We start from the raw sequence: 144,179 nt of genomic DNA, 5'->3' as shown, positions 1-144,179 counted from the left end.
AACAATATCAGACACATGATGGGTAGGGGTAGGAAATCAGTGGGTAGGAAATCAGAGGTTCATTTTTAAATAAATGATTGGACCCCAGGAAAATGAAGGTGCCAGTTGGGCATGGTTGTGTGCATGTGCGATTTGCTTTGCGGTTAATTGAGGTACTGGCTGACCATGCCACATACATGTGTGGAGGCAGGTGGATCAGTCAGGTACCTTGATGATGCCGCGGAGGGCACAGCTCCTCGCACCCCTGCCTTATTAGGTAGCTGAATAAAAGGAGCCTGCAAGACACAGAAGGGGAAAATGAAAGGAGGGAGAAAAGGAAAATACAGAAACATGGAGGTTAAAGAATGGAGAGAGAGAGGCAGGAGGCAGAGACAGCCAGTGCGAGAGAGAGAAGGCATGTAGACGGGAGGAAGTCCTTTGGGCCGACGCTCAGGGGCTGAAGGTTTCCCCTCCAACTGAGCATTTCTAGGGAGCTGGAGTGACCAGGTGCTCACTACCGTGTAAGTCCGGGAAGGCAGCAGGAGTTTGGGAGGCTTGGAAGGGGAGCCCTGCTGGGGTTAAGGATGACCACAGGGACCTGAGCCTTGGAGTGAGGCCTGCCTTGGGAGACCTGCTGAATGCAATGGGGCAGTAGAAACCTGGACCAGTGGTTGCAGATGGATGGTTGTGTCTGTCTGATGGGTGTCTGCTATGTTGCAAGGCCTCTGCAGCAGAGATAGGCAGAGGAAACAATATTTACAAAGGGTTTCACTGGGCACTCAGTTTTAAAATTACGTGTTTTCCTGCCTGTGAGATTTTAACCTCCACTTTAAAAGGATTATTTACTGACTGTTTTAACCTCCACTGAACACTGGTTTCTTTTTATGGATTCTTTTATTATTTATAATGGATGAAGCACTACACTTTTTATTTGGACACTGTTTTGTTCCGGATGGCTTTAATAATAGCACTGCTACACTTGTGCACCTACCCCTTGCTTTGTTAGTATCTTCATTTGCCTGGTGCATTCCTTGGTTATGTTATCCGCAGTGACTGGCTCAATAAGCTCCCAGGGGCACCCGCTAGTATGGGAAAGCCATGAAAGTGATAAATCTACTGCTGGTGGAAGACAGACAGAATGAAAAAGCTTAGAGTAGCACAAATGCCTGCCAAAGCAGAAAGAGGGGAGTACTGTAGGAAAGGACGACATTGGCACAAAGAGAAAGTGATAACAAAAGCAAAAGAGGAGGAAGGGAAAGAGATGGCAGAAAGGGGTGAAGGATGCACTAGTCCAGCACAGCAATGTAGCCACAAGTGAGGAACTGACTGAAGAAAGAAACCTCCAAACTGACAATAACAGTCATACTGGCTTATAAAAAGCTGCAATGCAAAATCTGATGGCCATTTTGCACCAAGATTGAAACAGAACAACAATATTACAATGCATTACATGCCCGCATCACTCTCACGGGTAAATATGTGGCTAAAACATGGAAACGGCAACTCTTTTTGAAAACAGCTGCATGTCTTCTAGAATTTGCCACTTATTACTACAGCTTTTTAAGTTTGACATGAAGGCTTACTATGGCAGAATTGTGGTGAAATCTTCCTAGTTGTGAGTTCAAATTTTTCCCTGGAAGCCTTGTGTTTATGGAATCTGCAACTAGAAACAGAGACCAAGTATTATCACCAGTATGGTATGCCATTTTCTCACATGAACAGCACCAGGCCCAACTTCACCCAAATGTGCCACTGTAGAGATTCCCTTTGAAAATATCACTATGGACTTGATAATGCAAACTGCCACCCTTTGAGCATCATGGCACTTGTGTAAAATTCTTGGATTTAGAATCGCCTTACTATAGGACAGATCAATGGAGGCAGATGAATGGTTTTCGTCATTATTCTTAGATTCAGTAGCCAAAAAGAGTTATGCAAGTTCTGTAGCATTAATGATTACCTTGTTTAGTGATAAAAAGATCAAAATACTAGAAATATCAATAACATCCAAAACATGGAGGCTATTATACATAAAAAAACTGCTTTAGACAGGGCATAAAGAACATTACCTTTTCACCTGAGATCCATCCTTTTCTTGATACTTCTGTCTCCACTTTAGGGTCATAGAAAGCAATGCATATCCTTGCAAAATCCTGCACAAAGCAGGAAACAATCCTCAGTGAGATGCCAGAAAGAAATATGGAGAGAAGCATGGAAAACATGCAAACTCAATATAGACAGTGACCAAGTTGAAAATCAAATCTGGTCTGCAGGTGCTGAGTGGTAGCAGCTCTTGTCCGGAAGTAATCCCCTTATGCAAAAATAAATTGTGATAAAGGAGTCAATACACCATACCAGAAGTTGTTTTGGCAATGCAACACTCCATTTTCAGTTCAGGATCATGAGGAGCTGGGCCATATCCCAATGATAATACATGCAAATGTGGGAACCAAACCTAGATGGGCCATCACTTCATGGCAGGACACACTCACCTACGTATCGCAACAACTTACACAGGGACAATTTACATTATTAGACAAATATTACAGGTAGATTTGTATTCATTATGCGACATTGAAAAAACCTGCTATGACAATGCAAAGTTTGTTCAATAAGCTACCTGACCATCCAACATGCCTTTTACCTTCCGATTGTGTACCACCTTCATCACTAATACACTATAAGACAATAAGATATATATAAATATTTTAACAAAGGTGGCTGTTTTCTGTTGGGACAGTTTTTGGCAATGAAAAAGTAAATAGAAAGGAAAGAAAATGATGCCAACTAAAAAAAGAAAGCAAGCACAATATTCATTTTTTGTCTTGCAGAGAAATGCTTGAGAAGATCAAACCAAGACAGCAGTCGAGGGGTTAGCCAGTCCCCTGGTGATTCACTCTTTTCAGTGTTTCCTGAGCCACATTACACTTACTATTCTAATTGGAATAAAGATTAAAAGAGCTTAATAGACGAGAGAAAAGGAGACGCAGAGCATCTCACTTCTGCTTCTCCAGCTACTCTTGCTCCTGCCATCAGCTGATGCCAGGCTGCCTAATAAGATTTGATTTGTTCAAATTAAATATTTCAATTTAAAAAAGAATGAAAGGGAGTGTTTACTCACAAATTCTATGAATTAGGGTCCAAATCCTACCCAGCCGACATCTGTATGGAGTTTGCACATTCTTTCACTCTGCTTTTGGACTTCCTCAAACATCCTAAAGAGCAGTTTGACTGGCAATTCTACAGTAAATAGGAGTCGCTTGAAGGGAGTACTTGTGTGTGAGTGTGGCCAGCCTAAGGTTGGTTCTTATCTTGCATTAAGTTCTGCACAGATCAATCTGACCCTTCAATTGAACAGAACATGGACGGATGGTTTATCAAGATTCATTTGTTTATTAATTTCAGTTTTATCTTGTCGGTGTCTCAAGGCACTAGAGTCTATTCCAGCACTGATGGAAACAATAAAGGAACTAACTTGAGCACTTGACATTTCATGAAAGTGTATGCTAGTGCACGCACACTCGCACATATACATACTGAATTCTCATGCAGTCTAATGGTGTGCATTTAGACTACCAGACAAAGCAAGAAGAAACCCAACATCAACAGAGGGCGAACAAGACTGCACACAGAACTATCCCAGCTAGGGCCCAGGAGCTGTATAGCAGTATGTATATCTATCTATATCAGAATGTATATCTACCTGGTAGGTAACCACCCATACAATCAGATCGGGACTCAGACAACGAATGCTATGAATGTAATTACTCCGATCTCCAGGCTTTCAAATAAACAAACCACACGCCGTGGTGCAGTATAGAGGCTTCGCTTCTGACACTGATGTCCAATCCCCGAGAGGGGTGTAGATGAGTGTGTACCCCCTGATGAGCCCAACTACGGGCAAAACACGTGTCACGTACTCTTTGCATTATTTGACAGTAAAACTTTGTAATATCTACAGTATATATAAAGATAAAACATGGATTAACTCTCACACTGACAAAAAATTCCTGGCTATTTAGAGAAGAAGAAAAATGTTTTTTTTTAGCCAATGGATTCATTTCAATGGCCCCAAGGTTCAGAAAAATCCAGCCTAACTGAAAAGTTAATTTAATTTACTTTTTTAAATTTGAGAAAACCACAATGATGTTTTGTATATATTAGTTCGATAGGGCCATTTTACTGCTGGTCTGTGTTGGTTAGAGAATGCAGTATATGGTAGCATGGCCAATTATAATTTCAGCAGCACTATGGATCGAGTCCTGTCTGCATCTTTTTTTAAATTTTAATCTTGATCTTATTTACGTTACATATGTTATACAAAAACAGATGCAGAGTAATAAAGCAGCATGCCCCTGATGGAATGAGTGACTGACTAAGTATTGTACCACCACTATTTAAATGGTCTACTAATCTCAACAGCCCAGGAAGTATTACAGCATCGGGCACATCCAAAGGGCGCAGGGGTTGCTGGAAAGAAGGATAATTAAATGGTCCCTTTAAAACGAAGCCAAAAAGATGCTGAGAGGATCATGATAATCTGTGTGTATTTGGTTCTAGGCACCACTCACTACTGAATTACAATTACAATCATTCTTGGATTAACAGTTCCATTCTGGCTTTAAATGCTTGTCCGATGCCTGTTTGTTTGTGTAATTTCGTCTGAGCTGGTAAAAGTCTTCATCTGGGGAGCACTTCCAACTTCTACAGACCTTCTCACAACAACTGCAACACGGTAGGATAAAACTTTCATATGATTCAGGCATCTCAAGCATTCTCTTCATCATCCGCAAATGTTGTATTGGACTGTGTTTTGGACAATGTCATAAGAAATTGATTGTTTATTCTCTAGTGCTTAGTTGTAGCAGAGCTACAACTTGATGGACTTCCATTTCCCTGCCGGCTCAAAGGGCATTGCCCTCATTGGATGTCTGCAACGGGTGTAGGGGCTGTTAGGGACAAGAAGTGCTGGCGGTAACTTTAAAAGAGAGCCTGCTAAACATAGAAGGAGTACCGTTGTTTGTGTGTCATCACTGTCACAGTTTGCCTGTGTGGATATTATGTGGTTGTCTTGTATTACTGTTGTAGTGGATTCAAGTTTTGTCTCGTGCCCGTCTGCATCATCTTCATTGGAGGGAGCGCTCCCACGCATCTCAACACAGAATGCTTCAGATACATCAGGACAAACTTAAGCATTAAGAGCAATGGATTATGTACATATCATTGAAGCCCCTAGGAGATTTGAGAGTGATGGAATGGACATATACTATTTCATGCCATGTCTCCTTTAGAGGTTTTAGTATGTGTGTACTGTATACTAGCAGGGGAACAGGTGCTGGATGGATGGAAAACATGGTAGTAACATGGAGAATTGAGGTTTGAAAAATAGCCTAAATACTGCATTGTTTTAAAGAAAAAAAGTAGCCCAAAAAGCCACAACCTACAAAAGCCCTTTTTCCCCCCATGGATGCCAATCAAAAATAACTCAACTAAGTGGGGAAAACAGCAGACCTGGCAACAATTATGTCATGTTGTGCATCCACCCATCAGTCCCTGTGCACTGCTACTGGCTGCTTGGAATTAAGTCCTCTCAGTTGCACTGCCAAAGGTTTATACTAATATCAGACTTGTTTATTTCACAATAACAGAAATAACAAAATACAATAACAAAAAAATTGCTTTATAAGAGCCTATTGAGACAGATGATTTGACATTCTCATTTCTAAGGGTCCCAGGAATGCCTGCAAATTGATACCAATTTAGAACACAATACAATTGGCCTAAGCTGCATTACAGTATCAGCATCACCTGTTACACTCTTCCCCATCATTGAGATGATATCCTATACAGACAAACACTAATGACATGTGGGGGCTTCAGTTTAAATCTCTGCCCTCTTTCTTGAACCATCCTGACTGAAAGGATGTGGTCTCTTTAATTACAATCACGTTGCTCCTATTCAAACATCTAGTTCCACCCATCCTGCTACTACATGCTTTTTATTTTATTGATTTATTTAAAGATTAATCATTCACGTACAATACCTAAGTTAAGGAATGAAACATGCTAAATTACATTTATACATAGCAGCAAATTACTATATATTTGTCATTCTAGGATATTAAAACACAAAAATAAGACAGAAAGAAAAATTTTAAAATCATGAGGGGATTCAAAATACTCTAGTTAATACTCTATAGGTTAAACACACTTACAATGTTTTAACTGCTTTTGTATTTAAAGATAAAGAAACTGTAATGTTTTATTCCCTTCACACAAATATAAAATGAGTTTTTCTCTCTGTGAATTTGCATGCATAATTATGAAAATTTCCTAAAAGTAAAATTAAATTTATAAGGAAGAAGGCATTACCTTTATACTCGTAACAACCAAAAATAACATTTTTAAAAGAAAGAGAAATATATTATTATCAATAAAGGTACCACATGTTTATCTCTTCATGTCCAGCATGTGACGCCACCCTCGCTAGCTGAGCACTGCCTTTCAATTCAGCTTATATAGAGCTTTCTCATATTGCTAGAATATTTCCTCGCAAACTCAGTAACAGGCACTGAGTCAACCATCATATCATAAATTTTTAACATTTCACCCCCCAGATTCCCTATAATTTTACTTTTTCAAACTTTCAGGGTGTCGATGAAATTTATTAGGTACCATACCCCCGTGACTACCATATTATGCACATTGCTTTATAAACATTAACTAGCAAGCTAACATTACTCTATCAGGGACTACCAATTAGCTTTGAGAAAGTCTCAGAAAAGAGTGGGAAGCAACCTTGAAAATGACTAGATTTGTACATGGAGCATTGCACTGATAGTGAAATTGTTATTTAAACAGCCCATTGAACACCTCTTCATATAATAAATAATTGAACCTTTACACCATTTGGTACCGCTAATTAGCTCTGTGTAAATCTCATAAATGAGCGGGAAGCAACTTTAACTTCAGATAGTGCACTCTAGTCAAAAATAAAATTTGAATGTAAACAGTCTAACACTCAAACATTTTCTTCCTTTCACATTTGTACATCATCAATAAGTGTCAATGTAAAGAACAAATAATGTTTTCATAATGTTTTTTGTGCAACACTTACCACTTTTGTCAAAACTTCTTGTCTTGCAAATAACAGCCAAGTTTGATACTTTTTACTTTCTTGTATATGAAGTATAGGGAAAGTATTGGAATCCTCCAAAAATTCCATTTTTAGATTTTGATGAATCTCGACGTTTTAGACCTCCCCGAGTCCGAAAATACCATTTTTGGAATTATGTCTGTGTGTGTGTATGTAAACATGATAACTTGAGTACGCTTTCACTTAGGTCAACCAAATTTTGCATACAAGTATTGGGTACAAAATGTAGATTTCTATCAACTTCTGGGCTATTTCCATTATCAAGAAATAGTAGTTTACCTTTTCTTCATACAGCTGTGCAGTCCAATTTATTCAGCTTTTCTTTTATAATAATTGTTCAATATATTATTTATTAGATTTGTTGTTGATGGTTCTTGATGTGGGGCGGCATGGTGGTGCAGTGGTAGCGCTGCTGCCTCATAGTAAGGAGACCTGGGTTCGCTTCCCAGGTCCTCCCTGCATGGAGTTTGCATGTTCTCCTCATGTCTGTGTGGGTGTGCTCCGGTTTCCTCCCACAGTCCAAAGACATGCAGGTTAGGTGCATTGGCGATCCTAAATTGTCCCTAGTGTGTGTGTGTGTGTGTGTGTGTGTGTGTGTGTGCCCTGCGGTGGACTGGCACCCTGCCCGGGGTTTGTTTCCTGCCTTGCGCCCTGTGTTGGCTGGGATTGGCTCCAGTGTACCCCCATGACCCTGTACTTAGGATATGGATGGATGGTTCTTGATGTACATAATATAAAAATATGATCATTGTCTTGTGGCTTACTCCTCAAATATCCATCCCTATATCTGAGTATACGAGAAAGTCTAGGGGAGACCACTCCTGATTTTTTCTGATTAAGTTGGACAGAATGGCGCAAGGATTTAGTGACACCAATGACGTCAGCATACTTGTGCCATTTACTTAAAAATTATAATTGAAATACGACTGTTTTCTCAAAAATAATGAGCCCTATTATATTAAAAATGACATGCTAGTTCAGAATAACCAATAATTTACTGTTGGGTTTGGAGAATTTAATTGTAGTATTTACAGTCTTTCTGATTTTGCAATACTGTTTGGGTTTACAGTGTGTGAGATGCCTTCTATAACACAATTTAGTCTTAAAAATGTATAAAATCAATACTGAAGGACATATATCATGAAATATTAAACCGGATAAAGAGTACAGTGAAATGCAGTCACTGTACACAGAATGGTAAACAGTTCATGCCAAATATAAACAGCCCGCAATTAAATTACATAAATGCAAATGTGAGGAATGTACAGTATACCTCTTCTTTATTTCAAAGATTCCATCTGTAACATTTGCACTGAATACAGATTTTGTTGAACAGTTTCTTGTGTTAAGAGCAGAGACAACAACAAAGGTTTTCGATGACAACGTCCCAGCAGAGCAACAGCAGAAGTGCTGTACACTCCTAACAATGCTAGTTCTTTAATGGCATTTGATGGTTCTTTATTGGGTTGTGTGATTCCTCTTAGAACCATTGCTTGACCAAGTACCATTCCATGCCGGGAAGGGTAATCTGCATACCAAGTTGGTTCTTTGTACTTTGAGAAACTTTCTATTATGTAGAAAAAAAACGAAATTTTTAATGTATGGTAGGCTACATAGCAGGACTTTGTTTAAGAAAACCTGGATTTAACCTCTGTTATTGTATGTAGTGACAGTCCTTTTAAAAGTGTGAGCCGTTGACATTTTACAGATCTGTTAGCATCTGTTCATGATTACTTACTGTATGGAGCCTGTTACAAATCTAAATAATTAAAGATTTTCTCTGGAACATTCATATGAATGGGTTTTTTGGGAACCAAAAATAGTTCCCCCATGGCATCGTTCTGAAGGACCACTCTGGTACCTTTACTTTCAAGAGTGTACTTACACGTATCTAGGATGTTCCCTGAAAAGTCTCACGTACAATACACCCAAGGCCACAACTTCCGTAATATTTCAGCTGTTAACTAATAGCCAGTATGTGTTAAATTAAGGGACTATTAAGCACAACACAGCTGTTTTGACAAAAGCACACCATAAAATGCATGTGTGTTAATGTGCAGTGGTTGAGCCAGAGTACTTTTCAGTGGGGTGTTTGTATTTGTGCTAAATGGAACCTCACAGAAATCCTGATTTTTTTTAAACATTTTCAAATCAAATCAAATAGCCTTTTATTGTCAATTCACTATATGTTCACAACATGCAGGAGAACTGAAATACTGTTTCTCTCTCATCTTCATAGTACAATAAAATATAATATAAAAAATATAACATATAAGATAAATAACTTTAGAACTTGTAAAGTAGACCTGTGTACAATGTGCAATAGTCAGTAGTGCAAAAGCCAATTATAGTAAAAAAAAAAAAAAAATGAGAAGGTGCAGACAGAGAGAGAGAGAGAGAGAGAGAGTTTGTTTTTCAATCAAAAATCAATACGTGCACTTCGAGCTTTTAAGTATGCGAAGCATCATGCAGCATGTCGTTTCAGGAGGCAGCTGCACAAAAGATAGCAACGTGAAGATAATCTTTCAGCATTTTTAGACGAGCGTCCGTATCGTCTAGGTGTGCAAACAGCCCCCCTGCTCAATCCCCATACGTCAGGATCAGAGAAAGTCAGCACAAGAGAGAGAGAAAAGTAAGCTGGGTAGCTTCTCAGCCATCTGCCAATAGCGTCCCTTGTATGAAATCAACTGGGCAAACCAACTGAGGAAGCATATACCAGAAATTAAAAGCCCCATTGTCCGCAGAAATCCGCGAACCAGCAAAAAATCCGCGATATATATTTAAATATGCTTACATATAAAATCCGCAATGGAGTGAAGCCGCGAAAGGCGAAGCGCGATATAGCGAGGGATTACTGTAACTAAAAAACATATACAGTATTAAGTAGTATTATGTAATCCAGAGAGTGTGTGGAGTAAAGAGTCCAGTGTGGAGGAGGGCAGCATGGTGTTCAGGAGCCGGACTGCTTGGGGAAAGAAACTATTGCACAATCTCGCAGACCTGCTCCTGATGCTGCAGAGTCGTCTTCCAGATGGAAGAGGAGTAAACAATTGGTGGGAGGGGTGGTAGGGGTCAGCCATGATGCTAGTGGCTTTATGAAGGCAGCGTGAGGTGTAGATCTCCTGCAGACTGGGTAGAGAGCTGCCAATGATGCACTCAGCAGTCAAGGGGTGAAGGTAGTGGACAGAGTTCAGCATCCTGACAACTTGGTGGATGAAGCTGTTAGACAGTCTTGTGGAGTGGGCCCAGAGGCTCTTTGTACCTTTTCCCTGAGGGGAGAAGGCTAAAAAGGGAGTGTAAGGGGTGGGAGAAGTCACCAGCAATGCTGATGGCTCTATGGGTGAGAGGGGTGTGGAAAATGTCTTTGAGGGAGGGCAGTGGGGCACCAATGATCTTATTGGCTGTATCCACTATGCATTGCAGGGACTTCCTACAGGAGGCAGTGCAGCCTTCATACCACACAGAGATGCAGCTGGTGAGGATGCTCTCGATTGTGGCCCGGAAGAAAGAGCACATGATGGGGGGTGGAACTTGTGCTCTCATAGTTTGTGTAGAAAGTAGAGGCGGGTATGAGCTTTCTTGGCCAGTGATGTGGTGTTATCTAATCAGGAGAGGTCCTCGGAAATGTATGTCCCCAGGAACTTGGTGCTACTCACCCTTTCCACAGCTGCACCGTTGATGGTCAGTGGGGGGTGCTGTGAATGACCTCTCCTGAAATCGACCACAATCTCTTTGGTCTTTCCCACGTTCAGGAAGAGATTGTTGTCTTTACACCAGTGGACCAGTTGACTCACCTCGTTCCTGTAGTTGGCTTCATCATTGTTGGTGATGAGGTCAACCACGGTTGTATCATCAGCAAACTTGACAATGTGATTGGAACTGTATATTGGTACACAGTTGTGGGTCAGCAGGGTAAAGGGCAATGGGCTGAGCACACACCCTTGTGGGGCCCCTGTGCTCAACGTGACGGTCTTAGAGGTGATATTGCTGGCCCGCACATTTTGTGGCTTCCCTGTAAGAAAGTCCAACACCCAGTTGCAAAGAGAGGTCTTGAGTCCCAAATGGCTGAGTTTTTGTATTTGCTGCTGGGGAATGATTGTATTGAATGCTGAACTAAAATCTAAGAACAACATTCAAGGAGTTCTTTGAGTCCTGGGGCCTCATGTATAAACGATGCGTACGCACAGAAATGTTGCGTAAGAACGTTTCCACGTTCAAATCGCGATGTATAAAACCTACACTTGGCGTAAAGCCACACACTTTCCACGGTACCTCATACCCTGTCGTACGCAAGTTCTCCGCTCGGTTTTGCAGACTGCCGGCACCCAGCGTCAAAGCAGTGCTACTGTTCCTGTGTGGTTACCCTTTCTTAGATCCACATCCACGATGGCGGCTTTATCAAATACACTGAAATTAACCACATATCGTTCATAAATTTAATGCATCTGATTGTAATTAACCTGTAACAATATAATGGTTCACAAACAGTTTCATCCCAAGAACTATACACGCACTCAATCAGTCCATCAAGTGCTCCTTGTAGAACTGTTTGTACTTGCAAGTTACCGTGAGGTAATTATACTTATGATAGTTATAATATTGCACAACCTGAGCCACCTTATAAAGCGTGTATTTACATATGATGACGACATCATTTTTAAGATGAAATGCAGCAAAATATGTTGATTATATTATACCGATAAAACTTTAACTACACGGTGCCGCGGTGCTAGCGAGCTTGAGCTTCGTTCACGGTTTGTTCCTGCCTCGCGCTGTTTTCATGCTGTGGCTGGTGTGACACTGGAAGGATAGATGGATAGAATAATTAAACATTAGGAAGATATTTCTATGTTCCTTAAAAGTTTTGAAGAATCGGCGTTCTAAGCTTACAGATGGCTTAACATCTTATACAGAGCTGATTGTGTGGCGATTGGGTATTTGGAGAAAGAAAAGTAAGGGCAGGAATTGGGGATTAGTACATTTGAAAAAGACAGTACTTCTGTAATAAAGCATTTCATTGAAGGTCGCGTATGGCGCAGCAAGCATCTTGCTGTAAGACATGAACAATCACTGCGCCACCATGTTCCCATGTTTAATAACATGCTTTAACACATATCATCATGAAAATAATATCACGTATACTTCTCAGTAGTTTAATTATTCAGAGAGCTGTAATATTACGAACGTAATGAATTCTGTGTCCTGTCGGAGGAAGAGCACGTAATGATTCAGGCATATAGAGCACATATAAGATCAAATACACAACAAAGCATTTAACATGCTACTTTAGTTACGTTGGGATTTGAGAAGCTAGTAAATTAAACGATTTTAAGATGAAGTTTATGATGTTCTACTTTAATGACAAAATAAACTATGTGATTAAAGTGGAAATTTCAAGATTAAAGTTGACATTTCGTGCTTTTTTCCCCACTGTGTGCCTTTTTTTTCACTATACCCTAATAAGCTTTCATATGACACTCAGACGTTGGGCTATGAGTCGCCTTTTCACACCGACTTGATATGTGACAGCTTTTTTTATTTCGGGCACTGTGCGACTTTGTGAATTTGAGCTTTCGAGTTTCTCCGACACGCTATATCACTCGATCAACTTCCTTTTGTTGCTTATATAACTGTTTAAACCAGCAAATAGTACGTTTTTCTTTGCCTCCATTTGGTATTCGCTGAAATTCTTCTATTTTTCCTTGTACGTTTGCCATTGCCTTTTCATAGAACGCTGGGCTTAAGGGCTATTTATATTGATTTGCATATTCAAAGAGGCATAATCCTGGGAGGAGTTGGGGCGGGACAGCAAGCGCGTGCACGTGCGTTTATTTCCATGCTGAGCGGGATTTATGTAGCGGAAGAATGCGGAAGTTGGCGAACGCACAGATTCCTGCATCTGGATTTTTCTGTGCGTAAGCACATTTCGGATTTTGTGCTTACATCATGCTATAGTGCGAATTCTACGCACGGCGTTATGCATGAGGCCCCAGGTGAGTGAGGGCTGGATGGAGAGCAGCAGAAATGGCATCCTCTATGGACCTGTTTGACCTGTATGCAAACTGAAACGGGTCATGGGAGGAGGGAAGAATGGACTTAATGCTCTGCATAATCAGCTACTTAAAGCATTTCATGATGGTGGAAGTCAGTGCCACAGGCCGATAGTCATTATAGCTAGATGGGAGGGGCTTCTTAGGGACAGGAATATGGTTGTGACTTTAAAACATGTGAGAACAGCTTGATCCAGGGAGATGTTGAAGATGTCAGCAAGGACATCCTTGAGCTCCTCAGCACAATCCTTCAAAGCACGACCAGGTATGTTGTCTGGTCCGACTGCCTTCCTTGGGTTGATCCTAGAGAGGGTTCTCTTCACGCTGGCTAGGGCCAGACATATGGCCTGCTCACCCGGGAGGGGAATGGTTTTCTGTGCCGTTGTGCTCTTTTGTGTCTCGAAACGGCCAAAGAAGTCATTTAGACAATTAAGCAGTGTGATGTCACCTTCACAGGTCTGTGGTGGGGGTTTGTAATTAGTGAGGGTTTGGATGCCATGCCAGAGAGACTGTGCATCTCTAGTGTTGCTATTTTATTGGATTTATTAAAATAAAATAACATTTCATACAAGCAAGTCAAATTTAACAAAACTACATTTGAATCATGTTATTTGATGGTTTAATTTAATTCGATAGAATTTAATTTGACTTAATTTTATCAAATGATTTGATTAGAAATTCTGATTTCAAACAAATGTAACACTGCTTTTGGAATATGCATGTCTTATTTTATATGGAATAACCCATTGGTAGGCAGTGTGGATGACCAGGTGGTGTTAGCGCCGTTGCCTCAAAGTTCCAGGTCATATTCTAGCATTTACTCTAAATAGATGGATTTTTCCAGGACTCTCACACTGCAATTGGCTCTCTTAGGATTTATTGTGCGTATGTGCACGGATGTGCTCCAGTATGGAAGGATCTTCCATCTGTCCAAACTTGTCAGGCTACTACAGAATTGAATTAAGTGGGTTGAATAATGGATGGACCTGCTGTTTATATTAAAAGCAAACTGTGTGAGAATTTTGAAAAAATATTCAATATGTTCACATTCACATGATATTTAAGTTTTTTTAAAACTTAACAAAAAAACTTCACAAGTTTATAAAACTGGCCTGACGTAACCTTAATTTTGATGCCTCTGGATAGATCACACATACGACAAGATGGCCGGCCTACAGAATGGCATGGTTCACTTTAGCAGTCTGCAGTTCTCTATTGGGTCTGTCTGTAAACGACACCCAAGACTTTCACATCACCACTTCTCGTGTATTGCTCTTTGCTTTTCTTTACACTTATATTGCGTGAGTAATATTAAGTGACAGGCACTAGACGGCATGGCTGGGATTATTTATCCTCAGAATAAAATCATACTGACAAGCCAGTATTTATAAAAGCTGATAACAAATTGACCTGCACTCTTCAATTACTGCTCTCCAATTAATCAACTGCCAGTCTGAACATTAAACGACTCACCGTGCTGTATTTCACATTTAATTCAGTGCTTTATGCATGGTAAAAATTAGGAAAAATGTTCATGCAAACATAAAGCACCTCCTGGACAGCACAGTGAGAAGGGGGCTTAGCAGAATACAATTCCTCACTCCAAAACCCACCACTTGTAACTGTAGCATTTGTTTCATCTGAATGACATCAATCAACTAAAGACACATAAAGGAAATTACTCTGCTTGATGGTGATGTAAAAATGCATTACACAATGCAGGACAAGGCTGGCATGTTCTCGCTGATCTGTTAACTGGTATAATAAATATACTTGTAAATGTTAAAATAATAAAAAAAAAAAAGCCTTACACTTCCAGTAGGTTATTTTATTTTAAACACAGAGTATATCAATCTTGCAAGAAAGTGAATTAATCTTTAATGTTGAATATGTTTAATTCAAATTGTAGGGGAGCCTATCCCTGCAGCATTGCGTGTGGTACAAGTAGTGGCCCTCAACAGGGCAGTACTGTTGCCAGTTGTCTAAAGCAAAATATGTTAAGAGTATTATTTTCTAAGTCATTTTTTTCTTACGTCTGCTACTATTGACTGTTTCTTATATACATTTGACACAAACTCACTGGCAGCTTAGGCCAGTAAAATGAAACAGCAGGGCAGTGATCTATTATTTCACAGACAAGGAATATTGAAAGACTGCACAAACTTATTTAAATCAAAAGCATTCTTTTCTGCTTGTAAAGGGATGCGACAAGATTATAGTCCACAAATGCAAGTCAAAGGGCACGTGGGTATAGGGATTGACAAAACTATATATATATGTAAATAAATCACTTTGAAGTGTGCAAGCCAAAAAGATGCTGCAGAGGAAAGAATTACAAACTCCACATGAAGTGACACACTAGAAGGCTTTGCTGTCACATTCTTAAGCTTCAAACAACATTCATTACCACCAAATAAGAAAGCAGAACCAAATCCATTCATCAACTAGACGAACTGCTGTTGCAGAAGATTTCACAGTAAACGTATGTTATTGACTGAGGATGTATTTTTAATTTAAAGGTCTTATGAGGAGAATACAGTAAATGGTGGGGGCAAAAGGAGTGACTAATTAACTGTTACGGTTCTATCTTCTCAGTGAACGTGAGGGTTTATTTATATATTTCCACAAAACCGTTTTCAGAATGTTCAGTGCAAAGACTAGCACGCTGTTCAGGTACTGTGCAAGCCCATATAGGTGATCAGCCATTCACAAAATATTCAAGCTTATGGATACATTGAAAAATGTGTTTTTTTTTTTAACTGCTTATTCACACACAGCATTTAAAATGGATAAAGGGGACACCACACTCTTCACAGGAGTTTTGCCTTCACAAGTTAACACTACTGCATAAAGAAGGTTATAGCCAAATCTAGCACAACTTAGTCTGTACCTACATTCTTAAAAATTAAAAAGTGCCATTCTTAGAGTGATGCCATAGGAGAACCAGCTTTGATTCTGAAAAGAACCATCCACATGAAGGATCCGGAAAGAACCTTTATTTATTTAAATCATAAACATTTATAGATGATTACAGATTTGTGAAATATCAGTGGATTCTTGATTTCTAACTGCACAGAATAACACAGACTTGGATTCTACTTTCTTGATCTGTTCATATACTGGTAAGTAGCCTATCATACATTAAAGATTTCTGTTTTATCCACATGTTGGAAACAACAAAGAACCAACTTCATATGCAAAGAGTCCTTCTGCAAATGAAAGGTTTCTTTATCAAGCAATGGTTCTATGAGGAACCACATAACCCAGTAAAGTGACATTAAGGAACCATTATTTTTTTTAAGAGTGTACTGTCTACAGCAAATCCAGGAGAATGATAAAAATATTTGCTTTGTACCTTAAAAATTATTAAAGAGCTAAAGACATATTGTTCTGCTTGAACAACAATGCCAATGTTTAATTCTATAGCAACTTTTCAAACAAGTGATTGTAGCTCAGAAAGCTTTACATGATGTCAAATAAGTAATTGCATGCAAAGCAAAAGAAATTAAAATTAGATAAGAAAGACAATGCATAAATAATATACAAGAGAGAAATAGAGTCCTTAAATATGTTATTATTTAATCTTTAAATAATGGGCTAGACAGAAAAAAACAAAAAAACAAACAAACCTGCAGGGGGTTCCAGGTCAAAAGACCAACCAGCCCCCAGTGGGCACTCTGCCTAAAATAGATATTCTCAAGTCATTCTTTATCATTTTTTTTTTCTTCAAGGTTTCATCTTGACGCAGTGGCTTCTCATGACAGGTTTTGGTATCGGCTTTCATTCAGATATTACAGGTGGCTATGCAGGACTTTGTTCAGGTGGTGAAAGCACAGAATGCTACCGCAAAAGAACCAGAAAGTAAACAGAAAAAAAGTAAAGATTATTAAAAAGATTGAGGATTCCGTGAAGAGTAAGATAATTCTATGTATATCTAGTTTATTAGGGGGAGAACTAAATTGTAGTTACTAGAAGGCCAAATTTAAAAAGTGGACTTTTAAAAAATTATCCACAGTGTTAGCCTGGCCCACCTCTATTGGTGAAGTATACCGGTTTTTTGTTGCATAATAGCAGAAGGAAGCCTCAACACTTTCTATTCTTAGCCCTTGGTAATAATAAGCAGACCACAATTAGAAGATTTAAGGAATCGACTTGAAATGTAGGCATTCCAAAATACAGGGCGGAGCAAGATTATTTACAAACCATTAGCAGTATTTTAAAGGACACAGGTAACCAATGTAACGATGCTAAAACTGGAATGATGTGCTCAGATTTTCTTTTTCCAGCACCTTTTCAAACAAGTGATTGTAGCTCAGAAAGCTTTACATGGTGTCAAAGAAGTAATTGCATGCCAAGCAAAAGAAATTAAAATTAGGTAAGAAAAATAATGCATAAATAGTATACAAAAGAGAAATACAGTCCTTAAATATATTATATAATTACAGTATATTATCAGTTAAGATTCTTGCTGCTACATTTTGAACTAACTGCAATTGACTGATGTGTCTTAAGTGGACCAGTTAGGAATGCGTTACATTTCTAGCTGACTAAAACAGAACTCTGAACTAATTTCTCAACATTTTGAAATGCATATGTGGTTAAGTATTTAGAGGAAAAGAAAATACAAACTTTAGAGGAAATGAAAGAATAAACTGACAAAACAAAACTGTGTTTCAAACAGAGGTATTAAATCACCCAATATTCATATATATTTCAAAAACACAGCTACCTTCTGCTTTGCACGCAATGTTACCATGGTCGGGTCTGGATCCTGATAAACTGGATTTAAAGTGAACAGATATTCCCAAACCTTTAACTAGACAACAAATGATGTCTTCAGGCTCTGAAGATTCACAGAAATGGGATAATACTTTTTTTTTTTGTCCTACTGAAAATGAAATAAATCTTAAGGGCAGAATGGAAAATAAGTCCATCCAAATGAAACTCATTAAAAGTCTTTTTGAAAATGGTGGTAACCGTCTTCATTAATTTTTTTTTTATTTTAATGATAGTATTACAACATACCTGTATAAGCTGCAAGTCAGCCAGACATGCATTACTCTAATTCAAATGAGGAATTTAAAATTAAACTAAATAAAACGGTGCCAAAATAAAATGCCTCATATGTACATGCAATACATTTTAATCTAGTTAACATGTTGGATTGCATTTAATTTTGGCACAAATAATCTTCCATAAATATGTCTTATCCAAAGGAAAGCAATTGCATTTATTAGAAGAATACAGAATTTATGTGTTAACAGCATTTTACAGTGTCATTTAGTTAAACACAGAGCACCATAAAAACCTCCCACTGGTTCCATTCCATCTGAACTAGTGTGGTGCTGAGGTGCCACCCGTTGCATGGCTGCACTAGGGTCCTAACCTGGGGTCCTAAGTTGGTTTGTCATGTGGTGGGTGAAGCAATGCACTGTATCAGTGTGTGCTCTTAACCATCTCTTCCTCATAGGCACGTGGTGGCTGAATTAGTGCATCTTTCATAGAAGCAAGATTCCAATTCAACTGAAGTAAAAAAAATTGTATTCATACACGTATTGTTAATTGTTGGATGTGGATGGTTTATGGGTAAATATAGTTTGTATTTCTTAAGTATACAATTTCTGAAAGTACCCCCAACTATTGGTGACGATCCATGAAGGATAGCAGGTCACTGTGGCACCTTGCCGATAAATTATAGTGACAGTGAAAGTGAAGAGGTTTTAAGTGTAATGTAAAAATTGAGTATGTTTACTCAGTCCATGCACACAAGACCATGCATACTCTGTTATTTCATTAGTTTCTAGATGAACTACACAACCCTGCTGATCGGTTTCTGATCTGTGTACTCATTTAATAACACCTCCTGTTGGCTTTACAGAGGAACACATACCAGATATACAAGTTAAAGTAAGCTCTCTGAAGGTAAATGTGAAACAGTAGATTTACCCATAACAGAAGCTGCACAAATGCTTTTCAGTGTGAGCTTTTGATATTTTTAAAGAAATTATACAGTGTGCTGTATCCGAGAGATCTCAGTGGAAATTGAACTTTCCCAACAAATGTATTTGATTAGCGTGCCCCATTTCAACCAAATAAGTCCACCGACAGACAGATGGGCATGACGACGACGGTAGGTGCTTTTTTTTGCTTTACATGTGAACACATCTAAAAATGGATGGATCATTGAATTGTTGACAAATGTTGCTATTATGAACTCTGTGACCTGCGACAAAGAATTGGATGAAGTGGCTATGAACAGTGGATGGACAGATGTAATTGCCTTTTGCATTGTTTACTAAAATTCTTTTCATTTTATGGCTCTACAAAATAAAACAATTGTCTACATAAAAAAATACATAAAGAACTGGGAACTTGTTAAACAGAATCATTAAGTTTGCAAAAAGAATTAGAAGCATGTTATATTCTTTTACATTTTAATCTAATTAAGAGGTAATGCATTATTATAAATTCACAACAATCAAACTCTTTAAATGGCCACTTAAATCATTTTAGAAGATTGGACATTTTAATAGCTGGTAACTCTCCATTAAAAGCCATAAATATGGAATGTCTAAAATTATTTCAGCTTTGTCATGTGAGAAACTCAAAATGAACAGCTGCTGTAGAAATCAAATACAAGTAGGTAAAAGAAATTCAGGAAGAGTTTAATGAAGCGACAGGCAAAGAATAAAAAAAAAAAATCAACATTACAGTACAACGTGCAAGGTTACAAGATGCACAATACAAAAAAAAAATGTAGAGTAGCTGACTTGTGGTCACTAAATTTAAGATAACATAATGCACTTAATGTACATTCATACATTTAATATTCAAAAAGTAATTCTACTATGAGTTTTATATTTAATGTATGGTAGAATTTACATTTCGAAAAATGTCAAATACTGTAAATGCTATAATTTCAGTAACTTACTTCATATTTTTTAAAACCCTTCTTAGTGGAGTACTGTGCTAATAAAATCTACACCATCACTTGTGCTGTTACTCTTATTTTCTAGTTCAAGAAGACATTCACAGTCACTTGTGATCTTAGAACACTGCTTTGTTTAAAGCAATAAAAAAGTATAAATGGCACTTATTCATTACTAATTGCAGAATAAAAACACACTAAACATTAAACATAAAGAAATATACCAAGAAATTAATATCACTTCACAGGCTCTGTGGTAATCAACAATTAAGGCAAACTGCAAGCCAGAATGACCTGACCTTGGCCAATGAGCCACCAAGCAGCACTTCTCCCTCTCCGATTATGACTTTGACATTATAATAACACCTACCATATGCACAACTTGAGACCAGGACCATTTCTGTGTGCAACAATAAAGATCACGAGTATGTATTTGATCATCTTATAGTTTTTGTTAGGTGACCCATGTGCCTTTTACTCTATGACCTTGGTGATGTGGGTCAAATCTAACTTTGTTTGGGCCATCTATGAGTTTGTAATCCAAGGCACCTAAATCGATCTCCACTATAAATATACTCATGGTGACTGGGATTATTAGGACTCCTTCCATGTCTCCAAATATCCAAAATGGGTTTTTAAGTCTTGTATCATTCCAGGCCAGACTACTGTAGTTAAATGATTTTGTGACATCTGCCATTTCATTACTACAGTCTATGCACACTTCTAGTTTTTACTGATCTGCATGATCAGTTGAGAGTCATCAGCACTTCAGATAATGTGGCTTTTGCTCAGTTTAGCTACACAGTAATGTTTGGTGTAATACATAAACAGACAACATGAAACAAAACTGAAGGTTAATTTTATATGGTAACAACAAAAATTTAACTTGGAGCAGAAAATAAACAAGAAGAATTAGCAAAATGATTTATGCAATATTAGAGCCACTGAATGACTAAGTAGAGAATCTGAAAGTCCAATTTCTTTTACATAAAGTTAAAAGATAGCAGTCAGTGGAGCTAACTGAAACCATTAGAGCCAATAGGGTGCTGTCACACACGTGTGAGTATGGAGCATTCTCAGGACTGGTGTAACAAATGTAATTCCACCCCCAAATGGAGTGGGGTGCTGTCATTCACATGTTCTCCTCTTTCATCTGTAAACCAGAAGCTCCAAAAGGTGAGGATCCCTGAAGTCATTTGTTGTAGTCTCACCTCTTCTGAAGTTGAATCCATATACTGTAAAAGCCACAAATACCTCTACCTGGTAGTCTGATGAATGGACTCATGTCTGCAAAGACATCTCGCAAATCTTTTGCTTCTGTTGCAACTAACAAGTGTGTTTTTTTCCCCTTCAAATTAAATGGGTATTCGTGGCTGATGCCCCAAATTTTTAAAATGTGTGTTGCCAAATGCCCACATTGGGTTTCTTTACTGCAACTGGGAGGAAGCTTTTATTTACAGAATAAACAGGTGCTGGTATGATAACACCTTATCATGAGAAGGCAAAAAAATGAATTTTTTGCTGCATATTTTGTCTTGATAGGGTCCTAGAGTGACCCACTTCCCTCTTATGCTCTTTATTAGGTTGATCTTAGCAGAACGGCCCAAATCCCACACTCTTACTACACTGTTGGGATGGATTGCTATTGTAGTTCCAGTATTTCCTTCTTGATTTTACATCTGTAACCCCAGGAATTGGACAGAATACCAGAACAGATAGGAGAGAAAGTTACATGTATTATACAACCCCAAATCAGAAAAAGTTGGGATGGTATGGAAAATGCAAAACACACTGTGATTCTTAAATTTACTTTGGACTTTTCTTTCATTAAATACTTCACCTTATTACTGGACCTAATTTGCCACCATTCCAACTTTTTTTTTGGAATCCAGGAATGGATGTATATTAACAAATGAAATGAAGTTGACCAGAAAAACACGAAATATTATGGGTTCGTACAGTCTGCAATGAAATAAAAGTCAAGATAAATTTAAGAATCACTGCGGTTTTTTTTTTGTTTTTTTTTTTGTTGTTCCAAACCGTCCCAACTTTTTCTGATTTGGGGTTGTTGATATAAGTTTTAATCTTCAAATATTATGACTAGACCCATACAGAAAAGCAAATACAATGAGGCTTTGAAACCATTCAACCTACTAGTGCTAGCTGTGTAGCTTCAGGTGGCGCATAAACTTGTAGTTACCCTCAGTTCTCTCTGGTCAGTTCATCTATGGTCATCATCTGGTTTGCTCTCTTCTTGAGAGAATGGATCATAAACTGTAAAGTGTCTCTTGCATACCAGGTCATCTCTCTCCTGAACAAAAGATATTATCTGATCTGGTAAGTCATTAAATATCCCTGAGAAAGGTCTGGCTCATAAAGAGTCCCTACATTTTAAAATTACATAGACAGACAATTACCTCAAACATTTATATAGTCAGACAACAATTAAAAAAAATCAACCTATATGGTAATTATTCTCCATTACTCTGTCAATAAAATGATTTACAATACTAAACATTTAATACTCCCTTAAAATAAAAATATGAAAACAATAAAATGTATATATAGGCCTCATTCCCAATTAATACATTAATTACCAAAAAAAAAAAAAAAACTAAAAAGGCAAGCAATTACATTTAACAACACAAATATAACTTTAAACAAAGTTTTCCAAGTCAAATTAGCAAAGATGATTGTTTTTCTAAAATACATTTCAAATGCATCTTATTTCCAATATCACACTGTCCACAGTATCGAAGAAAGATCAAACCATGTTTTGCCGTTGGTGTGGCAAAATACACTCCTGTGGTACTGAAGTTGTATGAAGGCAGTAAGGTACTTCCTACAATGGAGACATTTCACATGTCTTGGAACTGGGAGGTATTCTTCACAAGTGCATTAAAAACCTGAAGTAATTTCTAACGCTTTCATAAATTCACATCTATAAACATTTTTACTATTATCTATATACGTGAATGATGCAATAAAATTTATTTTTATTTTTTAATTTTATGAAAATTTTGTCTGCTGAAAGCTAGTACTTCATTTAATCTCATTATGTTTCCCCCTAAGCAGCGGAGTGCATCAATCCAGAAAGCATCTTTCATAAGTCAAAATAACATTGATTTTAATCACCACATTATCACAACAAAATGCTTTTAGAATTGACATAAACTTAAAGAAATTCATTTTGGTAGATACAAAAATATTATAGAACAGTGGTGCTGCAGCCATAATAGTAATAATAAATTTTATTTATATAGCACCTTTTCCATGCTCTGGATTCAGAATCCTAGGCTTAAATCCTGCATGCAGTCAGGATAAAGATGACAAGTTGTTCTTGTATTTGCATGGGCTTTTGCACACGTAAATGGGTTTTTCTCCCTTTTCCAAACTGTGTATATGTTACAATAATTGGTGAATCTTAACTGGCCAGTGTGATTTTACCCATGAGTGGGTTATACTGTAGACTGGCTCCTTCAATGTACTCCATGTAGCATTGAGTACACTTCAGCTCTTCGACCCTAAATTAGATTATTGAGATAAGAATGTTATGTTAACCTAAAAAATGAAAAGGCTGCCACCATAATGCGAGGAGACCTTTAAACAAAATATATTTGAAACAATATACAGGGAATAATCAGCAATTTGCAGTTGTGGAATCAGCACACCCATTATGTAGCTTTTCATCACCGTTGAAGCACAAGTACGAAGTTGTATTAGAAGCGTCAACACAGAAGCTATGTCCTGCTCCAGCCAAGCTCTCAACCTGTGGATTGATAGCATATGCACCTCAGCAGCCATGTTTTTTTTTCTTTTCCCAATGACTTATATCCATCATGGGTACATTTCAAAAGAGTACTTGTGTTTTTTCAAGCTTCTATTTTAAAATTATGGAGTATTTCCAGTTCTGTCAACAAATTACTCCAGGCAGCTAGTACCTTGAAGATTACATCTGCTTATTTATTGGTGGGATGATTTTTCTTTTGGTGCATTTCTTGAAAAGTTAAAACACTTCTTCTTCATCTTCATCTTTTCACACTTCTATATGGGATCAATGTGCTTGATCAACTTTCTTGCATTACTGTAGAGAAAGTCAATCACTTTATATGCAAATAAGAAGCTTTCCTAAGCTGCCTTGTTGGATGTGAATTTAGTTGGACTTGGCAAATACAGGAGCATTTCTTTGTGTGCATCAAAAAATGTACAAAATGTTACAAATCCTTATAAAGCAGATATAGTTTTAGTTTTACACAGAAGTGTAATAAAATAGTTTTTTTTAGTTACTCCTTTAACATATTGCACATTCTTTACTGTACTTAAATAAGCTGTTAAGAAAAGCTGTCAAACTCTCACCTCATAGCTGGCGTCTTAACCCCCTGACATTAGCTGACAAGAACTCTACAGAACTTATATCCAAGCAAATTGATTCTTTTCTTGAGACAAATGCACCCTTAGGAGTCTCAGTAGGTATACAGTACTCTGGGAAACTCAGAAGGCATTTTTTAAGAGGACAGATTATTTTAGATCTTTCTTACAAACATAAATTGGAAACCAAGAAAGTTTACTGAGTTAATCTGTGAAATTACCAGAACAGATGCAATTTGCAATCACAATTTAACCTCTTGACTACTAAAGAAATGGAACAGCTTATCTTTAAATCGCAACATTGTTATGATGAACATGGACAGAAAGCCAGTAAGATCTTAGCCCAACAAATCCACAAGCAGTAAGTAATTTAAAACACAAACTGAGATAAAATGTTTGACTATAAAAAATATTACTTCTACATTTAGATAGTACTAAAAGTCCAGATATTCTGCTTAATTTAAAGAAGACACAATTTAATGAATTCTCTGATTCATTATAGATACCACTGCTAAATGCTCTTAGTGTTGCAGAACTGGATAAAGCAATGGTAGTTTCAGAATTACTAGATGCTATAAACTCATTTCAAAGTGGAAAAACAGCCAGAGGCTACCCAATGGAAATTTTATAAAAACAAATTTCAAATAAGTTAGCCCCATTATTATATTATCAACATTTATAGAAGCTAAAGACAATAAATACTACCTCATATTTTTTGCCAAGCATTAATTACCATCTTTACTAAGAAAAACAAGGACCTTCTACAATGTGTATCATACAGACCAATCTCTCTTCTGAATAATGATGTTAAAATACTCTCCAAAGTTCTAGCCAGAAGGATTGAGAAAGTGCTTCCTTCTGTAATATCACAAGACCAAACTGGATTTATTAAACGTAGACACTTAACTTCTAACCTTCAACGTTTGTTTAATATAATATATTCACCCATTATATTTAACATCCCAGATATCTTATTTTTTAGATGTAAAAAAAAAAAAAGCATTTGACATGGTTGAATGGGACTACCTATTCACCACATTGCACAAATTTGGGTTCGGCCCAAACATGTACATGGATAAAACTACTCTAAACTAGTCCAGAAGCCTGAGATCGTATTAACATTATTTCAGACAGCTTCAAACTAGAACATGGTACTCGACAAGGACACCCCTTATCACCTTTGCTCTCTGCAATTGCCATTGAACCGCTGGCTTTATACTTTCAAAATACATCTGTGATAAAGGGGATTATCAGAGAAAGACGAACAGAAAATATCACTATATACAGATGAAATGGTACTGTATATATCTGACCCACATAATACTGTGCCAGCAGTCCTAAAACATTAGCAGATTTTCAAAAGATATCTGGACTTAAAATCAATTTGAATAAAAGCATGCCTTTTCCAGTGAATTCTCCAGCATGTAATATTGGACTGGACACCCATTTATCTTAGCAGATCAGTTTAAATATCTAGGGGGCAAATATTACAAGTCAATAGTACAAGGAAAACATATAGCTCTTTTTCAACAAAATTTTGCTGTCTGCATGGGAAAAATTAAACAAAGGAGAATCAACATTATTAAGATGACCATCCTTCCCAAGCTGCTCTGCCTATTTCAAAGGATCCCCATTTGCATTAACAAATCATTTTTTAAGAAATTACACTCAATCATAACTTCATTTATTTAGAATTAGAAACATCCACTTATCCAAAAGGTGTCTCTACAATGACCTAAATCAGGAGGGGGCAAGGCACTACGTAACTTTCAATTTTATTACAGGATGGAAAATATACAGGTCATAAAAACCTGGACAGCAACACAAATTGATGAATATACACAAGCCTGGTCTGCAATAGAAATAAAATCTTGCAGTAGTTCTTTATATTCCCTTCTCCGTGCACCAGTTAAACAAACCACCATCATTACACTAATAATCCAATTGTTCTTCCTTCTCTCAGAATATGGAACCAATGTAGGAAGCACTTTAAGACAGAGAAGCTTTTGTCTGTTGCATCTCTACACGACAACCACCTTTTTCCACCCTCTAAAACATATACACAATTTATTGTCTGGGATCAATACACTTAAGAGACTTGTAAATAGATGTCGTTGACATCCTATGAACAATTATACTTTAAATACAACTTCTCTTCAACACAATTCTTCCACTACTTTCAAGCCACAAACTTTCCTCACCTTCCACCTTGTTCTACTCCAGAAGAACTATTAATCAGTCCTGAAGACTCAGATAGCACCTCTACAATTTATAAAAAACATTTTAAAGTCCCTTCCTTTCAAAAACCCCAGAGGACATTGAGGAAAGGATCTGTCACTTAACACTAGAATTACCAGAGTCTACGAAAAAAACTCATAGATCTGGCCCACCTTAAAACCGTTCTCACCTCTCTTTTGTCTTCTAAATGTGCCGATTAAGAGGAGCAGCAAGCAACCGGCTATTCTATCCCCCACCGCCGCAGAACGTTCACTAAGTTTTCCCAGCTCATGCCTTCTTTGATTATCTGAGAGTGACTGAAGTGCTGGAGTTTTAGAGTGGAAATAATAGATCGCTATTTGGAACACACGCATTTCATGTGTGTTCCGTTTCTACAGTAATCTGTGTACACACATTTTTAAAACAGAAACGTTTTTCATATTTTAGTAGTAAATGACAAAATGTAGGCATAAACCATATAATGTATGAAGCCTGAAGTCCAAAGATCAAGTAAACACTTTCACAAAAGATTCAAGGAATAGACAACAGCTTCATTGGCATAGCGGTAAGATTTGCTGACTTGTAATCAAGAGTCCCTGGTTCGATCCCCACTCACTCCTATATATGCCGTTTTCAGTAGTGAGCTGCTTCTTTTGTTAATATTATACAGTACACACATACATTTGGTTTGTGTCTGTAACACACGGTGTGAATTTATAGGACTTGTAAAAGTGACCTTTTTTTTATTTTAAACTTTTATTCTCTCTAAATCACGATCACGATACATACTACCGCCCCCCCCAACCCAGGGATCTGACGCTGTTATTTTTCATTTGAAACGGAATAATTGGAGATGTGAGACAATGGAACTGGACATTCTCTCATCTGGAGGGATTAAAGCTGACACAAACGCTGGCGAATCTGCCTTCTTCGTATCTCACCGTCACTTGATTTTTTTTTATTCAGTTTTATTGAGTGTTCCTGCTCATGCTGAATTAGTGTGCACCTTATGGTGTATGATGTAAAAAAAAAAAAAAAAAAACACAGACGTAGGTATATATGATATTTGGAATTATTCGTTTTATGACCTGTATAGTACATTTCGGAAAACTTTTTGGCACTGATGCAACATTATTCATATTATTCATATTCATTCGCATAACATCTTGCGGTTTGTAATCAGTGACTGCGTGTTTTTTTTCCCCGATCTTGCCATTCCCCACATGTTGCTGTATGCTGTTTCTTTTGTACTCCACGACATGCAGAGGATAGAATAGTACAGAGCAGTAAGTTCAGCACTATATGCAATCATAAGATTCATATGTTAACTGTTTACACACACGCAAGGATCATCTTTCCTACATTTACAACATGTGTACCTGTTACAATGTACACGCTTCTCTCTATGCTGTGATTCCTATTACACACCCGAAAGGAAGAGACAATATATGTGAAAATATCATCACACTAATGCAATATTATATGAAAACGAACAGCGTCAGATCGGGTGTGGATTTATGCTGCCGCTATTACTGAAAGAAAAAAAAAGATCAACATGTGATCCTGCAGCACGTGCTCTAACATCCTGTGACACTGCCCGCTTACCCCCCCCCCAACCCCCCCCCCCCCCCCCGATTTGACTCTAAGAGACAGGGCAAGTACAGACGCAAACCAAGTGTGATCAAGAGTTCCCGGTTCGATCCCCACTCACTCCTATATTTGCTGTTTTCAGTAGTAAGCTGCTCTTTTTGTTAATATTATACAGTACACACATACTCTTGGTTTGCGTCTGTACTTGCGCTGTTACTTAGAGTCAGATCGGGGGTGGGGGGGGGTAAGGTTAGAGCGCGTGAGCTTATTCAGTGCAGCAGGGTCAACGCACATGCTGATCTTTTTTTTTTCTTTCAGTACATGTGCTTTCCCTGTTTATTTATATATCTAGTGACTTTTCTGCCTGTCTGTCTCTCTATTACGCAGTGCTCTGTCTGTCTGTGTGTTATGGATCTTAAAAATAACTTGTTCATGTTAATTGCACTCTCAATTGTTAAAAAATATTTTCATGTGGGATGCTCCTTTTAAAATATAACGATCTCATTAACTGACAGTGCATACGAATTTATAAATTTTATGTCCGTTTGAGGTTAAAAAGAAAAAAAAAAAAACACACTTTATCCTCAATGGGGAATCGAACTCAGGTCTCTGATGGACAGTAAGCCTGCTGCGCTCAGACAGCAAATCTTACTGCTACGCCACTTTTGTGAAAGTGTTTATTTGATGTTTGGACTTCATGCTGCTTCACACATTCTATAGTTTATGCCTACATTTTGTAACATTTATTACTAAAATATGAAAAAGTTTCTGTTTTAACAATGTGTTTACACAGATTACTGTAGAAACGAAACACACATGAAATGTGTGTGTTCCAAATAACGATCTATTATTTCCACTCTAAAACTCCACTTCACTCCCAAATAATCAATCAAGGCATGAGCTGGGAGATGCTCGTGCACGTTCTAAATCGGTGGGGGGATGGAATAGCCGGCTGCTTGCAGCTTGTTTTTATCGGCACATTTAGAGGAGAAAGGACGCTGGCAGACAGGTGCGAATGGTTTTAAGGTGGACCGGATCTATGAGTTTTTTCGTAGACTCTTGTAATTCTAGTGTTAATTTTTCAGAAAAAGAGTGGAAGGTAGCCATGCACAAAATACATTTGAGCTCCATATGTGCAAAGCATTCAATCATTCAACTTAAAATCAACCGCATTTATCTCATTTAAAATTGTCCAAAATGTTTCCAGAATTAGACTCAACCTGTGAATGTTACAATCCAGCTCCAGCCTCACAGGGACATGAGTTCTGGGCGTGTACCAAATTAACATAATTTTGGACAAAAATCTTTAAATGCCTATCAGACAGCCTCTGTGTCACAATCCCTCCTAACCCATTAAACAACTGTGTTTGGTGTACTCCCGGATGGGCTTAAAGTGGAGAAAGACAAACAAACTGTAATTGTCTTTACTACACTACTAGCACATGGACTTATCTGGGTCAACTGAAAGAATCCCACCACACCACTCTTCAGTAGGTAACTGATGTTTTATACTACTTGAAATTGGGATAAATTAAACTTTCACTTGGAGGATCTGTTCTAAACTTTAAAATATGGCAGGATCTAATCAATAACATTTCAGAAGCTTCTATTTTGTGGAAATGTATACCCTTCCTTTCTTGTTCCTTTTATAGAGTAGCTTCGGTTGCTGGCTTCTCTTTCTTTCTCTTGGCTGGGGGTTTAATTTTGCTTTGATTTGTTAACATTCCATACAGTCAAGTCAAACTTATCTGTTTCTAATTAAAATCAATAAAAATATATAAAAAAAAAAAGCTATCAAACCAGTTATTTGACTCCTTTGTCAGAATATGTTTATACAGGCAGGTAACTGAAAAAGCAAACTCTGGCTATTAAAGGGAATTCTTATTAGGGAATCCATTCCCGGATGGGTTTATCCATTCCTGGGAATTCAGGAATCCCGGGCATGACACAGTGCATGGGCATCTCACATGTGAACGGTTTTAGAACGACCGACACTTATTTTTAATAAAACTACTGCAATACAGTCATCCCTCACCTATCGCGGGGGTTACGTTCCAGAGCCCCCCGCGATAGGTGAAAATCCGCGAAGTAGCGACCTATATTTATTTTATTATTTATACATATTTTAAGGCTTTATAAACCCTTCCCACACTCTTATAAACCTTTGTCACTCTCTTGTTAACCTTTCCCACACTCTTATAAACACTTCCTATGCTCTTAAACACTTTCTACATTCTTAAACACCTCAGACCAACACTGCACACAGCGATCAGATGTCGATGTGTCTGCACTCGCTTTGTGAAGGGGAGCAGCTGAACTCACGCTGAGCAGAAATGGACTTTGTGCTGCTTCTACCAAAATGCCTGCTTGTCGCTCTGCGCGTTCTGAAGGAGGAGGAGGAGTGGGGGTGTGTGAGGGCTGAACGCACGTTCGCTCAAACCCCCCTCCCCGGAGGCGCAGTACGCTCCTGCCACTTCGCATTGTCAAGGGGGTGGGGAGCTGAATGAACGCTAAGGAGAAGTGGACTTTGTGCTGGCTTTATGCTGCTTGTCGCTCTGCGTGTCAATAATTTAAAAGCCTGTACATCACCTATATTTTCCTGTCTCACTGTCTTGTCTTGCGTGAAGTTAAAATGTTTTATAATACTGAGATGTTACTCATATCCTTAGTCTGACATCCACATATCATATGTGTTAACAAAGTGTGTTTTATAAGTTTACATGTGTTTAAAGCATGTGGGATGAGTATTTTAAGGCTTAAACTATAAAAATGTTTATTTATATGGTCTTTCTATATCGCAGATTTTCTCCTGTTGCTGATGGGTCTGGAACATAACTTCCACGATAGGCGGGCAATCACTTGTATTTAAAAACCCGCAAAGTCGTGAATCCGCGAAAAGTGAACCGCGAAGTAGCGAGGGATTACTGTATGTTGACACAAATAAAAGACTAACCTTATCTACAAGCAGTTCTTGCTGTCATATAAGTACATGTATCTTTAGTTGCGGTAATAAGAACGTAGAAAGCACAATGTCCTCACAGGTGGTGCAGTGGTAGTGCTGCTGCTTTGCAGTAAGGAGACTGTGAAAGATTGCGGGTTCGCTTCCTGGTTCCTCCCTGTGTGGATAGCGCCGAGTACTGAGAAAAGCACTATATAAATGTAATTTATTATTATTATTATTAACGTGTCCAGCGTGCGGTCGTCCAGGCAAGAATGCACCTTTGTGCAGAAGTACGCCAGCCACTAAGAAAGCGCGCTCTGCCTCCACTGAAGTAGGCAGTACAATCATCAGATACTGATACATTTGTTCTAAACAACACCCGTGCTTGCCGTTGCTCTGAAACACCGCCATTTCAGCCTTTACTGATGCATTCAGCTTCTTGTCATCATTCTGTGATGGCAAGCTTCTTGGCACAGATAATGCGGATGCAACAGATTGACGCATTGCAATTTCAAGTTGCTGTTCAAAGCTGTTGTCTGATGAAATTCAAGCAGCAGTAATGGTGCCACCTTAATTATTTTCAACTATAACTGTTATTTCTTGATCGATTTTTACACACTATATATGTGAGCTTGGCCGTTCCTGTTTTCCCAGGAATTACAGCAGTTTAATTCCTGGGAATGAAAAATGCCCGGGAATGGATTCCCTAATTCTGATCCTTTTCAGTGAATCAAGTCATTTGGTGAACAAAGTCAGATCTGTTGGTTCCCAAACCGCTCTTTTGGCAGAACAAGTACCGCTTTTGAATTATATTTCAATTTTAACTTTCCAATATTATTACCTACGCTTGGTGACCTTATGTTATTAAAATGCATTCAAATGCTACTTTTACAATGGTCGCTCATCTTGTTTTCTAGCCTACTGTCTTAGCTTATTCTCCTCCTTGCTCTTTGGGTTTATTTCCTGCAACTTGCTAATGCAAAGGGTTAAAAACTTAAACTTTCCAGCAGTTTTTTCCTAGATTCAAGATATTTTTCAATTTTAGTTTTTCTTAGCTTTTTTTGTTTTTATTATTTAGTTTTAGGCTTTTCACAATTTTCTAATTTTAGTTTTTCTATTTTTTTCCATTTAGTTTTAAAATGTCTACACAGACACTATTTTTAAAGTCTGAAAACAGTTCTTATTAGAGATGACAAACTGTTATCATTCATGTGGTATTACTTGACAACTTAATATGTACAATTTCACCATGTGTATCAGAGCTGATTTTTCTCATGATAATGTGACAGTTTAAGGCTTCCAATATAATATATATTATAAAATATATATTTACAATATATAAAAAAGCAACAGTCAAGCAGACAGACAGATAAAACTTTATTTGTCCCAAGAGGGAACTTTGAACTGGGTAGTATGCTCTGATATCATTTGTTACTTTAACCTGCAATAAGTTTAAGCAATTGGTTATTTAATTTCAAAAACACTTTCATTTTCATATGTGTGACTCCCATTGCAGAAGTGAGATAACCACATTTTTAAATTTAGATAGATAGATACTTTATTAATCCCAGGGGGAAATTCACATACTCCAGCAGCAAAAAATATTAAATTAAAGAGTAATAAAAAAATGCAGGTAAAAAACAGACAATAACTTGAATAATGTTCAACGTTTACCCCCTCTGGTGGAATTGAAGAGTCGCATAGTTTGGGGGAGGAATGATCTTCTCAGTCTGTCAGTGGAGCAGGACAGTGACAGCAGTCTGTCGCTGAAACTGCTCCTCTGTCTGGAGATGACACTGTTTAATGGATGTAGTGGATTCTCCATAATTGATAGGAGCCTGCTGAGTGCCCGTTGCTCTGCTACGGATGTCAAACCGTCCAGCTCTATGCCAACAATAGAGCCTGCCTTCCTCACCAGTTTGTCCAGGCGTGAGGCATCCTTCTTCTTAATGCTGCCTCCCCAGCACACCACTGCGTAGAAGAGGGCACTTGCCACAACCATCTGATAGAACATCTGCAGCATCTTACTGCAGATGTTGAAGGATGCCAGTCTTCTAAGGAAGTACAGGCGGCTCTGTCCTTTCTTGCACAGAGAATCAGTATTGGCAGTCCAGTCCAATTTATCGTCCAGCTGCACTCCCAGGTATTTATAGGTCTGCACCCTCTGCACACAGTCACCTCTGATGATCACGGGATCCATGAGGGGCCTGGGTCTCCTAAAATCCACCACCAGTTCCTTGGTTTTGCTGGTGTTCAGTTGTAGGTGGTTTAAGTCACACCATTTAACAAAGTCCTTGATGAGGTTTCTATACTCCTCCTCCTACCCACTCCTGATGCAGCCCACGATAGCAGTGTCGTCAGCAAACTTTTGCACGTGGCAGGACTCCGAGTTATATTGGAAGTCCGATGTATATAGGCTGAACAGGACCGGAGAAAGTACAGTCCCCTGCGGCGCTCCTGTGTTGCTAACCACAATGTCAGATCTGCAATTTTTGCTACTTCCTGATGCTGACAATGTCATCTACCCATTTCCAGATTTTGAAAGTGTATTTTTTTCAGAGAAATTTCTTACTTGGGTTATTTTTTGAAATAATGTTTTAGTCACCACTTGAACTGTGTTAATAACAGTAATATAGATAAAAGAGTTTCCATGTTTATAGTGCATATTTACAAATACTAAACATCTGTTATAGCAGCACTTCAGATCTTTTACTTTATAAGCAACATGTAAACCCTTGGTAGCTTCCCATGAGCCTAAACTGGGTGGATATAATTTAACAATAACACATAATAGGGATAAATAAGTTTTACCAAATAAGCGTGCCTAATGACACACTTCTAATATCCAGTTGTAAAACAATACTTGCAGATATGAAGAATCAGTCCACTTACACATGGCGAGACCATGCAAACTCCATACCGACACTGACTGGGCTAGCAATCAAGTTAGCTCAAGGTGTTGTATGACAGGAATATGCTGCACCACTCTGCCCATGTTAAAACATCAGTACTAAACAATCTTTTGAGCATGGAAAAGGTGCTATATAAATAAAATGTATTAATATTTAAAAAAATGAATACATGTAACATCAGCTTGGTTGATAGCATTGAATGCATGCCACATGTCTGCCTAATCTGACACTGCAGCATGCAGACAGTATTTTTGCAAAAAGAGGCAATTAATCCCCCTCCACCCCCATCAAATAGTATGAATAAACATCTATAGCTAGCTGCTGCACTCTGATCCACACACTAAGAAATTAAGGGATAGTTTTTATTTTATCAATCTATACTAATTCAATTACTAGATATTACTCTGTAATAACTGGATTTAAGACATCAGAATTTGGCTTCAAAACATATGTTATTGCAAACAGTACAGCTAGCAAAAACTCACAGCCATATCCATATTACTAAACAAGAATGGTAAACCAGATATGGACGCAGGGACCTGCCCGTGGACGCAAAAGACATACTGCGCAAGTGCCACACAAAGCCTAAAAGAGTGAGAAGGGAGAGACTATGAACCGTCAGAATGGGAAACAAAGTAAAACGTCATAAAGAGGTTAAAGAACAGGGACAAACACATGCAGAGCAGGTTACAGAACAAAGCCCCTGCCCAGAGTAAAACGAGAAAGACTACGAACCGTCTGACATGCCGCAAGCAGGATAAAGCGAGGTCAAAAAATAAAACACAGACTAGGAAACAAAGTCAAACTTTATAAAGGGATTAAAGAACGGGGACGAACACATGGAGAGCGGGTTACAGATGATGAAAACTGGAATGCAATAGCTTCAAAAAAAACCTAGGCACGAAACACATGCACACCGAGATACAGAATATAAAGGCAGAAACAACGACAGTTAAACGTCCACACCACACAGCGGGGGCGGACCCGGAAGGTGCAGGCGCCTACATCGTGCGTCAGAAGGCGCGGTAAAGTACAAAAGGCAAAGGCACCTACACAGCATGGTAAAAACCGACATAATACGGCAGGTGCAGGCGTCGCCGCCATATTGTGAGTGGCACTAATGCGTTGTGAAAGCACAGGAGGAGACACAGTAAAACAAGAGGAGTCAACGCCCCGCCCCAGAGTGAAACATAACACACTACGGAGTCCACAAAGGTTCATACATCAAACCCGAGATGGTACGGACACGCGTCTGAAACCGCGGAAGCAAAACTGTCTCGGCTCCAAAACCAAACAGCTCAACAACTAACACAGCTTCGACACCGAGCCCGCGTGGACAGATCTAATGAACGTTGACGCCTACAGCGCACGTCTCAAACTGCGTAGGCAAAGCAGGCACGGATTCAACACGACACAGCTCCAGTAACCGAGATACAAACACGCGCCTGCCTGGATATAATTAATGAACGCAGGCGCCTACAACGTGCGTGATGCATTATTAACAGTACGATAAACATCACAGTATCGCAAACAAATGAAAATTATTAGTCGAAAAAGGGAAAATATATTCACCACGGACCAAGTGTCATTGAAACAAAAGCAGAATAAAGCAAGATCAGAAATGAAAGACAAGAGGAGAAAGCAAAGTAAAACGTCATAAACAGGTTAAACTACGGGGCCAAACACATGGACAGCAGGTTACAGATAATGAAGAGCGGAATTCAAAAGCTTCAAAAAAAAAAAGCTTGACTCCTCGATCCTCACACGTGGCTGCCCAGCGGGCACGGGTTCAAAACGCCGGGGGTAGGCGAGCGAAGCAAGCAGGGGGCGGAGCCCCCTTGTGTTTTCATAAACTATAAACCGCAGGTCTTTGATATCGGTTCCTGAATTTGCTACCTCTTTTGGTGTACAAAGATAACACCATATTTTTACCCCTAACTTAAATACTGACCGAATTTGAAACCTGGGATGGCCACTTAACCTTGATAAATCCCACAAAGGGACAGGTTTCATGTTTTAGGGACTTCTCATTGATGTCTAGTAAAAGCTGACACTCACTGACAGCTAGTGAGACATCCGTGACTGAGGGTCAATTATGGCCAATGAAAATCTCAGAAGTAACTGGCAAGTGATGAGGCTTTGGTATTTGCTCTAAGTTCTGATACCTGAAAGTAACCAATGAAATTACCAGAACACACCATGTAATCAACAAGACTGTTATGGCTGCATTATGACAAAGTGGGCATTGCCCATCATGATAGTCTTTAGTGGCACACCAGGCCTGTAAGGCAGTAGATTTAACAGAAATCCAGGTGTCCCAAACCTCTAACTTGCATTCAAAAGTAATTGACTGAACTCTTTGTGCCAGTATCTGCCTGTACTTCATCTAATAACAAAGGTGTAAATAAGAGTTGAAGTGACACCTTTGCAGAGGCCCAGGCTGCAGACTCCTTAAGTCACAAGGCTTAAAATAGACCAAAGCAAGAACAAAGAACTGTAAATCAATGAATGGCAACTATGATGAAGAGAAACACTTACCTATGAGAAGACTCTGGCTTTGAAACTAGAAGTAACTTTAATCAAATCATGAGAGGTTCCATTATTCTTCATAAGCTAGTTACACTGATCCACTTTGTATATTCCCTGGACACACTCACTGTACTCCCTTGGGATTCTCTCATAGATGTGAAAATCTGGAAAATGACCTTCTGAAACCTGCTCTCTGAAACTAAAAATAAAAGCTGATGAGCTATTCCCTCTCTGGGGCAGCTGAAACTGATATTTCTCTACTCTTTATGGACCCAAAATGATGTAGTCTTAAAAGGCCGACAATTAGCGATAACTTCAAGAAGGGAACTTCAGCACTCAAACTATTGTTCCAGAAAGAATAATGCCTTTCCCTATGAAGTTGCAGATGACACATCAAAGGACATACATGAGGAAAACACCGAACACCACAAATAAAGGATCATACTCTAAAGTAATAGAGTGCACTTAAACACAAGAAGAATCCCACCTCAGACAACAGAGAAAGGTAAGTACAGTAGGAGCCTTGCTAAATTTTTTTAATCAATTACCAGCACTGCCGAAGGCAAAATCAATACTTGATTAACCAAGTTAAATCTCTCCTCTTTCCCATATTACAATGACTATCCCTGGTTGGGCAAGTTAAAATTCACTTTCCTTTCCTACACTGAAGTTAGGGATACACACAAAACTCTAATGTTCTTTCCAAAAGTAAAATCCCAACAGTGCATGCCAGCAATTGTGCATGAAAATCAAAATTATAAAAATTTGTTTCGCTTTTGTTTTTATTTTCTCATTTGCATTTAGTTTTAAGGTATTTTTTTCATTTTCATTTTAATTTTAGATAACAAGATTATCTTTTTGTTAACATGTTTCATTTAAATTTTTGTTAATGTGAAAAATACTACGTTCCTATAGACTAATCAAGTCTAATAAACAGACATTTTCTTTCGGCAATTGTAATACGCGCAAATCAAACTGATAAAGCAAAAGAGAAAGAAAGAGAGAAAAAGAAAGGGAAAGCTGGATACTCCTGTGGTAAGCAAGCTCCTGAAACTAGAACAATAACAATGCTACTTAAATAACAAGAATTACATGCAGATAAATCTATTTTAATTAAAATTTATGATTAATCAATGCACACATACAACATACATATATGTCTGGGTAAATATGTGCCTTGATTCATTTATTATATTCATTAATGCCTTTATAAGTTTCTTACATTTTATCAGATAATAGCATATAGCATAACAACTTTGCGGTCAAGGACATTTACTCTTTACGTTTATGTCAAGATGGTATCATTATCTTTATAAGACTCAGTTTAACAACTTGATGCTTTTGCTTACAGTATGTCTCCTGTTGTGAACTCTTAAGAGAGAGTAACAAACACCACTTGCCCATGTGGTTTGGGTTTATTTAAATAAAAAAAAAAAAAAAAAGATATAAATAAAAATACTGTTAGCACAATGTGTATTAGTAATCAGTTATCTGTTTCCTATCAATACCATTATTGTGCTAAAAAAAATAAACATATCAGTATCTGGTACTGACCTTATATTAAAATTTTTCTAATACATTTTCGAGTTCAGGAAAGATGCATACAAGTTCTTGGACTAACTTGATAAGTGAAAGACTTCAATGACATCATCTTACCCTTTCAAACTCAGTTGGACCTTCTAAGGTGGTTATATAAATAGGCTTGGGTCTAAACAAGTGAGCAGCAGAGTTTATTCAGGAAAAATATATTCTAGAAATTTTAAAATATAGAAAGGAAAGTTAAAGAAGCATTCAGACATCAAATATGTAGATATATATTTTTTTAATAGTTAAACTCACTAAAAGTTGTAAGCACAACTTTAATGAAAGGCACAGTAAAAATCAGACAATGCTGATATAATACTCAAATGAAAAATTACAGTACAAAAGCAGACAGTCATCAATGCAAATACAAATTCCCCTTCAATATCCATTCACATTGGAAAATTGTCTGTGACAGTTTTATGATAAAGAAAAATGAAATCCAATGAAGAACAAACAATATAAAAAGACATACGCAACACCAAAGGATAGATTTATTTTCAAAGTGACTTGAAAATGTGGTTTATTGCTTTCTGCTGAAGCATGATTAAATTTTCTCTGCACTAAGAGAGGGAGAAAAGACAACACCCAAATCATTTAACAGTAAGTTATTATCTACAAACTTAACACACACCTCCATTTTTTTTCCATTAGGCCAAAACAAGCACACTGAAAAGCACCTTTTGTTTTAGCTCTGTGCTTTACAAAAGCAGGCAAAAGTTTTGTGAAATTCATGACTTTATTAATGAAGTGCAAGAGATACAACTATAAACTTAGTAGTCTACTATTATGATAAAGAGGGGACAAAAAAAAAAAAAAAGGAAGTGTTCAGAAGTTTCATTAATTCCTCTCCATTTTAAGGCAATCTTGCTCCTATGCTGCTAAACAATGTATCAATTTGGAGCTATAATCAAATTATTCATCACCGCCGTTTAAAGTGTAATGAATTTCAAATTGCGCTAGAACTGCAATATTTTTGACCCGCACAACCGTTAAACCACAAAGTCAATTTCTTAAGCAAGTGCCACTTCAACATGCCATTTATTAAGTAAATCAGTTTTTTTAGATAGTGATGTGGTAGTGTGGAGCTTCCATTACATAACCTCTGGGCAGAGGACTGTTACCATTCCCATTGATCTCTCGTGATGAAGACTAAACAAGGAAGGCATTTTAAACAAAACTAGGATATTAAAAGAATCAGAGTCTTTGGTACATGTGCAAAAGTGGGAGCAGACAAACCTTTATCGCTCCTTTTTCTTACAAAAGACTTCCCACACCTTTGCACAGTTATTGAAATTGTCTCCGCTTTAATATATACATTTTTTTTCTTCCCAGAATATTAAATCAGCTACTTAACACACAAACTTTGTAAACATTATAAATGAGCTATTTTCACTGTGTTATGTACTATGACTTATTCAGGGTTGTACAACTGAAATCATAATGGGAAGATTATTATTATTTTTAAACCTTTTCTCCTTGGTCTGTTATCATGTGATGCATGTTAATAATACAACAGAAAACTATAATTTTCCATTTTAAGCAGACTTCAAAAGACTTAACATATTTACAGTACAATTTGTACAATATTGCAAAATATCATATTCCTTTTTTGCATTATAGGAACAATGTTTAACATATCACTTTAAAAAAAATCCTGACAATTCATCTTTTGAATTTAATTGAATTTTTTGAATGAAATCTTCTGATAACTATGGACATTTAATATTACCATCAAAAATCTGATTGTTCCTTGTTACCAAAAAAATAAATCATACTCTTCATATACAGTATGTTCTTCACACCAGCAACATGATCCTTGTGTGACCTTTCTCCTTGAATAACAAAATCCAAGCAAAAGTTTTGTAAGGGGAAAAAAAAACTACACACTTTTTCATTGTTCATGTGCTTCCCGAAGTTTTTAATTGGAGCACAAAAGCAGCAGATGGAGGGACTGTTAACTAAAAGTCCCTAAAATAGGACAAACCAGGGCTGAGTCAGCCATCTACTTTAACTACCTCACATTATTGCTAAGTTGTGTGAGATATTCCCGCAATTCTTTGGCCGCCTGAAATCGACCAGATCTCTTTTTTGGGTTGGTGCACTCATCGATTAATGCTTCAAGCAGGCCCTCTTTGGCAATTTCAACTGGAGGGTCGTGCAGCAAGCCACCAGTGGTGCCCCGCCACGTAGCATGCCGAGAGAGGAGGTTTTGGCAGATGGCATAGTAGTTGTGGTCTACAGTGACCCGGGAGCAGAGGATGTCTTTTGAAAAAGATAAGCAAGCTTCCTTGTCACATTCCTCAAACTTGCTCTCATACCACACATCCCAGTTCTCTGGCTTATCTGTATGAAGACAAGAAACAATACAAATTACAATGCATACAACTTACTCAATAGCAATATTAAATTAGACATTAGTGTTCACTTGCTTGCATTACACAAAAATAAATCCATCCATCCACTTTCCAACCTGCTGAATCCGAACACAGGGTCACGGGGGTCTGCTGGAGCCAATCCCAGCCAACACAGGGCACAAGGCAGGAACCAATCATGGGCAGGGTGCCAACCCACCGCAGGACACACACAAACACACCCACACACCAAGCACACACTAGGGCCAATTTAGAATCGCCAATCCACCTAACCTGCATGTCTTTGGACGGTACAAAAATAAATGCACAGGTTATATTAAGAATACACAGAGTATCATGATAAATGAAAATATAAGAGTAACTGTTATTTTTTATAAAAATGCAAACTGAAGACATCCATGGGGTATGTATATAGTTTCAGTATAGTGTCTTTGTCAAATTGCATATGGATACTAAAAATCAAAATTGCAAAACTGAATCAAGTATTATAAATTTTGTGTGTTCTAATGGAGTATACAATGTGAACTTCTAAATCCAGTAAGTGGTCTCACATTGGCACTTGCTATAACACAGGCATGGAAGCAACGGTGAAGTTATAGAGAGGCAGCAAACAAAGTAGAGAGAAAGCCTGAGACTCAGTTACTGGAGAGTGAGGTACACATTAAGTAAATAACTGTTAGAATTTTTGTAGATTCAGGACACAATATTGTGGGTACAATAAGCAATGTTTATCATCATATATAACACTTGTCAAAGTCAGTGTCTTGCCGTTTCAATAATTAAAACCATTAAAGGCTTGGCTTGCCGGTAGATCAGGGTTGTGCACAAAGCAATATGATCAGCTGTGTTTTACTCTTTTTCAGATAAAATTGGAAGTAAAACATTGCATCTAAAACCAAAGTGGTTGTGTTCTTATGGTTTTCTCTATTTTTGTTCCTAGTAAAGCTGTGACAGAGTCATGCTTCTCTGACTATAAGAACCCTAAAGGAAGTTTGTTCTTTTCTTTTTAAGCATTTTAATTTTCTTTGATAGAAAAAAAAAAATTTTCTTCAAAGGCAGTGTGTCATGTTTGGGCGGTGATTTAAGAAAGGTATATTAAGTGACTAGTTTTGTTTTATAAGTTTAATTTAGTGTCTTGTATTTTGGTGAATGGTTCCCCTTTCTTAAGGTTTCACAATTTTTGAGTACAGTTTTTACTTTTTATGTGTATTTTTATATTCATTTATATATTAAAATAACCAAACCTTGCATTTGGGAGCTATTCAGTCATTCTGAGTGTTGATCAGTTTTAGAGTGATGAATATTTGTGTGGCCCTCTCTTGCACAGATCATTTATTAATTGGAGTTTGCATTAATGGGAAATGAATGCATGTGCGTGTGTGCATAACAATTAAAAACTCATAACTCTGCATTGTGTAAATAAGCCTTATCTAGTTTAATAAAAAACACAGTTCAAATTATTTTAACTTTATTCTCTTTCTAACAAGTTGAACTGGACCTGAAGGACTTACAAAGCAAACAAAAACCAGCAGAATCTGCAATCAAGTCACAAGCTTTCCCATTTGTGTCTGCTGTGCTCCTGCCTTCTGGCACAGTACGAGTAAGAAACTGAGCGAGGCAGTGAGTTAGAATAAGAAAAAGATAAGAGCATCCTAATTACAGCCAGGAGAAAGTATGCTGCACATTTGAAACCACACCTCCCAACATTTAAGTATCAACCAGATACACAAACATAAAATACAGAATAATTAGCAGTGCGTTCTAATTCGTAGCATATACTGTATATGTGGAACACACTGAAAATTCAGTCAGGCAGTAGTTTTCTAACCTGCTTAGTGTGGAACAGGGTTGTGGGGTCTACTGGAGCCTATTCTCAGCTAGAACAGGGTGAAAGGCAGGAACAAATGCTGAACAGGGTGCCATACCATCACAGACACTGAAAATTAATGTCAACTCACACATTTTCAGATTTAATTTTAGTACTAGGGTGTTGTACCGTGTTAGCCATTATGAATGTAGAGAAAAGCCAAGCAAAATGACACCTTTTATTGGCTAACTAAAAAGATTACAATATGCAAGCTTTCGAGGCAACATCTTGCCTGAAGAAGGGGCCTGAGTTGCCTCGAATGCTTGCATATTGTAATCTTTTTAGTTAGCCAATAAAAGGTGTCATTTTGCTTGGCTTTTCTCCAGATTTAAATTTAAAACTCTGATTTAAACATAACTAGTGTCTATTAGAACTGACTAGGGTGAAGACAGGAATAATGAGAGAAGACATTATATGGTTGTGGACAAAAGGGCCACTGCAGCACCCTTTAGAACACTATAATAGATTAAGCTGATGTTTCAGGACAATCTCTGATTTAATCTTCTTCTCTCACAATATATTCATCTACTCATTAAGTAAAACTTAATTTAAGAAGTTTCATAATAATCTATAGATCGAGAGGAAAAAATATGTCAAATGTAAATTATCAATATTTAATTTACAAGCATACACTTTTTAATTAAAAAAAAATGAAGGCACAAGGGTAAAACAGCAATATCATTTTCAATAAAAAAAATTTGAAGTTTATATTTAAACATAGTAAGCAGTAATTTCATACGGAATGCAAAAAAAGTATATAAGCCGGGGCAAAAAGGAAAGAACAGATTACAAGAATATTTAAAAATGGTACATAAAACTGCTGCAGTGGAATACAATGTGTGTGTCACAATTTTTGCACACTAGTGTATATGACACAGCAGTAATGCTGGAATTATATCAAAATTGCATAACACCTGTCTGCAATCACTTTAGGTAAAGAAAAGAAATAATATCAGCCAACAACCATGAAACTATGCTGGCTGAATGTTTGAGTGGTTTCACTTCCCCAGCTCATTGCAAAGAATGCAGTTTGCACATGTGGCCGATTACTTTTTCAGCTTGTACATTTTGTGAGTCTTTTGAAAATTAGCACATGGGATTCAAAAGAACTAATTTATGAATTCCATTTGATCTACTGGATCACAATTTGCTGTTAGAGAGAGTAAAGAGGGCATGCATGCAGATCAGGAGGAGCACAGATCCAATCACAGCTCAAAAACAGCTCTGCTGATTTAATAATTATTTACTGAAGAAGAACTTAAAGGTTGAACATGGCTACTATATACATGTTTGTAAAAAACTGCTCAGACTTTAAAGCGCACCCTTGAGTCAACCAAATAATTAAAAAAATTAAGGCACAGAAGCTGTTTTGAAATAACACTTAAGTAATTTTTCTGATGATACCATGCTTACAAATATTCATCCATATTCTGAAATCATTTTTGCAAAGATCTGGACAAAAGGAAGAAAGAAAGAAAAAAAAAAATTTAAACTGGCAGCCCCAAATTCTTAATAATAACAGGAACAGAAATTGTTTGCAATCTGATGTTGAAACTTGCACTAAAATGTCTGTTAATGGAAGTACAAGCAAAAATACATTATGCTTTAATACTTATTTTACAAGGAAATGTATATATCAAACCTATTAATACAATGACAGTGAGTCGATATTGGTATACTTTAAACCACAAAACACAAATAATTTTAAGCATAATGAACCAAGGGTGTGTACAGTATATTGCCCTTATGTTTAACTACCCTACGGTTTTTGATAATGTACAGTAGTTTATAGAATTGAAAAAGGGCAATAATAACAGGAACAGAAATTGTTTGCAATCTGATGTTGAAACTTGCACTAAAATGTCTGTTAATGGAAGTACAAGCAAAAATACATTATGCTTTAATACTTATTTTACAAGGAAATGTATCAAACCTATTAATACAATGACAGTGACTCGATATTGGTATACTTTAAACCACAAAACACAAATAATTTTAAGCATAATGAACCAAGGGTGTGTACAGTATATTGCCCTTATGTTTAACTACCCTACGGTTTTTGATAATGTACAGTAGTTTATAGAATTGAAAAAGGGCATAATGTTGATTATCTATATTTTTTCTATGTATATGTATATTCAAATATTCTTTTTGTACAGCAAAGAATTGCTACCAGATACACCCTAAATTGGTGATGATATGATCATGTGATAAGTTGTTTACTTTAAGTTTCTAACTCTCATAGTAACTTTCCACAGTCTATAAAATGATCAACTGCTTTTTGACTATTTCTTATCCACGTCTTTATAGACACAGGAATTTCTTTGTCTAGTTTGAGTGCCTGAGGTGAACGTCCTGGACCACCTACTGTCCCCCATTGCTGTAATAAAGGATTTTAAATGGGAATCTTTGCTGAACCTTAAGAGGGATTTGTTAAAGTAAATTCCACAACACCCACTTGCTGCTCACTTCACTCACAGATTTAACTTCTTCCTCCTGTCATTGAGCCTTTGCCTCAAATTCTCTTCCTGACTCAACTCACCCTCCAACCTAATGCAGCTTTAAATGGCTATGTATCTCTTTCCCTACACACACACACAAATAAAATAATGCACTGTGACCAGCGGACATACTCTTTACAAAAACAGGGTTAAATACAGAAGAGCAAAAAGTATCCATAGCCATATACAAGGTTCTTTTAAATATATAAAAGGAAAAATACTAAACACTTCCGTTGGAAAGATAAGTTATACCTAGAAATGTAAATAAAGTTCCTAAATGCAAAATAATTTATGGAATTAAAAAAAAAAAAAAATCACTGTTGTGCATTATTAAATGAAGCTCAAATCAGCTATTGTCTAAGAAGAAAATAATGGATTTTCACCAAAAAAATTTAAACATATAAAATTAGTATGACTAGTTTTACTTTCCTTACAAGATAATCCCAACAATCCCAATACACAGCTGCCAAATCACATTAGTTTAACAGCAGGGCATCAAGCGATAAGCACTAACCCATCTCTCTCTTTAGTTATAGATGATATCCACTGAGGGGGAAGAGTGCAAGATGGGTAAGATGGAAATAAAAAAAAAACAAAAAAACACACACACACAATGCAGATAATGATAGCTGATCTCCCATTTGTCCTCATATTACTCTTATGTGGACTCAACGTGTTCAAGGAGCACCATACGGAGGATGGTAGATGTCAACCTCTGTGTTTCACGCTGTTGTAAATTAGCTGGTGCTGCATTTGTACTATAAATAGTTTATTACATTTCACTCCACTGACACCCAAAAGCATTGTGATTGTCAATGACAGGACCCAACTGTTTTAAGATAAACTCATTCTCATCTCCTTACAATAATTCAGGATTTCATATTGCCTTTTTGTTCCCAAGCATTACTGAGATGAAAAAGTATTTTCACAATATTTACTTCTTTGTAATCAGCAACAATGAGATTCTTTGTTATTTAAATATTGCTTCAGTAATATCGTGGGATCCCTTGTTTTCCATAAAAACACATATTGCATAACTGCACTGAAACCTACAGTTTATATTGCTGACATCGGCCAGGATGGGTCCATGGACTCATTCACTAGTCCTCCCGTCAGTATCATTTGGCAGTATTTATTAGTCATGAGGTTGGGGAAGATTTTCAGTCTGTGCTCCTTAGTCTACTAGAGTTACACTTTAATTCAAAAAGGAGAGGATCTCCAACCATCCATCTACGTCATTTTTGTTCCACTTTTAATAATTCCTTCATTTCTCATTCTGCTAACCCAGGAAAATTATATTGCAAGGGCAGGTTCAGCAAGTGTTATGTCCATTCAATGCAGATAGAAAACCAACAAATCCATATCTTAATAGGTCTTGGTGTGAGTATTTACTTGTACACTTAATAAACAGCAGCACTCCAAACCTTTAGATTTACTGCTTAAAAGAATTACAAAGGGTAACTGGCTGGGAGTAGTTTTGCTTAAGATGTGCAACAAGAGTATAGGATATTTTCTGAAGAAAAGCATCTCTACTGTGATGGCAGCAAAAAACTGAATTCTCTTCCATGTCAGTGGCAAAAAAAAAAAAAAAAAAGCCTCAGCTTAGAATGAAAGACAGACACTATCACACACAGAAAAAATGCCTAAGGAATACCTACTTGCAAAGCCCCCTGTGATCTAGGGAAAATCTAGATATCAATTCACTCTTCAGATTGTTTGATAAACGATCTCAATAAACTGGAGACTGAGGTCACGGCACTTACACAGATTTAAATGTTAATTACAGACTTAGTTCTTTTACATTTCTACAAAATTAGTTTTCACTTTATTGCATTTTTGTGTGGCAAATAGCCCTATTAAGTGAAATACATTACTATCATTTTAAGTATCATATACAAGTAGTAATGTATGGTAGCAGTGAACTGCAACACGGCATGTGCCAATTAATGTACTTATCTCTTTACTTACAATATGATACCAATAATTTACGCACATCTCTTTACTTACAGAATTTGATACAGGCAAAGAGTCCTGTTCACATTCCTACCTTTAAACCCAGGGTTTGTGTTAGACACACTGCAGTACTTGTATGTTTAATATGTGAAAAATGTGTGTTAACAGTAACCATTAGTAATATATTCAATGAAGCTACTGGCTTTAAGCAATCCTGCATATTAATGAGTTTCACATTAAAGGGGTTCCTACAAAAATTTGAATCTACACATTGTGTGTGTTTATCTTAGGGTGTCAAGGGAAAGGAAGAAATACTAAGCCGGATAAAAAAGGGAATGTATTCACGTTACTCCACTACTTATAAAACTGTGCAAAGAATGGTGATGACAAAGGAAGAAAACCAGAAAAGTAATGGAACAGTTTTAGAGGTGTAAGGTTTTACTTTGAAAATCTTTTGCACCTAATGTTTTCAAAAACATATGCAGTTCATAAGCAGTAATTTTTAAGCAATCTTACCAGAAAAAGGAAAACATAATAGCTGAAGAAGAAACCTCAATTTATCATCAGTTTTGGTCTCAGTGGAATACTAGTTAAGTTTTTCACATAAAACACCTCTGATACTTTTATCATTCAGCTCTGGCAATCCTCATAACAAAGCAAGCCAATTTGTATGCAGGCGAGAACAAGAGCTATATTTATTATTTAATCTATCAGCAGAATAGTTCTATAAAGTCTTAGAGCTTATTCCCAGTTGATATGCTCTTCTAGCTCACTGGCCTTCTCTAAAATTAGTGAAATTCTCTGTCGTCTGTTACTTTGTGTTTTTATTTTGTTTCAGCATAGAAGGAGAAGGGGGAGGAGGACATACACGGATTGATCTGGTACACTGGATGAAACCTTTATTTTGCAGTATGGATTTAGAAAAAAATGTTTTACTGAAAATCTTGCAAACACATTTAAACGTAAAACATAACATTTTACAATATGTTCGAATCTGTGCGTCTGAGAAAATGTAAAATATGACTTTACAATAGTGTATTAGTGTCTTGAAGGTTATGTCTTTGTGTTTACTCTGTATGTGAGTCATGTGCTATAGTGAGTGGATCCCTTTAAGAATATTACCCCAGAGTGATGTGCAGTTGAACATAATTGGTGAGACAATGCTGGCATCAGTACTCCATGATTGTGCATTAGATTATATGGGTTTTACAATGTGTAACTATTTAAAGCTGATATTTATGTCTGAAACAGCATCAAAACCATTAGCTGTTAGTATGGTATTCACAAAACAGGAATGTCTTATGGCTGAACATTCCTCAGTCCCCCCTTCTAGCAATAGTAAATGTAGAAGAAATTATTAAAATGAAAAACATCAGTATACTTCAAAGTAGGAATGCATTGATAACCATTTCTTGATAGCTGATAAGGCATACCTGATAAGTATTGTAAGCCTGAATGAGTACTATAAAGAATAATGATGTATTTTCAAAAACAAATATATGAGAACAATAGTTTTATCTAATATGCCATGCTGAATGAACCTTATGGCTTTTCTTTGAAAAATACACATGTACCATATTAGACATTATTGATTAAAATGACCAATAACTCTTGTAAACAATTTAAATATTTAGCCAGTAATAAAGATAATCGCTTTTGTAAAATCTGTTATCTTGATATAGAGGACTTTTTTGTCATGAAGTAGCCTCAACTGCATGTGTGTGAGTAGTGTTAGACATGCAAAGACACTGTCAGTAGGTCATTTTACTAAGTAAACTCATATGGGTAGAGAAGCTGAAAAGTCTTTATGTGCTTTACAAATGAACTTACTGAATAGTCTAGAGACTGTGCTGCGATTCTTTAATTATTTTCTTCCCATTATCATTATGTATTACAAACGATGATACAAGATAACTCTTCAAAAATACAGTCTTAATCTATACACATTTTATGAGCTTTAAATTGCTAACATTAACATTTATAGAAAGAGCATTATCCCGTCAAAAGCACAAGTTGGATAAACAGTGTAGGCATGTATCACATGACAGCCAGCTAGCTATGTTAGACCTATGAAATGTTTATTTGAGTTCAATTATTTTCTCATATAATAACCTGCATGTGTTATTCACCTGCCTAAAGAAAAATACAAAACATGGGGAGAGTGCTGGACTTAAGAAGACTAATTACATCTGTTTAAATCCCCAGCTTCAGTAAATTAGAAAGACATTATACACTAGTCACTTTTTTTGGAAAACCCTACTCTTCCTATGTAACTTGTTGCTCATTCTGTAATGGTACCATACAAGTAGATAGTGTCAATTACAACATGGACACAGGTCAAAGTGAATTGTGTTTGTGCTTGCAAAAGGTAAATTGTATAAAACTGGAGGTAGTGAGCACCAACTGAGTTTAATGCCGGAATTCTTAAGTATTACACTATCATGGTTATAATGAGAATGGGTCTACATCCAAATAACAGAGGATAGTGTAGATTAATATTAAAGGTAGGGGATAAGAGAAAAAACATCTATACAAGAATGTACCAAAATATTTTTCACCACACTTTTTTTTTCATGCCAAGTACAAGTGAGGAATCTTGATTTACTTATTTATTTACCTCCCTGAGCAATCCACAAAAAGGTAAAAGCAAACAAAGCACAGAACACCTGCTTGTTTTCTATCATGTAGTATCTTAGAGCAGTGATTCCCAACCACTGTGCCACGACACATTAGTGTGCTGTAAGAGATCATCAAGTGTAACGTGGAAAATTATCCAATTTCACTTAATTGGTCTGAAAATTATTATTTATTTAATGCAAATAATTTGTCTTTGTTCATCGATGCGACAGTGACAGGCAGAACAGTTAAATACTCTTCCGCTAGGTGGCAGCAGGTGGATAATTAATCTGTGTATCTACCTGTTTCCATTCAAACAGTAGAATTAGTGATGCTTTGGCTGTGACAGCAGTGATAGGGATGGATAAATATCAGAAAAGAAAAAGTACACAATCCGAACTGGGTCCAGGGGAAAATTGTGACCCAGATGAAGGCCCTAGTATGAGTAGTGGTCAGAAGAAAGCAAAAAAAGGTGAGCTCAAGACAATACAATGAAATTTAGCTTTCCTCTGGATTTATTTTTACCGGGGAACCAACCGAGCTGATTCCGTTATGCTTGGTATGAGAGGAAAAGCTGTCCAACAGTACCATGATTCCTAGCAAACTTAAACGCCATCTCCAAACAAAACACCTGTCACTTCAAAACAAGAACACAGATTATTTTATTCAACTTCGTGAACATACTAAGAAACAGGCAGCTTTAGTGAGGAAAACCACAAAGACAAATGAGAGAGCTCTCAAAGCTAGCTACCAAGTTGCTGAACTCATCGCTCTGAGGCTAGGGATCTGCACTGGCAATCGGAAGGTTGCCGGTTCGAATCCTGTAAATGCCAACAGGGACTCTGCTCTGTTGGACCCTTAAGCAAGGCCCTTAACCTGCAATTGCTGAGCGCTTTGAGTAGTGAGAAAAGCGCTATATAAGTGCAAAAAATTATTATTTTTATTATTAAAACAGGCACACACGGTGGCAGAGACATTAATACTACCTGCCTGCAAAATCATTGTAAATGAGATGCTCAGCCCTGGAGCTCTTAAAAGAAATAGCCCAAGTCCCTCTCTCAAATAACAGAATTGCCAGACGTATTGATAACATTTCTGCAGACATTGAAAGGATCACTTTGGAAAATTTGCACGCCAGTGGAAAATTTGCATTGTAACTCGATGAATCTACGGATATCAGTGGGCATGCACAACTTTTGGCAAATGTGTGCTTTGTAGATGGAGACACCATCAGAGAAAACTTCCTGTTTTGCAAGGAATTGCCAGAAAGAACAAGAGGAGAGAACATTTTTCGAGTTGTATTAAAGTACCTTGAACAAGGAGGACTTAAGTGGGAAAACCGCATAAGTGTTTGCACTGATGGAGCAGCCGCCATGTTCGGGCGCACCAAAGGATTTATAAGCTTAGTGAAAGAGCAACATGTAGATGTTATTGCGACGCATTGTTTTCTGCACTGTAAGGCACTCGTTGCCAAAACATTACCAGCAGACCTAGCTCCTGTATTGGACGATGTTGTGTGCATGATAAAGTTTGCGAAGACAAGACCTGTAAAAAGTTGCATGTTTGCATCATTCTGTGAGTAAATGGGAGCGGAGCGTAAACTGCTATTGCTGCATACGGAGGTCCAGTGGTTATCCCGTGGCAAAGTTTTAGTCCGTGTGTATGAGCTACGGGAGGAACTAAAAGTGTTTTTGACAAATGAGAGGTGTGATGACGCTAAGTTGCTGTCAAGTGATGGTGTGCAAGATTAGCATGTCTGGTGGATATATTTCAACATTTCAATGACCTGAATACACGGATGCAAGGCCGAAATGAAAACCTGTTCACAAGTGCAAATAAAATAAATGGATTTCCTTCAAAGGTGCAGCTCTGGCAACATTTGGAAAGTTCAAACCTTGACATTTTCCCACAAATCCAGAAATGGCAAGGTATCAACATTGCTGCACTGTGTGAGACAATAGGCAAGCATTTGAAAACTCTTGCACAGAAGTTGTCATTTTATTTCCCTTCATTTTGCACTGATTGCCTTGACTGGGTTAGGAACCCATATAGCTCAACCGCAGTTGGAAAGGACATGACTTTGCAGGAGTAGGAGGACATAACTGTACTGAGAGAAAATCGTGATTTAAAGCTGAGCTTTGCTGATCCACCTTTGGATGGTTTTTGGCTGACTGCTGCCAAGGAGTTCCCCATTGCGGCAAGCAGAGCTATTTCAGCCCTGCTCCCATTTTCAACAACCTACCTATGCGAGCTTGGCTTTTCAAACATGACTGCTATAAAAACTAAAAAAAGAGAGAGACTCAGAGCTGTTGAAGAAGATCTTCGTGTGTGTCTTTCTTCAGTTCCTGCGTGTATATCAGCGTTGTGTTCAACTAAACAGGCCCAGGTTTCACACTGAGTAAGTAAACTGTGAGTAAATTGAAACTAGAAGATCATTACATTTCATTACATAAACTTTTTGTGACATTTTTGTTTGGTGGTATGCTGTGGGATTTTTCGAATGTAAAATATGTGCCGTGGCTCAAAAAAGGTTGGGAAACACTGTCTTAGAGGGCTGGGACTCAAAGGTGTTGAATCTTAGCCTCAAGTTGGAACAGTAAAGGAGAGATTAAGAAATTCTCAGCTTACATTTTGGGACATTTACAAGAAATATGCTTGATATCTTCTAATACATTTAGTACATGTGAAATTAACAAATGCATATTAGTAATTAAAATTACAATAACTGCATTTTAATAATAAAAAAAAAAAACCTCCAACTCAAATTCATGCATGGGTATGCTCCAAGCTAGTTATGAAGGGTCGTAAGGATTCCTTACAATCACATGAGTAGATTTGACACTGAAGCAGCCTGTTTTTCAGCATTCACTGTTATTAGCACTTTATTCTGCTTTTTGTTATTTGGAATTACTTGAATACAGGCAATTAGTATTGTTTTTACTAAAAATCTGTTTAATTAGCCGTTATTTTTCTATACTCATTCTGTAGTCAGAAATTCACTGTAATGTTTATTTTTGTCATAGATTTTGATACCAAAGCACCTTTTTTTAAAATTTAGTTTATTTTTTCCAGCAGAATTACTTAATTGTATTTAGATAATGACAAAGGATCACAGATGGGTGCAAATGAGAATAAATAATAAAAAAAGCAGCTGCTACCAGAAGTCTTTTCAACTTGTGTGTTTATTAGGAAGTAACAGCTTAAGTAACCAAAACATTTCATAACAGCAAAGAAAACTTTTAAGATAAGTAAAATGTTGCATGCTAGTTATATTCCGTAAAAAAAGAAAAATCAATGCATTTGGTCTATCACAAAGGTATAAACTAGGAAACCACTGTAAAGTTAAAGGAAAAATTAGCAAAAGGAACTGGTTAGACTTAAAATCTCATCACTGCCAGCACTGCAAATGAACAGCCATGCCATACAGAAAGGAACTTTCTATAGGTCTGACCCTTCAGTCTTTTTCATGGATGCAAAAACTACTCCAATGAGCTCTACTCCAGTTCCTTCTATAATGGTTGTAAGCTAAAACGTTAATTAGAACAGATGCATATCTTCCAACTTCTTGTATGGGGGCCTTGAGAGACTGGTTATTAAATATGCTTTCTGTGAAGCTATCATCTATCCAGATTTCTCTCACTTTTGTACCAGTACACTTATCCAGACAACATTTGCCCCTTACTTTATCAGCCTAATAGAGGTCTGTAAGATAGGTCCTACTTTACCTAAGGCTGGCCTATTCAAATGTGACCCAGAAGCAACCTCTGAGTGGCCCACTGGCCCAGCCCATGGTCCCGTCAGAAATGCAGAGAAAAGGTGAGAAAAACATTTTGCTAGCCTTCAGAAATTCCTATAGTAGCACAGACCATGAATGCAATTCTCCTCATAGCCTAGCAATATTCAACCCAGAATGAAACGCATTGTTGTGTGCCTGAAAGTGATGGTGGTAGTCTATGATACTGTGATTTTATTTTTTGTGAAGATACCTCGGCCATGACAGCTGGCATTGGCTACATACTAAATAATTCCATAATCAATTAAGCGTGGAGTCTTAGTTATATTCTAGTTTTATGAAGTTAGTGTGAACGTGGGTTTTCGCAAATTAATCTGTTACTCCAATTTGAGTCTTGTTACTGATGATCACTGTCTCCACACTTCTCTTCATACAATTGGTTGGCCCTCCACTCACACACTTCAACCCTGGGAATTCATGGTTGTTATGAGGAAGAAAATCAGCCACTGACACTCAGAGCAAAGAATGAATCAGAAAGACTGCATTTGATGAAAACATGCAGAAAGTTTGGTATTTTCTTTAAAACTCAAACTCACTGTTCTGCAGGACTACATAACATTTTTGTACAATGTAGAACTTGTTATTATCCTGCTGTTAATATTCTTTGATTTCAGAAATTCAATGTAATTTTAAATTATCAAGCACAACATTATACAGTATGATATATCTACGCACTGCTGCCTTGCAATAAGGAGATGCTGGGTTCATGTCCTGGGTCCTCCTTGCGAGGAATCTGCAAAGCATTTTGAGTAGTGAGTAAAGTACTATATTAATATAAAGATTATACTTGATGATTTATCAATTTCTAAATTTTAAAATGTTATGTTTTTTCACCAAATAAACAAAACATATAACACTTGGCCTCTGTCTACCTTCACAGTACCTCAAACTTGATCCAAACTCAACTTGTGTATCGCCACCTTTTTGTTAACAAAAAAGGCACTGCCAATCACACATGTGGCAATTTAAAACGAACGTATGTTACCTCAGTGTGCAGTAGACGTTGTTTTCATGTGTGTTAGCTACTGTTATAACTTGTTATGGGTTTGTGCAATGATAGCATTGACAGTTTGTTTTTATTCTGTTAAATGCACTTTGTGATATGCCTGGGTCATATGTGACCAAAATATTTATTTTATTTCAAAAGGAAAACAATGTTACTGATAACACTGTGCACTATTTTGTTTTTATGCACTTTGAGCTGTGCCTAGGTCAGATTTGACCAAAATGTTTATTTTTCTATTTTAAAAGTGGAAAAAGTATTGCTACTACCTCAGATTCTGTTCAGTTATAGCTTTTCTATTGTTTTTTAATGCACTTTTTGGTGCTCCAGTGTCACATTTGACCAAATTTAAAAAGGAAACAATGAATAAACATTGCTTGTTTTTCAATACATTCACTTGTGTTGGTTTAAAATTTGTTATTATCTGCAGCACACTGGCCACTGAAAATGTCTGGCCCAGCTAAATTTCTTGGTATGAAAATTTGGCCCAACTGAATTTTTAATTGAATAGCTCTGACCGAAGGTATAAAAATATTTGCTGCATTCATTTTAAAGACACTCAAAGAATAATGACTGTAAGATACTGTAGCTCATATTGCATTGTGCAGAAGGTAACAAATATGTATTTCTGTTTATTATATCGGTGTCTCTAGCCCACCATCAGCTATGTTGTCACTGGACACAGTAGGTAAGAAAGAGAAAGGAGGAGAGTTGGGTGATATGGCCAAAAATATTACCAAAATTTTTTACCATACTGATCAATCTTGATATGTATCATGATATAGAACTTCATATTACTGTTTAAGTTTTTAAATCTTAATTCTACAGACTAAATAAACAAAATGCTTATTACAGTTTAAAATATGATTTATTATCAACAAATAACACCCACATAGAAACTATACACATACATTTAACATAAACACCATAAAGTCTTCAGTGAAATAACTGCATTTACTTACAGTACCTCATATTAACAAGGTATGTAACAATGCATATAATACAGTACAAAGGTTGCATTACTGGTCTCAATACATATTCAGCAGTATGCTTTTTAAAAAAAAAAATTAAGGTAGAACATAAAGTATATTTATATGTTTGTTACTAATATAACAATAGTTTATTAATAATACATGAATATACAGTATTACGGTTTTGTTATCTCTATACCAAGAGCTAGAAGAGATCACAGAACTGACAGGTGTATTTGTGTGTAACAAAGGAGTCAGTGCTTTTTGTTACTCTTGGAAAAGACCGCACAGCAGTACACAGTTTACTTGCAGAGTGGCATCTGTGCTGCACTGTGATATTTGGAGATCAAACCCTAAGATACTGCGCTCAAACCTTGCTTCTGAAACTGCGTATCACTGAGTAAGTTATTTAAAATGATTGTGCTCCAATATGAAACAAAAAAAGAAATGTAACCAATTGCATCTCAATTGTTGGTAGCTGCCTTGTATAAACACATCAGCCAAACAAATAAATATTAATAAACATTACATACTTATTAAAATTACTATTCTCACAGCCATTTACACAAATATGGGCTACATGATGTACAGGCAGAACAACTGGCCCTTTTTAAAATTGTGTCATTCACTTAATCACAGGGTGAAGTAGGTTTCGGAAGCACTACAGGTGAAACCATTTCTTCAGCGACACACCATGACAATCTTCACTTCACTGTCCGTCATTATACACAGCTGGTGGTCTTCTGTACGACCCCATAATTACAGGGCATCCTTGAGCACCATTGAAATGGTTTCTGCTAGGGCCCAACCGATAATATTTCATCACAGATATACTGGGACAATATTTGCTCTCCACAAATGCATCAGTATCGGTTGAACCGGCATCGATCTTATGATGCTGAAAGTCTAAAGCAAAGCCTATGTATTATGTTGTTTTTTCCTAGTGTAAAAGACCTCTGTTTGAAATGTCTCTCCCCTTGACTAATATGAACAATGAAGGTAAACACATTAAGCCTTAACAATGAACATACTAAATAATTCCATCTTTCACCCACATTCATCATCTCTGGGACTGACAATAAGGCAAAATTTTACAGAGAATGTAAAAGGTCATTCAGTTTCTTACTGTTATACTTGAAGTTCACAATTTTCCTGTTAAAATTCTGCATTCCATGTTTTTCCAGGGCGGCACAGTGGTAGCGCTGCTGCCTCGCAGTTAGGAGACCCGGGTTCGCTTCCCGGGTCCTCCCTGTGTGGAGTTTGCATGTTCTTCCCGTGTCTGTGTGGGTTTCCTCCGGGTGCTCCAGTTTCCTCCCACAATCCAAAGACATGTAGGTTAGGTGGACTGGCGATTCTAAATTGGCCCTAGTGTGTGCTTGGTGTGTTTGTGTGTGTCCTGCGGTGGGTTGGCACCCTGCCCGGGATTGGTTCCTGCCTTGTGCCCTGTGTTGGCTGGGATTGGCTCCGGCAGACCCCCGTGACCCTGTGTTCGGATTCAGCGGGTTGGAAAATGGATGGATGGATGGATGTTTTTCCTAGTTTCCCCCACTGCCAAAATGGTCACATTCTACTAATATGAACAAGGTTTTCACTCTGTAACTAAGATCATCTTTGTTTCAAGGGTTGGGTGTTTTATTAAGTGAAAAACAGCAGATGTTTTGGTTTCAAAATGTTACACATTTGTATCAGTATGCCTCAGTGATTGCTTTACAGAGAATACTTTCACTCTGAGAGTTTGCAGATAAGCATTCTCCACTATTCCAGTGCTTGTTATCTTCTCAAAGTGATGTGTAGTTCAGATTGTTATTCAGTCGGATTTTAAAAATGCCCCATCTTTAGACAGGACAGAGTTTTGGCTTTCTAAGACATAGAGACTTGCCTCCATATTGCAGTGACTGCTTGATAAGAATTTGTCAATATATACACAGCCACCTGCTGTGCTTGTCCTCAAACTGGCACCTCCTTCAACCAAAACTTAACTGCAAACAGCATGCATGTGTCACTCAGGCTCTTGAACAAATCACACTTCATATGCAAATAAACAGTCCAAAATGCCTGCTTGGACTTGTCAGATGACTAGTCGTTTCTTTTTGTGCATCAAAGAAATCTTCATGTTATACATCCTTACAAAGCAGATATGTCTTTTTGCATTGTAATTTTTTTTCTTTAAATGACAGTGTTTATATATTACATAATCATTACAGGCCCTTTATAATGTGTGACAAATGCCATTAAATAAGAATGTATATATAACTTTTGAAATTGCAACACTAGTCAAGAAACTGCAGATTTAAGAAAGAAACCTTACACTTTGAAGGACAGGTGAACGTTTTACAATGTATTAAGGCATCTGGATCAACTCATGATTAAAAGTGAGATCTGTTGGCTCCCAAATAGTTTTTATTCAGGACAACTACCATTTTATATGTCAATAAAATTTCTTAATATTCTGACTTATTATCCATGCCCATATTTTTCTTATGTTATTAAAATACATTAAAATACTACATTTTTTGCGATGGTCACTCATCTTGTTTTCAAGCCTAATTTCTTTGCGTCTGGGAGATTGGTAAGCAGATTTAAATGTTCCAGTAGCCTAACAGGTATGCTTTCTTTCAGCAATCAGAAGCTCTCGTTTTTGAAATGAAACTGGTAAAGCATTTAAATGACAAAAAAGTAAAAATAAATATAACTGGATAATCCTATGGCAAGCACATTCCTGGTTGTATAATATATATTGTAGATTTGTATAATATATATTTCTCAGGGTATATATACACGATCACTGGTTCATTCATTAATTTGTTAATCCCCTAAAATATAACTTAGTTCGAAAAATTATCAGATGAGAGCGCATAACAGTTTTGCTGTCAGTGAAGTTTATTCTTCATATTTATGTCAACATAAACTAAACTATCTTTATAAGCATCAACAAGTACACACTTGTGCTCACAACCCCTGCAGTGTACACTTCATTTATTAAAATAAAAAAAAAAGAAGTAAAACTTTTTTTTTTATTCAGATTTTGTCCAAGAAAACCCAGTACCTCCTGGGGACAAATAAACGTATCAATACTTGAACACATCAGCAATATCATTCGTCTTTTCTTTCCCAATATCAATACTGTTATCTATACTGGTTTGGGCCCTAGTTTCTGCCACGTGATTCTCAGGAAAATACGCAGTTTGCAAGCACTTCCTACGTAAATTCCAATCCATGCCAATGTAGTGTATAGAAAGAGTTATGTATAGCTCAGATGTTTGACTCAACCATAAATCTGTGGTAGTGGCTTGTGTCTTTCAATGCAGCCTGCAACTTTGCCTTATATTCATCATAAAGCTACTGCAGGTAAGCGTGAGAAAAATCTTTTCAGCTAGGAAATTGATACCTTGAGTTGAGGACTAAGTTTCCAGAATCCTTTGTTTTTGAGAACACACACTGGAATCATGTCTTTTGCCAAGAAATGGGTGACTGCTTTTGTGATGTCTTCATGCCTTTTTGATTCTCTGTTATATGGGGTCACGAATGTAAACGTCAATACAACAGACTGCTGTCTAGGTACATCTCCACTGCTCAAATGCTTTACTAGCAACAACACTCGATATTTCTTTCTGGCAATTTTCATTTTGACTGAATGGTATCTTTTGAGGTGATGGAATAGATTTGTGATAACCAAACCACTTCCAAACTTTGATGTTGAGTGCTCTCTCTTTGGTATTCAGTCTGTGACAAAAGTAGAAGCAGGGAAACCTCCTCAGCTTTACTCGCCAGTTGGTCTTTTCACACCAGCTCTCATCATACTCACAACCATGTTCTTAATAATTACAGCATGTGGAATTCATGGAGAGGTACAACACAGCAAATCACACAGGACTCAGTGCTGTTTTGACGATTCACCAAGCATATGTGCCTCATGACATGCCGCAAGCCCTACCTACTTCTGTATACACTAGGCAGGTGAAAAATGTTTTATCAAATTCTATACCCTAAACTCACCATCACTATTGAAAAAATATTTTTCACAAAAAAATAAATAAATCAAGATTGTTTCATCACTGAGCATTAGGAAGGAGGATAATGCTCTTTTAAATTTACAAAAGCTAGTCCGATAAAGAGGGTGCTCCTTTCCAGGTTAAGCTATCTGTTAGGGATCATCGTAAACTACTGAACTTCACACGAACAGTGGGGCTTTCATTTGTGTCTGTTGTTAGTCTCCAAGTTCTGTGTAATATATTTTCAAAGGCACCCTTCAATTTAATAACTACTCCTTCCCTATTAAAAATAAAAACACACTTGGCTATATGCACTGTTTTTGGATTCTTCAGTGAGAATATGTGTTAGCTATCTTTATTTAGAAAATATTTTTATGCCAATTAAAGAAAACCAAACAATTGTTTACTATTTTCTTTGCTCTGGACAGCTAACATTATCACATTTGTTTTCCTTGTCATTTTTGTCACACCTAGAAATATGGCATATTAACTGAAGCATCACTAAACACAAATGAGCAAGATGCAACCAAGATGACAGTTCTTGCAAGTGATGGCATCAAGAAAGAAGTGCAGAGTTAGAAGTAATACAACAGTGTGTCCTCCCATAAGAATGTAACAAATTAACATGCACGTTTTATTTACCAACAAAAGTGTTAACTAACAATGACCTAGGGATTAACGTATTAAAATAAGATGAAAATAAGAATTTATCGTGATAGTTATCGAAATGATTACCTGTAAGTTAATTTGATGGTGTTCAAAAGGTATTTTTCTGTAGCCTAATAGACACCGTTATATTTTAAACAATTTCACACAGCTTATTTATTTGGGTTGCTTTTTCATAATTTTGTTGAAACATGGAATAAAGTAATCTACAGCATTATTCTCTTGTGCTAATAGCTATTGGGATTATTATACAATTCCCCATGACCTCAACTAGAAGAGAGCAGATACCACAGAAATGGACAGTCACCACTACTAAGACAAATCTTATATTATTAGGGCCTGAGGGGATGCACAAACCAGTGTGTTTCTTCGTGCCGGTCCCAAGCCCGGATAAATGAGGAGGGTTACGTCAGGAAGGGCATCCGGTATAAAATTTTGCCAAATCAATATGCGGACAACAATACAAATTTCCATACCGGATCGGTCGAGCCCCGGGTTAACAACGACCGCCAGCAGTACTGTTAGCCAACAGGGTGGAAATTGGGTTACTGTTGGCCGAAGAAGAAGGAGAAGAAGAGGGGGGAGACGTGTCCGGAGGCAGGAGGTGAGGAAGAAAGTAAAGAGAGTGGAACTGAGGGTAGGAACTTTGAATGTTGGCAGTATGACTGGTAAGGGGAGAGAGTTAGCAGATATGATGGAGAGAAGGAAGGCTGATATATTGTGCGTGCAAGAGACTCCGTGTATGACTGTATGTGTATGTGTACTTTTCTACTTTTATTTTTCTATTTTTATTTATTGATCACTCCTATCACTTTATTTTATGTGGATTTGTTCCCTGGAAACACTTACTTGTTACAACATGGGCATGGATTTTTATACGCCGAGACTCGTCTATTCAAGTACTCAACTTCGAGCGCTGAGAACAAATGCCAGTGCCAGTTTGGTTCCCTATTTACCCGACGAGGTAAGAAGAAGGCGGTATCGTGGCAGCAGAGCCGGCACTAAGCTAAAAATGAAGCGGCTTGCGAGAAAGTGGCGTTTTAAGCCTTCGGTGCCTTCTGTGATTCTGGGAAATGTGAACTCAATCTCAAATAAGATCGACGAACTGGCTGCGCTGGTAAAAAATGTCAGAACCTACAGAGAATGCAGTTTGTTGTGCTTTTGTGAAACGTGGCTAACTACCACCATCCCAGATTCTAACTTGGAGCTACCCGGGTTTAGCACAGTTAGAGCGGACAGAGATGCAAGTACCTGTGGGAAACACAAAGGAGGAGGACTCGCTCTCTATGTTAATACACGGTGGTGTAACTCTGGATATGTTAACGTCAAAGTTTCCACTTGCTGCAGGGACATCAAACTGTTGGCCGTAAGTTTGCGTCCCTATTACTTGCCCAGAGAGTTTGGACACGTCATTGTCGTCATCGTGTGCATTCCTCCTCAGGCGGACGTGGAGACAGCGAGTGACATCATCCATTCTGCTGTTGCTAAGTTACAAACGCAGCACCCTGAAGCGCTTGTACTAATCGCTGGAGACTTTAACCATGTGACGCTTGACGAAATATTACCTGCCTTCTCCCAGTATGTGGACTGTAACACCCGGGGAAATAAGACTATTGATTTACTGTATGCAAACGTTAAAGATGCATACAGCTCCACCCCGCTGCCTGCGCTTGGGAAAGCAGATCATAACCTGGTTCTGCTTCGGCCTCACTACAAACCAAAAGTGAGGGACCTACCTGCAACCACACGATCATTCAGGAAGTGGACCCCGGAGGCAGAGAAGGCTCTGAGAGAATGTTTTGGAACTACGGACTGGGATATCCTGCAGGGATCACATAGTGAGAATATTGAAGAAGTTGTTGACTGCACTACTGACTACATCAACTTCTGTATGGACATTGTAGTTCCAGTAAGAACTGTACGCTGCTATGCTAACAACAAGCCATGGATTACAAGTAACATCAAGGGCCTTTTGAACCAGAAGAAAAGGGCTTTCAAAGGCGGTGATCAGCATGAGCTCAAGCGCGTGCAGAAGGAACTCCGAGTCCAGCTCAGGGCAGCGGAGGAGCAGTACAGGAGAAAGCTGGAGAAGAAGTTGCAGAATAACAGCATGAAGGAAGTGTGGGATGGGATGAAGATCATCACTGGCTGCAGCTCGAAGCGGGGTACCACCATCGAGAGAGATGTGAAGAGAGCAAACCAAATGAACAACTTCTTTAACAGGTTTGACACCCCTAACCCACTCTCACTCTTACTCTCACCACGGAGTATTGCACCCTCCACAAATCCTTCTGCTGATACCAGCATAGGAGAGACATCCCCATCCATAATTACAATAGCGCAAGTGAGCAGAGAGCTGAGGAGACTTCGTGCCAGTAAAGCAGTGGGTCTAGATGGACTATCGCCACGACTGCTGAAGGTCTGTGCATTGGAGCTGGGGGGTCCTCTACAGCGCATCTTCAACCTGAGCCTGGAACAGGGGAGAGTCCAGAGGCTTTGGAAGACATCTTGCATCACCCCAGTCCCAAAGGCATCACGTCCTAGTGAGCTGAATGACTTCCGGCCTGTTGCTCTGACATCATATGTGATGAAGACCATGGAGAGGCTGCTGCTTCACAACCTGAGACCACAGGTTCAACACACCCTCGACCCTCTGCAGTTTGCATATCAGGAGAAGGTGGGAGCAGAGGATGCCATCATCTATATGCTACATCGATCCCTCTCCCACTTGGACAGAGGCAGTGGTGCTGTAAGAATTATGTTTCTAGACATCTCTAGTGCCTTCAACACAATCCAACCTCTGCTCCTTAGGGACAAGCTGACAGAGATGCGAGTAGATTCATACCTAGTGGCATGGATCGTGGACTATCTTAAAGAGAGACCTCAGTATGTGCATCTTGGGAATTGCACGTCTGACATTGTGGTCAGCAACACAGGAGCGCCACAACGGACTGTACTTTCTCCGGTCCTGTTCAGCCTATATACATCGGACTTCCAATACAACTCGGAGTCCTGCCACGTGCAAAAGTTCGCTAATGACACTGCTATCGTGGGCTGCATCAGGAGTGGGCAGGAGGAGGAGTATAGGGACCTAATCAATGAGTTTGTTAAATGGTGCGACTCAAACCACCTACACCTGAACACCAGCAAAACCAAGGAGCTGGTGGTGGATTTTAGGAGGCCCAGACTCCTCATGGACCCCGTGATCATCAGGGGTGACTGTGTGCAGATGGTGCAGACCTATAAATACCTGGGAGTGCAGCTGGATGATAAATTAGACTGGACTGCCAATACTGATGCTCTGTGTAAGAAAGGACAGAGCCGGTTATACTTCCTTAGAAGGCTGGCGTCCTTCAACATCTGTAATAAGATGCTGTAGATGTTCTATCAGACGGTTGTGGCGAGCGCCCTCTTCTATGCGGTGGTGTGCTGGGGAGGCAGCATTAAGAAGACAGACGCCTCACGCCTGGACAAACTGGTGAGGAAGACAGGCTCTATTGTTGGCATGGAGCTGGACAGTTTGACATCTGTGGCAGAGCGATGAGCGTTCAGCAGGCTCCTATCAATTATGGAAAATCCACTGCATCCACTAAACAGTGTCATCTCCAGACAGAAGAGCAGCTTCAGCGACAGACTGCTGTCACTGTCCTGCTCCACTGACAGACTGAGAAGATCGTTCCTCCCCCAAACTATGCGACTCATCAATTCCACCCTGGGGAGTAAACATTAACATTATACAAAGATATTGTCTGTTTTTTTACCTGCATTATTATCAATCTTTAATTTAATATTGTTTTATGTATCAGTAAGGTGCTGCTGGAGTATTTGAATTTCCCCTTGGGATTAATAAAGTATCTATCTATCTTTCTATCTATCTATCTAAATGAAAGGGGAGTAAGGCCAGGTGGATCGGAGATGGATTCAAATTGTTCTACCATGGTGTGGATGGGAGGAGAAATGGGGTAGGAGTTATTCTGAAGGAACAGTATGTCAAGAGTGTTTTGGAGGTGAAAAGAGTGTCAGGCAGAGTAATGATTATGAAGCTGGAAATTGGAGGTATGATGATGAATGTTGTTAGTGCATATGCACTGCAAGCTCGGCGTGCAATGAGTGAGAAAGAAGATTTTTGGAGTGAGTTGGATGAAGTGATGAACAGTGTACTCAAGGGACAGAAAGTGGTGATTGGAGCGGATTTCAATGGGCATGTTGGTGAAGGGAACAGAGAAGGCTAGGAGGTGATGGGTAGGTATGGTGTCAAGGAGAGGAATGAAGAAGGTCAGAGGATAGTGAATTTTGCCAAAAGGATGGACATGGCTGTGGTGAATACATATTTTAAGAAGAGGGAGGAACATAGGGTTACATACAAGAGTGGAGGAAGATGCACACAGGTAGATGACATCCTATGCAGAAGAGTTGATCTGAAGGAGACTGAAGACTGCAAAGTGGTGGCAGGGGAAAGTGTAGTTAAGCAGCATAGGATGGCGGTCTGTAGGATGACGTTGGAGATCAAGAAGAGTAAGAGAGTGAGGGCAGAGCCAAGGATCAAATGGTGGAAGCTGAAAAAGGAAGACTGCAAGGTTGAGTTTAGGGAGGAGGTTAGACAGGCACAGGGTGGCAGTTTAGAGTTACCAGACAGCTGGGAAACTACAGCAGATGTAGTAAGGGTGACAGCAAGTAGGGTGCTTGGCGTGACATCTGGAAAGAGGAAAAGGATACCTGGTGGTGGAATGAGGAAATACAGGAGAGTATACAGAGGAAGAGGATGGCAAAGAAGAAGTGGGATAGTCAGAGAGATGCAGAAAGTAGACAAGAGTATAAGGAGATAAGGCGCAAGGTGAAGAGAGGTGGTGAAGGCTAAAGAAAAGGGGTATGATGAGTTGTATGAGAGGTTGGACACTAAGGAGGGAGAAAAGGACCTGTACTGATTGGCTAGACAGAGGGACCAAGCTGGGAAAGATGTGCAGCAGATTCGAGTGATAAAGGATAAAAATGGAAACGTACTCACAAGCGAGGAGAGTGTGTTGAGCAGATGGAAAGAGTACTTTGAGAGGCTGATGAATGAAGAGAACAAGAAAAAGAAGAGGTTGGATGATGTGGAGATAGTGAATCAGGAAGTGCAATAGATTAGCAAGACGGAATGCAACTCCTTCTGGCTTTCTCTTAACTTCTCCATCAACATCCTCAGGGCAAACATTGCATCTGTGGTGCTCTTTCTTGGCATGAAACCATACTGCTGCTGACTAATCTTCACCTCACTTCTTAACCTAGCTTCCTACTATTCTTTCCCATAACTTCATGCTGTGGACCTGGAGAAAGCATATGACAGGGTGCCTCGAGAGGAGCAGTGGTATTGTATGAGGAAGTTGGGAGTGGCAGAGAAGTACATAAGAGTTGTACAGGATATGTACGAGGGAAGTGTGACAGTAGTGAGGTCTATGGTAGGAGTGACGGATGCATTCAAGTTGGAGGTGGGATTACATCTGGGATCGGCTCTGAGCCCTTTCTTATTTGCAAAGGTGATGGACAGGTTGACAGACGAGATTAGACAGGAGTCCCCATGGACTATGATGTTTGCTGATGACACTGTGATCTGTAGCGATAGTAGGGAGCAGGTTGAGGAGACCCTAGAGAGGTGGAGATATGCTCTAGAAAGGAAAGGAATGAAGGTCAGTAGGAACAAGACAGAATACTTGTGTGTAAATGAGAGGGAGGTCAGTGGAATGGTGAGGATGCAAGGAGTAGAGTTGGCAACGGTAGATGAGTTTAAATACTTGGGATTAACAGTAGAGTAATGGGGATTGTGAAAGAGAGGTGAAAAAGAGAGTGCAGGCAGGGTGGAATGGGTGGAGAAGAGTGTCAGGAGTGATTTGTGACAGACGGGTAACAGCAAGAGTGAAAGGGAAGGTCTACAGGACGGTAGTGAGACCAGCTATGTTAAATGGGTTGGAGACGGTGGCACTGACCAGAAAGCAGGAGACAAGGCTGGAGGTAGCAGAGTTAAAGATGCGAAGATTTACACTGGGTGTGACGAGGATGGATAGGATTAGAAATGAGTACATTAGAGGGTCAGTTCAAGTTGGACGGTTTGGAGACAAAGTCAGAGAGGCGAGATTGCGTTGGTTTGGACATGTGCAGAGGAGAGATGCTGGGTATATTGGGAGAAGGATGTTAAGGATAGAGCTGCCAGGGAAGAGGAAGACCTAAGAGAAGGTTTATAGATGTGATTAAATGTTTCCCTGCATAAGCGATACACAGAAATAGTTGCACTTGCCTGGTAAGAATGAGTACAAGTGAGTATGTCACATGGAAACAAAAAAAAAAATCCTGTAGGAAGGTTGTAGATCTCTCACTACAGAAAGTTCTATGTACAATGGTGCATGAATAACAGCAATATCTTCAATTAGTAATCTATGCTGTATGTTCAGGATTAAATAAATAAAAACAAATAGCAGCAGGGCTTCAATTCTGTGCACGTATGCAGAAATTGTGCTAATTGTGCTCCACTCCAATACTTTCTAAGATGGTCCGACTCTTCAGATGTCAAAAAAAAAATTTTTTTTCCCCCCCATACATAGCGTTTGATCACAGATGAGGATTAAGACTGGTACCAGAGCACTACATGACTCTTTTAGTCAGCCTCACTCAAGATCAGGGGCCTGGGTTTTATAAACTCTAAAGGCAGCTGTGTGTTGCACAAATCCATTCACTCACAATAAACAAACACGTTTATGGAGGAAATCTGTGACTTGATCATAACACTCAAACCCACTTGAGCATTTATTTCACAAACTCTAAAAACAGTGCCCAGTCTAAATATTTGAAAAGCATATATATGCAAATATAGGCAAATGTTTTCCTTTTCTATAAATCTATTTTGCACGATACTGTAAACCGCCAACTGTATAATAAAAAAGCCTGAAGCAAGCAAGTATTATCAATAGCTACAACAGCCTTTCCTGCAAGGTAATTAAAGAGATCAACAGAACCCCAATAAGAAACACATTATCAGTAAGGCTATACTTTCCTACCTCCTCCAATAGCTTTTGCTTATTTATGGCAAATAAAACTTCACCCCACTTTCCAAAAGTCAACTTCAATTACAGAGGACCAGACTGCTGTTCACGAACATTACTTAATGGCTTTGCACATACTTCCAATGTTCACTCTGTAGCTGGAAAATATCACGTGTGTTTTTACACATAAAATTTAGGGTTATTCTGTATTCTTTTACTTATTTACATTTTCAACATGATTTTGGTCACATTATTGTGCTGCCATTTTGATTAAGGTTTTTTCACAGGTAGCTCCATTTCATGTTTTTTTTTGCAGACACCATGATATTGTTTGTGGTTATGATGTCTGATGCTTGTCAAGTGATCAAGGGTGTTGAGAAGAGTGATATCTTCACACTATGTCTATTTAAGATGGGAACATTGAAAGCTTAATATCCTGGCTTTGGATCATTCTTATACTAAATTGTATTAGATTTAAGGTAAGAAATATTTAAACCAAGGACTACTTTCCAGATACTGTTTTGAAATTTATGATTGTTTTTCTCATTTCCCTCTATGTATTAGACCTCAGCCTGGCTTTTAACTTCTTGACCATTAATTTGTAAAGGGAAATTAAATAAAAGGTATAAGGCTGCTGTCAGCACAGACTCATAGAAAGGCACAACTTTCAGCCTTACCTTTATCTTCAAACCAGTGAAGAGCAAACAGATGAACACAAGAAGTTAACCATGATTATTAGAAATTTTCTTACCACCTAATGCAAAAGCAATCTGGCTCTTGTTGGTATGTGGTTTTATCTACTTTTTCATTTTCCCTATAGCAACATAGTAACTAATACCATAAATGAATTTTCATCTGGCAGGTATGAAAGCAGATTTTCTTTAAAGCAAGAATAATGGAAAGACACACAGGATCACTCAATGCCTACTCCTGGTATTTACTGTGGTAAGACTTTAATACCTCACAATCAAACCAGATTCTCTTGACAACCCACCAACAGCAGTAATGTTATTCTGATGAACTTTAAATGCATAGTGTAAAAGACAAACTATTTTTTACACTAAATATAATGATTATTATGTTCATTATTTGTTAAACACTAAAATAGGCAGTGTTACTACAAGTACACTAGACTACATAAACATTAAATATTAAATGCAGTGGTTTGCAATGATTAAAAGAAAATTTACATTTCATAATTTTTGTTAGATTGTAATCTTCAAGGATTTACATACAATACCAATGAATTTTCTTGGGGAGAATTAAATACTGCTTAGTTTGACTATTTTAAATTATTTTAAATCAGCATTAAAATATTACAGGTAAGCTATAAATTAGAAGCTATCTATCCTTGACTTGCACCCAGTAAAAATCAGAAAGGCTATGTAATCATTTTGAAGGTTGAAAAGCTTTGAATTTTTAATGCAAATACTTAATCTTGCACAAGGGACTCCAAAGGCAGTAGTTACTACAAATTTGGAGTGCACTGTATCCAACTGCTGTCAAAATTTCTCCATTGAGAAAAATAAATAATTGTATTTCTCCTGAGGGGATAAGATTGCCCGCTTTGTGCAAAGGATTTTCAGAAAAAAGTGAGCCTCTCTAGTTTATTTACAAGCAAATTATATACGGATAGCTATTTACATATGCTGAAAAATTCAAATGGAGCCAAAAAGAAAAGAAAAACAAACTACCAGCTCATAAAAATATTTTCTTGCTATTTGTTGTAAGTTTAGATCTGGCAAAAGCCTGATGATTGGTGTTTATGTCTGCCCTGTGCATCCAATACTGAACTCAAGATTAGAACATGCTTATGCCAGTTACTTCCACACTGACATTAAATGGGGAGGCAATATAAATGGAGATAACACATTTTCATATTATACTTGTTTAGTTATGTACTTATAGTTTATAGTTCTTCAATTCTGGACTATTAGTGTACCATGTTAGCATTTAGACAAGTACTCAAAGAAAATGAAGCATGCTTATGAAAATCATTTCCACTTGGCAAACTACTTTCTCGTCTCTAGCTTTCCTCACATTATAAGATTAACAACAAGGTCACCCAAATACTCCTGTTCTATGGTAAATGACTATTCAATCTGGTCAGAAAATACAGGTCTAACTATTCTATTTCCTAAAGCTATTTACAGTGCTCGTAATAATTATTAGGAATGAAGGCAAAGTATGAAGCTTCTTAATACAATTATTTTAAAAGAAATCTTTTATTCCGTATAAACACAATATGAATATTTTTTAAAAATACAAATATGAAGAAGGGCGGCATGAGTTTCCTCTGGTTTCCGCCCAAAGAGATGCAGGTTAGGCAGACTGGCAATCCTAAATGGGACCGTGTGGGTGTTTGTCCTATGATGGCACCCTGTCTAGAGTTTGTTCCTGCCTTGCACCATATGCTAGCTAGGATAGGCTCCAGCAGCCCCCATGACACTGTTCAGGACAAAACGGTTTAAAAAATGACTGATATATGTAAAGATTATGTGTGTTTGTGCATATTACTACACATGCACACACTGTGCTTATACAGACACACATGCTTTATGTATTTAGGAATGTATATTTTTTTTTCTTTCACCATTTCGTCCAGCTATTTAAGGAAAAAAAATCCTTCAAGCCGTTTATAAAAACAAAGAAAAAGACACAGCACCGTACAAAAAAAAAAAAAAAAAACACGTTTTAGAAGACAAGAGACTGATCCTTTAAGAGGCTGAAAGGATAAAACAACAAAAGTTTCTCACCTACAGTAGCTACTAAAAGAAACTTTATCATGTACATATCAAAAACATTTACCCCTGCTATTTTCAAACCTACAGTAATTATCAGTAGATATCTATAAAAATCCACCTTCAAGCAACATAAGGGTCTTAAAAAGCGACACACCCCTGTTGCTATATGACCAGCTAATCCAATGTACCTTACTTTAAGACGTGGTCAACCTTGTCAGGGTGGCAGTTTAAGACTGGCAGTGCATAGAACACGGTCCTTCTGTCCTATTGCCAAATGTTTTGCTTAGCTAAAGCTAAGAAAAATGAAATTCTGCATACTAAAAAAAAAAAATGTATACAAAAAAATGTTTTATTGACATGAGAAATGACCTGCTGAGTAAAAAGATGCAGAGATGAAAGTAACATTTTGATTTCATATTATATAGTCCATATTTTAACTCTGAAATATTTGGTAAACTATAGCTTCAGGTTTTTTACTTTTCCATAAAAAGATATGCTGTTTTGGACACTAATATGAATGCACGTTAATTCAGAATTATTTTTCTCCATTTTTTAAATTCAACAAAATGACACACTTCTGTCCATTTCTGAACACTTTTGCCTGTGAATTCTGGTGATCATTTATTAAGTTTGAAATATAGTGACAATAAAAATCTAATTTTAAACTGCTTATTTATTTAACAGACCACCTAAAGGTGCTTTAAATTAAACACAAAAATATTATTCATCCACCTATTCATTTTCTGAATCTGACTCTTCCAGGCAAACAACACACTAAGAACTAGTGCAATTTTGAAAATTTCAGATACTGACTTGCTGTCTTATCAATGCATAGACTGAAAATTGAACAATACCATATCTTTCAGTGTTTCACTCATCCATTTTCCCATATCTAACACAGGAAAAAGTACTGAAATTGGGTCTAAATTTCTGCTTACATTTTGACAAAGTCATATGTTTTAGACACTGTTGAACATTTAACCATTACCTAATGTGTGTTGTGTGTCTGTCAGTCTCTCTCTCTGTGTCACACATAACATGAGCAAATCAACCGAGAGAATCTCTCAGGCTTCAACTAAAATACTACAACTTTAGAACATTACTAATATTCAACAGTAAAATATTACTTGAGCACTTCTGTGTTTTTTTTTCTGTTCTTCTAAACCTGGAAATAACCTTCCAACTTCATTTTTTGACAATATTACAAATGAAAAAATGCTGGAAAATTAAAATATGTATTGTTGAAATTTTGATCTAAGCATTTTCTTTGTTTATGACAACAGATTTTTCTGCCTGGGTCATTATGTGTTTGCCTTTTAGAAAAATACTTTCAAATTACAGTAGTTGGCAGTATAAAAAGTATAACACATTTCACCAACTCCGTTTTAAAACTGTCAACCATTTGTGAATAATTGAAGTAATCAACAAATTATCCATGACAAAATGACAGGTCTATTTGAGGCATATCTCAAAAAATCCTGCACATCCTGTAATTAACAAACATATATCCTATATGTAATTATAACAAGTGAAAATCAATGCTGATTTGAAATTTGTAACTGTGACACAGTGAACACAGATGTACTGCCAATTGCAGAGTCCAATATTTGGAGAAAGCTGGCTGGTACCCTGGACCAGAATTCTTTCCACTGTAGACACTTACATGAGGATAGTATCATCTGGCACTTAGCAATATAATTTGCTCCAACACCCACATTTAAAGCAAAATATTAACAGTGCATCAAGAGATTGGTATTAATAGACAGGCAAGAATATGTTGCCACTACATGTACACCATGTGCTATGGCATTAATCACCTTGAATTTCCCACTTTTTTTTTGGTTTGGTGCATGTTATGGTACTAATCAAGAATGTCATATGGTTTAGCAAATCTTTAACCTGTTTATGTGTTATTTTCCCATGGATAAAAAAAATCAATATGGCACTGCTCAACTGTTTTAGACTGGAAATCCTAGACTTGGTTAAGACTGGGGCTCTTCTAATGCTAATAACATATGTCTTATTGATGGAAACAACTTTACTGTCAAAAGTTCAGAGGTGTGTCATCATAAGTCAGCTTCAAATATACTCTGGCTGTTCTTTTCATGTTGCCACTGCCTCCTTGGAATAAAGGATGTATGTCAAGCCAGAGCTTCATTTTTAACGCATTATGAGTTCAGCTGATGAGGAAAGAAAGCCTCCTGGGTCATGATGCAGATGGCAAAAGACAGGATTTAGTAGGCATGACTTCCAAGAAAAATGCTAAACACTTTGATTAACGGCAGTTAATTTAAGGATACCTAGATGTAGGTGGAGAAACTGTTGAATGAGGAAAATGAAAGGGATAATGAGGTTTCCCGTAAGACAATAGGACTGAGCTTCAAGCACTTGAAAGTGGAGGTTGCAAAAGCACTGAAAATTTAGGTAAACTAGTGGATCTAACTAAATAGGTGATGGAAATGTTAAAGCAGCAGCAGGTCCTGGAGTTGAATGGTTTACAAACTTGTGCAACATAATTTTGTGTGAAGGGAAGATTCCTTTAGGGATATGAGGCATGTAGAAGAGGGTATATGGTTGTGTGGTAAAGGTGTTGTGAGAAATGTATGGCTTGATGGAAGTGGAAGCATAAAAAATGTACTGATTTGAAGAGAATAGACTGCAAGAGTGACCACTTTTTGTTGCAGTATGCTGAAACAGTAAGTATACATCTAGAAATCAGCAAAAGAGTTCTTGTGGAGTGCAGATGTAGGTGCAAACACAGCAATGATAATGAAGGTAAAAGTTGCATGGAAGAAATTCTGATAGCTGTACTACATTCTGACTTAAAAGGTATCTTTATGGCATTGAGTGGTAATACTCATGAATGCTAGTAAGAAATAGTGTGCTCTATGGAAGTGAGACATGGCCATTTGAAAGTGGAACATGAAACCATGCTGGAAAGAACAGAGATAAGAACAATAAGATGGATGTGTAGATTCTCAAGTAATAATGGGAAGATGAATAGTGAGTTATAATAACGAGTTGATGGGGAGGTTATAGGTGTTGTGCTGAAGACAAACAGATGCATGTAAAGTGAAAGACCAAGGATAACTGCCTGAAGAGGTGCACCATGATAGAGGTGGAAGAGATGAGCAAAGGCGGAGACATAGTGGAAAGTGGTGTCAGTTGATTTAAAAAACACTAATTATCATGGAGAGGTTATAGGTGTTGTGCTGAAGACAAACAGATGCATGTAAAGTGAAAGACCAAGGATAACTGCCTGAAGAGGTGCACCATGATAGAGGTGGAAGAGATGAGCAAAGACGGAGACATAGTGGAAAGTGGTGTCAGTTGATTTAAAAAACACTAATTATCATGGAGAATAGAGGAAAAAGACCTTAGGGCACCCAGCTAACATGGATAAATCTGCATAACAGCCATTAAATGATATTGATGCAGGACTATTACAATATTTTACTACTGCCTTCTCAAGCTCTTAAGCTTAAGAAAAAGTATTATCCAAGTTGCAGAATCAAATTATTCCAATATATAATATAGACTTATTTCAAAGTTATTTGTGTATGTTGCAATAAACCCACAAAACAATCAAAAGCAATAGTATTTTTATATACCCAAGGGTGTCTTCTTTCAAATAAATCATAAGTTTCCATGTTGTCTCCTCTCTTTAATTAGTAAGATTATAGTAGGATATGATTTGCTCACATATAAGCCAAGCAGTGTACCAAAGATGAGTGAATCAGATTTTTATCAAATATCCCACCTATGTCGAGCCACATACAAGGATCAGAGCATTAAAATGACTTAGTTGTCTATGACTGGTCATTTACACTACATGTTACAGCTATGAGTAAAACTCAAGAAATAAATTGGGTGTGCGATAGCTTTTGTTTATGTATCGTTATGCACAAGTGTCTGTGGGAGTGCATGGGAAACTATTGGTTGATGTGGATTAAAACTTGAAGTTTTTTACTAGGAAAATGTCGTCTTCTTCTTCAAAAAAAAAAAAAAAACTTCACAATTTTGACAATATTCAGAACACCACATTTGCTGAAGGACTTGAAGCTAAACTTGATTTGTAAGTAGTACATATACTATAACTATGAAGCATTGCGGTGTGGAGTTTTACAGTTAATGCCTCATGTGTTCAGTTCCCTATATTAGTTTTCTGAGCAGTGTTCTTTGAATCTCAATTTAGAGTATCAGCAACATTTCTTGGCATACCAGGGACTACTGTTACGCTGTACCTGCACCTCTCGAAGTCTCATGTGAGGTCGACCCCTTCAATTGAATGTCACTATATAATGCCACTTGGTTGCAAGCACATGAGAGGGGTAAAAAAAACCCTTTTCAGCTACTGACTTGTTCACGGTCAGTATAACCTATGACTCCAAATTTAAAGAAACCTAGTCTGGTGTTTGTGAGAATCCCCATATATGCCTGTGTACACCAGCAAGTTTCTGGTGGCTGGGTGCCCCACATAGTCCCGTTAGACTGAGCCCAAAAATTGTTAATGGAATGACTGTGTTAATTCACTAGTCACAATGTGAAGGGTAAGGTAACGGGTAATAGTGGGATGTTAATACATTTTAAAAACAAATGTTTTAAAGTAATATTTTGTGATTACAAAAATGTATAAAAATTTGATTTTTTTTTTTTACTCAAAATCAAATAGTACATTTGCAAAGAAAGTCTGCTTATTTAAATACTGTTCAGCTAAATGGAATTTCCTGTTTGACTAGATTAAGAAAGGTGGAGCAAAGGCACTACAATGAAAAAAAGAACAGAAAAATGAAGAAGAGAAAGGTCATTGGTACTATTAGGGCAATAACCAATTAAAAAAACTTTGGATAGCTTACTAAGAAGAGGACATAAGTACATCTTCCCTCCTGCTGAAAGAAGAAGACGTGGAGAGAGGAAGAGAGAGACAAAAAATAAACAAGGGTCTCATTTGAAGAACTGCAGTGTTTAGTCTTGTGTCCAACTCAGCAATTAGACATTCACGCTAACAGACCATACAGAAAGACTGGCAAAGGAAATCTCTTACTGACAATATGGAACAACCCCAAATCAGCGCGTTTATGAGCTGGGGGGCTGAACGCACACTAAGGAGATGCGGTCGGATCAGCTGCTGGCTTGCTGCTGCTGCCGACCTGCGTGTTCTGCTTGTCGCGCTGTGCATCGATCATTTAAAAGCCTGTACAACAAATGTCCTTTGTCTCACTGCCTGGTCTCGCTGGACGTTAAAGCGTCTCAGAGAAAATCACGTATCGTCTCCTTCCACGCCTTCCAAGATTTTGTTTTATAATAGAGATATAACAGCCTTTCTTCCTTTTCCCAACTTTCTAGTATAAATATAGCTCTTTATCTGTGTCTTTCTCAGTTTCAGTTGCCTTTTGTTTAAATGTATGAAGGGTGCCAATAATTCTTTGAAGATATTCTATCCTGTTAGGAAGTCCTAAAATAAAAATCCTTATCCAGAAGAAATTCCCATGATTTCAACATATTTGTTTCCGACTAAAAACTTGCACTTTTTAAAATCTTTGAAATAGTAGAGGTTCTTCTGCACATGTGAATGTAAAAAAAAAAAAAAAAACACATTGTCTTCTACAGCTTCTTTTTCAGTAGTGCAGATATTTGTATGTTTAGTGCATTGTCACATTTAATGAAACACGCTTTGAGCTGCTCCAGCTAATCAAATTAATCAACTGGTTTAGAAGGTTAAGATAATCTTTGTGTAGTATGCACATTCTTTCCATGTTCACCAATGTTTCCCAAGATACTCCCATTCATTCCCCTATTTCTTAGCTTAATTTGCAGGTTTTAACTGGACTGGTGCAAGTGTGTGAGGCTTTGTGCCACACTGCTAATAACAATGTTATCAAGAAATTGAATGTGATGCTGATGTATGATGTGAAGATCATTTAATGATAAAATGAGCTTCAGAAGTGTAAAGTAGCAGACAACATTTTATATATGAATACAAGCATTCAAAGTTAAATTCCGAAAAGATGAAAACATACATTTAAAGCCACTTTGTGCAAAGCAGGTCCATTTAATTGTTAACATGAGAGCAGGTTTCCTAAATCAACATTAAAAATAACAGCATTAAATCAACAACACCTTCTGTAGAAAAAGGTTGTGTTATGAAAGGGAAAAAAACTCACACGCACACACGCACCTGTGGAAAAAGTGATTTGAGATTATTTAACTATTTAGCTAAGAGTTCTAAATTAACCTTACCATGAAGGAAAGTATTTTATTTTTGGTATGAGGCTTAGAAATATATCTATAATGTTGTTCAAGAACCTCTGGAAATATGCCATTCACATAAAATTAAATTACATAACTAACAATACCTTTGATGCTCCAGAGCAATAATTTAAATTTCAGCTAATTTTGTTTAGTAATAAAATATCTAGTGTCCGAAGAGCTACTCACTTTGTTTGATTAATCTCTTGTCTGCCACCAAGACATTCTCTGCATCCACAACAATCACTTTGCCATCACGAGATCCAACTGCAAAATTGTCAAAGCTAACGTCAAGTAGGTAGAGGGCAAACTCAAAATCATTGTTTGTAAGCTGCTCTGCAATCTCCATTAGCTGCATGGCAAGATCTACCCGCTTCTCCCATGGAGCATTGAAAAAGGTCCAAAGCTCTTCTCCAACATAGTTTACTGCAACCATTCGCCCACAGGCTCCAAGATATTTTGCAAAAGGCCAGCCTTCATCAGATGGAAAACTCTGCCAAAAGAGAGAAAAAAAAAACCAAATTAAAGATAAACGGCATGCGGGATTTATGTGAACATATCATACTGAAGTAAAAATAAATATATGCATATATAAATGAATAGATGTTCTATATAAACAAAGGCTGGATTTGAAAAACAAACAATACACTGTACCATAGAGCAGAGTAAAAACAAATTCTAGATGAAAATTAGCTGGCTAACATTAGTACAATATTTACCAAACTGCAATCCACAAAAAGAAATTAAAGGGCCACAAAGAACACTGTTAACAGTAGGCAGGAGAACAACTGTGGTAACTGCATATGTTTAGTTAGGAACCAGACAAGGAGCCCATGTTTTATGTATTATTTACTTAGGGATACTGTGGTAATGACTAATTAATCATAGATATCAAGACCATGAATTCTTAAAGCTTTCATATATAATTTTGGCAAAATAAGCTTACTATCTAAATCAGACAATGAAAAACAAATTATTTATATTAGGGCAAATAAACTTGAATTTTTGAGGGTTAAAAATAATCCCGAAGTATGCCATTTGTTTAATAATATATACAGCATGTCTAATAAAATACTGTTAAATGAGTACGGGATGGCCTATAACACCGCTCAAAACTACAGTCCGTTTAAAAAAATATTTTAACCATAATATGTGATTTAATTCCTCTTTTAGTACTTGAAATGGCCAAGAGGTTAAGAAATATTTCAAATGAACAATTTAAAATTGAGGAATTTTTAAGTAACTTTTTATCATAGCCTTTATTTACATAATCTGATGACCTCAGGCATGTACTGTGCAATACCCAGTGGACCCAGAGTTCTACGACAATCTTTGACAAGGTCAAACAAATCTGGTTTTGTCTTAAATTGTGAGGGTGGGATCATGCATATTAGAGTTAACAAGCAAGATGTGCTCAGCAGGAGGTACAATGCATACCATACAACAACAACCAAAAAAAAAGGTCTCCCCCTTCACAGTACAAAGAGAAGATAGGCACGTCTGTCTTATGTCTCATATTTGTTCTAACACGACTGAATAGAACAAGGAAAACAAATCAGGCCGAGATTGTGGTAAAACTCATCATACCTGGAAACTATTCATATAGTCACCAGCACTGACAGGTGCCCATTAATTGGCTGTAAAGTGGTGGTAAGCTTGAGATACTCTAATTCTGAAACTGCCAAAAAGTTGCTAAAGCTGTGTAATCAGACACCTTGAAAGTGATGAGATTCAGCAAATACAGTTGTTTTTAGTAACATTTTTTTTATTAAAGAAACTGGGTAAATAAGCACACGAGAAAAGCCTCAGACATCGATAACAGAAAAAAGGAAAAGTCACTGACCCAATAGCACCCTGTAAACCCCCGACAATGAAAACATACTGTACATTACATGCTACAGACTATGCACACAAGAAACATGGATGCAGTTGTCAACTGAGTAACCTTATGATCAGAGGATAAAAACTAAGGAAGAAGAAAAGTGACTGTAAAAGATAGCTGAAGCTAACAATAATATTGTTTGTATTTCTAAAGCAGTGTGCATTACATATGTCCTGATCATAGGTAGCTACTGTATGTACCAATAATACTATAAGCAGACTTCACAATTGTGTGTAGTGTATTTGTAGTCCCAAGTTTAAAAAGTTGCATTACTGCAGCAAGTGAAGACAAACTTCAATGTGCATCTACAGTATAAAGGTTATAGGGCACAGATGGAGATGTGGTTTTCATCAGACATTCAAGGAAATAGACATAACCAAGATGTTTTGTGTACCACTACAGATTGTTCAGTGACAGTATCTGCCAAAAATTAAAGCTCCATATCACTGCATATTCATATATGAGGTCCTGGGTGCCTGCAAGCCATGTGCATCTTTCATCTCCCGGGAAATCAACAGTTATAACTAAGGATGGGTTAAGGACTTGAAGAAACAAAAAAATAATGGTGAAAAAAATTAAATAGTGCAAGTTGAGTGCACAAAACTCAAGCAGTGCCCAAAAATGTGCAGTGCATTCAGATCTTCAATAAATAATTCATAAAACAGTGAAGAGAGAAAAGAAAATCCAATAAATAAATACATTAGCTAAAACGAAGGATAAAACTGAAGCCAGAGTTGGCTTTTTCCTCTTGTTTCCAGTGCTCTCTCTATGTCATCTCCCTTGCTCTCCCACAGGGCCAAAATACAAATGAATGTGGTTCTCAAAACCAACCTTTAGTGCCTGGTGGGCTGGGACACATCTAGTGTAGCTTCATTGTCCTGCCACCCTCAGAAGCCCGGGAGCCCACAGTCTCTCCTCCTCCAACCATTCAGAAAGTTTGAGTCTCCTCAGAGCACTGTTACTCTTGCTCGACTGGGGGGCATTCCTGACTACTTCAACTCTTTCTGCACACACTGGCTTAACTGCTCAATTCTGCTCTTCTCTCTTTTCCATATTATTTCTTCCTTTTCCTTTCCTGCTCAGACCCTTAATACATTTTGTGAGTGTAGCTGCTCTCAATGATCAACAAAGCATCAATGAAAGATGGCTCTGCCGAATGCACTCACGGACATGAACAAGCAATCGGCTAAATCCCCCATTAAGCACTTCTTGGTCACATGTCTCTCTCACATAAATCCATACTCATGCATCCGAGTCTCACTATTCTTTAAATATATTGTACCCACTCTGGCCTGCCATTAACCCTTAATATGCTTCACCACATGATGAGAGAAACAAATTTTGCTAAAGTAATTTTTCAGCTTACCCTGCTAGCCAAATGGTTTGAAATAAAAGACAAATATTTTCAAGTCAGTAAGTAGATGAGTAACTTCAGATCCTCTTTCCATCTTCACTAAAGAGAACCGCATTTGAGAATTTCATTTTTTATATGGGAGAATTGCATTTAAGTCTTGTTAAACCCTGCAAGGTGGTAATTATACTTACTCTGTAGTCACTGGCAAACTTTATCTTGATGCCCAACAGTGAAACATCAACTCCAAAATAGGGATTTCTTAAGCAGTAACGACCAAAGGTTATCATCTATGCTCAAGGCACTGGGATCAAATGTTGTTTCATCATAAAGGCAATCTTATTCATTCAATTAGCAAAGTTAACAGCTGCAGTTAAGCAGGTTTTGTGATAACTCTGAAAAAACAGTTACAGAGCACCTGTATTACAAATCTGTTGCAGTTTCTTCCATAATTGCTGCTTTTAGGTTCTGCATGTTCTTACTCGCATATTGTGGTAACTATGGAGTATATGAAAATACTGTATTAGGGCTGGTAAATTTACAGAGTTTTCGATTCAATTAGATATTTAAGAAAAATCAATGCACAAAAGCCAGCATCATGAAAAACTTAATTGATTCTCTACAACTTCTTGTGAACGTTAAATCTCATGTGCTCTTTCCGAGCATATCAACTTCAACTACACACACTGCCTGGCGGGATGAGTGTGAAGAAAAGCAGACTGAAGAGCAAGAGTTTAGAATAGGTGGGGTTAGGAAATTATTTGGTTTTACCTGGGATGACAATTCAAGCAGTACAACATGTAAAGATAAAACACAATACTACATCGAAAGAGGCCACTCGAACATGCAAAGCCTGCAAGGTGTCCTCCCACGAAAAGTTCCATAAAGTGTTTGCTGTTCCGCTCTATACCATATGAGCAGACAAGCAGCAGGTGGATGGAGATAACAGCTAAAGTGACTTGCCATACTGTAAAATACACTTTTTGCAAACATAACTTGCATCCTAAGAACACTCATACTTTATCAATGGTCAAATAACAAAACCAACTAGTAATTTGTATCACACCATAAGCAAGGCTTCCACATTGTAAGTGCTTATCCATCCATTTTACATGCTGTCCACAACTGAAACATTACAAGCAGGAATAAAAACAGCAGCCTTCATAGGTTTCTTTTGTGTGAATTATTCAATATCTGTGTATGGGGTAAACTGCTTTACTGGCCATTTTACTTTCATTTTTAGTTTGTATTTTTGTTTAGCAGGTGAATTGAGTTTCCCAATTACAATAATGCAAAACGAATGAACTAAATGTTAAATATCCATTAACATTTATAAATACGTTGTATGTTGATCTTCAAATCTTATAAGATTATTGGAGGATGTCAAATATACAATCATATTAATTTGTGAGCAGAGGTTAGTAATAGGATAACACATTAATGAAATAAAAAAATCAACATGATTTTAGAATACCAGAATTTAACTGGGAAACATTTTTTTACTGTGTATTTGGATTGAAAGTGAAAGTAAAGATTCATTGGGAAGTTGAAATCCTGAGGAGGGCGGTGATATTTTGGAGTTAACGGAGCAGTTTCAAGTTTCCCCTTACAAATTCTTCCTTTTTGCTGAATGTGTAATGTACCAATCAATAACATATTGAAGGAACAGTGGATGCAAAATACAAGTTTTCCAACCACAAACACAACATTTCTTATGCTGGTGAATATAATAAAATAAATACCTTGCATGCATTATACAAATTGTTACAGTCAAAGCTAATTTGGAACCAATACAAATAATGTAAATCATAAAACAATATAGGTATTCTTACCTGGCCGGTACACCTCCATAACGGAAGGACCTTGCACAGGGCAATACCTCCCACAAAATGATAGAGGGCAGCCCCTCTGGCGAGCTACAGTGCCACGGGTTTGGAGCATGGAAGCTCAACCCTGCTTGGGCACATGGCCACCATCAGGTGACGCATGGAAAATGGCTGAACCCTCCCTCTACAGGGCTGCTAACACACCTGGAACTGCAGCCAGAAGGAGATTCTGGAATACCTGGAGAACTTATGGATGCAAGTCGTGATAAGGTGGATAAAGCTTGTGGAAGGAGGAGTGGAGAACTAAGAGAGAGAGAGGAAGAAAAAGGACTGGGTATTTAATATTTGGTGATTTGGAGCAAGACAAAAAAGTGTTCCCCACAGCTAAATAAAGGGGTGTTGTGTGCTGAACTTGGCCTCTGTGTCTGGGGTTTGGGGAGCTATATGCCCCCTGGTTACCACAATACATATGCAAATGTATTATGATCAGTGATCAGCACTGTAATGACTCATGAGATGTGCCTTTCTTTATATAAAAACAGTCAAACAGAAAAAGAGAAAGAGTGAGAGAGAGCAAAATTCATTGACTGTCAGAAAGAGATGCCAGCAAGGCAGGCAATACTTGGTTTGAAAGCTTAAAAATAAGTAGAGGAAGAGTTTAAAACAAAAATGGTTGGAAAAATAAACACACATTATTTAAGCTGTTTCTTTGAGGACAGCTATCAATGAAATTGTTACATTTTGAAGAGAAAATCAGTTTCCATTGCTAATATTTCATTTTATTATTTTGAGGAAATACCAGGTTTTGGACTCTGTATAGAAAATTACATATATACTTCTCTGTATGGTCCTGATCTTCAATCTTTATTGTGATATGAGAACAATCACAGTATCAATTTTAGCCCATATTGTCCAGCCGTATATTGTACTGACACAGAATTTGCCAATTGTGCCTACTGAAATTATGATTTTTGCATGACACAGTGTCATATAGTTAAATATGCTGACAAGTATAATTCACACATTTTTGGCTGGTTTAATTTTAGGTCACTTGTCACACTTGCATTTATGAATGTCAGCTTAATTTATCCTATGACAGCAGAGTGTAAGTGTCATCTCCAAACTAAAGTGCCTAAATTATAGCTAAAACATGTTAATTAGCAAGCAAACAGAAAACATTCTCCTTAGTCACACACTAAAGAATAATGACTTATGTCCACAGTTTCATTCTTCTTTAAAAATGGTTTTAAAAAGAAAAAAAAAAAAAAAAAACAACACACAGTTTCACATTTATCAAAATTTAGCTTCCAGCCTTAAAAAGAACATTTCCAGCTATCTGCATATAATAATAAATAATAATAATTCATTACATTTATATAGCGCTTTTCTCAGTACTCAAAGCGCTATCCACACAGGAAGGATGGATCCTAATGGGCTGTTCTGTTATACTGCTTATAATAGTGGATTTACCTAAAAATTAATACACTGACTAACTAAAAAAGTCATTTGACATTTTTTTTTAATAAAAACACCACAATATTATGGTAAAATTAAAAATTCTGATGGTTTTGGTAGCTCCCAATACAATACATTTGCATTTTCTTCTTAGATGGAAAGTTTTGTTAAGCAATAACAAAGGTAATAATGATTAATTGTACAGACAAGCATACTGTACCTTTAATCTACTGAAGCTATATTTTTTTTAACACTCTGCTACTCAAATGGACTCGACAGCAGGCATTCATTTCCCTTGAACTGATAAAAGTACAGTTTTCACTGATCCACCCAGCAAACCAAGCAAATACTGCACAAACCATAATTTTGCCTTTTTGTACTAGTTTTTATTTTTATATTACTTCTGATTTTAACTTTTAGTTTTAATTTAGTTTTACTTAACCTTCATGTCAAATTTTAGTTTTAGTTATTATTTTACAAACACTTTTTTATATATTATTTTAGTTTCAGTATTAGCTTTAGTAATTGTGGAATGGTTAAAGGGATGGTATGGAAGTTATTTTTGTATCACAAAGACAGAACTGTAGACTGAATAGGTTTAGAAATAATATTTGTTTAATGTCAATAGATACCGTACACAGTTATTTCCTGTTAAAAATAAAGCAAAAATAAAAATCATACTGATACTGAATATGAATAAGTTTAAAAAGGACGCTTACATTCTGTGATCATCCGAGTGGAACAATGTGCACTTTTCCATGTAAATTATCAATCCAAAATGAAATTGCATAAAGCAAACAAATAACTTCTTGAACCATTGGACAATTTACTATAGTCTGAGCACAGCACTGACACACTGTTCGTATGCTTCAGTTGTACATCTTTCTGTTAATTTTCAAGAAAACGTTGTGCTCCAGAGAAGTGGCCATTCTGTTTTGCAATCCAGATGGCAACTGCCCACAAGCTGAGAATACGTGTTCAACAAATGCTTGTAAGGCAAGTGCACGTGCAGGATCCAACGCCACAGGGGTACGTTTTACATAGCCACTCTGTCTTGCCAGACCTGAACAGGTGTGCCAGTTAAAACACCCTGCCTAATTTCCTTCAGATATTTCTGCATTTCAAGTGGAGCACTTCAGATTGTGAAGGCTGGTTTTTGGGGATTAAGCTCATTTTTATTGCTAAGAACTTCTATTTCTGAAGGATTGTATTTGCTGAAACTGCTATAATCTGTGTAGCCTCATCTTGTTGTGCTGCTATGATATGATTGTGTGTTCTGCCTCCTGCCTCATCAGTCAATACAAATAATTCTACTATATTTACTGTTCTTTGAAGATAAGGAGTGACCAGTCCATACAGGCAAATTAAGAGTTAATTTCAGTCAGTCAGTCATTTACCCCCGCTATATCCTAACACAGGGTCACGGGGGTCTGCTGGAGCCAACCCCAGCCAACATAGGGCGCAAGGCAGGAACAAATCCCGGGCAGGGCACCAGCCCACCAAAGGGCGCGCACACGCACACACACACACACCAAGCACACACACTAGGGACAATTTAGGATCGCCAAAGCACCTAACCTGCATGTCTTTGGACTGTGGGAGGAAACTGGAGCACCGGGAGGAACATGCAAACTCCACGCTGGGAGGACCCGGGAAGCGAACCCAGGTCTCCTTACTTCAAGGCAGCACCGCTACCACTGCGCCACCGTGCCACCCTAAGAGTTAATGGACCAATAAATTTTGATTCAGGTTTAGAAAAAAAAACAAAAATTAAATTACCAAAAACACCAAGGCTCCATGTTCCCATTTTAAGTTTTCCAATGACAAATATTTGTTCTGGTATGTGCACATTTTTCTCTTTAATGTTTAACCTCAGGATTTAAACCATTTGTAACAGTGACAAATATTTCAATACACCTGAAGCTGACAAGTAATTCATGCAAAACAAATTTTTCTATTGCTTCTTTCTTAAAACTCCCTTAAATTATTTAAGTACACCTATACTTCTAACTTTTGGAGTTTTTCCACAGTTTTCAATATATTTAACTGGCAGGCCAATTTATAGTAAATAAAACCTTCCATTATTCATATAGTTGCACACAATTAACATTATATCGTTATTCTATCAAACCAAACACCAATGTGATTTTTTTGTATAAACTTATTAGGATTGGCTCTTCCATACATAGACATTATTATATATGGATTTTTAATGTGACACAATCCTCATGACAAAAAGAGGAATCAAAAAAAGAAATCAATGTAACATATCATATATATGTATCTCAAATATAATAGTCTCCTTGCCTCTGTGCTTTCCGCAATAGGTCTACAGCTTTTTTACACTTTGTTCCATTGTCTGCCACTATTGTCATAGCCTTGTCCTCCGGTATGTCCCATTCAATCAATGTATGGTTCACAGCATTTGCCAAAACTTCTCCCATGGGCATACGACATGTAAACTTAAAGCACTAGGTTTGTTGGTGAGTGGTAAAAGCGTACCGAGATTCTCAAAAATGTAGCCAGACACTTTTTTACTCCTTCTGTCTACACAAAGGGTCACTTCCTGTGCTTGATTGACCATATCTTTGATATGCAGTGTTGCTGTATTCATTTTTTGTGTGATGAGCACAATTAGTCTTACAGAATATGGCATGTTAAATTTGGGGTCAAGAGAGAGACAGAAAAAAAAACACTTTCTGAACGACAGCATGTCATATTTTTGTAGAAATACCAGTTTCAACACATTTACTTGTGCTTCTTTACATGTTTGCTCCCCAAGCTTTTACCCTCTGCAAACATGATGTTAATGTTGGCTGTCCTGTCTTGCATGTGTGCTCAGATTGCTTGCGCTTCCAGCCTTTCTTTGTATTTGTCCAGAAATATATTGTAGACTAATTTGTGATGACTATTTAAGTGAAGTTTAGGATTTATCAGGTTTTTACCCTTAATCGGTTCAGTACACAACATACCCTGCTCTAACACCATCCACTTACTATTGTCACTTTCAGTGTAATACTCTGAAAACTCCAAAAAAGCAATTTATTCTTTCTTTTGGACATGTTGATGGCTGATGCCGTCTTAGTCAGAGAACGCTTGTATACTGAATCACCTCTGAATTTTATGAAACAATTCAAAAATGTACTCTACCGTAGAGATATGATCACGAAAACTGAAAATCTTATTTTTTTCCCCAGTCTTTTCAGCTACTGTAATAATTTCATACTGTTTTAGTTTTGCATCGTGTTTTTGCTCATTATTTTATTTCAGTTTACAATAATGCCTTTTCAATAATAGTTTTAGTCTTAATTTTCATTTTAGTTTATGATAATAATCAATCAGGTTGAAACCCACTTCACTCTGGTTAATATTCTTAAAGGAGTAGGCTCACTTGTTACACACAGTTCACACACAAGTCCATGCACAAAGATACAAGCTTTAAGACAATAACATACCAAAATATTACACTTCCCATAGTGCTGGGCGTTATACCGGTTCATACCAAAAACCGTTTTTTATTTTTGTTATGATATGGATTTTTCTTATACCGGAACACTGGTTTAAATAGGCTAAACAACGTTCGGAACGTGGCGCAGCAGGAAACTGTTTAAGGGAGGACCTTTTCACTGCTGCACAGCTAAACGCACATCCAACAGAGTACATGCGTTAGTGGAGGTATTGAGCATTGATAATGGACAGAGAATGTTCCTAAACAGAAGCTGTAGCAGACGATAAAGTTGAACATGACGGTACAGAAGAACTTTTGCCAAAAAAAGGAGCTGTGTCTGTTGTCTGGAGGTACTTTGGTTTTAAAAGGTCGGATGTAGACCATTATGTTCAAATGTGTGAATAATGTTTCTATACTACTGGATAATACTGCAAGCCAAGTTGTACTTGTTTTATTTTTTTTTTCCCCAATATTGTGTAATGTACCTGGGTACTGTGTAATAGTGCGACGATGCCGGTCCCCTACAGATTTCTTCTTTCCACATGAGAGTCTGTTGAACCAACACCGTCAATAGTTATGACCGAGATGAGCTGAGAAATCTCATTGAAGCCAGGGGATGGTGGAAAGTGCTTTTCTTAAAAACAGTCAAAAGTAAAATCAAAAGTATCCATTGTGCAGTGTTCAGAAAAATACAGTAACCAAATAAATAGTAAATCCATAAAACCAGTGAAACGTGGGGATAAAATCCATAATAAATAAATCCGTTAAAATAGAGGTTAAAATGCAGTCTCTCCTCGCCTGATCGCAGCACACCACCTTCTGTCTTCACAGCTTTCACTGGCAATGCTGGCGAAGCCTTTGCAGCACGAACTGCTTTCTGCCAACCCCTGTCTTGGCTGCCACCACACTGCGCAGCCAGACCGTCCGAGGTCGGCACACCTCCCGTCTTCCTTTGCACTCACTCAGTCGCTCCTCAGATCCATGGGAGAGGTCTTACATTTCGCTCGCGCCACTCTACATGCTTAGTCAGTGGGGTGAACCAGCCCCTAGATCGCCTCAGCCTGCGCTCCCCTCACGGTGCCCCAGCTCGTGCTGCCTTCACCTTCCTGGTGTCTGGATCGTCTCCCATGACTGCCTTTTCCCTTCTTTAACCTCCTTGTGTTCTATCTTTTCTTTTTTCCTTCCCCCTATCCTGCCGGCCCATAAATATACGTCTCCGTGGGCGTAGCGCCTTATTCACACGCAGCAGTAAGCCGATCAAGCAATTGAGAATGATCGGGTGCAACTTTGAAGTAATAGTATTAGTACTGGAAGTTGCATTATTATTTATTGTATTGTTGTTATTTATTAGTTTAAATATTATGCAGTTTAATGATGGTAAAGTTGTTTAAAAAGTCACTTTAACGTGTCAGTGGACAGAGATTGTTAATGTTAACAGAAAGTCTAGTTGGTTTTCAAAAAATATTTACTATTTATTCCTTTTCTAAGACATGTTCAGTGCAATACAACTTTTGACAAGCACATCTGGATATTTTACTAAGTCTAAATGCCTCTTTGGATGGTTGACAATATGTTGTCAAATTTTTAGTTTAAGTTGTTTGCAAAATTTTTCAATAAAGAGGTTCTATATTTTGACTGCAACTGTCATGCAATGTGATTCCTTCTCTTCATTAGTGCCACCCCCTTGAAAACTATCACTTTATGGGGCCATGCAAACTTATATTAATACTTGTGTGCACATTAAAATGTTTTTTTTGTACAATGTACAATTCTCATGACAGTAGAATAGGATATTCTTAGTTATTACTTAGCAGTAATTGCAGTGGAAAATGTGATTAACTCATGCATGGGGAAAAAAATACCGTTGAATACCGTGAAACTGGTACAATTTTGAAAAATACCGTGATATAGAATTTTGGTCAAACCGCCCAGCACTAACTTCCCATTTCCTACCATATGTGCAGATTCACAGATTTATGAACTTGAAAATTATACTGCAAGAAGGATTTCATTGTATATACTGGATCAACAGATTAATCATCAACATCTAATGAAGACTTTGCCAAGTACATTTGACCAAGATCATAATCAAACATTTTTACTCTTAGTGAGCTTAGCAGAGGTTGTTGGTATTAGTATAAATACAGTGTTTAAAAAATTCAACTAACTTCCTATTTAAGCTTTTAATGTTTAAATGTCTTTACACAGTTTGTGAAAAATGTCCACTTTAAAAATGCTTCCCCAGTTTTGATTGCTAAGCACCCTTAGTTTACCAAAAATGACACATGAACAAAATACAATTAATTGACAATCATTAAGGATATGACACTAAATTGGTAAATGAAGTTTACTGAATATACATTAAAAGTTATACACTTAAGATTTAAAATCTTTAAATTTGTACAATTAGTGGTTATAGTATTGGAGAATGCATTACAAAAAAAGATTAAGATTCCTCATTCAGTATACAAGCAGGAAGTGCTAAGGAGTAAATTAGAAAGGTTAATATCATGCCTAATATTCCCGCCCCCCCCAAACCCCCCCGGAGTATGGGAGATTACTGTTATTCCCATGCATGAAGGCATCAATTCCCTTCTGTTGTATTTTTTTGTTAGAACTATTTTTTAGAACTATTTTTTCTTTGTTCCCTAAAGCATCCTTGAATGGCCTGTTCTGTAAAAACTATTATATAAAGTTTGATATTAAAATACTGACAGGCTACAGTCAATTTTGCAATTTTGGCAGATTTGTAAATAAAGTGCACAATATTTTTGAATATAAATACATTTTTCATGTTTTTGACTACATGCCGTCAGAAAATGCTCCCTGTAACTTTCTATTATTGCAAGTGTTTTTTTATGTTGGCTTTTTTCATGTTCTCCTTATGTATCAATTTGCTTTTGTAAATTTCACTTCAGCGATACATTTGGCAGCATGAGAAAAAAATCAGACTGCTTTGAACGCTGCCAAGGTTAATTGCTACATGACAAAGATGACCACATGATGAAGTGAGATACATTGGATTAATATGTTATACAGACAATAGTGATATATCACTTTTAACATTTTTCTAGTATAGTCAAATTATTCATATAGCATCAAACTGCTAGGTTCAAGTGACAGTTGCTTGCCATTTACTAGTTGATAAACATGAGCTACAGTATAAAGCTGCATTTAAGGTAATTGAACAGGGATAGCTGGTTTTCATGCCTCTCTTTCAAAACTGAGGAAGAGGCTAGAACTAAAAGGAAGTTCTTTAATAAAAACAAATCCCAAACATTTTAAGTACATGGAAGGAAGGAAGACACACGTGTCTCTACTTGTAGCAGTACCTGGTACATGTTAAATCAGCATGTGTCCAAGGTCAAAGTTCATGGGATGCATGGGACACACATTTTTTTTAAAGACTCTATGGTAATTTAATAATAAAAAGCACACAGTACATTGTATGTCAACTTTAGCATTGATTGGGGAAACTTGCCAAACTGTTTCTCACAGTGAATATGCAGTGTTTGCAAAACATCTTCCTAGAAAATTGTTGTGTGGCCAGTTTGTACAAACATTTCCCCATGCTTATTTTTACCAACTGCTAATTTGTGGCCATTTGTTGTGTTGTGTTTGTGGTTCTCATTCCATCTGTACCTTTTGTTTTTTGATGCGTGGTAGAGCACTACTACTTCACAACTCAAGTGACATTTTTTACCCACAATAATTGGTCCAGCACAGTTGACACTTCCTCAGCACTCAGGGACACTTAAATGACCACTGCACCATTATAGATATCAGCAAAAAAATTAGGCCCGAGTAATTTTTACCTGCAAGCTGAACATAGCCTTAGTCACAGTACTTATGGCATCTAAAATTATCTTAAGGTCAGTCCTTGCAAGATGACCTCTTTGTTTGAAGTAGAGCTTTTCAACAGGAATTAATATAAATACAAATGGCTTTTCACTTTCAGCAAAATTCATGCCATTGACACAAGAGGTATTTATTTTCCTGTCAGGCAGTGTTTTCATGCATTAACTCTGCACATGTCAGCCTGTCATTTAGTGTTTAAAGATCTCTATTGGCAATGTGGGTTAGAAAGATCACTGGGCTCATTTCCAGTCACAAGCAGACATTTTCTTGAGACATCACATGTGCGTTGCGAGTGCTTGAGGACACCCACATTGCAAATTCTGATGACAATCTTAAAGCATAGGAGTCCATGGTACAGGTGAACCCTCATCTGCAGAAACCAATATACAGGGCTGTTGCGCGATAACTTTGTGTAGTGAGTATTCCTGTGGAGAAAACAGTAATTTACACAACTGTGCATTTTGATTTGCATGGCAAAATATGCAGCATGTCACATTTAAAAAAATGCTCTGCTTCTCCATGATTATGTAAGCAAGTGGCAAAGGTAGAATTGGCTTTACTGTTATAAGTGTGATTACCTACATTATGCAGCAGTGGAAAAAAAACAGGCAAGTATGAAGTGTGATCCAGTCTTCAGAAGCACAATTCCTTGCTTAACACTAGAATCACCAGAGCCTACGAAAAAACTCGTAAATCCATCCCACCTTAAATCGCGTCTTAAATCCGTTTGCACATCTCCGCCAGAGTCTTTTGTCATCTAAATGTGCTGATAAACAAAAGCTACTAGCAGCCAGCTATTCCCCCCCCCCCACCGACTTAGAATGAACTTCTCCTAGCTCATGCCTTGCCTTGATTTGATTATCTGGGATTGAAGTGGAGTTTTAGAGTGGAAATAATTTGAGCGTTATTTGGAATACAGTAATCCCTCCTCCATCGCGGGGGTTACGTTCCAGAGCCACCCGCGAAATAAGAAAATCCGCGAAGTAGAAACCATATGTTTATTTTTATATTGTCAATCTTGGGTCACAGATTTGCGCAGAAACACAGGAGGTTGTACAGAGACAGGAACGTTATTCAAACACTGCAAACAAACATTTGTCTCTTTTTCAAAAGTTTAAACTGTGCTCCATGACAAGACAGAGATGACAGTTCAGTCTCACAATTAAAAGAATGCAAACATATCTTCCTCTTCAAAGAAGCAAACAAATCAATAGGGCTGTTTGGCTTTTAAGTATGCGAAGCACCGCAGCACAAAGCTGTTGAAGGCGGCAGCTCACACCCCCTCCGTCAGGAGCAGAGAGAGAGAGAGAGATAGAGAGAGACAGATAAAAAAAATCAATACGTGCCCTTCGTGCTTTTAAGTATGCGAAGCACCGTGCAGCATGTGTTTCAGGAAGCACCTGCACAAAAGATAGCAACGTGAAGATAATCTTTCAGCATTTTTAGACGAGCGTCCGTATCGTCTAGGTGTGCGAACAGCCCCCCTGCTCAATCCCCCTACGTCAGGATCAGAGAAAGTCAGCGCAAGAGACAGAGAAAAGTAAGCTGGGTAGCTTCTCAGCCATCTGCCAATAGTGTCCCTTGTATGAAATCAACTGGGCAAACCAACTGAGGAAGCATGTACCAGAAATTAAAAGACCCATTGTCCGCAGAAACCCGCGAAGCAGCGAAAAATCCGCGATATATATTTAAATATGCTGACATATAAAATCCGCGATGGAGTGAAGCCGCGAAAGGCGAAGCGCGATATAGCGAGGGATTACTGTACACGCATTTCATGTGTGTTCCGTTTCTACAGTATAGTAGTCTGTGCAAACACATTTTTAAAACAGAAACGTTTTTCATATTCTAATAGTAAATGACAAAATGTAGGCATAAACTGTATAACGTATGAAGCCTGAAGTCCATATATCAAAGAAACACTTTCACAAAAGGTACAAATAAGAGAACACGTGCGCTTTTATTCAAAAATATAACTGCACAAAAAAAAAAAGCCGCGTTAGCATGCCACATTGACACTCTTGCTATATCTGCCGCGGTGGCGTAATGGTATCAGTTCCTGACTGGGAATCAGAGGGTGGTGAGTTCGATCCCGCACGGCTCCACTTCGAGAAATGAACTGCTCTTATTCTTACAATTTTAGAATAACAACATAAATTTAATTTCAGTCTGTAACAGCCGGTGTAACTTATGATACTGGTAAAGGTTAGCTTTTTTTTTTTTTTTTTTAATTCACTTTTCATTCTCGCAGTTGCATTCAGAATCAATCCATACAACCCCATCTGACATAAAGACGTGCTATAGGTCTGCAGTGTACCACGATGCATACTACCGCCCCCCCCCGCCCAAAAAGGGTTCTGACACACAAACGCTGGCGAAGCTGCCTTCTTCGTATCTCACCGTCACTTGAAATCAGCGCGTCTTTATGTCAGATGGGGTTGTATGGATTGATTCTGAATGCAACTGCGAGAATGAAAAGTGAATTAAAAAAAAAAAAAAAAAAAAAAGCTAACCTTTACCAGTATCATAAGTTACACCGGCTGTTACAGACTGAAATCAAATTTATGTTGTTATTCTAAAATTGTAAGAATAAGAGCAGTTCACTTCTCGAAGTGGAGCCGTGCGGGATCGAACTCGCCACCCTCTGAATCCCAGTCAGGGGCTGATACCATTACGCCACCGCGGCGGTTGTAGTAACAGTGTCAATGTGGCATACTAACGCGGCTTTTTTTTTTGTGCAGTTATATTTTTGAATAAAAGTGCACGTGTTCTCTTATTTGTACCTTTTGTGAAAGTGTTTCTTTGATATATGGACTTCAGGCTTCATACGTTATATAGTTTATGCCTACGTTTTGTCATTTACTATTAGAATATGAAAAACGTTTCTGTTTTAAAAATGTGTTTGCACAGACTACTATACTGTAGAAACGGAACACACATGACATGCGTGTATTCCAAATAACGCTCGAATTATTTCCACTCTAAAACTCCACTTCAATCCCAGATAATCAAATCAAGGAAAGGCATGAGCTAGGAGAAGTTCATTCTAAGTCGGTGGGGGGATGGAATAGCTGGCTGCTAGTAGCTTTTGTTTATCAGCACATTTAGATGACAAAAGACTCTGGCGGAGATGTGCAAACGGATTTAAGACGTGATTTAAGGTGGGACGGATTTACGAGTTTTTTCGTAGGCTCTGGTAATTCTAGTGTTAATATCCCCATCATCTTGCAGTAGACCACCAGGACCCACTGCAGTTTGCCTATCAGACAAAGACTCGAGTGGAGGATACAATTATCTGTACCACAAGGTTTATTCTCACCTGGACAAAGCTGTCACCATTCTGAGGATTATGTTTTTTGCTTCCTCCAGTGCCTTCAGTACTATCCAACCATCCCTGATAAGGAGTAAACTCAGATATATGTAGTTAGATGAGCCTATGGTGTCCCAGATAATGGACTGTGTCAGGCAGATTGTAGTGTGTGAGGCTCAAGGACTGTGTCTCTGATACGAATATGAGCAACGCTGGAGTACCACAAGAAATAGTCCTGTCTCCTTTTCTCTTCACTTTGTACACCTCAGTCTATAAATATAAAATCAGGTCATGTCACTTGCAGAAATTCTCAGATGACTCTGCAATTGTGTAGTGTAATAATAAAGGGAATGAGACAGAGTATGGAAGTCAGGTAGAGAACCGGGTTTCTTGGTGCAAAGAGAATTACCTGCATCTTAACATCAGCAAAGCCAAGGAACTAGTTATTAACTTTCACTTCACCAAACAGCCTCTATGTCCAGTTACTATTAAATGAGATGATACAGAGTTGGTCCACAATAATAATAGGTTGGAGTTGTCTCGGAACACAGAGGAACTATATAACAAAGGGCAAAGCAGACTCTTTTTCCTTAGGTGACTGTGTTCCTTTAATATGGGAAGCAACATCCTTCATACAACTCTGTGATGTCCAGTGCAATTTTCTATGCTGTGGTGAGCCAGGCTGGTAAGATCACTTCAAGGGAGGCCTACCGAATCAACTAGCTAATTAAAAGGACAGGCTTAGTTACAGATCACACTCTGGGCCCACCAGAAATGGTGGCAAAAGGGAGAATTAAAACAAAACTGAGTGCCATTATATACAATTCAGCACATCCTCTCTCTGAAACACTAAAACGGACTACGTTCTTCTGAGTAATTTGTTGGCTGAAGTGTGTCAAGAAACACTACCTCGCTAAACATAGTGTCTTATATTTAGAACATTGCTTGAATATGCAAATATAAGTTTGAAACATGTAGGGCCATTAAAATATGCACTGCCACAAGGATCAAATTGTGAAAGTAGCATGGTAATGGACAATAAATTGGTAAACCTTTAAACCCAGGCAAAATGTGCTGAACACTATTCATTTCTCAAATAACAATTAATAAAATCCATGAGTGACTAAAGCCAAGCCACACTGCAGCTTCACAGAACAACCTATACTGTACATAATAAAAATGCATCTCTTTCTCATTAGATGGGAGGTTGGGCATTTAATTGATAACAAATCAAAAGCAAACATGCCATTTCTGGAAGTAATGAGAAAATACACAAATCAGATGGAATGCTCAAAAATCACATAAAATGGCACAGAATTGTCTAGCATACATAAAAGCTTAGATGAAAGAATTCAAGTATTCAGATCAATTATCAATATTCAAATTTTGGTGTACACTTAGCTTTGCCTTTGCCTTACACTTTAATGAATAATGCCGTAACAACCAACCTAGAATAAAGGACACCATAGGCAACTGGTGAACTTCACAAACTACAATGCAGCATTACTACTATATCAAAGGACTGCCAAATAGGAAACAATGCAAAAATAATGGCAATCACATAGAGAACTCCTGTTTCATTAAAAAAAAAAAAAAAAAAAAAAGGATAAGTTGCCATCTTTAGAAATGAAGTGTAGGCTTTTTTTATTTTTTATATAATTTTGGCAATTAGATGTATTGTATCCTCTGCATCAGACTGACAGCTGATGAGGCACTGTATATTAATGACAGCTTAGCTTGTCTCACACAATACTGCTATCGCTTTTGACTTAAATATGTATTTCTGCATTTATAAAACATTTACAGAACAGTACACTGGCAATCACTTACATTTTTACACAGTTTCTGGTGTAAATTATGATCCCAAAAGTCAAAGAATGTTAGAAATCACTTTAAAAGTAGGTAAGTAAGAGCATATCACAGTCAGTAAACAAAACATGGTTAAGGCAAAATAACCCCCCTCCCCCCCCATAAATAATTCTGGACATCAAAATCCCAACTATGATAAAATGCTATGAAGAACTCATTCTTCCTCTATTAAACTTAAACTTGAAACAGATATAAGCAATTATTATTTTTTAAGGTATCTAAGTCATCACAGATCACATTTTTAAGAGAAATACTATTATATTACAAAATACCATTATATTGTAAAATCTGATTTTTTTTAATTCTGTTTGTCCTAATGAAACTGGAAACAATAATGTCGGAGTGGAAACTTGTAATGTCCATGCAAATTTAATATGGCTACACAAGAGTCACTGTGCTGTCCACTAGCCACCATTAACACAAATAACTACATGAAGCATGTTAAGGATGTTAAGCAAAACACTGTGCAAACAGACCTGCAAACTGTCTGGAGAATCCATGGCATGTCAAGTACAAAGGACAAATTGCTTTGACCTGAATCCATTAAAAGGAAAACAGCATACAAAGTGTACATACTACAAGTTTTACTAACGCCCTCCTCTCTTAAAAATGCAGAGTTTAAAAACTCTTTTGGCTCTTCTGCACCACTCAAAAAGGTAAAATGTTACACACCTGGCACTATAACCAAAACAAATCTGTTAATCAAAATGGTATGCTACTCAAGTAGGTTAAATTCAAAAGATGTTCATAATAAAGTCCAATGAAAGAACAATTATACCATCGACTAAAAAAAAGAAAACAGCGAAGTAATAGGTAAATATTTTTATAAATGATAAAAAAAGCATGTACTTGGCCAGTTACATTGAATTTAACAGAAACTAGAAGTATTCAAATTAATGAGGACAAAAAAGAGTATCTGTTTGAGGGAGAAAAAAAAACCAAAAACAAACTTTTTGTTAAAAAGGCCACTATTTATAATAAAAAAGGGGGGGGGGTTTAGAGAGAAATGTGTAACGAAGGCCAAAAATTGAATGCAAATTTTACTTCCAAGTTTTACCCAACCCCCACCTTCGCAATAAAGCACATTATACACATTTTGGATTTGGATTTTATTTTGCTTACAATTTTGAATAACGTGTTCCTTCATTATGACACATCATATTAACTGGTCCAGAAAAGGATGTCTAACTGTATGCCGTTAAACTGGCGATGGATGCCAAAGGTAGCATGTGAAAGTCGATACTTACTGCTCTTCAATAAACATTCTCAAGAACTCCCTGTTAAATGATGGTAAAAACATCATGGGGGGTACATAGAAAACTACTGAGTGAGGTCTGAATTTGCTTACTGCTGTGACATTCCAATAGGCACTTTCAGTGCTGCACATGAATAAGTCTGTTTCATCCACTGTTACAAATGAAGACAGCTTTCTTTTTTTCCTTCCCCCCCCCCCCCCCCCCCCTTTTATCCAAAAGCTTCAAATTTAAGACAAAAATTGCTGCAATTGAAACTCATCAGTCTCCCTCTTTTTATTTAGATCATTCAAGAACTGACATTATCTTAGTACAAGTTCATAGATAAAATGATACAAAAAAATCACCCTTTTAAAGCAGGACATTTGTCTAAAGAAAACAGCTACTATAAAAATGTGACAAGAATAAAAAATTGCACAAACTGCTCTTTGACACAGAAAGGGTCTCATCCAAGAATCAAGAATATGCCTGGGTGGTTCCTTTTATAATCCTAATGAAATACATTTTACTCTTCAAATTAGTAATCAGTAAACTAGATAAACTATGATAGTACAGTAACATAAAATGTACCTTGCAAAAGTCCAACTTTTTCAGAATGAGAAGGAAACACTAAACAATGACCAAGTTAATGATGTGCTAATCTAGTGATAAACTACATTCTTATCATGAACTCGTCCAATTTACATCAGATGGCCAACAGACTAACCAATCTCTCAAATGAAGTATCTTTTTATTGATTTATCATCTATGACGAATTAATTCCTTGAAAGTCAGATTGTAAACCCCTATGTTCAGAACTCAGCTGACTGAACTGTTGTACTGTTGCATGAAATATGGAACTACAGAGGTTGCACACAACAACTGTTGCTTTTTATACAATAGTGCTGTGTGAGTCTCAATGGTCAAAATATTGTCAGACCTCACATTTCCTAATTGACATGTTTTCTATCTGATCTGACCATATAGAGTACCTGTGATTTCACATTTGGACACCCAAAACAGTTATTTGTCTATTCAACTACCTGTGCACACTTCTAGTGAAAAAGTGTGAAAACATGCTAATAGGCAAAAATACTATACAAATGCATGAAGAGAAAAAGTTGAAAATATTACTTTACTGTAAACTAAAGCCATACACACCTTCCAAAATATGATTGACAACACTACTGATGGAACCATGAAGAAAGAAAAAAGAAAAATACCAGAACAGCCTATAGCTGGATATCCTCTTTAATAAAATCCCTGTGTGCGTCCAAGTGTCCGTGTGTGTGTGTCTTCTGGTGAAGTGCGCATGCGCGGGGCATGGTGTGATGCGCGATATTACTGTCAGAGAAAGTTACAGGCGTTTTATGGAAATACAAACCAGTATTACTGCGAGAGGAAATTAAAGGTACACAATACAGTGACACATATTACAGCCACATACAAGCCAGTATTACTGTCAGAGAAAATTAAAGGCATATTACCGACGCGCATGCCTGTATGACCGCCAGAGAAAATTAAAGGTATATTACGGACGTACAAGCCAGCGGACGTACAAGACAGTATTACTGTCAAAGAAAATTAAAGACACACAATACACGGCGGCAGCCCACAAAGAACAGTCAGCACAGCAAGTAAACATCAACGAAAGTAAGGCTGAAAGAAAGAAAAATACGACCAACAAAAAGAATGAGGTCAAAGTCCCTTGTCATTTAATATAGACTGTTCCTACTAATGTTTATGCACTACTGTTCTAGCACCCGTTATTGTAACGGGCTTAATGACTAGTTGTATAATAATTACTTCAGGCAAGCATTCAGGTTGAGCATCCCCAATTCAAAACTAATGCTCCAAACTCTGAAACTGACATGAATCCACATGTGGAAAATTTAACTCCAGACCTTACTTGCCCACATGGGGATCTAACCAATGTTCCCTTATTTTTTTTACTTATTTATTTTTTTTTAAACCAATAAGCAAATGTGAATAACACATGTACTGTTACTTACTGTTTACAACCCATTACTTCAATCCCCATTTGAATTTTGATCATCACAAAACACTACTACTACACTCGCTCCCTGAAAGACCGAGCGCTGCAAAGCACTCTCACATGAAAAACGAGCTGGAGGGTTTGGGCATAGGATGACCCATGGAGTTTCAGAAGCCAAGAGTGCATTACTCACCATTTTTTGCTTATTCTATGTGTACAGTACCCTTTAAATCAAAGCAGAGCATCACAGATATATACTGAAAGACTATAATTGTTTATTGTTGCTTTTTTTTTAACAGCTGAAACACGTATTCTGCTGATGCTACTGTGCAAAACACTTTGTTTAATGCTCAAACTATTAAAAATATTGTATAAAATTACCTTCAGACTGTGTATAAATTGTATGTGAAACATAAATCATTTTAGTGTTTACACTTGGGTCTCATCCCAAATGTATCTCATTATATATATGCAAATATTCCCAAATCCCAAAATACCTGAAATCCAAAATACTTCTGGTCCCAGGCATTTCAGATTAGAGTTGCTCAACCTGCATTTCTTTGCAAATTTATCCTTCATTGCTGTGTAATAATTCCAGCATCTTTAAGTCGTCTGTCCTCTTTACAAGGAAATACGCCCAGTGCATGAAATCATATACAAATGTATCTTCACATACAAAACACATATAAATGATATGTTTGTGTGCGTGTGTGTGTGTGTAAGATTAAACAGGAATATTAAAAGAGAATGTACATGCTCATGCACACAGAAAAGAAATGGACTTAATGTACTGTATAACTCACAGAATCAACATGACAAAAACATTCAAATTATCCTTGCAGCAATGACACAAATTAGCTCCATGCTTTAACAACCTCATCTTAGACCCAAACTTCAATCACAAATCATGTTACATATTACACATTGTTTGTTTTCTAACTTCTAATCTTCAATTTGTTAAAAAAAATCCTTTAATTAGCAAACACCTAGCATCACGATTACAGTTATTACAAGACTTAACTTCATGTTACAAGAAAGATAAATGATATAAATAGAAAAAAACTCTTTATCACTGTCAGAATCAAGTGCCACAAAGTAAAAACAACACACACCAAACTACAATGAAATACATGGAAAGCAGACAGATAATCAGGGACTCTGAGCTGTTCCTGTATAAACTGCTTTGTGGTCAAGTGTGTCCTGTGATGAAGCATGGCCTGCACTTTGTGACCAATTGCTCCCAAGATGAGCACTAGCTTCCTGTAACCCTAAACTGCAAAATTGGTTAGAAAATGAATGGATGAACAGAAAGGGGAAGATATTTCCATTGCATTCAAAGAATGAATCTAAGAATATTGTCTTCTTATTGGGCAATGTAAGGTGTTTTTGTAAGCCAATGATCCATCTTACTATTTATGTCTGTCTACCTCCATCCTTCAAATGCATGATAGATCAACTTAAAACAACTGCAGCTCACTGCCTACTACATGTTAGGGGCACACACATCTCTTAGAAAAGTGTCTGGGTTGCTTAATTACTGTATAAAAGATAAGGGATGCACACCCAGGAAAAAGAGAAAAATGGAGTGGTAGAAAAAGGTGTGAACAAAAATAAAAACAAAGGAAGAAGTGGCACTAGCAAGTATGAAGAGAATGAGAAACATAAAGAAGCTAGAGTAAAAACAGCAGGAGCAAAAAGGAAAGTAGAGCATGCAGCACTGCAAACCCAAACAGTGTGCCACAGGACAATAAACTGCTATTTTTGATTTACAGTATTTTAATAACGATGCCATTTGTCGACTGCCATGTTCTGGTTACAAAGTTCTGAGTTTTGCCCAAATTACTTGAAGGAGCACAAAGACCATTAGGGATCTTTGAATAAAATTCATAATTTCAGCAATCTCTACCCTGATTAAGTGAAACTTATTTCACTTAAACCATGTTATGCCTGATTTTATTAATTTTTATTGGTGCACTAGCCTGCTGCAGTTTTAAGAGTTAATTTACTGATCACAATACAAGAACTCTCTGTTCTCTCTTTCACATATTTTCAGCAGCAGTGCATCCTGCTTGTCTGGTGGCTCATCTGAAACACAAAAATCCTTACTTTTCCAACTTATCCAACTTTTCTCCTTCTCCAACAAGGGGGCTCCGCCCCCTGTTCGCTTCGCTCGCCTACCCCCGGCGTTTTGAACCCGTGCCCACTGGGCAGCCGTAGTTTCAGACGAGCGTTGTAGGAGCTTGCGTTGTTTTGAACCCGTGCTTGCCCTGCTTCTGCGGTTTGAGACGCGCGTTGTAGGCGTATATCTGTCAGTCGAGCTTGTTCGGTTTGAACCCGTGCCTGCTTTGCCTCCGCAGTTTCAGACGGTGGGTCGTGTTCGGCGTTTTGTACGATCCCAAGCAGCATATTATTCCTAACTTCACTCCGCAGTAGTGCCACACACAATATGGCGGCGACGCCTGCGCCTTCACTACGCAGTAGTGCCACTCACAATATGGCGGCAACGCCTGCACCTTCCGTATTATGTTGGGTTTTACCTTGCTGTGTAGGCGCCTTTGCCTTTCGTACTTTTCCGCGCCTTCCGACGCACGATGTAGGCGCCTGCACCTTCCGGGTCTGCCTCCGCTGTGTGGTGTGGACGTTTAACTGTCGTTTTTTCTGCTTTTATATTCTGTATCTCGCTGTGCATATGTTTCGTGCCTAGGTTTTTTTGAAGCTGTTGCATTCCACTTTTCATCATCTGTAACCTGCTCTCCATGTGTTTGGCCCCGTTCTTTAACCTCTTTATGACGTTTTACTTTGTTTCCTACTCTGTCTTTTATTTCTGACCTCGCTTTATCCTGCTTGCGGCATGTCAGACGGTTCGTAGTCTCTCCCGTTTCAATCTGGGGCGGGGGGGCTTTGTGTGGCGCCTGCGCACGTTCGTAATCTCTCCCGTTTCACTCTGGGGAGGGGGGCTTTGTGTGGCGCCTGCGCACTATGTCTCCTGTGTCCACGGGCAGGTCCCTGCGTCCATATCCGGTTTACCATTCTCGGTTAGTAATATGGATAAGAACTTAATTGGACTCTTGAAGAGTGGTTGCATAAGAAAAGAGGCCTTGCACTTGTTTCTTTATTATAAAAAGACACAAGAACACAACTACCAATAACCTTAACATACAAAAGTGCAGATGCAGTTCTATAGATCTCTAGTATCTGTGTAGATTAATAATAGCTAGATACAAGAGTTCAGGCTCCACCTCTTTGGAGTAGCAGCGAGCAAAAGCACAGCAGCGTCTCCCACAGGCACGTAGCCCTTCGGAAACACCCGAGTAAGTTCAACTGAAGTAAAGCCGACACCTGACTAGGAGAAATAATCGGCAGTTTGAAATCCAAGTCGATTGTTCACCGGGGTGGTGGAAACTTAAAGCCCATGGTCTCCTGGTGATTCAGGTGAATGCAGAAAACGCAGAAAGCACCGAAGTTAAACAACGAAGAAGATGATATCAGTGCTAAACATAAGTTCTATCTGTTCTCTGCCTGTCGAGGGCACGTTTATATGTTGTGTGTCTTGCATCATGTACAGTTCAGGTTTTCCGGCCAACAATGTAGACAGCTTCACCTGCCAAAAGTGTTTAGTTAATTTAGAGTTGGTCAGGAAAATATGCGAATAGAAGGACCACATTCGAAACCTGATAGCAATTAGGCAAACCGAAAATTGGATCAACTCGGTTTGTTTAGACAATTCGGCTACTTCTGATTCAGCTTCAGTCTCTCCAGGTCCCACTGTAGTCAGTGCGCGGCCGAAGTCAGCAGCACCAATTCAGCCACAGGGCAAGTGGGTAACAGTAAAACGGGGGTCTAAGAAGCCAAAATTTAGTTCCTCGGCACCCAGGTCACCAATTCAGACCCAGAACAGATTCTCAGCACTACACAGCGCACCTGTGGAAACAGAATAAGAAAGTGCTCATAATTGGCGATTCCATAGTGCGGAATATTAGAATTCCAAACTATGTTATACCAGCAGTTTATGTTAAATGCCTCGCAGGGGCCAAGATTTCTGACATAGAGGCCACATTGGACCGTGTCGCCAACGATGAAGTATCTACCTTATTGCTGCATGTCGGCACTAATATTTATTTACAGTAATCTGAGGTATTAAAGAGGAACTTCATCTCTCTATGCACCAAAGCTAAAAGAAAATGTCGGAATTTTGTTGTATCTGGCCCCTTACTAAGATTATATAGAGGGTGTGATTTATAGCAGATTGCTGGCTTTATGTCACTGCTGGCTAGAAACCTGGTGTTCAAATAAAAGCATAGCATTTGTGAACAATTGGGATGATTTTTGGGAAAGGCCTGGATTTTTCAAAACAGATGGTCTTCATCCTAACTGGAGGGGATCTTATGTATTATCCAAATATATGGCAGCAAAACTACCTGGCTGGCTCATTAGAGCACCATCCAGGCCGCAGTCATGTGATCTTAAAATCACAGGCTGTTGTTTATCCCACCTGTTACTATTCTGAAGCTGTTACCCATAATCCCTGTCGTGAGGCATCCAATAAATTTAGTCTTGATGCAAATCTTAAATTACTTGATAACCAAAATATAAGGTGTATAATTAGACCAAGAGATAAAACCAGACCCTCCACCAGGGGCATCTGTAATAGAAATTTACTTAAAATTAAAACAAAAAATATATCACCAGTTCAGAAAGAAGCATGCAGTTTTAAATGCTGCTTATTGAACATTCGCTCTCTTGACAGTAAAACTGTTTTGGTAAATGATATTATATTAAGTACTAAATCTGATCTGTGCCTTCTCACTGAAACCTGGCTTAGTAAATGTGACACTGTTCCCCTAGCTGAGGCGTCACCAGATGGATACTCATTCCTTTATAAGTCTAGAGATTCTGGTCGAGGAGGAGGCCTTGGAATAATTCATTGTAACAAAATGCAAATCACTTCTAAACATTTAGGCAACTTTACATCCTTTAAGGCATTCATTTTAAATATTAAAACAGATTCCAACACAATTATAGTGCTAATCTACAGACCACCAGGGACATATTCATTGTTCATGACTGAATTGAGCAATCTTATCTGATTTGGGTATAAATTATGATCACGCAGTAGTGCTGGGCGGTATGACCAAAATTCTATATCACGGTATTTTTCAAAATTATACCGGTTTCACGGTATTGGATGGTATTTTTTTCCCATGCATGAGTGGATGTTAACCACATTTTCCACTGCAATTACTGGCTAAGAATAACATATTCCACTGTCATGAGAATTGTACATTTTACAAAAAAACATTTTAGTGTGTACACAAGTATTAATATAGGTTTGCACGGCCCCATAAACTGACAGTTTTCAAGGGGGTGGCACTAATGAAGATAAGAAATCACATTGCATGACAGTTGCAGTCAAAATAAGAATTTTAAAATAATTCAATTTCCCATTGGGATTAATAAAGTATCTATCTATCTATCTATCTATCTATCTAAAATATATAGCCTTTTTATTGAACAAATTTTGCACTAAGCTAAAATTTTGACAACATTTTTTCAGCCATCCAAAGAGGCATTTAGACTTAGTAAAATATCCAGAGGTGCTTGTCAAAAGCTGTATTGCACTGAACATGTCTTAGAAAAGTAATAAATACTAGTAAATTTTTTGTAAACCAACTACACTTTGTTAATGTTAACAATCTCTGTCCTCTGACACATTAAAGTGACTTTTTACAACTTTACCATCATTAAACTGCATAATATTTAAACTAATAAATAACAACAATACAATAAATAACAGTGCAACTTCCAGTAATAATACTATTACTTCCAAGACTTCAAAGCCCGGTGCATTACACAGTATTCACCAAATTAAAATAAAATAAAACAAGTGCAACTTGGTGATGACATCTTTACCAACTGAACCATCATTAAGGCAAACTGCATTAATATGGACCTTGCTTCAAGCTAAGCTATATACATAAATAATAAAACTGCAACTTGCATTTACAATGCTATTTGTGGTATAGCCCTACGGAAGCGTATTAGGGCCACAGTGAAGAAAAAAAAAACACCATGTCGAGATTAAAGTCAGTCGACATTTCCACTTTATTCTCATAGTTAATTTTGTCATTAAAGTAGAATGTCGTAAACTAAACATCAACCTAAAATCAATGTTTAATTTACTAGATTTTCTCAAATCCCGTCATAAGTTAATGTAGCACATTAAATGCTTTGTGTTAAGAGTTCCCCGACCCAGTTGTTAATCGCTGTACGCGCTTTTTAAACTGACTTCCTCTGCACTAAGAGGAGGTGCCGGCAGCGATCACCGCACAGAATACATTCACTTCATGATATTCCTGATCTCTGAAAATGTGGAATGCTAAGATAAATTTTCATGATGAAATTCATTAAAGCAGGTATTAAACATGCACGGTAGTGCTGCTCCCTCACAGTAAGGGGTCCCCAGGTGTAAGTTCAGTGTAGAGAACTGTACGGCAGGTGTGACGAGGCTCCAAAAAACTGGACGTATGAATGGGTATCGCACAGGTTTAACTTAAATATTGTGTAAATATTGGGTTTGTGAACTGGTGGTCGGAGACACGAACACAGAATTCAATGCATGTTCTTCTGAGCGTGCTTTCTTTATTGCATGCGTGCTGTCTCTGTCTGATGTACCAAACCCGCAGTTCCTATCTTTCCTTTTTCTTTCTCCACATAACCAATCACCACACGATAAACGTCTTTGTGAAATTAAACGTAGTTATAAACTTAGACCACGGAGTGTTCAGAACTTTAAAAAAATCTTCGTTATACACGTTTAATTATGCCATCCATTCAGGGTTGCGCCCATCCAAGTACGCATTGTGTGCAAGGCAGGAGCAAATCCTGAACGTGGTGCCAGCACATCACAGGGTGAATACAAGCAATACATACAACTAGCAGGGTTAATATAGCATAACAAAACCCCACATCCTACATGACTTTGAAAGGAAACTGAAGCACGCCGAGTAAACCCACCAGAAAAACATGCAAATTCAAAGCAAGGAACAACCGGGACCCCATTGCTGCGAGGCAGCTGTGCAACCTCCATGCCACCGTGCCCCCACATGATTAATACATTTCATCATGAAAATTATATCAAGTATTTATCTTAGCATTCTAAATGTTCAGGGAGCAGGAATACCATGAAATTAATGTATTCGGTGTGCTGCCTGCGTCTCCTCTTAGTGCAAGAGAAAGTCAGTTTAAGAAGCATTAGCGATTAACATGGCTCCAGGAACACTTAACACAAAGCATTTAATGTGCTACATAACTTATGACAGGGTTTGAGAAAATCTAGTAAATTAAATATTCATTTTAACATGAAGTTTAGTTTATGACGCTCTACTTTAATAACAAATTACGAGAATTAAGTCAACATGTCAAGAATAAAGTCAACGTCGACTTTAATCTCGACAAACGGCGAGAATAAAGTAGAAATGTCGAGAATAAAGTCAACATGTCGTCACACTATTACACAGTACCCAGGTACATTACACAGTATTGAAAAAAAATAAAACAAGTACAATTTGGCTTGCAGTATTATCCAGTAGTATAGAAACAATATTCACACATTTGAACATAATGGTCCACATCCGACCTTTTAAATCCAAAGTACTGTATATCTCCAGACAACAGACGTGACTCATTTTTCCAGCAAAAGTTCTTCTGTGTCATCATTTTCAACTTTATCGTCTGCTACAGTTTCAGTTTCGGAATGTTCTCTGTCCAGTTTCACCGCACAATACCTCCCGCACGCCTGTTTAGCAGTGTAGCAGTGAAAAAGAGTCCCCGTGTAGCAGTGAAAAAGGTCCCCCTTAAACAGTTTCCCGCAGCACCACATTCCGAATGTTGTTTAGGCAATTTAAACCAGTGTTGCGGTGTAAGAAAAATCCATACCATAACAAAAATAAAAAACGTTTTTCGGTATGAACCGGTATATCGCCCAGCACTATCATGTAGTATTGATGGGAGATTTTTATGTACACATTGATATGGAAGCTAACACTTTTAGAAAGTGTTTTACTTATTTGTTAAATTCAGTAGGATTTTGTCAGATTGTCAAAGGTCCAACTCAATCTTAACCACACGTTAGTTTTAATTATAACTTACAAAGCTGAAATTCAAAATTTAAATATTACTCCATTAAATGAAGTTATTTCTGATCACTACTTAATTACATTTGATTTAGTCCTGCCCTTGCCAACACACTGACAGATTAAAACAAAGACAGAGCAACATTTAGTTACAGAGCCCCTAAACTATGGAATGGTCTGCCTGCTACTATAGCAGATGCCCCTTCGGTCTCAGCTTTTAAATCCCAGCTGAAGACTCACTACTTCAGTTTAGCATATCCTGACTAGAGCTGCTGATTAACTGTACAGACTGCATCTCTGTTGTTAGTCATTAGCACTAAAACATAAGTAACATGATAGTTATAATTTGTTACTAACCATCACCTATTTGGTTTCTCTTCTCGGTACTCAAATATGGCACTTGGTGCCATGGCCCACCTGCCAAGTTGTTTTGCCTGCCTAAGGTAAAGTCATCCCTGATAAAGGATTGCAGGAATCGTGGGGTAGAGGGGTCCTTTCATCAGATTGGCTGACACAGCACTAACTGAGCTGTGAAATGGCCAAATGGGGGAGGTAGCTTGATGGCTGAGGTCTTCAGGACTCTAAACAAATCCAAATCATATTATGGGTTATCATCCACTGTTAAATTCTGCTCCATACTTGTAAATTTTTTATTTTTTACACTGTATTGAGGATTTGTTCTGTTCTGTGTATTATATTGTATTGACCCCCTGCTTTTTGACACCCACTGCAGCCCCAACCTACCTGGAAAGGGCTCTCTTTTTGAACTACCTTTCCCAAGATTTCTTCCATTTTTTCCCCTACAAGGGTTTTTTTTTTTTTTTTAAAGGAGTCTTTCCTAGTCTTTTTAGAGAGTCAAGGCCGGGGGGCTGTCAAGAGGCAGGGCCTGTTAAAGCCCATTGCGGCACTTCTTGTGTGATTTTGGGCTATACAAAAATAAATTGTATTGTATTGCATTATAACATCAAGAGAGTTTGTGGAATTTTGTGTAATTGTCTTTCTAATATACTTGCAAAAGCAAAAGTATTGTTTAATCTTTAGAGCTAATAATCAATTCTCATGAGTTTATTAGTAATATTTAAAATAAGCAGATACTTAGTAATTTCAAAAGCTACATTTTAAACAGAAAAAGCCATAACCTGTGGACCAGTTCTACTACACTTGGTAAGACCAAGGCAATTACATGGTAAGACGTGGCAGAGCAGCTACAAAGCTGTCCTAGTGTCACTGCCGTTAGAGATGGCAAATCGCTGGCGACCCAAGTCAGAATATTACACGTATTCTCCTCATTCGTTACAATTAAATTTCTGTTATAACAAAATATTATTATGGTCACATTAATTTCGTTACAACAGGATTAAACCTGTGTAAACAGTGTATTTTTGATGCAGCTTTGCCCACTGGCTCCCACTGGTGCATTCAATGGATATCTCACACTTCAAAAGCACCTCTCATCTACACTGCTAGAATTTTTTTTGTTTAAAAATTTTACTGTACACTGTGTTAACAGTTTGTTTATCAGGAAATGACTAATTTCAAAATAACTTTTTAAGTCACTATGAATAAAAACATTTGGCAGATAATTAAGAGGCATATTGACATTAATTTTATTAATCTATCCTTATCTATTACATTAAATATTTTCTTTATTTTGTTATTATGGCCTCACCACTCTTTCTGTGGCCATGTCATCATTAGATTTCTGATATTATCATAAGATTTCTTGACCACAGTATGCAGCAGCATACAAAATGTGAAAAACGCCTTGTCACATTCTCCATTTAATATCTGGCTCCAGTTCTCTTAGCTGGAAGAAGCTAATTATGCACCCTTTACAGTAGACCCCTGCAAAGTAGCGGTTCAGAGTTCACGGCCTCAGTCATTCACGGATTTTTCCTTATAACCTATCTAATAATTGTTAGTGGAAACCGCAAATATCCACTGCAATTTTTATGACTTTTTCGTGGAAATACTGTACTGTAGAGAGAACAGGAAGCAACCGTAGAGGAAAACGCAGCTTGGGATTGTGAAAGTAGCCAACAGAATTTGAAACTGCAACTCCCAGCAGTCTCTGCAGTGGCACCGATTGGTCTTCTGCTGAGGGTGCTGGGGCTGTTGGGGTCAAAAGAGGTCAGCAAGGCTTTTAAAAAGGGGGCCGGTGACCAAAAAAAGTTTCAAGTTCCTGTCTGTCTGCCTGCCTGCTTCTGTTGGGTTACCTGTACTTATTCGTTTCGTCCTGGATCACTTCATTTTTGGCATCTGGATTGTCTGCCGTCTGCCTGATTACATTGTTACTGTAAGTGGATTCATGGCCATCCTGCAAAGAAAGGAGCGCTCCTGAACCCGTCCACCCGTCTTCACCATTTCGGGATCTAGCAATAGGACTATCTTTACATTCCCATTCAACGTGCGGATCTCTGGACTATCTGTTTTTATCATTACATTTCATCCGTTGCCATTTTTCATGATTTACTGTGTGTTTTTTGTTTGTGCTTTGTTGTATTTAATGTGTAATCGCCGTAAAGGGAACAGGTGTGGTATCGTTTTCATTTATTTCATTTCTTTTCATTACACTCTTTATTTGCTGTCTGATTACCGGTTTGCTTTGTTTTTGTCTCTGTTTGTGAGTGAGTGCAGGTCAGGCCAAGGCTGGGTGCGTCCCTGGAATCTCCACCATAAAAATAAATAAATCGCTGTCTTCTCGACAGTGTAAATCTTAGCGGCTTCAGACCGCTACAGCATTATTCATTTCTCCTTGCTGCTGATTGACTATGATGCATCTCCAGCTGAGTGTTCTTGTGTTTTCCGTTTTGTTCCTCTTAACCCTTAAACCGCCACAACCAGCTATAGTCATTTCCCAGTGCCATTTGTGAGCATGCAGGAGCTGATCAGTCAGTGCCGTACATTCGTTGAGTAGCCAGCTCGTGACCACTGCCAGCCCCTTGTGAGCAAGGGGGCTGAACAGACCCCTAGAAGACACAAACACTCCTCAAAAAATCCCTCTTAAAAAATGCTGATAAGACTACTTTCACATTGCTTCCTTATTGCGGCTGCTCTGTCGCGTGATATGCTTCTCGCGCTACACATACTTAACAGCCTGAATAGCACCTGTCCTTTTTGGCTGATTGCTTTGTTTCTCTCTCCTCCCCCAGACATCCTCTGCTCCCGTTGTGCTCCCCTATGATGTTTATCTATTCTTTAATTGATAATTAACTGCATACTGAGCTCGTTTTACTTCTGAAAGAGGCATGTTTGTTTTAAGTGTTTGAATAAAGTTCCTGTCTCTACAATCTCCTGTGTTTCTGTGCAATTGTGTGACCCAAGCGTGACACCCTGCAGCCTCACTGTCTCTGGGATTCAGCCACTGCACTAGACTAGCCTGCCAGCGTCAGCGTGTACCTCTTTGTGCTTGAGTGAAGCCAGTTCAAGTGCAGTTGGCTCAGTGATTTACTGAATTTCATACACTGCGTCAGTTGCACCTTGTACATATTGTTCCAGTAGTGTTTTTTTTTTTTTTTTTTTTTTAAATAGTTTTTACAGTTCATTAGCAGTGTGTAAAATGATCAGTGTTGCAGTAATTGTGATGCTCTTTGCATGAAAAAAAGTGTTCCATTAAAATTCCACTTTTTCTTTGTGAATTATGACATTTACTTAAAGTGCAGCAAAAAAGTATTTGGTGTTCAGGCATGCATTAAACCCCAAGTATGTGGCAGTTTAAGAGTTAAAGCCCCAAGATGCCGCTGAAAGGCCCTGCACCTTCTAAGTCTTCTGGCAATGAAGGTATTTTACATTCTAGCACTGCGGGAGACACAGTAGTACAGTATACAGGTTTACCTTTACATTTTTTATTTTTAGGTAATGTATTAAGCTGAGTTTGAAATTAAAGTGTTTTGGGGGCATATTTAGGGTTTAAACTATAAAAATAGGCATTTTTTTTAACCACATCCAAAATTCACTGTTTTTCACAATTCATGGGTGCTCTAGGAATGTATCCTCAACAAATTTTGGGGGTGTACTGTATACAGTATATGAACAGCAAAAAACCCCTTTCTGGAGTACATTCTACAAAGCTGCTTAAAGTCAATTAATAAAAATGTTTAGAGCAGAGCTTTTGACATTAGCTCATAAAATTTCAAAACTTAAAGCCATCTTCCGTTTTTTAAGGTGTTCAAAGCTAATTACAGATATTTATTTGTTAACCATCGCTTGGAATATTGGTGGATTTTTTTTTTTTTTTAATGTCTAGATAAAAACCACCAAGAAGATTGTATGGGTTAGTGGAATCACCAAACAAAAATAAAATGACACATTCAGAAAACTGTGTGTGAATGATAAAAGATTATCTGGCATACTAAAATTCTATTGTTCCACTCTCTTGGAGGGTATGTTACAAGAATGTGCAAAAACAGTTTAGGACAATGCTTAAAACAAAAACAACATGTACATCTCAAATTTGAAATGCATAATTTAAATAGAGACAGTAAGGCACAACACTGCTGTTTTCCTTAAAAGATCTAAAATTAGAAGCCACCTACCTGAAGCACTAGGGGTTCCGGATTAAAAGCAAGAGTCATTAAGAGCTGCATGCGTTCAGTGTCTTTTAAATTTTTAAGAAGAAAGCTTCCAGAATCCTTAGTTTCTGCATATCTTCTTACAATTCTGTCAAGCAGCCTCTGAGAAGGACAATGCACTAGATCTGACCACCCTTCAACTACCTCTGGTGTCAGTAATCGCACATCACCATTTAAACGGGCAAATTCTGTCTTGTACATTGCTTGTATTAAGTCACAGCGAGGCCGTCCTGTGGCCCTTTTACAAATCTTTTGGTCAATGTCCATTAGCTCCTGATTTGAACCCAAACGTTTAAGGACAATGCGTCTGGTACCTTCCCTTGGCTCACCATACTGTGCAAAATAAACATTCTTCACATTGAAAAAGTCAAGAAATCTCAAACGTCCCCATGTCTCAAAGGAGATCTGCCCATTCATAAACTTACGGCACCAACTTGTACCAAAGCAAGCTGGGCACTTGTTGAGGTTTATAAAGCGGCGGTCCATGAGTTCATTCTTCTGGAATGAGGCAAACAGGTTGTGAGTGTTCATTACCAATATGACAAATAAGCTAACAACAAAGAGGAATTTTAAACATCGATACAGACGACCAAACTTGAGGGAAATAAAGCGTAGCATGGTCTCACAAAGCATTGTAGTATATATATTTATAAAAAAAAAAAAAAAAAAAAAAAAAAAAAAAAGAATTATCTGGATGTGCCTCAGAGCTCCATTGTCAGGGAGATCAGCAAAATCACTTTATTCTCATTCATGCTCTTCTTTTTATCCTGCAGATGTGGTGGTAAATTCATTTGGTAGAATTCGGACAGTAAAATGCCCCATTTTCTCAGGATGTCAACAATTCCATAATAAGAAACACTGTAGCAGCCTGAGAAAGAGAGAAAGAAAAACAGAGGTTTGTTGAGTGTTACAGAGGGAAGTGCATCCTGGCATTTACTTTATATATATATATATATATATATATATATATATATATATATATATTCCACTATAAATAGAATATCTTACTTCAGACTGGGATCACAACAGGAAAAAAATCAATGTTTTTGAGGTTTTCAACTTACCCTTTTTAGACTTTTTTTAAAGGACAACTAAGAATCTATGATATGTTGATATTTAGTACATTTTTTTCAGCATTATATAAAATTCTCACTTATTTTATACAGACATAGTATCACTTTACAATGTTTCTTGTTCATTTATTATAATTTATTAGTTCTATTAAAAGTATGAAAGATGGGAATTCTGGTGATAATACTGCATGTCTTCTGACAGAAGTGAATAGTAAAGGTAGTTCAGCAAGTTGTTAAATATTGGTATTTGAGATTTTAAATTAAACTTAATACTTTGCCCATAATAGATTAAATACACCATTACAAGAAATTTATCTTAATAGGGAGTACAGTGGAACCTCGGTTTGTGAATAACTTGGTTTACGAGTGTTTTGCAAGATGAGTAAAAATTTTTAATAAATTTTGACTTGATAAACGAGCGAAGTCTTGCAGTACGAGTAGTATGCATACGCTTTGTCTGCTGAGCGTCATGTAATCACAACTGAGCTGATGGTTGTTCTTCTCTCTCTCTCGCTGCGGTATTGTGGGCAATCGTCTCCTATTCTCCGTCTGAGTCGGCGTGCCTCACTCATATAGTCAACATCTGTACGAGCGTATGCGGTTTACTACAGCATTAGCATTGTGTGTGTGTGTGTGTGTGTGTGTGTGCGTGTGCTCGCTCGCGTGCGCGTGTGTGTGTGCTGTGACGTGCGAGTCCCCATCTTGCACTCTAAAACACGAAGCTGAGTCTCAGTACTTTTGCAACACCAGCTTTATTCAGCTTGAAACAGCAACAGCACGTTTATTTATACACAGACACAGCAGTTAGGCAGGGCCCTGCACATTTATAATGTCCCTTGTTCCTTGTATCACCCATTGACAGCAGGTGCTTATAGCATGTCCGCGATCTTTTCGGATTCGCTTTTACGGCGAACTGCTACAGCGCTGGGAGACTGTGATTGCTTTGGGACGCTCTTCCGCGTGTTGTCCCGTTGGGTGCAATCCCACAAGAGTTTAGAAACTCACTCACACCAGCCATGATTCTTTTCAAAGGTAAAGTGCAGGTTAATTTGTTTTATGTATTTTTACTTTATATTTTGTATTAATCATTTTTATATGAATAGTTTTGGGTTGTGGAACAAATCATCTGAGTTTCCATTATTTCTTATGGGGAAATTCACTTTGATATACAAGTGCTTTGGACTACGAGAACCAAGGTTATTATAATTTTGCCTTTTTATATTAGTTTTTATTTCTATATTTTTTCTGACCTTACTTGGAAATTCAGTTTAGTTTTAGTTTTCTTTCATTGTGTATTTTTAGTTTTAGTTTAGTTTTTATTTCACAAAGACATTTCTATTTTATTTTTATATATATGAGTTTCAGTTTTAGTTTTAGTAATTATGGCATGGAGCGCCTACGGAGTTAGTTTTGTGTCACAATCAGACAGAACTGTACACTTAACAGATTTGGATATGAGTTTAATGTTAGTGGAAGCTTACTACACTGCCTGGTTTACTATCTGGTTTTGTTCTTGTCTGATAAAAACAAGCATAATCAAAACTAGACACTGAAAATGAACAATTTTACACAATTTTATCATTTTAAAAATATTTTCTCATGAAAAATCACAGGGGCTTAGGAAGAACAGGGCTCTTAGACTTGAATGAGTGTGCAGACCCCACCTAGCTGTATTGAGGGAAACAAAGAACAACAAGCATGTAGTGTCAAGGTTTGGGGCAGTGAGTCTTGAAAAGACCACCATAAAGGACAGTAAACCCATAATGAGCAGAGCAAGAGCAGGTAATAGGAGTACGGACAGACATAAAACGACCGAGATCTCAGAGAGTCTGAAATTAACAACAACATATACATTATCTAAACCTGTTTATCCAGAGTAGGATTGCAGGAAATCTGGAGTCTATCTCAGCAGGTTTGGATGCAAGGCAGGAAAAATTCCTGGTGTGCAATATGTATGATAAGGCTGATGTTAAGAACAAAAAGAATATGATATTTCAACTATCAAAAACCGGGAGTGCTCTCCCCTCAATTTTCTTGTATACTCAGATATGGGGATGGACATTTGAGGAGTAAACTGCAAGACAATAATTATATTTTTATATTATGTACATTAAGGAACCATCAACAACAAATCAAATTAATAATATATTGAACAATTATTATAAAAGTAAAGTTGAACAAATCAGACTCTGCAGCTGTATAAATAAAATAAAAATCGAGTATGTGTTCAGGTAAAGTACCACTTCCGGGTGATGGATTTGGCCCAAAAGTTAATACAGATCTATAATTGTGGCATAACAACCACATGCCGAATTTCATCCATCTATCTAGTTGTGTTTTTGAGTTATCGTGTTTATAAACACACACGTGTGCGTGCACGCGTACACACACAATTCCAAAGAACAATATTGTTGGACACTGGTTAGTTTATAACGTCAAGATTCATCAAAATATCTTGGTTGAATTTTTTCATGATTACTATACTTTCTCTATACTTCGTATATGAGAAAGTGAAAACGATTTCTCCAGTGCGAAGTGGCAGGTGAATTGCTGTCAACAAAAAGCAGACACCTGAGAAATAAACTGAAACGTTACTCACTCGTGATTTTTCTGTCCATATGGTAAATGTTTTGTTGACAAGCAAATTCTGATTTCAGCCGTTTGAATTACATCTTGATATACAACAAGCGCAAAGAAAGGCGACACACAAATCGCTTTCTATTTCTCACGCTTTACGCACCCGCACTCGGCTTGCTCTGTCACCGCAAATGCTGTGTGAACAGCCGCCCTCCGTCACCAGCCGCCGTTCACTGGATGAATATATGGCTCGTGGTGGATGACTTTCTGTTTAAGAGTTAAAACTTACAAGGGTTAAAGACTAACGGCAAGAATATTCATTCAAAAACGAACACTAAAAATATTTTAGAAAATTATTATTTTATTTCAGTTACTTTAATAGTTTCGTTTAGTTTTTCATTTTGGTTTCATTAATTATTTTATTTCAGTTTACGAAAATGCTTTTTTAATAATAGTTTCAGTTTTGACTTTAGTTTTCGTTAACTATAATAACCTTGACGAGAACGTTTCCGGAACGAATTATGCTCGCAAACTGAGGTTCCACTGTATATCGTATAAGACAGGTTAATGCAATACTGAAATTATTGTGAAATTAGATGCACCTGGAAAACTATTTTAGAAGTCGGTTTCATCATCATTTACATTTTTACTAAGCCTAAAATGCAAATTTAACACTAGTGAAGCTTTTGACAATGAAAATGGTATGGTATAAACATCTGCGCAGGTTGAGATCAAATTACCGTATTTTTCGCTCCATAAGATGCACTTTTTTTCCCCAAAAGTGGGTGGAAATGTCTTTGCATCTTATGGAGCAAATACTACGTCACAGACCGTGATGTGCATTACCTGACCCGTGAGCAGTAGCGACAGCTGTTAGAAGAGGAAGTGGTAGGCCCACTGCAGTCTACTTGTGACTTTACGCTGTAGGAAGATAAGTAAATAAATCAAGGTAAATAACATTCGATCTGGCTCTTATATACAAAGTACAGCGGCGATGTGGTTAAACAAACATGCATCGTCCAGATCTAAACACTAATGTGGAGAGTTGCTCGTGTACTGAAGAGTCTACAGCTGCAGGTGGAAGCTGCCATTAGCAATGCCTTAGATGGAACTGAAGATAGTATCATATATGAAGATAGTAAAGAAAGTGATATCAGCGATTGTGAGCAATGGAGCTTCATAAATTCTGACACTAGTGATAAGGAGTTCTTGGGGTTTCCAGAAAACTAGAAGAGTGCTTGAACGTTAAAGTCTCTCCTCATTTGTTAATGACAGTGATGATTGTTCTTAATACCGCTGTTGACTTTACATGGTTGAAATATTATTCTGCTATATTTTTTTAAAATATATTAGTACACCATTTGGTTCAGAATATTTTTTTCTTGTTTTCCTGCTCTAAACCTAGGTGCGTTTTATGGTGCGAAAAATACGGTACTTTAAGCTTCAACTTCTTTTTTTGGGGGGGTCCCCTTAAATTTTCATTTAGGTTTCCAAATGCAAGTACATGGTCACTGGTCTGGTGACTGCTTAGAACTCATGAGTTGTCTTGACTAAAGGTTTCAAAACTCTGCAGCAGGAAAAACAAAACAGATTCTGGTATGATTTGAGTCCAGGAGAACTTGTCTTCAAATGGATTTTTTTTATGCCTTGCTGCAGTTTAAGGAGAATGCACAGAAATGCACAAAATGATTCCAAAAGTGTGCTTGCAGGATACACAGACTTTAGAGATTACCGATTAGTGGGTAAAGTTTAATTATTGTGACAATAAAGAAATGGATGTTTTCATCAACAAACACAACTTACAAGTAAAACTTATTTCAGTCCTTTCTGGTGAGGGCAGCATGTACATCCAAAAAGAGCGGACATTAACTACTGAAATCATGCTTTAATGCTCAAGTTTTGAATACCAAAAGCTAATCAACTAACTGTGCATGTCTACTTCCATACCCAACGCTCCAAAAATGGTTCTAACTTTGTTACTGATGAAACTGACCATTTATAGATAAGCTAAATTTCCAGAACTACTATTCTATTTTCAGCTTCAGGCTCTCTTCAATAACAATGTCAAAACTCACTACAAGTCGTCATGCTCTCTTCTAAAACTTTTCATGTTTACCCACTTATTCTTCTGTTCAATCTTCCATCTTATTTTGTATTTAAAGTGAATTTATGACAAAATAAAGAAATGAACATTCCAAACAAGAAAAGAATAACCTGTTCTAAAAGCTAAACATACAATTAGAAACCCAATGTTTAAACTATGTGTAGTATGGAATGTTATCACTCAGTATAGGAATACAGTGATCCCTCGCTATATCGCGCTTCGCCTTTCGCGGCTTCACTCCATCGCGGATTTTATATGTAAGCATATTTAAATATATATCGCGGATTTTTTGCTGGTTCGCGGATTTCTGCGGACAATGGGTCATTTAATTTCTGGTACATGCTTCCTCAGTTGGTTTGCCCAGTTGATTTCATACAAGGGACGCTATTGGCAGATGGCTGAGAAGCTAGATTGCTTACTTTTCTCTGTCTCTCTCTTGCGCTGACTTTCTCTGATCCTGACGTAGGGGGATTGAGCAGGGGGGCTGTTCGCACACCTAGACGATACGGACGCTCATCTAAAAATGCTGAAAGATTATCTTCACGTTGCTATCTTTTGTGCAGCTGCTTCCTGAAACGACATGCTGCACGGTGCTTCACATACTTAAAAGCTCGAAGGGCACGTATTGATTTTTGACTGAAAAACAAACTCTGTCTCTGTCTCTGTCTCTCTCTCTCTCTCTCTCCCTGTTCCTGACGGAGGGGGTGTGAGCTGCCGCCTTCAACAGCGTTGTGCCGTGGTGCTTCGCATACTTAAAAGCCAAACAGCCCTATTGATTTGCTTGCTAGAGATTGTTTTCTCTATCTATGTGACATTCTGTGCTCCTGACACGCACTCCTTTGAAGAGGAAGATATGTTTGCATTCTTTTAATTGTGAGACAGAACTGTCATCTCTGTCTTCTCATGGAGCACAGTTTAAACTTTTGAAAAAGAGACAAATGTTTGTTTGCAGTGTTTGAATAACGTTCCTGTCTCTCTACAACCTCCTGTGTTTCTGCGCAAATCTGTGACCCAAGCATGACAATATAAAAATAACCATATAAACATATGGTTTCTACTTCGCGGATTTTCTTATTTCGCGGGTGGCTCTGGAACGCAACCCCCGCGATGGAGGAGGGATTACTGTATCTAAATAGAGTAACTACAGCATACACAGATACACATCTGTAAATGAAAGCTATGCCACCCTGTCCTACAAACTAGCATCACGAAGAACAACATTTGACTCCCTTGCTGTAGCAGTGTTGATGTATACTTAAACAGCAGCCAAACTATCAAATACCAGAGGTACAGCTCTAGTTAGTTAACAGTAGTGCTGGGCGGTATACCGGTTCATATTTTTGTTATGATATGGATTTTTCTTATACCGCAACACCGGTTTAAATAGCTTAAAAAACGTTTGGAACATGTGCGTTGTTCCTGCTGCACTGAATAAGTTCACGCGCTCTAACATCACCCCTCCCCCCAATCTGACTCTCTAAGTAACAGCACAAGTACAGACGCAAACCAAGTGTAATCAAGAGTCCCCGTTTCGATCCCCACTCACTCCTATATTTGCTGTTTTCAGTAGTAAGCTGCTCTTTTTGTTAATATTATACAGTACACACATGCACTTCGTTTGCGTCTGTACTTGTGCTGTTATTTAGAGAGTCAGATGGGGGAGGGGTGATGTTAGAGCACGCAAGCTTATTTAGTGCAGCAGGAACAACGCACATGTTGATCTTTTTTTTCTTTCAGTACATGTATCTTCCCTGTTTATTTATACATCTCTGCCTGTCTGTCTCTCTATTACGCAGTACTCTGTCTGTCTGTGTGTTATGGATCTTAAAAATAACAGTTATAGGGACAGTTGTTCATGTTAGTTGCAGTCTCAATTGTTAAAAAAAATATTTCAAAAGGAGCATCCCACATGAAAATATAACAATCTCATTAACTGACAGTGCATACCAATTTATAAATTTTATGTCCGTTTGAGGTTAAAAAGAAAGAAAAAAAAAAGCAATACTTTAACACCAGCGGGGAATCGAACTCAGGTCTGTGAGGCACAGCAAAGCTGCTGCACTCTGAGAGGCAAATCTTAGCGCGCTACGCCACGGAAACTGGTGTAGCAACCTTGAAGCTTTTGTGAAAGTGTTTATTTGATCTTTGGAACTCGGGCTTTACACATTCTATAGTTTATGCCTACATTTTGTAACATGTGTGTTCCAAATAACGATCTATTATTTCCACTCTAAAACTCCAGTTCAGTCCCAGATAATCAAGGCATGAGCTGGGAAAAGTTTGCGCACGTTCTAAGTCGGTGGGGGGATGGAATAGCCGGCTGCTGGCAGCTTGTCTTTTATCAGCACATTTAGAGGACAAAGGATGCTGGCGGAGAGGTGTGAACGGATTTAAGAAGCGATTTAAGGTGGGCCGGATCTACGAGTTTTTTCGTAGGCTCTGGTAATTCTAGTGTTAAAAGGTCGGATGTGGACCATTGTGTTCAAATGTGTGAATACGGTTTCTATACTACTGTATAATACCACAAGCCAAGTTGTACTTGTATTATTTTTTTTCCCCCAAATACTGTGTAATGTACCTGGGTACTGTGTAATAGTGTGGCGACATATTGACTTTATTCTCGTAATTTGTCATTAAAGTAGAACATCGTAAACCATCTTAAAATGAATATTTAATTTACTAGATTTTCTCAAACCCCGTCATAAGTTATGTAGCACACTAAATGCTGTGTGTTAAGTGTTCCCTGAGTCATGTTAATCGCTACGCGCTTCTTAAACTGACTTCCTCTTACACAAAGAGGAGGCGCAGGCAGCACACAGAATACATTAAATTTCATGATATTCCTGCTCCCTGAACATTTAGAATGCTGAGATAAGCATGTATTAATCAGGTGGGGGCACTGTGGCACTGAGGATGCACTGCTGTGTCGCCGCAAGGAGGTCCCATGTGTTCCCTGCCTTGAATTTGCATGTTTTTCTGGTGGGTTTACTCAGCATGCTTCAGTTTTTTTCAAAGTCATGTAGGATGTGGGGTTTTGTTAGGCTATATTGACCCTGCTAGTGTATGTATTGCTCGCATTCACCCTGCGATGTGCTGGCGCCACGTTCAGGATTTGCTCCTGCCTCGCACATAATGCTTATTGCGATGGGCGCAACCCTGAATGGATGGCATAATTAAACATGTATAACGACTATTTTTGTTTGAAGTTCTGAACGCTCCGTGGTCTAAGTTTATAACTAGGTTTAATTTCACAAAGACATTTATCGTGTGGTGATTGGTTATGTGGAGAAAGAAAAAGGAAAGATAGGAACTGCGGGTTTGGTACGTCAGACAGAGACAGCACGCATGCAATAAAGAAAGCACGCTCAGAAGAGCACCCATTGAATTCTGTGTTCGTGTCTCCGACCACCAGATCACAAACCCAATATTTACTCAATATTTAAGTTAAACCTGTGCGATAACCCATTCATACATTCAGTTTTTTGGAGCCTCGTCACACCTGCCATACAGTTCTCTACACTGAACGTGCACCTGGGGACCCTTTACTGCGAGGGATCAGCACCACTGTGCATGTTTAATACCTGCTTTAATGCATTTCATCATGAAAATTTCTTAGCATTCTAAATTTTCTGAGAGCAGGAATATCATGAAGTGAATGTATTCTGTGATGCAATCGCTGCCGGCGCCTCCTCTTAGTGTAGAGGAAGTCAGTTTAAGAAGCGTGTAGCAATTAACAACTGGGTCAGGGAACACTTAACACAAAGCATTTATTGTGCTACATTAACTTATGACAGGGTTTAAGAAAATCTAGTAAATTAAACATTGATTTTAGGATGAAGTTTAGTTTACGACATTCTACTTTAATGACAAAATAAACTATGAGAATAAAGTGGAAATGTCGAATGACTTTACTCTCGACATATAGTTATTTTTTTTTCCTTCACTGTGTCCATATTTTTTTTTTTTCTTCACCGTGGCCCTAATACGCTTCTGCAGGGCTATACCACAAATAGCATTATAAATGTAAGTTGCAATTTTATTATTTATGTATATTGCTTAGCTTGTAGCAAGGTCCATATTAATGCAGTTTGCTTTAATGATGGATCAGTTGGTAAAGATGTCATCACCAAGCTGCACTTGTTTTAATTAATTTTTATTTGGTGAATACTGTGTAATGCACATGGCCTTGAAGTCTTGAAGTAATAGTATTATTACTGGAAGTTGCACTATTATTTATTTTATTGTTATTATTTATTAGTTTAAATATTATGCAGTTTAATGATGGTAAAGTTGTTTAAAAAGTCACTTTAAATGGGTCAGTGGACAGAAATTGTTTACATTAACAGAAAGTGTAGTTGGTTTACAAAAAATATTTACTATTTATTCCTTTTCTAAGACATGTTCAGTGTAATACAACTTTTGACAAGCACCTCTGGATATTTTACCAAGTCTAAATGCTCTTTAGATAGTTGAAAATATGTTGTCAACATTTTAGTTTAAGTTGTTTGCAAAATTTGTTCAATAAAAGGGTTCTATATTTTGACTGCAACTGTCATGCAATGTGATTCCTTCTCTTCATTAGTGCCACTCCCTTGAAAACTATCACTTTATGGGGACATGCAAACCTGTATTAATACTTGTGTGCACATTAAAATGTTTTTTTGTACAATGTACAATTCTCATGACAGTAAAACAGGTTATTCTTAGCCAGTCTACTGCAGTAATTGCAGTGGAAAATGTGGTTAACATCCACTCATGCATGGGAAAAAAGTACCGTCAAATACCGTGAAACCGGTATAATTTTGAAAAATACCGTGACACAGAATTTTGGTAATACTGCCCAGCACTAATATACATAAAATATATATACACATATATACATACATATACACAGTATATATAAAACACCTCAAGGATGATGAATGTCTAGCTGAAACACTGAATTACAAAACACACAAGAAAATAGTAAGTATATATTTTTAACAGAAAACAATCTTTAATGCAATTAATGGTTTAAAATGATTAAAACCTTTAAGTACATGTATATTTAAATTTAAACAGCATTTAATTGCCAATATCAATTAATTGTTTGTGAGAGTATATATATGTTAAAGAAATTGTGAAAACTACTTTTTTCAATTAAGCAATACGAGAGCTTGTAATTAAGAGAAACATTTTCATTTATGCCATTATGTATTATGAATACATATTTTTGTTCATATTTTATTAGTTAATGTATGTATTTTAAGGAAATTTTGGTATTTTTATGGTCACTGAACAATAAGCCTACACAATTTCATTTTGTTAATAAAAAAATGAATAGGTAACATCTGTAGTCTATAGTTTAATTCTAAAAATGCACTTTAATATAGGACTTAAGGCTTCTATGCATCTGATTATGCAGGAGCTTTGGGTAAAATTTTTTTAATGGGATAAAGAGGGAAAAGAAATCTGAGCTGGCTGATCAAGTAACATGAAATCGATGATCGGTATTGGCCTTAAACATCTGATCAGATAATCTGTACTTTACTGATAAAATCTGGCAGTGGTATTAAACCCATTAACACCAGCAGATGAATCCTTTATTACATAATTATTGAATTAATAAATATTTTCATAGAGACTAAAGCATCTCCAGAAAATTTGGAGGAAACACTCAAATTATACCGGAGGAGAAAAACTTGACCACTGGACATCATTAACAACAGACTTCAATCTTCTTAACACAAGGGAAACAGAGAAACTAATTTTTACATCATGTAACTTTTATTATGACTATTTACACAAGCCTAATTAGTAAGTGAGGAGCATACCTGCAGAAATTAACACCAAAAGTGAAACCAAATGTTAATGACCATTAACAAGTAACTAATACAATAAATGACTGTTTTAAGTCTACAAACATTGATGAGAAATGAAGGAGACGCTGTATGCCAATGAATTTCTAAATAAAATTACATCAGCTCAACACACAGTTAATGCTACACATAGAAAAACCACTCATGCTTGTTGAAAACCAGAATGCAATAAACATTTAGAGAAGCAAAAAAAAAAAAAAAAAAAAAAAAAAACCACAGGTCAACATGGCTGTCCATAACAATTTTATAAGTGGATGTCTGTAAAATGAACCCTATTAAACTCAGTTATTTGACGAGGTAAGAGAAGATAACATGCTACTCCAAACACTACAACAGGCACTGATCAAAGTCATTCCAAAGAAAGATAAATACCCTTTTGCGTGCACACCGTAATGACCAATCTTGTTACTAAATGACATTAATATTCTGGCAAAAACTGTAGCAAAAAAACAGAAAACATAACACCTTAAATACTGTCACACGATCACACTAGATTTGTGATAAGTAGACACTTAGCCCTTTGGTAATTATTTGATTTTGTACATACCCCTTCAGTACTCAAGCTTTCAGTGGTATTACTATAACCACAGACATGAATTGATAAGTTTTGAAAAATGTTCTAAAGGAATCTAGTTACCTCTTTTCCATATTACACAAATTACTTCATAAGAACACAGAACCAAACAGGGCTGTTTATTATTGCCAATGGCTTTTGCAGCTGCGGTTACACCATTTGCTATCCATCATTGACCAGTCAGCGATAAAGGAATAAAAAAACACCACAACACCACACATCTCTCTCTATGATGACTACATGGTTCCCTTCATTACTGATTCAGCTTATCACTGCCAATCATATTAAACATGTCTGATGAATTTAACAAGATATTTGTTCAAAATTAATGTGAATAAGAGAATAATCTTAGCATTTCACTTCCACACCATATTACATTGGGGCACTTTCAGTTAACTATCTCAGAACAGCTTAGATATGAAAGAATTGCAGCCATAAGAAAATTCAAACCACCATTAAAATGTAACTTTTGCAACATGATGGAAAGCATCAAAAAATATTAGGTGGTCAACTTTTCATTTTTCTTTAGCTGGGATAAGTAAGAATTTTAACTTTAAACAATTTTTCTTTCAAAACATTTGAATATTTATTAACAAATTCCTTCTCGAAAAGGTACATTTATCTGAAATTTTTCCCTCTGGGATGCAAAATGACACATATTAAAAGTAGGATTCTACAAAGACCTAAATTAAAGGGTAGCATGGCATTATTTAATATCGTGTTTCATTCTTGGGTTCTACATATTCACACTTTTGACTGTAGAAGGAATTGGAACTCCACCTAGTTGGTTAACATGGAAAAGAAATCTTGTTTAAAATTATATACAGTATATGCCTTTGCTCCAGAATCCAATCACCAACAACAAATATCAATTTAATGGAATCTGGCTGTGCAATAATTGCTCAGAAATATGTAATTAAATGTAGGAAAATCTAAGGTGAACATGTGAATCTTTAAAACAGAAACAAGAGCAGAACTGAATGGAAATGATGTCTGTTGCAAGGCATACTGTAACACTGTACTGTATAGTTTAGAACTATAAACACAAATGTTTAAGGAGAATGTGTCTGGCACTCTACCTTGGTTCACCATACCATATAAAATAAAAGTTTCAAGTCTGTTTACATTTTATTTTTCACAACTGCTGATACTTTACAATATTTTCTCATCAGAGACTGCACAGTATTAATTTTTATTTTTTAAATTTACCACCCATTTCACATTACTTCATTTACCCTGACTCATTAACTTTGTAAACTGTGAAATGTCACGGGTTAAGAGGGTTATCATTTACAAATGATAAAAAAAATAAAAGCAGCATATCGAAACAAATTCACATGTTACTTGATAAGTATAATTTACATATTGACCTGAGTGTTGTTCCTAAAGAAAATATTTTAATCTCAACTGTTCTAAAAATAAGACACCAAAATTGCAAATAATAACATGCCTATGAGAATTTTTGTGATCTCAATATAAACATATAGTTGCTCATGATAGAGAATAAATCAAAACAATCATGGTTATAGTTAACAAACCTTTGAGATATGAGATACACTATTAAGATCTTGACTTATCCACACAATGCTACAGATTGCTTTCTTAACTGTGGAATCATAGCAACAAAGAAAAATGTTCATAAAAATTTACAGGCATGCAGAGGAACTGCAAAGTGCCTAAGGGAGAAATTACATTAGACCTTGAGAGAGGAAAACAGGAGACTAACTTACTTTTTCTTCAAATCTAAGTCACATTATATTTTTTGACACAATTTCAAATTTTTTCCATTGTTTTGTTTTGTCAGGTTTAATGTTTAAGGCGAAAGAAAGAACAAAAAAAAAATAGTTGCATAAATAATCTTACTTCATTGTTCATATAAAGATTGCTCCCCCAGTATGTTGGATCAAATTTAGCATGGAAAACTGAAAAGCATTACAATTGTTAATTTTGTTTTATACATTAATAATTTAAACTGTCCTAGTACACGTGTATGCCTCGTGATGGAACAGTGCCCCATTCAGAGTGGATCCCTTTTCTGTGCCTGATGCTGTGGGGACAGACTTGGACCTCATCAGGCTGGGTTAAAAAATATTTAGCATAGAAACACAGCAAGGAATGGGTTTGAACTTTACATTAAATAAATTGAATGCCCAGGTCTTGAACTTTTATAGTGAAGAACGACTGCCATTGAATTTTGTCACCCACAGAAATACCCACATTGCCAAAAACACTGTAGATCACAACCATATTGTAAATAACATGCTATTAACGGAGTTCACTACTAAGTCTGCTCAATCAAAACAAAATTAATCCTGTCACAAAAGGGAATAAAATAACCATAGTTTTGTAAGCATGTTGTGCTGTCCCAGGAAAAACATATACTGAATGTGGTCTGAAATGCATTCTGCAACAGCAAAGAATTTGGTATTATTAATGAAGTATACCCAAAATTATATGAATAGATTCTGGATGATTTGGGCAGACCAATGCAAATATTGAATAAAATATGTATACAGTGATCCTCCGCTATATCGCGGTTCAGCTATCACGCACCTGCTACATCGCGGATTTATTAATACTATTATTATTACTATGGGGCTCAGCCCCCTGCTCGCTTCTCTCGGCCACCCCCGGGTTTGGTTTACCGGATAAACAATTTAAAGAGATTGTTATTTTCATGGGAATTGTTACATATGCATTATTTTCATTTTTACTTTAAAACTTTTGTAAAAACAATATTTGTCCTTTATTTCCTGCCGCGAGTGTGGTTAAATCTCTTTCTCGTGGCACTTATAACACTGCTCGCGTTGTGAAGGAGGGGTCTGAACGCACGCTAAAGAGATGTGATCAGTTCGGCTGGTGTCTTGCTGCTGCTGGCCAGCTATGTGTTGTGCTTGTCACGCTTTGCGTCTATTACTTAAAAGCCCGTACAGCAGTTGTCCTTCTGCCACTTCGTGTCTCTGCCGCTCGCTTTGTGAAGGGGGGGGGGGGTTGGCTGAACGCACGCTAAGCAGAAGTAGACAGATCAGCTACTGGCTTTGTGCTGCTTGTACCAAGATGCCCGTTCTGCTTGTCGTTCTGTGCGTTCTGAAATCGTGTTGCTTGTTTTATAAAACAAATACATTCTTAACTACTAAATTTGAAATATCTATTTAGTTGACACATTCACCTGTGGCTAACACAACTATTATATTTTTATATCAGTTTGGTAACACCAGGTATCGAAGTCCTAGTCTCAGTCTACTGAGAAATCTACTTCTATATAGTATGAGCAGTGATGCAATACAAGCACACATCTTACACATCAATAAACTTCTATTTTCTCAATATTACAGTAATGAAAAACGTTTAATACTTAAATCATGTATTCTAAATCACTTTCATACTCTAATCTCATAATGGCAAGTTATCCCTCAAAGCAAAAAATATGTAACTGTTCAAAAAAATATATATTATATATACATACCTATACATATATACACACAAATCAATAAAAAACATTTTTTTCCATAGTGTCCACTGTTCAGTAACAGACTACAAATATCCTTAATGATGTTTCACTTTTTACAAGTCAAACTTGCAAAAAAAAAAAAAAATATTTGCATTGGAAGAGTTGCCTGGGGTTCTGCAAGTATGCATTTGTTGAAGGGGAGCTGCTTCTTCCCAAAAATAAGGAAGCATTTTTTAAAGACTATTTCAAAAACATGACTGCATATTAGATGTATTTGCATTAGTTACAAATTTCTTATGTCCATATACTCATGCAACCTGCATGTATAAAATAACTTTAATTGACATTTTTTCAAATGTAAAAAGAATATGAAAGCAATTTTAAAATAAGCAGCATGATACTAATACCTCACCTGATTTTATTTGGGGCAAACACTAGCAAAACAGTTGTGCTAATGTTTGCACCCACTAGGATCCGATATGTAGTTTTTTTCTGTTACTAAAGTATATAGTACTGAAAATGATTTAAGAGTCTACTGTAAGAGAAAAACTAAAATACAGTTTAATCTTCACTTGGTGCAGAGTACAGCCTAGCAAAGGATCAGCTCTAACTAAATAAAACATTAGCAATCAAGGAAAAAATAAATAAAACAAAGATAAAATATAGATAGGGTTATTGACATGCACAGCATGTCAAAGTAATGGATTTGTTTTAGTGCAATATCAACGAGAAAGCTCTCAGAGTCAGCATTCCTACAACCCTAAATAAATACATACACTACAAGTTGCAAACTACCACCCTATTAATTTGATTCAGACACTCCGTTCTAACAACGATATCCTAAACAACCTGCCCTTGATCACAAAAGAACGCCACCTAGCTTTCCAAAAATGCCTAACATAAAAATGCTGCACGCCAAGATTTATCACATTTAAATAATTCGCTGAGCTCTAGCTGACAGTGCAGGGCTGTATCAGCAGATAAGCATAACTGGAAAACCATTCACCAAGGTTATCACTGAAATGCAACTGCAGCAAACTCTTGGCTAAAAAGCATTTAGCTCAAATTTTGGAGCTGATCAAAAACAACTAAGAAAGGGCACATTTTTAGAATTTGATGGAACAGAAAAACAGCCATTTTAAAATATTAAATTAAGCTCATGGTCTCAGCTGTCAAATGTATTCACTTTGTAACCAAAAGAATAAAAGAGAGATCAATTCTTTCGCAGGATAAGCAGCATACATTCACATCCAATAATATGAACCTGCTATAATTAAGTTTGCTGCTGATGAGTGACAGAACGGCGTTGCCAAAGAAAACCATGTCAAATTCATTCAATTTCTCTGCAAGTACAGTCCATAAAAACCTGTACCAGCTGCCGCCACACTACAGAGACAGAAAAAAAAAAAATCAATCATTACTTTCAAGCCCTTATGCTTAGCCAGTTTACAGCAAGAGTTTGCTTTTTTTTACAAATCTTCCAAGATGTTTAGAAAAGCTTATCAGATATACCCCAAAAATGTGTTCTCTGAGTAAATAAGACCTTTATCTAAACAAATCTATTAAGAGAATGCTGCATGGCTATCCTGACACAATGCTAGTCAAAGATGTCAAATGTGTACTATAAACTACTCCTCTGAAAACTAGTTCCAAGTTTGTGACACAAAGACCACATGATGCCTCAGGTTTATGTGGAATCTTTTTTACAAGGCTCCAGGGAAACTATTTAACAAAGCCTACTCAACATTTTCTTGCAAAGGGTTGCACTGTCATTTTTTCTTGTAAAGGTGCACAAATCAATGTTAACCATTTTATGGGAATAAATGTGGTCAAAAACAGGTTTAGAAGTGAGGGGGGGAAAACTACAGCTTACAAAATAGGATAAAGTTTAATAAAACCTCTGCAACTTATAAAAGCCTTGAACTACCTAAAAGGTTACTGATAAATAAGCATGACGGAGACTAAAGCCCATCATGATGAATGTCATACAAACTTGAGCATTACTTCTTCCTTTGGCTTTCCTAGCAAACCTCAGTTGAAAATGCACTACACAAAGTTTATTCATTATCCGTACTGCACACACAAACAACTAATGAAGAAAAATTTCCTACAATATATGCAACTCTGTGAACATCAGAACTATCAGCATGGTTCATTAAGTTTATGTAAGCAAACTTCTCAGGAAGGAGCATGTAATTTACCAAAATAAAATGATATTCCACAAGATTGAAAAAATAAGGACTTCACTGTAACATTTACTTAATATTATTAGACAAAAGTTAATGTATTTATCATTGATTAATAAATTTGTCCAGTTGTAATTTGCACCACTTCTTCAAGATACACCTGGCTGAAAAACAGCAAAACTTCAACAAATGCACGTATGTTATAATGTTAATAATTAGTAATAAAATAATAATAAAAACTCATTAGTTGAAAAGGCAATCTACAATGCTCTGGAGCAGTGTCTACCATAATAATTACTTAGCTTTAGGCTAGTAAACATTTACAATAAACCTTTAAATTTTGACTAAATTGTACTTTGTATTTAAATTCTGTTCAAGTCAACAGCCTAAATTAAAACCAGCAACATGAACACATATCACATAGTAAAACAACCAAAAATATCTCTATTGCAGAGGAGTAAAAATGCATTTAAAATTACACTTGGAATATACAAGTAAAGAGCTGCTTACAAGTGACTTTCATGACTAATTATCCTGGTTAAGTGCCAAGTAAAAACATTTCCTTCTTTCATCTGCTCACTGAATATGAATGGCTTCCCTGTTCTTCGTGATCCCCATTGTAAAAACTTTGTCGTTTAGAGGGATCAAGTAATGTCTCAATTCTAAATCAAATTCCCATCACTATTATATATGTTTAAATGACAAATGTGGGCTTTGGTCTGAGCTGTTCGTTCCCTGCCTCACACTGGCCAGCAAAGTAAAACCAAAACATCCTGCTCTTAAAAAAAAAAAAACTTCATTTCAAATGAATGCTGAATTATCCCCCTCCACTCCGATTGCTCAATAAAACTGGATATGCAATGAACACAAAGTAACGTCGTCTTTCTAACGTGTGCGCCATTAAAACTAGCGTTTTACAATTAACAAAAGAAGGCACCTTCCGATTTTTGCACTCACTAAACAATCAACTGTTAAACGATGCAGACCATCGGGTATCCACTTTCAACCGATCTGCTTCGGCACGGCTTTTGCAGACTAAAGAGAATCTACTTTGAAAAAGTTCGGAAAGAATGTGCATGCATCGATTGCATGTTGGGCAAAAAATAAAATGCGCACAGCGCAGAAAGTGTCACTGAGTCAGGAACAAACCCGTACAAATATAACCAAAAAAAGATTGCTAGGATATGGAAAAGGATGATGGTCGTAAGCAATACTGGATAACCGTTAACAAGGAGGATATGTTAGATAAATGAGAAAACGAACCTATAGTAGTGTCACTTTAAAGTTAATATTGTAATAGTCTTTTCATGCTGCTCGTCGTCACACAATATTTGATAAAATGGCTAACATTTAAGTACACTACTAATCAAATCTAAAAACGCAACAAAAGCAGCAAAGGAAAAGTGTCACCTGTAAAAACACAAAAAGCAACGTCTAGATCTGTACTGTATTAGTACTAAATGTGGTTTTGCAGGGTAAGTGCACGATTGGTAATGATAAACACAAGCGATAAAACTTTAAAAGTCGCTACTTAAGCCATACTTTTGTCAATGCATAATTACATCAACCGTGTGGGTAAAAGAAAATGGAAACAAAGATACTTGATTCAGGTGAAAAAAAACACAATTCCTGTAGGATATCAACTTACCTGCTCTATGAAAGGAGGTTGAACAAAGTTAAAATCTCGCCGGTTGGAACCCTTTTTAAATGCGACCGATCATAAACTTCCCCTTCACTTTTTTTTTCTTTATACCTTTCTAAATCTTTACAGGAACTAGTAGACACGTCCGTATACAAAAACTGCACTACTTACAGCGACCTAATTTTGCTTGGTTCTTGCCCTCGCCCCAGGCAAGCGTGCAGCGGGTGCGAGAGTCATTCACACACATCAACGGTTGCCTGTACCTTCCATTTAACTATTGTGTTTGTTTGTACGATAACTTATTTTTATCGTTTCTCCAATACATTGCAGGACCCGGTATATATTGGTGCATATAAAACATAAAAAAAACGAAATACCTTTCACGAGTCATGAAGTTGCCTTCTGGAACGGTCTGTCTCCTCGGAGATACCCTCGCATAATCGTCTCTGTAAGTCTTTTTAATTCCCTTTTCACTTCACTTTTTGTGTACATGAATTACCCATGCCAGTAGCCTCATCGGACTTGATGCACGAACAGTCCGTTCTTCGATTTGGCTCCTCTTATTTCGTACAACTTAGAATTGGGGGCTGGGTTGAGGGGCAAGGGGCAGGGGGGGTGGTCGTACTTCTGTATCCAATATACCCACGACGTGAAAACCTAGAGAGTCACAAAACTGCATCCGGTCTTCGAATGTAGCACGAAAAGAATAAATAAGCAGGAATCATGTATGTGGGCATCATTTCTGACGAGAGCGTTTCTCCGCTCCGCTAAACCCACCGCCGCTGTTGTCGCGTCCTTCCAGTCAACGCACTGCCCCTCTTTTTCTTGACTGTCCGGAAAATTTATTTATCGTATGTCCTTTCTCGTTAAAGTTTCTGTTGTACTATTTTAGGTTCGGCTCCCTTTGCAGACTGAGCATTTATACGTTGTCTCAATCCCTTATCCCTCTCCGACCATACCATACTCCGGCTCTCAAGCACCACAATGGATCCGAGTCTGACTTTTTCAACAGTATAGGATTAGACTTTGCGACACACGCGGTTGCTTTACGTTATTGGTGCCTTTGGTTGCCAAGTGATATTTTTTTTTATTAGTCCGTCGCTAGGAACGGGACTCCGCCCTACTCTATTAAATTGGCTTGCTATTGGTGGCGAAGCTGTCTCTGAAAAGCTTCTTAAGGATTAACCCTCTTTGCAATACCTCATCGAGATTTTCTTTTAATGTCCGTGAAGTTAATATGACCAGCGCACGCAAGCATAAAAATGACTCCCTTGAGCCCCAAAAGAAAAGAAAAGAAAAAAAGGAAAAAGCAGCGCGAGGCAAAACTATTTCTTTAACCCTAGATATGCATCTAAACTGTGCTCTGAGCTGAGGAAACTCTGACTGGAGTTAGGCTAATTCATTCAAAGGAAAGCTGCTTTCGGATAACTCCAAAATGCACATATATATATATTTTTTTTTTTTTCAGAATTACCTATTATAAATATTTCAATATTTTAAGTGGGCGAACATTATTATTATTGTTATTGTTATATTATTTAATCAAAATTTAGTTTCATTTTTTTCCAAAGGAAGGTAATCTCAAACTGGATGACACCAGTCTGTTGCAGTGTACAATCATACAACGGCAATGTAATGCACATAACCTGCAGGCAAGAAATAAAGACCCAAGGAAAATCCACACTGATGTAAGCAAAATAAGCAAATTTTACTGAGACTTCAAGATTTGTGAGGCAACAACACTAGACGCTACACCACCCATTACCTTATTATTAATATTATGTGTTTATTTCTACACCATTGAAAAACTGCCCCTTCTTCAGTTATTTTCGTAACTTAATTTTTCCAGGTTATTCCAGTTATACAGTACGAGTAAATGCTGGAGCCCAACCCAACAATAATGTTATAGCCTAGGAGGGCAATTACAAATGTAAACAGACATTCTTTTTTCAGACCTGAGTGTTACATTATAGTATTGAGGTTAACATGAAAAAGACAAAAAAAAATAACCCTTTATAGACAGGTTACTAATCCATCATAGGGTGCCATCGTTCACACTTCTTCACTAACTCAGACCAGTGCAATTCTTAGTCACCAACAACACAAGTGATCCAACTATCCATTTTCAAACCAGCTTATTCAGGGTCACAGGAAGTCAAAGCCTTTCCTGGCAGATTTGAGTACAACACACCAGTAGCTGCCCTACATTTTTGAGGCCCTGAAGCTTGAACTGTTATGAGTGCCCAATCGCAAACAGCATCGAGGTCTGGGTAAACACCGTTATCTTCTTCAGTGTGGGTTGCTCCAAAACATATCACCAGAATTTTTTTTTAATTTAACCTTTACGTGTTATACAGTATAGTAGATACCCAAAATTTGTAAACAATGTGGAACAAAGTCACTTCTTGGTCTCCTCCAGGATTAGGGTCCATGAAGCTTAAGCTTCATTATTTTCATAGTTGATCTGCCCATGCAGCATACACTATTAAAAAAGGTTCTGCAATGGCAGTTTACTGGGTTATGTGGTTCCTAATTGAATCATTACTTGACAAAAATGCATGTCCTTCTGGGAAGGGTTCTTTGTATATGACATTGTTTCTTTGGGCTCTAAAAAGGTTGGTAATTTGTGGACAGAAATGAACTGTGCTTGTGTTATTGAATGCTGCAAGAGTCCTTTAAAAATCAGGATCCCTTTGGGATTTTACAAATCTGTTGTCATCAATTTGTGGTTAATTATTAAAAGAGATTCTTTCTGAAAACTTAATGTGGGTAATTTTTTGGGAACTAAAAATGATTCCCCTATGGCATGTCTCAGAAGAACTACTTGGACACCTTTTTATTTTATCTTTTTTAAGAATGCAGGAGGCAACCCTGGACGGAGTTATACATATTCACATACACACACTACTACTACTGATGCAGGGACACTTAAGGGTTGTCAACAAAGTAAAATTTGCAAAACATAATATCAAGTTCTTTTAATGTAATTCATATATGTAATAATAATAATAATAACAATAATAAAAGAAGTTGTTATTTTGTTTATTTCTTATCAGCTAATTTCCTTACATAACCAGATCCACTGTTAACTCTTACTGACAGCAAAATTATTGACATTACCTGTATTATTTAAAATACACCAATTTAATAAGCATTATATAAATTAATGAATCATCTTATGTAATCAACAGTCAATATGTCTTAGGTGGTTATCACTAAAGTTTACAGATGTCAAAAGGTAAGAATTGAAGAATTATTTCATCCAAGAATTAAATCTGAGAAGTAAGTGCAGTCAGGGATGTAAATATTACTATACTCTCAGCCAACCAGAAACGAATGAAGCAAGAATTGAAAGAGAACATATTCATCCACCCTATATCAAAGCTGAATGTTCCAGTTCATAGTTGCAGTGGCCAGAACCTATCCAGAAAACAGTGGGTGCAAAGCAGGAAACAATCCTTGATGGGGTACCATTGAAATGAAATATAGTGTTAATAAAATATTATTTGTCATAATAGATTAATTTTTACTTGCTTATTCTCTTATTTCATCATCCATTTTCAGTATCACAAGTTAAAATATCAAGCGCTCGACTTCATTTTATGGGGATCCAAGTTCATGTACACTGAGAAAAGAAATTTATTAACATTCTGTGGGTTGCATTTTGAGGTATAAATTAATGTATTTCAAATAATTATATCAGGTTCATAAACAAATTAATGTTTACAAAAGTAAACATGCCTTATTTTCTTTATTTTTGCTCTATACACATTCATTATTTACACAGTTTCTATAAAATGCCATTATTTATATCAATACATGATTGATCTGCTTTCAGATGAGTAAACAGTAAGTTACGAGGACACAAATTAAATGCTGAATTCCATTCTGTTGTATGAAGAGGACAATGTGCTTATCTCAGCAGTTCATCAAATAGCAGTGGCCCTTTCCCTTTAATGACCCAAGTGGCAGTTCACTTAATAAAGCAGTTAAAGCTGACTACCTTGTCAGTGAGTAAAGTCAAATGTCACAGTGATCTACGTGTGATACTGGAGTTCATTTGTAGCCTAATCTGTGGCCTTCCCATGTAAATGTTTAGCCTCATGTTCTAGTCGTCTTTTAAGGCAAAACTAAGTCATTATGTGAAAGGTGGTCTCTCCCCCCAAAAGCCCAGCACTTGGACATAATTCAAAAAACAAAAATTGGCCATTTTCCCAAAAACATGAAAATTTGCTTTAAATAGCAGAAGTGATTACCTGTGAAAGGCATTATGAAGTCTCACTTGCAAACACCACTCATCTCTAGAAAAGACGTTGAGAACAAGATGACTGGTGAGACACTGTGGTGGCTAATGGCACCAAACAGTTAAAATTTCACTTAAGTGTCAGATAGCAGACTGAGAGATGAGTGTCACAGGACAGGTTTTCTTTTTGCGCTCCTGAAAAACTCACTGCAACTATGTCTGTTTCAAGTTATTTTTGCAGGCAGGCAAAAGTAACATGGTTTGTGTAAATATACGGCTGCTTGTGGAATGACTCACACATTTCATATTTGTGCAATATTTTCTGTTTATTGCAAGATGAGGATGGGAACAGGACAAGACTCTCCTTTCCCTCTCTCGCTCTGAATGTGACATGTGCTGCACTCTTTATTTGCACCTATCTGTTAGCACTCCCTTTCACATGAACACCAGATTTTCCGGTTTCTTGGCATAAACAATGTGTCATGTGTTGTTAACTGTCAACATACAGTAAGTCCTTTGTTATGTGTTGCAACATAAGTTTAACGGAACATCTCAGCATGCTACTGTCTATTTTTGATCTTCTGTGTGAACAACTTTCAGTTTATGAACAAACAATAAGCACACACAGTGTTTGTACAAATGTACAATTTTGTAATCTATAATTTAATGACTGAGATATTAAAGTGAAATACAGTTTTATGGAAATTGGGTAGGGATAATTAACCACTACGGATGACCTCTGGCTAATATTTTGCTATAATTATTTTTTTCCAGTTGATCTTTTTTAACACTTCACAGTTCTATGAAGCAATGAAGAAAACAGGCTACATAGAGTTTCATTTTGAAAAGCAATTTCCATATGCCTCAATAAAAATCTATTGGAGAAAAATCATATACCTGATTCACACCTGGTCCTGTTAATTCAGTACACTTGTCACTATATAAAGAAAAATAATATCACAATAAAAACACGGAAGATGCAGATAAATGTTTAGTTGTTCAATGGCTGCATAATGAATAATCCTTTTAGCTTTCGTCAAGTGTAGGCAGCTTTGCACATCCACCAGATTGTGTTCATATCATAAAGGGTGGTGTAGTCTGTCGGGGAATTGCAGGAACAAGGGGTATCTGTTAGAGAAGGGCATGTGGAAGCCAACCCAGGAAATCCACAGAACTCTCTTTCAGTTTTCTATTGTTTCATATATTGTGCTGCCCCCTGTGTTACCCAACCTTTGAGTTAAATAAACACATTTTAGACTGTATGTTTTGGCCTCTTTGATGTAAAGGTTGTTCTTTGGTGTTTATGTAAGAAGTTTATATTGTGCACATACTTTCATCTTCAATTGCAATGCAGTTTGATTATTGTTTAATAATGGTCTGAGAAAAATCTTAAGATTTAAAGATATTTAATATGTGTATTCTTCACACAGTCCTAAGTCTCCCCTTCTTCATGATATGTAAATATAAGAGTACAAGTTTAATAGAGTAACCAGATATTAATTTCTGCCCACCTGTTATCTCTTTGAGTCAGAGAAATTTGAAAGTCTTTATGTAGAGAGAGAGATATAGTGATAACAAGTGTAGATTAAATATATCTTTGGATGTCCTTTATATTGAGTATCACAAATCAATTTAGAGTTTAATTAACCTGTTCTCTATGTACCATACCATACCATACCATTTTTATTTGTTAAGCGCTTAAAAACACAGCATTACAACTGACCGAAGCGCTGTACAGTTAAAACAAGCAAGACTAAAAGCAAAATATTAAAACAAACATTAAGAGAGAATTAAAACAGAGACACTAAAAACAGGTCAGGGGACCCAATAAAACAGAGAAATAGCAAAAAGCAAGTGGAAATAAGACAGGTTAAGAATTAAAAGCCAATGTGAAGAAGTGTGTTTTTAGGTGTGATTTGAATGTGGCGACTGAAGCGGCTTGCCTAACCACTAAAGGTAAGGAGTTCCAGAGCCTGGGTGCACAGACGGAAAAAGCCCTTTCACCACGAACTTTAAAACGTGCCTTGGGAACGGTTAGGAGCAGCTGATCTGCGGATCTAAGAACACGAGGGGGATTGTGACGATGGAGCAAGACACTCAAGTAGGCAGGGGCTAGACCATTTAGTGCCTTATAGGTTAAGAGGAGTATCTTAAAATCAATTCTGAAGCTAACCGGCAGCCAGTGTAGGGTTTTTAAAATCGGTGTAATGTGTTGGCTTCTGCTGCTTCCAGTTAAAAGCCTTGCAGCCGCATTTTGAACCAATTGGAGTCTAGAAAGAGTGGATTTACTAATACCATATAGGCAGGAATTAGAATAGTCGAGCCGGGACGTAATGAATGCATGGATTACTGATTCCAGGAGGTGGTAAGGCAGAATTGGTTTGAGTTTGGCAATTCGCCTGAGATGGAAAAAGCAGGATTTTACTGTGCTGTTGACTTGAGCATCCATTTTCAGGACCATATCCATTTTGATTCCAAGATTGGAAACAGACGAAGTTACTGGAATGGAAAGAAAGTCGAGGCCAAGGGGTAGGGTCTGTTTGCGATCAGGACTAAAAACAATGACCTCGGTTTTTGAATCGTTCAGGTGAAGGAAGTTTACAGCCAGCCAGTCCTTAATGTCAGATAAGCAGTCGAGAAGAGGTTTAGTGGAGTCAGTTGACTTGAGGGAGAAATAAATTTGGCAGTCATCAGCATATAGGTGATACGAGAAAGGATTGAAAAAGACCACTGTACAAATTAAACATTCATTTTTTAAAATATACTCCTAGTAGTAACCACTAAATGTATGTAGTGTACAATTAGTTTAGTCCATTTCCATCCCTCTCTCATAGTTTAAAAAATGAAAATGATAAAATACAGTATAATATGATATTTTTCACATCTACATGTTTGTTCTGTTTTTGCTGGTGAAGGTTGCAGTAACAACATGCTGAGCTGGGCTGACCAGGTCGAGACATTGAATCTATTATTATTTTTACAGTTGCTTTCATGATGATCTTTACAACAAAGCACTTTACAAAACAAGTAAAACAGTTTAAGTATATGTATAGTTCCTTTAACAGTGAGCCCTGTTACAAAGCAATTAATGAATTAATCTATTGAGCTCTATGTCAAAATATTTTACAAATCAAAGAATCCATTATTGTTTTTAATTAAAATGGCATTTATAGTGAACACTATAACAAAACGTATTTTTAATTAATCTTATGTTAAATAAATAATTTTATTAAAGTATCTTAATTCCATTAATTTCACCGCTAAAACCTTACCATAGCTTTCTTTATAAAGTATTTCAAAGTTTAAAGGAGTCAGTCTTCTGTTATACAGTAATCAAATTCCTAGCAGTTTTGCAGTGGGTGCTTTACAGGTTCTGGCTTTTTCTCTATTAAACAAATTTTAAGAAGAAGCCATGCACATTTTAATCCAGATACTGTCACTCATTTATTATACTGTTATTATATTTTTCATATGCCTGTTTAAGACTTACCTCTCATTTTTCAGTTCCCTGTAATCATATTTCCATATACGAAGGAATGAAAGTTGCTCTAGTTCCATAATTAAAATTGCTCCATTGTGACACTGACGCAGCCTCACAGATGTGTGCACTCAAGCTCTTTATAAATGTTTTGCGAATAGTGTTTGTGATGCCTAATAAATAAATAAGCAATCACAAATCAGTTAATGATCCCCACTTCCAAGCAGAAAAACTGGGCAGTCTGCCATAGTTTCTCTGAAAGACATTCATTCACCACATCGGTTTCTTTTATTTATATCTTCTTTTAAACTGAAGTAGTTGATGCTCTTTTTATTGTAATCTCGAAAATTGGGGACATAAAAAAATCTTTATTTTAGCCCCAGTTATTGACACCAGTTTTATTTTCAGTATTTATATAGCTCTGTCATGGCCCTTATCCAGCAGTAGACTCTCAAAGGCCACTTTTCCTGAAGATTTTTATATTATGTCAGCCAATCAATAGCCTGCAAGTTAATTTTAAAATAGTAACTAGATACCGAGACTGGATCCTTTTTTTAACCTTTTGTAGGTCTTAAAGCACCACACCTGCAAACAGAGCAAAATGCACCAGTTTGACATACTGTATTAGAGAAAAATGAAGCAGAAACTCACTTATAATTAAACAGTCTTAAATCTATCTATCCTTGTTAGATGAATAGGTGTGGACCTTCTCCCGTATCCCTGTGAGAGTTTGTGTGGGTGTAGTGTTCTGTTATATGTATGTATGATTGTAGTGTATGTACCGTATACTTGAGAGAAACACACATATAGAAAACTATTAATATTTACATATTTTTTGATAAACTATTCGGATGCTTTACTTACATATAATTCACTCTTTCTGATTAAGGGGTTAACTCGGTTTGACTTTGTCAGCTGAGCAAGGCGCTCCTGTTAAAATAAAGCCAGAAAAAGGTAAATAGAGCCGAAGTCTACGTTAATACGCGAATTCTGAAAATGAGCGATTTCAGATGTATGTGGGGACTCCTAGCGACGGTAGAAGGAATAATTTGTACTTCTGATCTTTTTCTTTCTTTCTTTCTTTCTTTCTTTCTTTCTTTCTTTCTTTCTTTCTTTCTTTCTTTCTTTCTTTCTTTCTTTCTTTCTTCATGTAAACACTTGCAAAATGTTCTGTCTGATGCCCGTTGCATGTTTTATATCCAGTGTTTATTAATTTACTTACATTCACTTTTATATCGTTGTATATTTATATATATTTATTGGTATTATTTACTTACATTTTTTTGCCTATGAGTTTGTGTCTACTATATATTTCTATAGTAAATGTTCCTTACCAGATTAACAAAAAATCAATTTCACTGCAGTGCAAGGTCTAATGACACAAAGAATTAAATTCAATTTACTTCTACAAGTACAGTATATCAAAGGAATTTGATTGAAAAAAAGTTTGTCCCACATATGACTATTTAAATAAGTACCCGGTACTGGACACTGTCACTAAAATAATCTACAGTAAAATTTGCAATTGCTTAATTATTATTTTTTAAGTTAAATCCTACACAATGATACAAAGTACACAATGTACTTACTGTCCCCTTATTTTTTCGTTTAAGGCTAAAAAAATTATTAGACCTCTACTGAGCGCACTTTATCATTTTTACCTTTTTTCATCTCCTTGTAACTTTCAAGTGATCATCTTCGCTGCAGAACTAATTAACTTAATGGCTAATAAATTACAGTTAGACCCCTTGCATGAATTGATTTTCAGGCAGCTGACACACTCTGAAGCTTTTGGTCTCTTATATTGAGATTTTCTGCAGCACGCGGACAGACGTGGACAGAGAAAAAAGTGAGGTGCACCTCCTTTAGTCGCAGACAAGTGTTGGAAATGCAGTTAAATCCCGCTGCTTTTATCAGCTACTTTCTTTTTGCTAATACGGAGTCTTAATTCTTTAGTGGCACGACGCCAAGTTTAGTTACGTTTCCATCCAATCATGTTTTGAACTATGACTTGAAGGGTCACAACAGTCAACCCTGCACGAGGCGCCTGCTAAACTATAGCAGCCACTCTCCTGAAGGGAGGTTAACTTAGCTTGACGTTCGCTACTTCAAACCCCGTTTATTATCAGTGAGTCGATAGTTATACTACACAGAATTTCAACAGCTTCGACTAAAAGCTATTACGAGAGTACTAGTACGGAATGAGCGTTATGAACACATCGCCCTTAAGTGTCTGACTGCACGATATGATAAAACGTATAATCTGTATTTCTGATTTACAGTCCAGTACAAAACTGTTCACATCAGTACTCCAACTTGTCAAAGACAGTTGACTGCTAACGGAATCATACCAACCTGACAGACTCCTTAGGTTCTCCGACGCCAGCCTTCTCACATTCTGAAGACTCGATCTGCGCAGATCGCGGACAGAACTCGTTGTGGTGCCTGCTTTTCGCATCGCTCTCCGTCGATGTGTCCGTGAAGCTCTCTCGGCGGTTACCTGCAAATCACGCTTACAGCCCTCTTCTAGTCTCTCTTACATTTCAATCAGCCAAACCTACAATTATATTTTCTAATTGTATTCCCGTGGACAAACGTACTGATTCTGGTCAAACTAATAATGCCTAAGCTCTATAGGTGTCCTTGGGTAGCATCACCTCTGGTATATACACAAGAGACAAATCAATGCAATTTAGTATGAACCAAAAATAATTTAATAGACAGTATTAAAGGCAACCAAACTTCCATAAGACAGACACTTGGGACTTAAATGTATTTTCTTAAATTCCAAACGAATGCCCATATTTTGCTATTAGAATATGTACATTCAATCATAATTGTTAATTATTTCTAAATCACAGTTTTGCCCTTCTTTCCAAAATACACAACATTTAGAAAATAGACAAAACTCAGCTTATGTTTACTCTCTTTCAATTTTTTATCTTTGTCTTAAAAAAATAAGTAGCTTTATACTGTTTGCTCAAAAATAGAAACATACAAACCAAATAAGGCATAGGTAGTTTGATTGTTATTTATATTTAAAGCTGTTTATTAAAGTCTGAGTAAAGTTCACAACATGAAATGTGGACATTAAATGGAAAAATAATTGTAATTACTACAGTATACAATTCTTCAAGTCCAAAATATAGGAAGTCAACTGAATAAGGCAAATCACATGTGCACAATATCTTTTAACTATCTGTAACAAAGCTGGGTAACACAGTATATAAATCTGAATTCAGAAGTAGGAAATAGAAACATAACTTCTTTACAAAATGAAGATCCTTACAGAAGAGCCACTTCCCTTAATTGTTCTGTTCCTGTTCCCCATAACACAGGTGCATAGAAATGCTGTAAGGTTTGTGCAGTTGATCATCAGATGGGGCCTGGGCTCCAATATCATCATTCTCATCATCAGACTTAAACCAAAAAAATAGCTTTTTGCTTTTTGGTATTGTGTTGTTTCCACCGGAGATTACCATAATGTTTCCCACTTCTTCAGGTCAAGCTAATACTGTATTGGGCTTTTCCCTGCTAATACTGAATTTTAACGGTAGGCAGGCTTCATCTTTTATAAGAAAAAAAACCCTAGTGATTTCAAGCACAGTGTGTGATGATGTCACATTTCTAGACTTTTTTTCTTTTAGTGCCTCTACTAAGCCAAGGGTTCTCAGCCTTTTTTAACTGAGGGTAGCAGCTCTAATTATCAACCAGCTAAGTGGGCTACACAATAAGAAATCAATGTTTCCTTCAAAAGGGCATTAGATGTTAGGCTTACACTTAAAATACCCTCCCTCCTCCCACACACACACAGTAACAATATTAATATTTGTATAATAATCCTTTTAAATGTCCTTTACAGTTAATTTCCATCCATCCATTTTCCAACCCGCTGAATCCGAACACAGGGTCACGGGGGTCTGCTGGAGCCAATCCCAGCCAACACAGGGCACAAGGCAGGAAGCAATCCCTGGCAGGGCGCCACCGTGCCGCCCTTTACAGTTAATTTGAAAGAGCTAATTTCAAGTTAATTGCTGAATTTTCATAAATAAAAAGCCTATATTAATGAGCTTTTTGAGGTCTTTTAGGGAAGATTACTTCTTGCATTCAGGTCAGGAAACCTGTAAGGTTGTCATTGCCATGAGACACCATTTAATCCACAATGTTTCCTAATTAATAAACTCTGAATAAGTCATTAAATGGTTACTGTATTTAACAACTGGAATAAAATAAACTTTTATTATTATTATTATTATTATTATTATTATTATTATTATTATTATTATTATTATTTATGATATTCCAATATTTTGGAAGTGGATGCCTATGAAGGACCTTGCGTAGACTTCAGTGGAGTTCGATGAAAAAACAGTAACACAGAAGACCTGTACTTCCAGATTTACACTGTTTAAAACAAGAAAAAAAATTGGGAATGGTCTCGACTAGACTTTCTCATATACTCAGATATGGGGATAGATATTTGAGGAGTAAACCGCAAGACAATGATTATATTTTTATACTATGTACATTATAGAATCCATCCATCCATCCATTATACAACTCACTACAGTAATCCCTCGCTATATCGCGCTTTGCCTTTCGCGGCTTCACTCTATCGCAGATTTTATATGTAAGCATATTTAAATATATATCGCGGATTTTTTGCTGGTTCGCAGATTTCTGCGGACAATGGGTTTTTTAATTTCTGGTACATGCTTCCTCAGTTGGTTTGCCCAGTTGATTTCATACAAGGGACGCTATTGGCAGATGGCTCAGAAGCTACCCAACTTACTTTTCTCTCTCTCTCTCTTGCGCTGACTTTCTCTGATCCTGACGTAGGGGGATTGAGCAGGGGGGCTGTTCGCACACCTAGACGATACGGACGCTCATCAAAAAATGCTGAAAGATTATCTTCACTTTGCTCACTTCTGTGCAGCTGCTTCGTGAAGGGACATGCTGCACGGTGGTTCGCATACTTAAAAGCACGAAGGGCACGTATTGATTTTTGGTTGTTTGTTTTTCTTTGTCTCTCTCTCTCTCTCTCTCTCTTTCTCTGCTCCTGACGGAGGAGGTGTGAGCTGCCGCCTTCAACTGCTTTGTGCCGCGGTGCTTCAGATACTTAAAAGCTAAACAGCCCTATTAATTTGTTTGCTTTTCTCTATCTCTCTGACATTATCTGCTCCTGACGCGCACTCCTTTGAAGAGGAAGATATGTTTGCATTCTTTTAATTGTGAGACGGAACTGTCATCTCTGTCTTGTCATGGAGCACAGTTTAAACTTTTGAAAAAGAGACAAATGTTTGTTTGCAGTGTTTGAATAAAGTTCCTGTCTCTCTACAACTTCCTGTGTTTCTGTGCAAATCTGTGACCCAAGCATGACAATATAAAAATAACCATATAAATGGTTATATATATGGTTTCTACTTCGCGGATTTTCACCTTTCGCGGGGGTTACGTTCCAGAGGAGGGATTACTGTATATCCTAACACAGGGGGTCTGCTGGAGCCAATCCCAGCCAACACAGGGCACAAGGCAGAAAACAAACCGCGGGTAGGGTGCCAGCCCACCGCAGGGCGAGCAGACACACCCCCACACACCACTGTAGATGTGGAAGATGCTTCAGTATCAAAGTCAGAAGAAGAAAACACTTTATCTTTAAATTCAGAAGAAGATAGAGAAAAAGAAGAAAGCCTTTTTATTTTTAGGTGAGTTCTCTCTAACCTCCTCCCTCCCCTTCTATGTTCATTAGAAAAAATAGGAGAGCATGAAGTATTAGATTGAAAAAGAGTTCCCATAGGGATAGCTGGAGAAGAATGATGACACCTTGCCAAATTCTGATGGTTGACCATGCTTACCTGTGCCTTTTTCTTTTTTACCGCAGGTGCTTGTATGTAATTGAATATCTGTTCATCCTGATGTATTAACCTCTAGGACCGCCAATGCACCTAACCTGCATGTCTTTGGACACACAGACATGGGAGAACATGCAAACTCCACACAGGGAGGACCCAGGAAGCGAACCCAGGTCTCCTAACTGTGAGCAGCAGTGCTACCCACTGCGCCACCATG

The 144,179-nt window shown here is 37.3% G+C and overlaps 1 protein-coding gene across 3 annotated transcripts; it reads right to left on the bottom strand.

Annotated features, from left to right (window-relative positions):
* Nucleotides 1-38,475: 38,475 nt before the first annotated feature.
* dipk2ab (divergent protein kinase domain 2Ab) lies at nucleotides 38,476-140,564 on the bottom strand. 3 transcript variants are annotated; one of them, XM_028794688.2, is made up of 4 exons: nucleotides 140,466-140,564; nucleotides 110,889-111,792; nucleotides 76,184-76,487; nucleotides 38,476-40,597 (listed from the first exon to the last, which is right to left on the bottom strand). In XM_028794688.2, the coding sequence occupies exons 2-4, from the start codon at nucleotides 111,555-111,557 to the stop codon at nucleotides 40,266-40,268; spliced, it is 1,305 nt and encodes a 434-aa protein (XP_028650521.1). In that variant the 5' UTR covers nucleotides 111,558-111,792; nucleotides 140,466-140,564; the 3' UTR covers nucleotides 38,476-40,265. The 3 variants fall into 3 exon arrangements, with proteins under 3 accessions (XP_028650521.1, XP_028650520.1, XP_028650519.1); XM_028794687.2 differs by lacking the exon at nucleotides 140,466-140,564 and adding an exon at nucleotides 138,123-138,513; XM_028794686.2 differs by lacking the exon at nucleotides 140,466-140,564 and adding an exon at nucleotides 130,767-131,421.
* Between the last annotated feature and the right edge of the window lie 3,615 nt (nucleotides 140,565-144,179).

This window comes from Erpetoichthys calabaricus, chromosome 2 (assembly GCF_900747795.2).
Source record: "Erpetoichthys calabaricus chromosome 2, fErpCal1.3, whole genome shotgun sequence".
In the NCBI taxonomy this organism is placed as follows: Eukaryota; Metazoa; Chordata; class Cladistia; order Polypteriformes; family Polypteridae; genus Erpetoichthys; species Erpetoichthys calabaricus.
This window is presented reverse-complemented; position numbering and strand designations above follow the sequence as displayed.

What these genes read in the sequence shown, in the direction of transcription:
- dipk2ab (XM_028794688.2), bottom strand. Translation starts at nt 111,557, where the DNA reads ATGCTTTGTGAGACCATGCTACGCTTTATTTCCCTCAAGTTTGGTCGT. An exon ending in CGGAACCCCTAGTGCTTCAG is followed by an intron (nt 76,488 to 110,888) that starts GTAGGTGGCTTC and finishes CTCTTTTGGCAG; the next exon opens with AGTTTTCCATCTGATGAAGG. An exon ending in CAAGAGATTAATCAAACAAA is followed by an intron (nt 40,598 to 76,183) that starts GTGAGTAGCTCT and finishes GTCTTCATACAG; the next exon opens with ATAAGCCAGAGAACTGGGAT.